Source organism: Balaenoptera borealis, assembly GCF_965194805.1.
Source record: "Balaenoptera borealis genome assembly, chromosome: 5".
Taxonomy (NCBI): Eukaryota; Metazoa; Chordata; class Mammalia; order Artiodactyla; family Balaenopteridae; genus Balaenoptera; species Balaenoptera borealis.
This window is the reverse complement of record NC_138862.1, coordinates 1,575,027-1,699,967: the sequence shown is the minus strand read 5'-3', so window position 1 is coordinate 1,699,967 and position 124,941 is coordinate 1,575,027. Positions and strand designations below refer to the sequence as shown.

Sequence of the window (124,941 nt, the reverse complement as noted above, 5' to 3'; positions counted from 1 at the left end):
CATGGAATGATAAAAACATATACTGCGAGAGTCCAGTTGCTTTCTTTTTAAGATTGTGTTTCCATAGCCAGAGTACAGTGGGGCTTTGGGTATTGTATAGGGAAGTCAGGGATCCATCTCCTAAGCTTCTTGGGGTCACTGGCTTGTGGCTTCCTGGACCAGCCTGGTAAGACCACCTTCCCAGTAGCAGCAGTGCTGGGATCAGGGGTGGGCCGTCCGTCACGGGGGAGGTGTCTGCCATCTTTGACCTAATTCAGGGCCCCAACGTCACTTACTGGGTCGTGTTCCACTGCTGTCCCACACCTACCTCAACTCTGAGGGCTGCGGTGAAATCCGGGCGGTGGGCTTTGCAGTCTAATACGGAATCTAGCTGGCCCCGGCGAGGTAGGTGTGCTGCAGACTGAGCAGAGCGTCCCTCCCTCTCAGCGTGCTGGGATTCAGCGGGGTGACCTTTAAAATCTTCCATGCTTGCTCTCCCTGAGACGGCCCCAACTGGCTGGAATGTAACTGGCCCTCAACCCCCAGGGTCAGTGTGGAAAGACTTTTCTCGGACAGGACACAGTTGGTTGCAGTGTATTTGTGCCTCTACGATGTGCAGGGGCCAAAGGCAACGTGACCTCATCCTGCCCCGCTGCCAGATGTGGAAAACTGGGCCCAGCAGGGTGCCTGCGGAAGGTCATAGGGCCAGGAAAACAGCGCATCAGGACTGTGAGGCTGGCATCCCAGCCCCGCCAGTTCCTACCTACATGGCCTCAGCTTCCGTGCGCTTCAGTGGCACAGCTCAGCTCACGGCACTGCTGACCATCACAAGGTCACGGGGTCACGCACAGAAAGGACCCGAGGGCCACAGGTCGGGGCCCAGTGTTAGCGTCCCTGAGCCTGGCGCTCCTGCACACAGTGACTGCACGTCTGTGACGTCACATCAGTGTGGATGTCCAGTGTTTTCACAAGCATGCCTTCAACTTGGGGGGACTTGGTAGAGGGACGAAGTTCCTTCCTGTTCATGTGAGGCAGCAAAGGGCCCTTGACTGCAGTAAGCTGTGTCCGCCCCACGTCTTCCAGTTCAAATACTTCTTATCCCCCTTTGCTTTGGATCTTCTGTTATAGAAAAAGATGTTTAAAGACTCATTTGCCATTGGAACTGGAGTAAACACCAGCCCGGGATAAACAACAAGGTCCTACTGTACAGCACAGGGAACTATATTGAATATCCTGTGATAAACCATAATGGGAAATAATATAAAAAAAGAATGTCTGTATGTGTATAACTGAGTCACTTGGCTGTACAGCAGAGATTGGTACAACATTGTAAATCAACTAGACTTCAATTTAAAAAAATTTTTTTTTAAAAAGAAAGTTTTGGAATTAAAACAAAAACAAAAACACCAGCCTGGGCTTAGAACTATGGCCCCAGAAAGCAACATTTTTTCATCCTAACAACCACACAACAACAATGTACTGGCATTTGAAGGACATTGGGCATTTGTAAACATTAGCCAAGACACACTGAACGCTACTGCACCTCCAACAGTACCATCAGCAATGGCATTTTAAAATACAACTGAGCTGTGGGACAATGAGGAAATTCAAAAAATACTCAGTAACTAGAGCCCAAGTCCCTGTTTGAAAAGGGGGAGGACGGGACAGCATTATTTAACTTGACACATTTGATTGTCATAGAGCTTCAAGCTGATAAGAAAGACCCAAAACCGCACAGGATGAGAAATACGAAATACAGTGACTTCTCGGAGAAACAGAATGATTATTCTGTTTGCAATCTGGAATTAAAAAAGAATGTATGGTTTTTCCAGAACAGTGGTTAAGGGATGAGATTTGATACAGTTCGTGGTGTTAACTTAAGAGGAGTGCCCAACGGCAGCACCATGGACAGGGCTGTCCGGGGGTAGACCGGCCACGGTGGGCTGAGGCCTGGGCCCAGCTGGTTCTGGAATTCCAGGGCCTCCGCCCCTTGACTGTGCATATGGGAATCACACAGTTTGGGCCTTTTCACCTGAGCTGTTTTTGTTTGGTGGTTGAGTGTGCCATCTGATTTTTTTCATCATCGCTAGTACATTCTTTAGTAAGTTAAAGAATTACTTCCAGAAAGGCTGTGTAAAAAGATCGAAGCTTCTACCTGGGCCGGTCACATTTTAACCACTGTGATCATTAACACTGCGGAGAGCTCATTTGCAGCTCAGCTGAGGACAAAGGGTGCGCTTGAGGGCCTCAGACTTTGGAGGTGCCTCGGAGGGATCTGGAAAGGTCTGTGGGTGCTCTCAGGCCGGGGGGCAGTGGGGCTCTGGGGCAGCGGGAGGTATGGACAGAAGCAGAGGGCTGTGCCGACAGGCCAGAGCCCATTTTCTGTGGTTGGGTTAAGAGATGGGACGGACCGTGCATGCACCCAGGGTATGAGGATGGCTCCAAGGGGGGGGCTGCAATTGGGAAGGGCTCCCTGGTCCCTGCCAGGTTGGACCTCTCGGGGCCCAGGGAATTGCCCTGGAATGAGACACAGAAAACTCTGCCACCTGCCCCCTCCCACGCGGGCAGTCATGGTCCTCAACGCACTTCCTCTGAGGGACGGGGAAAGGGGCTCTTGTGACCCCTTCACCTGCACTTTGACAAGACAGAAAACGTAACTCTTTCAAGGTCATGCAGCCAGTGAGAGGCAGGGTGGACTTGAACCCAGGGGTTCACCCTGGGGGACCACTCTCCTTCTTGGGGTCTCAGTCCCACTGGGACAAGGCGGAAAAGTTTCAAGAGGATTATTTGAAAACTAGCCGGAAGATGTCACAAAAACAGGAAATGGACTGAGGGCAACTGAATCTATTCTTCATGTTTCTGTAGCCCTCCTCGGGGTACCAGCCAGCCCTGGCCCTGCCCAAGAGGGTGCAAGGCAGGCGGAGTTGGTATCTGGTCTCTCCCTGCATGCAGGCCTCTGATTTCCTGGGAAGCCCGATACTTGTGCAGGGGGGGCGGGGGCGGGGGCGGCGGGGGCGGGAGGGGAGCTCCCCCTGAGCCTCCTCCTGAGGGGGCATCACCCCCTGCACCCACAGCACCTGCAGCCCCCATGCACAGAGGCACCCTTATGTCCAGAATTAGACCTCCAACTGCTTGCCTCACCTAACTATACACAGACTATAGAGTGTATCAGAATCACCTGGAGGACTTGGCAAAACTCAACTGTGAAACTCAAGCCTGTCCCAGAGCCTCTCATTCAGCAGGTCGGGGGCCAGGCCCAGCATCCGCATCTAACAAATGTCCTGGTGAAGCTGAGCCTGCTATCTGAACCGGCCTTTGAGAAGCATGGTTCTGGGCCAGCGGGGTCTCAACCTCAGCTGACACCACCTGAAGTCCATTTAAAAGTGGCAATGCCAGCGCTCTCAGACACACACACACACACACACGCATGCACACACCAGCAAGGAAGTCAGAACTTGGTGGGCGAGGTGTTGTTTAAAGCTCCCCAGGCACAGGCTGCTGAGACCCTGAGCTGGGAAGTGCTGCTCTGGAAGGGCAATGATAGGGCACCCCCTATTCTAGTTCGTCACCTGCCCAGGTGGAGGGTCCCAGGTCCCATACAGTAAAAGGCCCTCAGCAGTTAGAATTTAAAAGTAGGGGACTCAAAGCCAGATGCCCTCCAGATGTGCCCATTCGCAGGTCTGCTGGGGGCCCAGAGGGTGGTGTGATACTGTTAAGAAATATATATTTGGTCTTCATCTGTTCAAGGCACAGAGCTCCTAAAACCCTTGGAATTTCCCAAGTAATGAGTGATACAGGAGTGTCTTTGTTATTCATATCAATCCCCTTTCAAGCATATCTGAGTTTGTTCGTGTGGTGACCTTTGGAAAGCAGCAGTGGACGGGGGTTGGTTGCCTGGGGAACTTTCAGTCCCCTCTGCATCCCCACCTTCAGGGAGGGGAGAGGGGCTGGAGTGATTTGATCAAGCATGCCTACGCCTGCATAATGGAACTTCCAGAGAAACCCAGAAGCACGGTGTTCAGGGAGCTTCCAGTTGGGGGGAGAGTGGGCTCAGAGGGCTTGGGGGCCCTGTGCCCCTTCCCCATCCCCTGCCCTGTGCACCTCTTCATCTGGCTGTTCATTTATTACAAAAATAAACCGGTAATCTAGTGAGTAAACTGTTTCCCAGTTCTGTGAGCCCCTCTTGCAAATGAACCAAATCTATGATCTATAGGTGGTCCGTCAGAAGCACAGATGACAACCTGGGATGGGCAAGGGACGGGGGGTGGTCTTGTGGGACTAAGCCCTTAATCTGTGAGATCTCCAGGTAGACGGTGTCAGAATGGAGTTAAATTTGTGGGACTCTGGTCAGTGTCCTCAGAGAACTGAGTTAATTGCTTGGTTGTGTGGGAAAAACACACATACCAGAGATGGCCCACGGTCCAGATTTGCCCAGACTTCAAGGTCTCCTGGGGTAAGGGACTTTGAGGGTTAAAACCATGACATCCCTTGGGAATTCCCTGGTGGTGCAGTGGTTAGGACTCCACGCTTCCACGGGCTCATCCCTGGTTGGGGAACTAAGATCCTGCAAGCTACAGGCGTGGCCCCCCCCCAAAAAAAGGGACATTCCAGGCCACCCCCGGATAGCTGGTCACTGGGGCCTGGCTGTAAACGGTGCTCCCACGTCATTCCGATACCACCGCCTGCCCCACCCCACCCCCAGTCTGGTGTGTGCCACCTGCCGCAGGTCACAACCTGCCCGTGTGGGAGCTCAGAGTTGTTCACAGCATGAACCCCCCAGGGAGGAAGGGCTGGGGGAGGGGGAGGGCCCAGCTGACCCGGGGCCTTAGCAGCGTCTGGGTTCCCACACAGGTGGTGTGGGCGCTGGGATGGACCTGGCTAAGGAGGAGACACTGCCGAAGTACAGGACGGTGCACGATGGAGGTTGCATTAAAAAAGGGTAAAACCAACCCGCGAAATGGGTTTTGTTTTATCCTGTTGAAATGCACCCACAGTCTAGAAACAAACGCCCATCGGGTGATGGGCCCATGATGAGTGATGTAGGATTGTGACCCTAATTGAGAAGGTGAATGAGGACACCGCCTCAGCTGGAGGGCGCGGCTCGGGACGTTTTTTCTGGTCCACGGGCTTGTGCTGCCGGAGGAAGAAGGGCACTCGTCTAGCTGGAGTTTTGGGGACCAAGGGGCATCAGGAGGGAACTGCACCCCGGTTGTAACAGAGGGAAAATGATCAGTAGGTGTCTGTGGACGCGGATACACAGGAAGCACACGGGGACTGCACGCAGGGGACCCCGGAGGAAGGGGCCGTTTGGGGGAGGGCACCAGACTTCCTTGGACGGAAGTGATGAGGCGACACAGGACGAGACAGGACAGGGTGCTGACGTCCAAGCAGCTGTGAGTGGGCTCGAGCAGGGAGGGCAGAGCTTCCCCCCTGCAGGGAAACAAGCAGCAGTGAAAGTTATCAGCTGCGGGAGTGTAGTGGGTGAGGTGGTCACTTTTATTTCTTTAAACCTTGCTCTCAATCCTGGACCACGTGCTTTTCCATCTCAGCGGGCATCGTTTATCATTTTATACTGGCTGTGAGGCTACCCTCTGTGTACCTCCGGGAGGGCAGTGAGGGTCTCTGCTTTTGCCCACTGTTCTCTGCACAGAGAGGGCATGAGCAGTACTCTGTAAGTGCAAGTGCAGACTCTTAACCACTGAACCGCCAGGGAAGTCCCTGAACTGATGTTCTTTTAATAAAGAGTTATGCTGGGGTTTTAATAAAAAATTATACATTTTACGGAAAAAAATAAGGGCAAGTATCACCTGAAACTATGTCTATGCACGTGAATAAATATTCACAAATATTCACCCTGTACTCACATCCATCTGCTTCTCTCAGGTCTGTGTAACATGAGGAAAGAGCCAGCATTGGCAGGGCTGCAGAGGATGTTAACATACCGGAATAGAGCCCTTTCCTTGGGGACCCAGGACCGCCCCACCCTGACGGGCCCTCACGGGCCACACCCGGACCCTGACCCACATGGAGCCTGCAGAGATTGGCGGACACACACACGGCTAGGTGATCACGCTGAGACCTGCCACCTACTACCATCACACCGGATCACCTTGACCTCCAGGTCACCCCAGGAAACAGCCCGTGAGAAACACACTTATTTAAACTCTCTTCCACTCATTACCCAAGAGCGGGTGTAGACAGCCAAGAGCGTGACAGACGCCCGCTTTCCCATCTTGCCTCGGCCCCATTCAAGCTCTGCAGGGGGACCCCCTTTGCTGGGGCTGCCCCCTGTCTTCTGAAAGCTGCCTAGGAGGTGGGGCCGGGCAGGGACAGAGAGGGGCTTGCACGGCCAACAGGTGAGGAAGGAGAAAAAGAGAACCCTGAGCCGCAGCCCAAAGTCTACACGGACCCTCGGAGTGTGTGAAGGGCAGTGGAGGTGGGGCACGGAGCCCGGCTCCCAGGGAAGCCCCTGCGGAAGGGTTATTAATTTTTTCTGTACACGTGATTGGGGGCAGCATGATCAATGGAATGTAATTTTACACGCTGAGAAGTTCACATATAAATAAATCTGTACCACCTTTCATCAGACTGCTGTGCTAATTTTTACAAAGGACAACACATGTCTAACCTTACAGGATACGAGCAATTCCTTCTTCAAGTTGCTATGAAAAGTCACTCATATCAGAAGGGGGAGGCTGGCCCTTCTGATGAGTTCCTAGAATTATCTGGCCGCATCTGTCATTCTAGGGGCAGGAAAAACGGTGGATTTTCAGTTAGTGGTGAAGTTGCCAAGTGTCGTCAGCCAAGTCCACCGGGCGACGGGGTCACGGTCGGCCTGCTGGAGGGGACGTGGCGTGGGCTGCTCCCACCTGGGCGGTGCAAGAGGCCCTGTCTTCACCAAGCGGCCCTAACTCTCAGCAAACTTAGGGTTCATGACTGTCGTGGTGGCGCTCTTGAAAAGGGGGTTATCCTGGTGAGAAAAGCAAGCGTGACTTGTCAGCACAGGGAGGAAGGCGCTGGGCTCTGGGGATGAGCCGCGAGGGTTGGGTGAGGCAGGCTCACACTCCCGTGGGCATGCCCTCGGCGCAGAGGGTGGGAGGTGCGCCTTCGCGGGGGCCCGGGGCCACTCACGTTATTCCACTGGGACGTGAGCTTCTCCTTCTCGAAGCGCTTGTACTCCCTGAGGTCACTTACATGGGTCAGGACCTTCCAGATGCCCAGCAGGAGGATGCCGACGAGCACGACTCCTGCCACGGTGCTCCCCACGATGGCGGCGACGTTGGGGCCCTTCATGCACTCTAAGGCAAGGAGGCACACACGTGGGGGCGTCAGGCCCGCCCCGTCCCTGCACGGTGTCGGGGTCCCGCTGCTGGATCTCAGCGACAGGTAGTGAGCAAACCGGCCCTGGCCCCGGCCCCGGCCCCCAGCCAGGGAGGGTGCAGAGCTGGGCACAAGGCCAGGCCCTGTGGTTCCAAATGAAATTGAGAGGCCCTTTGTTCATGGAGAAGGAAAGGGGGCCGAGGTGGCCAGTGAGGAACCAGGGCCAGACACTGGCCTCCCACCTGGACAGCCAATGACCCAATCACCGGGACCTAACCCAACCCACGCTGGATCAGAGCTGAGGGGTGGGCACTCTCCTCGGCAAGGCGCTCCCAGGGGAACCAATGGCAGCAGCCTTGGGAGGGAGGGGGGTGGGGTCCCAGTGCCCGAGGGGCTGCACCCAGCCTCCTCCTGAGCTTGGGGGAGGGGGAGGCTCTGGACTCCCCCTCAGCACGCCCGCGCGGCCGCTGACCAAGGCACAATGTTCAGTGTGAGCCCCTGTTTGCCCGGCTTGTGGGCACTGGGGTTTGCGGGCACCCCCCGCCCCACCGCATCATCCTGGCCTCTCCAGGGGGCCTCCCCGTCCTCACAGAAGTGGAACAACTTAGCCAGCGCCGCACAAAACCAGACCTGACCCCACACCTGCCTGTTAAAACGCCCGGGGAGAGCTGTCTGCACCAGCAGCCTGGGCTCTGCCGCCCTGGTAACAGACAAAGGGCTCGGGCCCTACCTGCCTTCCTGGGGGTCCTGTCGTGGGGAGGGGGAGCTGGGAGCAGGTCTCAGTCCTGCAAGGACCCCGGGGTGGACTGCTGTCCCGCGTCTGCTGCGGTCACCCGAGAGGCCGGCCTCGCAGCCTGTGCCCCATCCCCGCAGCCTCTCTGAGCAGTAAAGGGGCGGGGGTACCGAGAGCTGGCATGTCCACACTGCGCGGCGTGCTGCTGATGTAACCCTCAAGCCCATCCCCCCGTGAGTGTGTTACTCTAAGTCCCCGCGTCCCACACACTCAACCTACCTCCTCGACACTGACCCACCCTCCGTCCCCACTTGTTGCCCTCCCTGCTGATCCCGCCCAGAGTTGCATCCAAGGGCAGGCTCTGCCCACGCCGCCCCCAGGACCCCAACCCAGCCCTGCTCAGTGCCCGGACTGGGCAGCGGCCCTTCCCGGGTCTGTGCCCGGCCTGTGAAAGCGCAGCTCACTCCGCTGAAAGCCGGCTGGCAGCCTCCCGGTGTGTCTGGGAAGAGACATAAGCCCAACCCCTCCCACCCCGCCCCCGCCGCCGCCCCCGGACTCACAGGGGCCCAGTAAGAGCCCAGCCCAGCAGCTCTCACCCCCTCATCCCCTGGTCTCAGCTGCAAGTGTCCTCCTCAGAGAGACCTCCTGACCTCTGAGACACGCCCCGCCGGCGTCTTGGCCCCTGGGAACCGGTTCCTGTGTCCCCACCCCGTGTCCCGGGAACCTATGAAGACAGAGTCAGCCTCTGGGTCCCCGGCGAGCCGGGCGGCGGGCGGGCAGCGGCACCTGGGGAAGCCGGCTCCGGCTCCGGCTCCGCGGGCCCCTGCAGGGCCAGGGCCGGATGTGGGTCCGGCGGCCCCCATGGTCCCCCCGGCCGGCTCTCGGGGCTTGCGCTCCAGGCCGCGCTCAGCGCCAGCGCTCCGGGCAGCGCCCCTGCGGGTCAGCCGGCCGCCCCGGAGCAGGGCGCACGGCGGGCAGGCTGAGCGGCGCGGGGACCCGGTCCTGAGCCCACCCGCCCGGGCTCACCGCGCGTGTCGTTCACGTGCACGTCGTATCTGTCCCGCCCCTCGCGCTGCAACAGGGTGTAGGTCATCCAGCAGCCCTCGGAGTCGCGCTCCTTGCACGTGCGGCCGGGCAGTGGCTTGGGCAGCAGCTTCGTCTCCCCGCACGCCGCGCTGCAGTTCTTGGCGAAGGGGCCCTGGTCGAACTTCAGACACTCAGCGCAGTTGCTGCGGGCGAGGCGCGGCGTGACCGCGGGCAGGAGGGGCGGGGGCGCGGGGCCCCGGGTGTCCGCGCGGCGCGGGGCCCGGGCCACCCGGAGCTGCGGGGCCGTGCAGGGCAGTCGGGGGAGGGCCGCCCCCAGCGCCCCTGCCCCGGGTCCGGCCGGACGGCGGTTCTCCCGGGCCGCGGAGGCGCGAGGCCGGCGGGGCGGCGGGACACTCACGCGTAGCGGGCGCAGGGCGCGGGGCAGCCCGGGCACTCGAGGCACAGGGGTGGCTGGTAGCCGGGGTCGCACTGGCACACGTTGCAGCGGCACCGGCCGCGGCCGCTGCACTCGACGCCATCCAGGTTGAGGCAGCCCTTCGTAGACTTGAGGCACTGGCACGCCGAGCCCTCGTGGCCGTTCTGGCACCTGCAGGTGCCGCAGAAGCAGAGCCCTCGCTCTGGAAGACAGGGGCCCCCGCAGACTCAGCCCCGCCCGAGCCCCCGCCCGAGCCCCCACCCCCACCCCACCCCAGGGGCGGCTGAGGCTCCGCCGGTTGGTCTGTCCCCCGCGCTCACTCTCGCCCCCGCAGACTTGGCCGTCGTAGCGCTCGCAGTTGACGTTGTCACACTCGCAGAACTGGCCGTAGATCTTCTTGTTGGGCACATCGCTCGTGTGGCACACGCACTGCCCGCAGATGCAGTCCCCCAGCCCCGAGCAGATGATGGAGCTGTTGTCCTTCCGGCAGCTTCCCTCCAGCTCCTGGCTGCTCCGGCCCTGCGTCTGGCACTCGCAGTGCTTCCCCATGTAGCCGGCGTCGCACCTGCAGCGGGATGTGAGGTCAGGGCCCTCGCGCGCCGGCTCTGCTGCGGGGCGCCTGCGCGGGGGGCGGGGCCGCGGCCGCACCTGCAGACTCCGCACTCCATGGAGCCCCTGCCGCCGCAGAGGCTGTGGTCCCGGCTCGCGTCCCGGCACCGGCACTTGCACTGGGGGAGGACCCGCACAGTCACCGTGTCCGTGAAGCCCAGCGCCCGGATGACGAATGACTGCTCCTGGATGCACTCTGTAGCTGTGACCTTCACCTGGAAGGTGATCTGTAGTGGGAAAGCAGGGCTCAGGTGAACACTGGACACCGGGCACACAACCCTGCTCCCATCTCCTCCCTGGGCAGCGTGGACAAGGGCATGGCCTAGCAGGGTGAGGGTCAGCGTCCTGGGCTCCCAAGCATGGAGGGGACCGCCCCTGCTGGGCCCCCGGGGGAGTGCATGTCGGTGGGGGGGAGGGAAGGACATGGACACTCCAGGTGGCTCCAGGACTTGGGAGGGGAGATGAGGGAAGAGAGGATGAGAGTTGGAAACTCAGAGTCAGAGATGCTGGAACATGCCCCCCACCCCTCCCCCAGCTCCCCCCCCCCCCACCATCCTCTGGTGGCCTGGACTTGGGCAGGGATGTCTTTAGAATACTTTTAATCTCACATCCCTTTTAAAGAATTTTAGAGTGACTTTGTAAATGATGTATATTTTCTCCACGTATTTTGTCCTGAAGCCTGGAGGCTAAGATGCCAAAATCGCACAGGACGTCCTAGGTTCTGCATGTGGGGTTGTATTCTGACCCCGAATGCCCAAGGGGAACCGAGCGGGCAGGGCAAAGTCCCTGCCACTCACACAGCACTGCTGCTCAGCCAGCACTGAGCTTCAGGGAGCACCGGCTTGTCCACGGCAAGCCTCACTGCAAATCAATGTAAGTGAATCTCCAACCCGTACGTTAAGACAGAGCAGAAACATCAGGGAAGTAATCAATCAGTCACAAGACTGAATAAATTCCTGTATGGATCACCCAGTATGAGGGGGATACGTTTCACTAAAAAGTCACACACATTTAGTAAGTCACAGAGTTGAAAGAATTCCGATGTCGTTTAGAAATAAAAGCAAGTATTTTGCTGAATATTAATTCACAGCTGGAGAAAGGAAAAGTTTAATTGTTCTGGTCACGACAAATTTAAAATATCAGGGAAATAACTCAGTGCCTGTTTATAATCATTTGTGTGGCCCCTGCTTTAATGTCTTTGTCAAAAAACAAAAACACAAAAATCAAGAAAATCAAACCAAAGCAGATGCCCCGTGCAGAAGGAACGCCCTTCTTAGGCGGGTGGCACTGTACCCAGCATCTGCCCCCAGGGGGCGCTGCCGTCCTCGCGGCGGTCGGTGTACACCAGGCCGCGAACAGTGTGTGTGGATTTTCAAGGGAAGGAACTGGACCCGCGGTGGACTGGACCCCGCCTCTTGCTGGTCCCTGTGAAGCCGTGTGCTGGGATGCACCCTCCCTCGCTGTCCCTGGGGGAGCCCCTTCCAGAGGCCGGGAGGGAGCCTCACCGGCACGTTGATCTGGACGCCGTCGCAGTCCCCTCTGGGCTGGTCCACCTTCAATACCCCGTTACTGCAGAAGGAGTCGTAGGTGACTTTCAGGGTGTCAGGGAGGGTGTTGTGATCCAGAAAGACTCTGGAGGACAGTTTCTGCGGGCAAAGAGCATCGCCATCAGGCTCACCCCGCTGTCCCCGGCCCTTCCCGCCCCTTCCCAGCCGACGCCTGGCACGCCTCTCATCTCCCTCCCTCCACCCGTGTGTCCACTGAGAGCTCCATGGGCGCCGGGTCCTGCACCCCATGCCGCTGGTGGCAGGGTTACCCATGCCACGCCCCCCAACACAGGCCAGTGGAAGACAGGTCATAGCCCTGCAAGAACGGGAGCTCGACCGTCCACCCACCACTGAAACCCCAGTGCCTGGCACAGGGTGGGAGCTGGAAAAACTGTCTAAGTGAACGAGAGAGCGCGAGACAGACCGTCAGACAGGAAGAGAGACAGAGAAACAGAGATAGAGAGACACAGAGAGGTGAATGAGCCAAGAAACAGAGATAGAGAGACACAGAGAGGTGAATGAGCCAAGAAACAGAGATAGAGAGACACAGAGAGGTGAATGAGCCACTCGCTGAAGGTGGCATCATTGGTGCAAAGACAGAGCCCCCCATGGGCAGCATCTGGAGTTTGGGAGGGCCTGCTCGGGGTGGGGGGTGCCTAGGGCTCCAAGAGGGTACGAGCAGCAAACGGAGCTGCCTCAGTGGGGCTCTGACTCAATGCAGTGTCATCAGTGCTTACTGGGTGCTCCCAGCGAGCTGTGCTCGCGAGGCCAGCAGGCCCTTTGGCTGGAAGAGGGCCTGATGCTCGAGTCCCAGGGAAGGCATGGAGGGCCTGGGGTGGCACCTACCACACCATCAACGAGGAGGACAGCTGCCCTGGGGAAGTGCCTGAGGATGGCCCAAGAACGCAGGGGCTCTCCTCTCCAGACCATCCTCCTGTTGGCCTACAGCGGGGCGGCATCTTGGCTGACTACCCAGGGGGCACTTACGTTGTAGGCTTTCTTAATAAGCTGGACTACGTTGCTGGAATCGTCTGACAGCTCCCCGACTGCAGACTTGGGGATGATCTCCGTGAGCTTCTGTCAGGGAAGAAGACAGGTGGGCGTGGCCAGAACCCTGGTACCAGGACACCTCAGCATCCACCCAGTTTTGTAATAACATCCCAGAGGGTTTCCTTCCTGCTTCTGAGATGGCTCAGACAACCCTGCACCCAATTTCTTACTGTATTTAGTTAAGACAGCATGTGGTCAAGTGTTGTGCAGGCAAACGTTTAACCACTGGCTCTCAGGAAGAAAAACACCCTGAATTGCAGCGTTTGCCGATTTCCTCGGGAGAAGTACTCCGCCCTGGCTGATGTCCCAGCACTGAAGGCAGAGCTGGGAAGATGTGCCTCGCCGTGGTCAGATGCCACCCCGGCGGCTTCCCCGGTGGTCCAGTGGTTAAGAATCCGCCTTCCGATGCAGGCGACACGGGTTCACTCCCTGGTCAGAGAACTAAGATCCCACACGCCACGGGGCAACTAAGCCCACACGCCACAACTAGAGAGCCCACGCTGCAACGAAAGATCCCACATGCCTCAAGATCTGCCGCAGCCAAATAAAATAAATAAATAAATAAATAAGTCTATTAAAAAAAAAAAGATGCCCCCCCCCCATCACGCAGATGTGATAGGTACAAACAACCCAAGGGCACAGGTAATCATGAAATGTGGCGTAAAATCAGGAAGCGATGTGTTGTGAGCGTGTGAGTTGACATAATTTAACTTTCATAATGGCTGTGTTAAACAACATTGTGACAATTGGCTCTGGCAGGCGGGGCCGGCTGGTCCAGCGGCACCTCTGGGGTGGGCAGGCCGGAGCCCGGGGTCATGCAGACAAGCCTGGGGCAGCCTCCAGGGAACATCTGTGTCCCCTGCCACCCTTAGCTTAGCCCATCTTTCACGGGAAATTGCACCATCACTTTATCTTGCAGAACCAAGGGTGGGTCACGTCCCTGCCACAAAGCCCTGCTGTGACGCCCCAGAATGGAGTCCAGTCTCCCCCACAAAGCTCACGAGGACACACAGCCTGGCCACCCCACCTCCGGCCTCTGCCCCCCTCTCCCCTCCTCCTCAGCCTCGGGACCCCGCCAGGGCTCGGAGAGCCCTCCTGGCCACCTGCTCCATTCGGTGCAGAAACACGTACTAAGGAGGGTCCAGCGTAAGCTGCCCATACAGACGCGGGCCTCCTCGACCCCCCTCCCTAGGAGCCCCGGGAACGGGGTCAGGAAGCTAAGGCTCAGAAAGGCCTGTGACCTGCCCAGGGCCTTGTCCTTGCTGTCGGGGAGCAGGGTCTGGGGTCCGAGTCTCCCGTCTCCAGCTTCTACCCCATCAGCACACTGCCTTCTGGGACACGACTCCTGCTCCTAATAGCAAATTACTGGGACCCGCCACCTCCTGGCGACGAGGAGATGTTACGTCCCGTAACACGGTTGGGGACACGGCGGCTGCGAGGCCCTGACTTGCTGGCGCTCGGGCTGCTCATGTGGGCGGGTGCTCTCTCAGCGGCACCCGGCCACCAGCCCTGCTGTCCTTGTGGCTGGGCCAGCTCCCACTGCCAGCCCCCGGGGTCTTCCGGACACCTGCCCCTCCTCCCTCGGCGTCCCCTGCAACCTGTCCCCAGTCTGGGGTCCAGGAACGCTGATGGCAGGCGCGGCTGGCCCCACTGGCAAACGCCCCACACAGGCACAGCAGGCCACGGGCCTCAGCAGGAAGGGGACCGGGACTCAGGGAAGGAGAGGGGCCAGGAGGCGCTCCCAGCCCATCGCAGCCAGAGGCCGCCACGCTGAGCCCGGCAGATGAAAGCACAGCAAGCAAAACAGCCCCACAGTGACTGGGAGAAGGGAGGAGGGGTGAAAAACGCTCTAAGACAAAAGAAAATTCCCCACGAGAATTCCATGCCACAGAAAAATTTAGTAAGAACAGCAATTCAGAAAAGTCAGGACAGACCCAGGTCTCCTGAGCCGGGAAGGAAGTGCTGTCACAGCTGCTGGGGGGCCCGGGCGCCTGCTGGTTATGGGGGTGTTTTCCTCGCGACACTGAGCTGTGCTCTGGGGGTTCCAGAACCCTCCCGTGTACACCTTATACTGCGTGAACGGTGTTGACGTGCAAACGTATGTGGACACAAAACAAGGAACTTTCCCTGACATGAAGGATGGGGTCTGCAGACCCAAAGGGTTTCGTTGAGGCAAAACCACGATGACTGAAGTGCAAGGACTTGTCAGCGTCATGTGGCCTAACGAGGCCTCAGTCCCTCAGCAGCAGCGCTCACTCCCTGAAGCTCGGGCCGCCCGCGTGGCCACAGCCCACGCACCCAGCACGGAAGCAGAACTCGGGCTGTGGTCACCCTGGATTTTGTCACCATTCAGTTGCGACGCCATGTCCTGCCAGATTGCTCAAGCCCGCTTACCTCGTACGTTTTCACCATTCTCTTGGTCACAGCAAAGATGGGCTGGATGTTGCTTTCTGCCAGTTTGTGCGCCAGCTGGCCCACCGACGGGTAATCCTAGAGAGGGGACCCCCGGTCAGATGGCTCCCAAGGCTGGGGACAAGCCATCCAGGCTGCCTGTCCGCTCCTGTCGGCAGAAGTGACGGCCCAGGGCGCCTGCCTCTTGCTGTGATGGGGCCGCTCCCAGTGATGTTCGCAAACGCGTAAGATAATGGGATTAGGAGGGAAACTGACAATATTGAAATACACTCAAGAAAATATTAAAAGCTGCGAAGTGCTTCCTGATCAATGCACTAAAAAAGAAATCCAGTGGCAAGTAACCGCTCCCAGACACTCAAAGTGGAGAAGAGTGAGCGGCATTTGGCGGTGTCCACACTGTGGGGCGCTGGGGAGGCGCCTCTGACTTCTCCTGGGGGCGGCATCCCAGACGCTGCCCCCAGCACAGTGGCACCTATTTTCACAACCGCGTGACGTGCGCAATTTCAGGCAGAGGCTCACCGGAGCCTCAGATGTCACATCTGTCCTGTCCCAGTCGGTGGGCCCCTGAGAGCTGCCACCAACACCCACCTCGAGTCTGCAGGCTGCAGGTGGAGGACCCCAAGGGTCACATGTCTAAAGTCCTCTGCAGTGCCTGGGGTTTACGATGCCAGGGTGCCGAGCATCATTTCACAGCAGCCCTGGACCAGAGAATTCTGACCTCTTGGTGCCATTAAAGTGCTTCCCCCAGAGCGAGGGCCCCTCCCCACCCCTCTGGACCCCGGGCTGGGACTGAGCCTACCTCCCCACTCCCCCCGCCCAAGACACCGCACTCACGAATTCGTTGCTGCTTTTGTACATGTTGTCCTCCAGGTGGCAGCGGCCATCGTTGGGAGTCAGGATGGCGCCCAACTTCCCGTCTCCCGCAAAGTGGAAGCCATCATCCGTGGCAAACACCAGCAGCCTGGTGACGTTGCGCCAGCCGATTTCCTCCTGACAAGGAGAGGGCAGGGTGACCTGCCTCAGCTTCCCCAGCGGGGACCCACAGACTGGAGGAGCCAAGGCAGAGCTTGCCGTGTCGGCCTCAGGGCTGTGTGCCCCCCCCCCTGGGTTTTCTGGGGAGCAGGAGGACCAGAGACAGGACCCAGCGCCCAGGGGAGCCCGAGAAGTGTCTGTGGGGCGACAACCTCCCAGATGCCCAGGTGAACGTGTGGGACACCGAAGGGACAGGAATGCATGTTTACATTTGCATACTCGGTGGCCCAATCAGCTCACACCTAGGACCACCTCCTAAGGGGATACTCCCAAAGAAGAAAAAATTCTTAAAAATGTTTATCTCAGGGAAAAGCACTGCAAACACAGAGGGAGGAACCCACGGACACCGTGATGAGGGGGGGACAGAGCCAGGGCACACGCGCGTCATGAACCGTGACCTCACACAGAAATGAAAATGTGTGTCTGCGATGCAGGATGGTGCACCCAGGGACCAGAGAGTCTCGGGGACTGGGGTCTGCTCTGTGAAGGTGGCAGGACTGTGCGGCTATACACGGGTCGATGTGTTGCAACCCATCACAATACAGCGGCGGACAGGACCACGTGGCGAGGGGTCAGCAGGGGGCAGGGGACGGCCGGCACCGACACTAAAGCCACATAACTGTCGGGGAGCCTGGCCAGGACACCCTCTGTTCCTTGAGGGGCACTGGAAGCGGGGGTGATTCTACTGCAGGACCCGCCAGGGTTAGGTGGCTCAGGGGTCTTGCTTAACAGGATCATTTCCTTGCATTTAGGCTTCAAAAGATTTGCACAGGGTCGCAAGCTAATAGTGGAATCTGTAGGTGTCGTGACGGAGGCCCCCAGGTCTGGAGGAATCAGGGCAGGCAGGGGCCTCACCGGGCACGCGGCGACCTGCATCATGGCGTCCAGCCCGCCCTCAGGGGCGTCCAGGTTTCCCGAGATCAGCTGCTTCCCGACCTCTGTCTGGAACTGGTTGGAGTTGTCGGTGAGTTTCAGCACGTGCCTAAAGGCGAACGGGGCCTGGCACTCCTTCTCCTTGTTGGGGCACGGGTTCCGCAGCTTCTCGGGGTGCGTGTTGACGAAAGGGAGCACCGTCTTGTCCACGAAGGAGCCGAAGCCTAGGGGTCAGGCGGGCCGTGAGCCCCGGCTTCCCCACCTCATGCCGGGTGGGGGGGGAGGAGGAAGCAAGGTGGCACTTGGGGGGTTGCACCCAGGGACACTAGGTCTGGAGCCCTGGTGCCCTGCCCTCGGGACGCGGGGGCGCAGAGGTGCCCAGGGTGGGGGCCTGGGGGGCGTGCAGGCAGCAGGCTGGCCGGGGCTCAGGGGAGGAGGGAGCGGGCAGCTCACCGATGCGGCCGGACTCGGTGATCTCGTTGAGGGCCCGGAGCAGGTCGCCCCCCAGCTTCTTGACGTTGATGAGGTCGTCGAGCATGGAGTAGGAGAGGTCCATCAGGTAGTACAGGTCGATGGGGTAGCCCTTGGCCCGCTGGAAGGTCACGTTGAACGCAGCCGCCTGACCTGCGGGATTTGGGAATCGCGGGAGAGTGAAGGCACACCACCTCATCTAGCGGGGCTCGGGGGCACTGGTGCCCCCTGCACGCTTCAGGACCCTCATGACTTCCCCACTCTCTGAGGCCTGCGGGTAAGATGCAGGGCGCCTACTCGGATTCGAATTTCAGATAAAGAGCACATTCCCAAATAGAAGACTATTTGGGCACAGAGATACTGAAAAGTGTTCGTTGTTTATCTGGCATTGTTGAAATTGAGATCCACCTGGATCTCCCTCGATCTCCCCAGCAAGACCTTCTCTACCACCAGCCAGCAAGCAAATCCGTCCGCCCGGAAAGGGCTCCCTGGCCATCCTGGGGATATCCCCCTTCCTCAATCACATCCCGCTGGCTTCAGCTCTTCGTCATCTTAATCACCACCTGTACCTGTAATTACTTGTCTATCTGTCAATACGAATAGCCTGTGTCCCCAGCTCCCAGGATGGTGTCTAGCACACAGGTGGTGCTGGACAAAGACGTGAGGAATCGAGCTCCGAATCGAGTCCCCTCTGCCTGGCCCACCTTCCAGCATCAGCTCCCACGTGTGGCCACCCCAGCCCTGCCCAGGCCCATCCGCCACACCCCCTTGCTGCTCCACCACGCCGCCTTCCTGAAGGGCGTTTCTCGGAGCGCTAACAGGGTGCTATGTCCTGAACCTGGATCCGTGGTCAAGTCAGGTGGGCAACACTGATTTAAATGGTTACTAGGGTTCCTTGGCTGCAGGACTTGTCAGAGCCTTTACTTTGCCAAGAGTACCTGGCCTTCTGAGAGTGGGACAAATGAGTGCTTTCCAGATGGCTTGTTCTCCCTTTTAAAAAGGACACAGAACTCAGGGCTGAAAGAGAGACTGGGCGCCAGCCGCGGACGGGGTTCTTGCGGGCATCCTCCCCGGGGCAGAGAGAAGAGCTCAGACTGGTCCCCAGCAGTCCCAGGGCCTCGCCCAGCCCACCTGGCTGTCTGACCTGGACACGTGGATACACGGCCATCAGGGGCTGGCTCACCCCCAGCCGAGGCCAAGCCTACCTGGTCTCAGGTAGAGCGTCACTTTCTGCGGGGACAGCTGCTTCTGGCCCCCCACCTGGTCCTCCTGGGTCGTGGCGTGGCTCCTGGGGTCCATGATGTCATCCGTCGGGCAGCCCTTTGACAGCAGCTGCTCGCGCGTGTCACAGCGAGTGGAGTCAGGCTCCCCCTGCCCCGTGAAGTTCTGGGGGAGTCAGGGGTCAGGGGTCAGGGGCAGAGAAAAGATGGGAGCCCACACTGTGGGTGCTGTGCGAAGCTGACCCCCTCATCTGCACCGGATTCAGGTCAGGAGTCCCGGTGGGAGCGGGACGAGGCAGGGGCTGGGCGGCCTCCGGAGGGCCTCTTCACGAGGCTCCGCATCCCAGGAGAGCCCGGGAGCGGGCAGAGGCGACTCAGGAACCAACGTCTCCAGCCCCAGGTGGAGCCACGGGGACTCTCCGCGGCCCACGGAGCATCTGGCCCAGGGTGTTCAGGCCCTTGGGCAGCGTCAGCAGCACCCGACGAAGGAGGGAGTGGTTCCCTCCCAAGGGGACGCGAGCGCCCCCTCTTGGCCCACGTGTTAGCCCCCAGGCACCACGCGGACCTGGAATACAGGCCAGGGCTCTGGGCCAGGCAGTTCAGAAGGAAACAGGCCGGAGGGGAGCGTGGGGGTCCTGGGTCTTCCCTCGTGACCACTGTGCCCCCACGAAGGCCCCCTGGATGTGGACATGGCAGGGAGAGAGAAGCGGCCGCATTCAGAGGGTCCTGCCCTCGGCTTCCTCCGACAAAAGGAGGCTCGGAAGAGCAACCGCAGTAGGAGACCAGGCAGGTGCAGGGGGCGTGCCCAGTGCCGGGGCGGGGCCAGCCGAGGGGGGGTGCTTCCTGAGCTGCCTCTGAACTGTCCTCGCTTTTGGAACCCTATCAATGATTTAAGTACTCGGGAAAGAAAATTAACAGGAATGGAGACGGAAGAAACCCCTAAAATGGAATCCACTCGGAAACAATTGAACCTGACTGCATTTCAAATGCATATGATAAACTCAGGAAAGGGAAGGGAGAAATTCAACCTGAGGAGGGACTTTTTAAGCCGGGACTATGACCGCACCCCAACAAGAGGAGACAACACAGACCACACCCGATTTCCCCCCTGCAGTGGTGTGGGTAGCAACTCTGTAACCACTTTCTGTGAATCGTAGGATTAAGAAAATGGGGAAATGTATTGCGGATGTTGGGAGCCTGGCTTCTCATGAAGGGGAACCAGGAACCCTCAGAGAAATGTCTGAGTCCCCAGTGGGGGCCAGGAAAGTGCAGACGGGCCTGGAGCTCTGCTGATCCCAGAGAGTAAGAGAGCTCAGGAAGTGATGCTGGGGCGTGCTGACAGGACACAGGGCCAGCCTGGGGGCTCCCAAAGGCCAAACGGGGAACAATTTGAGCTTCAAAATGACAAAATGAAAGTGATAGCTTATAAGCTACTGAATAAAATAAACATCTACGGGTCCACACCGATGAGAGAGACAGAGAGAGGGAGATTGGGGGAAGGAAAAATTCCTCCTTACATTAGAAGCCATTAGAAGGAGTAATGAACAGGAATGTCACCATTTTGCAACCATCCCAGTGAGAACTGATTCAGGCACCCAACACCAACGGATGCTCAAGTTAGTGGGTGTAAGCCTGATGGGAAGCAGAGTATTTCCTGGCCTCGGAGTATCTCTCCACAACTTACTTACTATTGCAAAAGGGAAATAGTGACGTCATGGTGGAGAGCCTGGCAGACGCCACCTCAGCTGCGTGGTCCAGGCTGCATCCCCAGTATCAGGACGAAGTGACAACAGGAGCCCTGCATGGGGTTCCTGCCAAAACGCCCACCTTGGGCTGAATCAGAGGGCATGCCAGACAAACCCATATGATGGGCATTCTGCAAAACTGCTGTCCTGAACTCCTCGGAAATGTCAAGGATGTGAAAGACAAAGAAAGCTGACGAATGTTCCAGATTGCAGGAGATAAAGAGACATTTGAATGCAATGTGTGGCCCTGGATTATAATATTGACCAGTGGGGTAGGTGCGGAGTGGAGGGGAGGGGGGGATGATATCAAAGACATTATTGGAACAATTGGCAAAATTTGCACAAGGTGTGTAAACTTGATCAGCGTAAAGTACCGTGTTAAGTTTCCAATCTTTGATAAATGCACTGTGGTTTTGTGAGTGCCTTGTTCTCGGGAAAGTCCCTGGAAATATTAAGGGACAAAGGGGTTTGTGTCTGCAAGCTACCCTCAAACAACTGAGAAAAAAAAAAATGTGTGCATGTGTGTGTTTCCAAACAGACCTGTGGTGTCAGAACCTGTGGTGTCAGGGACCCCCGTGAGGAGGGCATGGTCAGGATCTGGGGGTCCCTAGGGAAGGGGTCCTCCCCAGGAGGAGGTGGAGCTACCCCAAGTCCTGGCCGTCTTGGGCCTTTGCCTTTCTTCCCAGAGGGTCTCACAAGTAAAACATGAAGTCACTAAGGACAGCAGAGAGTTAGGTTTCCAGCAGGGAACTTCCCCAGTCCTCCGTGTTCCGGGAGCGGACAGCGGGGCACACGGGCGGGTGGCAGCAGCTGCCTTCCTGCTGCAAGCGCCTCTGCCTTGTCTCTGGCCAGGGCTCCTGCCTCTGGGGCTCGGGCTGCACCTGTCCACACCCAGCGGTTTCACTCTCAGATCTGCTTCTGCCAGGCTGCCTGGGGACGTGCTGTGTCTGCCTGTCTGTCTCTCTGACAGCACTGTGTCCCTGGGCTGCTCCTGCCCCACTAGAAAGCGGAGTGGTGAAGCTCCTGGAGGCCAGCAGTTGCAGGGGCAGGGAAGGGGGTCCAGCCCAGGAGGAGGGAAGCGGGGAAGGGCAGGCCAGGCGTGAGGACCCTCAGGGTGGCTGACGGCATTCAGTGAAGCTCTTACCAGCTTCTGGCACCAGGCGCAGCCGGGCCCTGACTCGATGCAGTCCCGGCAGGTGCTGACCTTGTACTTGGTGCACTCCTGGGACAGGACTGGGGGAGAGGAGACAGGCTGGTGGGCGTAGACCCCCACAGAGGCAGCAGGCCCTCCAGGGACCGGGGGTGTGAATGGGGGTGGTGGAGAAGAAGGGGCAGCGGGAGGGAGGGAGGAAACCAGGGCCCCAGGGGAAGCGGCCTCCAGGAGGGTGGGCCCCACGGTGGGCGGGGGAATGGAGGAGGACGGCAGGGCAGGGCCCTTCCTAAGCCTCCACCAGGGGACTTCGGGGCAGGAGGGTGCCAGGGCGGGTCCCATTCCTCCCATGAGGAGCTCCCCCCGCGGCACTCACCGGACCGGAGGGCAAGCAGGCCCACCAGGGGCAGCAGCAGGGGGCGCTGGCGCAGCATGTCCTGTGGAGGGACAGGGGCGGTGACAGGGCCTGGGGCCCCAGACTTGGGGCGTAGAGATGCAGAGCTGGGCGGGCCGTCCCTGCTGCCGAGGGGTGCTCAGCGCTGGGGCGCAGCCAGCACGGGGCAGTCTCCCCGACCCCCCTCAGCGGGGCTGTGCGGGCCAGCGGGGGAGGAGGCCTGAGTGGGGCTGCGTGCGCCCCACACCGCTGAGCCCCCAGCCTCCGAGGACCATCAGGGAGTGGGCCTCCTGGCAGTGACACACGCACACGTGCTCACACGCACACGTACACACTCACCACGCGTGTGCGCACACACAGGCGCCCAAGGTGCCGCGCGCTCCGGGTCAGGGCCCCGCGTGGCCTTCGTGGCCCTGAGCCCTCGGTGAATTGAGCTGAGCTTGGAGCAGAGACTCGGGCGGCCCAGGCCTCCTGGGAGGAGGCTGAACCAGGACTTGGAAGAGAAGCCAACTCTGAGCACCTACTGGCGCCAGGACCGTGCCAGCTGCCCGCTGGGCGAGGAAGTGTAATCGGGCAGGACATCTGGGGCCTGCCTGGGACAGACCCCTCCCCCCATATCCTCTTCCTGCCTCTTGTCTGTAGAAAAGCTTAGTCTCCCAGGCCTCCCCTGAGTCACAAAATGTGAACACGTTGTGACAAAAGTAGCAGTTGGGCCAGGAGAACTGGTAAGAATTCAAACAGTAAATCAGCCATACGGCAGTCACAGAATCTTTAGTTCCTCCTTGAAGTACCTAGATAACGGTATCTGATGCACATATCCTAAGCTGTTTTACAGATGCTAAAACCCCTACCAAATGGAAGAAGTTAATTGCACAATGACCATGAACATGTAGCCCCCAGACCTACTGGAGCCTAAGGATTGATAATGTGAACCTCTGTGACCCCGCCTTGTTACCTCACCATCAGCCAGTCAAAGAACTGTGCACGAGCTGATCGCATACCCTGCGACCCCCCTCCCTCACCTGGCCTTTAAAAACGCTTTGCCGAAACCCTATGGGGAGCTCGGGGTTTTCTGGGCCTGAGCCACCCGTCTCCTTGCTCGGCCCTGCAATAAACTTTTCTCTGCTCCAAACTCCGATGTTTCGGTTTGTTTGGCCTCACTGTGCATCAGGCACACGAACTTGGGCTGTTTGACCACAGAAGGGCCCGCAGAGCCGTCACCTGCTGCCCGAGGCCACGAGCTCTAGGCGACCATTATTTTGCTCTTCTTAGTCCACACCTGCTGGGCCTGGGGTGAGGCGTGGACAGGGCGCTGGGCCATCACCGGCTGGTCCTGATGTTCCCAGAGGCAAGAGCATGGGGCGGGGCTGGGGGCCTGGCGCTGGGGCTCCGGGTCTTGGAGGTGGAAGCAGCACCTTCAAACCCGCTGCGCAGGGGCCGGCAGGGCAGCTCCACCCTCCCCCGGAAGTGCCCCGAGGGACCCAGGCTGGGCCCAACCCTCCTCCAGGCCAGCTCCCGGGAGGCGTGGCAGAGCTTCGTGGGCCCGCGAGCCCCCACGTCTGAGAACCCGTAGGGCTGCTGCCTTTTAATCTGACGCCAAGAGAGCGGAGCGGGTGCTGAGGAGCCAACAAACCAGAGGCAGCAGGCAGGAAGGGGAGTGTTTTATCAGAAACCAAGATCAAGGCTCACCCTGACTCTGCCTTCGGACGCCAGCCCCTCTCCCCAGCACGCCGCCTGACGGTGCTGGGCCAGCATGGTGCGCCCAGGGTCCCGAGTCCGGGCCGGCACATGCTCCGACCCAAGGTCCACTTGTGTGGAAGACCATGTGGCCCCTGCCGTGGCGGCCTCTGCCGTGGCCTGTGGGCTCTGGGTGCACCTGGAGGTGGGTCCTGCCCTCGCCTCTGCTCTCCCGTAACCCCTGCACGTGTACCAGGGGCTCTGGGGTGGAGGAGGATCCCAGGGGGTCCCATGGGGAGACCCAGTGCTTAGAGGCCCCGCCCAGCCCCACTCTCCGGTCTTTTTGGGGGTGACCCCACACCCCAGTCCCCACCAAGATTATAATCAGGAGCTAGAAGTGTCAAAACAGAACAGACCCCTTCCCTTTCTTTCCTCTTCGGGTCAAAAGCAGAACTTACGCCCTGCTCTGGCTTCCGGGGTCACAGAGCGGGAGCTGGGAAGGTGCTTTCGGTTTACTCCACGCCCACCCACTTGTGAAAGCCCCGTGTTGCCCCAGAGCCCCCTGGGCCCCCTACCGTTCCGTAGCCGGATGCCCCGTGAGGCCCACGCGTGCTCGCTGACCCCCCTGGCTGACCTGGGCGCCGCCGGGCCCTGTCGGCCTCAGGACAGCACCCCACTTCGGGGGCAGAGGCTGCTCCCAGTAGAGGTCGGGGAGCCCCCGCCCCAGGCGCCCCAGCTGTGCACGTAGCCGGCGGGGGGGCCAGTCCTGCCAGGGGTGGGGAAGGCCCTCCAAAAGCAGCTCGACGCCCTTTCCTGTGGCCACGGACCCCAAACAGTCACAGCAACCAGCAGGCAAACCCCTGTCCTCGCCTGCGGAAACCGAGGCCCCGGCGGCGGCAGGATGCGGACCCGGTGCCGCTCACAGCGGGCGCACCCGCGCACGCGGTGGGGAGAGCGCCTTGGTTATGGCAAGAAGACCCACAGGCCACAGGTCCCGTCCACAGGAGGGGCGTCGCCGGTCTCTCTTCCCCCTTAAGCACTGGACTCCCGCCGCGACCGGCTCCGCCCCAGCCCCAGTGCCCACGGCCCCTCGGGGGCAGGACGCCCGCACACGCGGTGGCTCTGGGAGCTCGGAGCGCGGAGCCTGCAGCCAGCCCTCCTCTCGGCCCCGGGCAGGGGTCCCAGTGGACGCGCCCGGCAGCCAGGACTGGCCATCAGAGGCCCCGATGCCGCAACCAGCATGGCGGGGCCTCACAGACCAAGGCCTCCTCTGGGTGTCGTCCTGGGGCCCGGCCCCCTGGACGGCGCAGGGCAGTGCCCGTGCCCGGGTCCCCGGCTGCCCCAGCGGCATACTCTGCCTCGGCTCCCTCTGTGTGCCTGGAAGGGCTTGCGGGCCTGGTCCCGCTCTGGGGGAGGGCAGGCTCGGACCGCCCTCGTGAATGTGAGGCCCCAACTCGGCTGGGACAGCTGGTCCGAGAGCAGGGAGGAGGGCGCGGGCTCCAGCTGGGCCACCCGAACCCAGACCTGCGGCACCCTCCCTGCCACTCCGACGGCCCCCAGGCTGCACTCTCCCCAGATCTAAGGGCGGCCCCGCCCCAGGACTCAAGGTGCAAAACCCCAAGTCGAGGTGGCTTGAGAAACCCAAGGCCCCACGGGCCTGTGAGGACTTTGCGTCAGAACTACCCTTGAGCTTGACCCTGCCCGACAGGGGGTTGCTGGCGCGACCGAGTGCAATGGCAGGAAGTGGCGCATCCCCGTGGACCCCGGGCACCCTGAGGATCACCCTTCACGATGAATAAAGCTCTGAGCGTCGGGGTCCATCAGAGAACATCAGAAGAAAAATAGGATATATTCCTTCCAAATCCCACACACTCCACAAAAGCCCATTGTCCCTATTTGGTAAAAGAAGAGAAAGAGGAAACATCAAAAAAGAAAGAAAAATTTAAGTGGCAGAGGGAGGCCCCACGTCGGAGGCAGGGTAAGCTGCTGTCGGATCAGGCTTGCTGTCAAAGATGAAAGGTTTGCCAAAGTGCAGACCCTTAGACAAGGCCCTGTGGGGCCCCAGGACTCACCGACCGTCAGGACTTGGCATCAGGGCCTGCCCTTGACCGTTCAAGGTCAGACCATAAACCACCTGGTGCTGGTTTCCAAGAGGCATGGCCAGCAAGTGGCAAGGAACAGAGATGCTGTCAGGAAAATGTTAAAAGAGGGGAAGGCAGGGGTGCGGTATTCATGCCAGGGGCTGAGGATTCAAGGCTGTTTCATGTAGAAAAAGGCCAGTGTTGACAATGGATCTAAAATAGGCATCAACCTTTTTAAACCAAAAGACAAAGTTAGGGTGTGGTCGTTTCTGCTTTATGTAAAGACAAAAAAGAATTGGACAGAAGTGGATTCCAGTGGGGGCTGGAACCCCTCCCCCCTGCCCCAGGTCACGGAGTTTCCAGACAGATCAGAAGACAAGGGCAGAGGGGATTGAGGAGGAGGCCACCCCCGTATTCTCTGAACCCACACATTCTCGGCCCCAGGAGAATCCACTGCACATGTTCATCACTGCTCCGTTCACCACCCGTGAAGGCTGATGGTAGAAATTTTAAGGGCCACAGTTTCTGACCAAATGGAATAAAATGAGATGCCACCCCAACACACACATATTAATTAGAACCTTTAAAACATTCTGCCCAATATCCCGTAAGTCCAAGAGGAAATCAAATTTATATGTACAGACACTTCAGAAAAGAGACAGCACAACTTTCTCTGTTCAACGGGTCCCCGATGGAGAGAGAAGCCCGAGGCCCTAAATGCTTTTCTGCCTGACGGAAGGGAATGATGATAAACGTGCAGGACGGAAAGTTCAGACGTGAGAGAAAGAGCCACAAAGCTCAGGAAATAAGGGAAGGGAGGTGGGAAATACACAGACAACAGAAAAAGTCGATGAATCTGAAAACAAACAGAAAAGCTAAAATTGATAAAGACATTGAAAATCATTTCTTTGGAAAAAGCAATAAAATGGGTCATCTGGAAGAGAGCTTGTATGGCAGTCGCCAGGGAGCTTAGGAAAGGAAGAGGTAAGGCAGCAGTGAGCTGTGCACTGGCCTGTAAAACGCATCCAGAAGCTTCGGGGACAAAGTCGGTGTGACCCTGGCCCTCGGGCCGGTGGCCAGGGGAAGGGAAGCAAGCAGTGGCACTCCGGCCTCAAAGGCACCAGGCACAGCAGGTTCCCGGGAAGCCACGTGCCATGGCAGTGCCCCCTTCAAACCATGGGACCCGTAAACCCAGGTTTAGGAAATAAAATGATAAAAGGAATAGAAGAATGTGTATCTCAGAGTAAGGACACTGAGTGTAAAAACTAAGGGAGAAAATACCAAGAAGATAGACTCAGACTTCCCTGGTGGTCCAGTGGTTAAGACTCTGTGCTCCCAATAGAGGGGGCCTGGGTTCGATCCCTGGTCAGGGAACTAGATCCTGCATGCGTGCTGCAACTAAGACCCAGTGCAGCCAAATAAATAAATAAATAAATATCAAAAAAAAGAAGAAGGGCTTCCCTGGTGGCGCACTGGTTGAGAGTCTGCCTGCCAATGCAGGGGACACGGGTTCGAGCCCTGGTCTGGGAAGATCCCACATGCCGCGGAGCAACTAGGCCCGTGAGCCACAACTACTGAGCCTGCGTGTCTGGAGCCTGTGCTCCGCAACAAGAGAGGCCGTGATAGTGAGAGGCCCGCGCACCGTGATGAAGAGTGGCCCCCGCTTGCCGCAACTGGAGAAAGCCCTCGCACAGAAATGAAGACCCAACACAGCCATAAATAAATAAATAAATAAATAAATAAATAAATAAATATTTAAAAACAAAAACAAAACACATTAATTATAAAAAAAAAAAGAAGAAGATAGACTCTAAGATGAAAACTCTAATTCGAAAAGATACATGCACCCCAGTGTTCATAACAGCACTATTCACAATAGCCAAGACATGGAAGCAACCTAAGTGTCCATCAACAGAGGAATGGATAAAGAAGATGTGGTACATATATACAGTGGAACACTACTCAGCCATAAAAAGGAATGAAATAATGCCATTTGCAGCAACATGGAAGGACCTACAAAATTACTATACGAAGTGAAGTAAGTCAGACAAAGAAAGACAAATAGCATATGATATCACTTATATTTGGAATCTAAAAATTGATACAAATGAACTAATTTACAGAACAGAAACAGACTCACAGACATAGAAAACAAATTGATGGTTTAAAAGGGTAAAGGGGGAAGGGATAAATTAGGAGTTTGGGATTAACATATACACACCATTCTGTATAAAATAGATAAACAATAAGGACCTACTGTATAGCACAGGGAACTATATTCGATATCTGTAATAACCTATAATGCAAAAGAAACTGAAAAAGAATATATATATATGAAACTGAATCACTTTGCTGTACACCTGAAACATGGTAAATCAACTACACTTGAATAAATTAAATAAATAAAAAGAAGACAGGCTCTAAAAACAAATTTTGTACATAAAAAATTGAATAGATGAAAATATTTAGTACCTGTCTCATGCAGAAGGTGAATGGTAATCTTTGTGTCCAAGGAGATTTTAGAAATAATAACAAAAAGGCAAATACCCCATAGAAAAGGATCTTGTGAACAGATAATTCACAAAAGAAGAAATGCAGCTTGTTACCAAACATTTGAAAAGGTTGCTCTGGCAGATAATTGGGTATTGTAATCAAAATATCTAGATTCCTGGTCTAGCTGTCAAACTGGACACTGTTTTTAACATCCCTGAGGCCCACCCAGCGGAACCTACATGGCATGAAAATGTGTGAACGGCTGCTCGCAGCTCAATTTTTACAATCAAAAGTCGCTGTGTGGGAAAACAATAAATGTAAATAACCAAAATAGGCCATGTTTCTTCTGTGTGGTGGCATTAGAAGTATTTTCAATTTTCTTCATTATTCTGGTTTGTATTTTCCAAACCTTCTGCAATAAACATATATAATGATTTTTTTTTAAATTCATACATTTAAGAAAATCTGAATATCGTGGTGGTTGAGGAATTGCTTGGAAATGTCTCTAGATTCCTAAAGTGGTCAGTTTCTCTGTTCCCACTGCTGACACTTCTGAGGACAGTGGCCCCCTGCTGGGACATCTGCTCATAGCTCGTTTGCTCACTCATTCATTCACTGAACAAGTGCTGCCTGTCTGGCCCCTGGGCACTGCTCTCCGGGATTCTAGGATTCTGACCTCTGCCAAGACCTTAGGGCACCTCCACACCCCACACCTCCTCCAGATTCCCATCACACCCGAAAGCCCCACTGCTGCAGACACCAACGCATGGCCACACCCACACTATTTAAAAATGAACTGGTGGGTTTTCATCACTAGGTGTTCAGCAAGGGCCTCCAGACCACTGTCGGATGCTTCCAACTTGCAACAAATTATAAAGCATTTGTTTTGTCTTTTGTAACCATATACAAATAAAATATGTTTACAAAAAAAATAAATTGGTGGAAGCACGGCTCCCGAGGGGCTGCCTTTCTGTGTGCCCCCAGCCCCGGGAACACTGTGAGAGAAGGCCTGCCCCGTGCCCACGGAGGCCCGTCAGGCAGGAGCCCTGGCTCGGTGAGGTCTCGTCCGTCAAGGAGGCTGACCTCAATCCCTGACCTTAGCTCCTCAGCCAGCAGGGAACCCTTCCAACTACTTCTGGCTGCAGCCCAGGGTGCGACATACCCAGACGACCTTCCCTCCGGAAGCTTCCAGAGCAGCGGAATCAGGCCACATGGGTGCGGAGGCCTCTGCATCTCAGACTGGCCAGATCTGAGCATCCGAGGGGCCTGACCCCACATCTGCCAATGGGAAAGGGGCCGCGACTTGCTCTGTGACGACTCCTGGGAAGAGGGCAGTGGCTGTGCAAGGTTGGGCCACAGCGCTGGGGACCACGGCAGACATGGTCAGTCCTCAAGGGAGCCTCGGCTAGTGGGTGGCGGTCCCTGCCTGGAGAGCCACTCAGGACCCCCGATCCCAGAGGACCAGGGCAGGGCACTGCCCACCCTGCTGGCCTGGCTACACTCTGCACTCACAGCCTCAGTTCGCCCGCAGCTGCCCTGCGGGTGGACCAAACCTGCTCCCTGTTCCTAGGGAGGGCTCTGAGAGGGTCAGGCCCTCAGCCGCACAGCCAGGACAGACGCCAGGACTGGGGCCCACGTCAGCCTGACCCCAGGGCTGACACGCTCAAGTCTACGCCCAGCTGCCGAGTGAGTGTGGACGGGTGACTTCCCCTTCTGGACCTCAGTTTCCTCCCTTGTCACAGAGAGCCAAGGGTGCTGTGATGGTGAATTTCATGTGCCAACTCCGCTGGGCCATGGTACCCAGATGTTTGCTCAAACCCTGGTCTGGATGTTTGCTGCAAAGGTGTTTCTTAGATGAGCTCAACATGACATCAGTGGGCTCTGAGTAAAGCACACGGCCCTCCATGATGTGGGCGGGCCTCATCCAACCAGTCGAAGGCCTTGAAGGAAAGACTGATGTCCCCCAGGAAGGGGAGACCTCTGCCTCCAGACGGCCTTTGGGCTTGAGCTGCAATGTCGCCTCTCCTCTGGGTCTCCAGCCCACCCTGCAGATTTGGGGTTTGCTAGCCTCCACAATCGTACAAGCCCCTAAATGAATCTCTGCCTCTGTACACACACACACACAGGCACACGTGTACACATCCTATTGGTTCTGTCTCTCTGGGGAGCTCGCACTAGTACAGACCCCAACATGAACACCCCAGGGTCAGGGAAAGCTGCTAGAGGTGTTTCTTAACACCACTTCGAGGTGAGCAGGCAGAGCCGTGCTTTCCTGCTCCGTGTGTTTCAGAGGCAGTGAGGGTACCCGGCTCCTGTTTCTCTCCACCGCCATCAGAGCCCTGCGGTGGTGGCACCCCACCCCTGAGCCTGCGTGACACGGTTTCAGACCTGGGCCGCGTGGGGCGCCGTGCTGAGCAGGGACCGTGCCGGGGCTCGCGCGGAAGCCAGGGTCTGCTGGCTCCCTGGCACCCCCGGCCCTGCTGCTCGACTGCTGGAGAGTGAGCCGCCCGGACACCCCCGGCTCTGGGTGGGGGGGACCTTGGACCAGGCAGGAAGGCCTGCCCGGGTCACAGGCTGGCAGCTCGGGGACTTGACCGCACCTGCCATGTCACCAAGACACCCACTCGTCAGCGGTGGGAGAGACTGGAAACCCCCAGGCCCACCGAGGACTCCCCTCTCCATGGGCTACCCTGCCCGGGAGGGGGAAGGCAGGGGCTCTTTCCGAGCAGCCGGGGGACCCCGCCCGCTGCTACAGCTGAACGTGGGCTCCACCAGCCTGACGGGGGACGGGGCCCCAGCGGCCAGGCAGGTGACACGCGGCAGCACGGCTGGGACAGGTGGGTCTCGGCACCTTCCCCCGCCAGCCGCTTGCTCCCTGGGGGCCTCAGCGCCTCCGTCGGGCCTCAGCTCCCCGCTCGGGCAGGTCTGGGTGAGGTGACGACAGAACCGACACCCCATTTTAGGTCCAGTTTGCGCAAAGGGAAACAGACAGTGACCACACTAGCATCCCAGCCCTGCCCGCCTGGTGGTGTCACCGGGGCGTCACCAGGAGACTGCCTAGTGCTGGCGGGGAGCGCCGGATGGGGCTTCTCAGCTGGGGGCACAGTTATTAACGCCGGCAGCTGTCCCACGACGTGGGCTCAGGCGGGACCGTGGGCCGCTCGCAGTGGCAGGTGTGCAGGCCGCCGGACCCTGCCACCCAGGACCCATCCTAGAGCTGGCGGGGCCTGAGTCAGGAGAGGCCACCGCGGGCTCCGTGCTGCCCCATTCGTGGGGCGGACGCCTCTCCACAGCCCTGTAACCGGCGGAGCTCGGCCTGAGCTGAACACGCGGGACCCTGTGGACGCAGGCCCACACCTCCGCCCCCTCCAGGGAAGTGAGTTTTGAATTACAATTTGATATAGAGTCAGCTGGAGTGTAAATACCGGCCCATTTCGCAGGTGGGAGGCCCAGCAGCCGGCCTATCTCCTGCCCATCTTGCCAGGGTGCAGGCAGGGCAGGCCTCTCTCCTCCCCTGGACAGTGGTGGCCCCTCTGCTGAGCTTCTGCAGGGCCCCTGGCTGTCTGGGCTGTCTTCCCTCGTGACATCTCCAGGAGGTGACCGTGACCGGCACAGTGCAAGCTGACAGCCGCAGGCAGACAAGTCCACGCAGCTTTCAGCGAGAAACCCGAGGCCGGTGGGGCGGTGTCTGGCTGCCGGGCCGAGCCCCTCGAGAAATGCCTCGATTCACTCCCGTTGGGACAAAGCCCTGGGGCAGCCGTGAGTCCCCTCGCCCAGCGCTTGTCCGGGTCCTCGGGCCCCAGTCCCCCCACTCCTAAGGGGACAGGCCTCCAGGGGCCTGGCTGTGGGAGGTTTAGGTCAGACATCCAATGCCTGACCCCCTAAAGCTTAACTGTCACCCAGCGTGTTCACATCATTAGGCCAGAGCTGGTGAAACTTCGGGAGTCCGAGAGAAGCAGCAGACCCACCCCCGAGACAATGTACCGTGCACACACACACACAGACACACACACATACACACACAGACACACACACACAGACACACACACATACACACACAGACACACACACACACACACAGACACACAGACACACAGACATACACACACACAGACACACAGACACACACACAGACATATACACACACACACAGACACACATACACACAGACACACACACAGACACACACACACGCGCTCACGCACACACACACTCTGCTGGAGGACAGAACCACCCCGGCAACCACGGAGCTGTGAAGACAGAACGGGACCCGCTCAAGCAGGAAGAGGAAGGCGCAGCTGGGGAAGCCAAGGGACCCTCCTGCAGAGCCTGGCCGTGCTGGCCCCGTACCCACCAGACGGGGGTCTTGCCTGTCCCCCAGCCTCCTCCTGGCTCTGCCGGGCCTTGCAGCCCCCGCACTGGGGGCTCAGCAAGTGCCTGGGGCTTGTTGAGGGACCCTCACCCGGGGAGCCGAGGCTGGGGTCTGAGTGCATCCCCCCGCCATGCCGGTCCCACCTCCTTGGTTACATCCCTCCCATCACCCCGCCACTAGCTCTGCCCACGGTGGGCTCAGCACTTCCCCTTGCCGGACCTCAGCTCAGGGGGCCTAGAGTGGACGATCCCAGGGTGTGTGACACGGACCAGGGCCACCAGGTCCTCTGCAGGCTGGGCCCCTTGGAGCTGCCCGCCTTGGGAAAGGCAGCAGCCACGGCCGGGGGAAGAGCCTCAGGGCTGAGGTGCCCCCTTCAGATGAACCAGCCCGACACAGAGGGGCCTCTGTCCACTCACCCGCCGACGCCCTGGAGGTCTCAGCAGGGGTGGTCCTGGCTGGGCTGGCAGGGGCTTCGGCTCCACTCTTCACCAGGCTGGTGCTGCAGCAGGTGTGGGAAGACACCGGCCCGCCTGAGACCCCGCTGGTGAGGGCACGATGCTTCCTGTTCTAAGTCAGGAACTGGAGGAAGTAGTTACATGTGGCTGATTGCACCACACGCGTCCCTCCCAACCTCAGTCCCTCTGCCTACAGGGCCTCCGACAGAGGGCTGTCAGAGGAGCAACACACAATGGGAACACACCATCCGTCACACACGCTCACAGCTGGAAGTGGAACAGCGTGCAGGGAGGATGGAGTGGGAGCAGGGCCTCCGGCGGCACCATGCGACGCCCCCACGGGCCGAGGGGCTGGCCGTGCCCCGCAGGGGACAGAAAACCCCGGAGGGCGGTGCCCAGGAAGTTTCACCCCAGGAAGGGAGCCGGCCTGCAGACTGAGCACACGGGAGGGGAGCGTGCACCCACCAAAGAAGAAGCAGACAGGCACTGGGGACTCAAACTTGGGTCACGGAAATAAAAAAGCATCACACGGACCAAAGGGCAGAATAAGAAGCTGGAGAGCAAATCAGTTGGAGGGCAGGATGAGGGCATCGGCTTGGGAGGACAGTGGGACAGGGAAGAGGCAAGTCCATCTGCCCTGCGCTGCCCACAGGAATTCCAGGAGAGAACAGTAAACAGAGAGGGGAGAGACTCAGACAACAGAAGAGAAGTTCCGAGAGAGAGGACCCAGATGAAGAGGCTGCTGCATGGCTTGGGAGGAAGAACAAAGGTCCCGAAACTGGTTAAATTGTGATGCCATCACAGAACATTAGTGATAGAAAGAAAGCAGGACAGATTCAGAGAGAGACAGAGACAGAGAGAGAGGGAGAACGAGGGAAGGGGAGGGTTAGGATGGGGAGGAAGGGAAGCAGAAGAGGAGACACTGATTACATCCACAAACAAACAGAAAGCAGAGTCTTCAGATGAACCAGGGCTCAGATACATAACTACCCTAAAATCTATTTGGAAGATGCACTCCCGAAATGAAGACAGACAGATGAAGAAATCCAAGAGGAATCCAAGGGTCGCTGAGGCAAAGGTGACCAAAGAAATAAGGAAAAATTGTTAAGCCTAAGTAATTGTTGATTTTAAAATAGAGGTAAAAATATTAACGATTTGAAACAAAAATCCTAGAGGAGCAGAACAGATGAGCAAGGGGGCATGCTGCTGTTTCTGATACCCATCAATGGACACTTTGCTAGGAAATATTTAATTTTATATGTGACAACAATTAAAACTCTCCTAAAGAATAGAAATAGGAAGTATACATCTGAAAAAGAAGAAAATACGAAAAATCCTTTTTTTAAGGCAAGGGAAACAGAACAAACAAGAAAGGATTGTGAATTAAAAACACACAATAAGGTATCAGGGATGATTTCAGAAGTTCCAGAGAACCCAGAGTTTCCAGGGTCACAGGACCTGTGAAGGGGTCACCTTCCTCAAATATAGTCTTGATGAGTTTTAAAAATAGAACAAACTCCAATTACGTGTTCTCTATCAAGGGAACTTCCTCTTTATGGAACTATTCCGGAAAATACAACAAAAAAAGGAAGGAGAGATTGAGAACGTCCCCGAATCACGCCCCCTGGTGACGCACCAGATGGAGCACTGACTGTCGCTGGCGGTGACACCACAAGGACACGCTCCACTCACAGACACAAGTCGCTTGCTGTCCTAAGCCTTGGAGAAAACAGCAATAGAAAGTAAGTGAATCATAAAGTAAATAACATAAAAATCACAACTTCTACTCCTGAACCCGAATCAGGTCAACACTTCACCTCCCAGTACATAGGAGCAATGGGGACAGAGGGTGGGGTTAATGGTCTGGCAGGGATGCAGTAGCAAAATCCAGGCTGGAGAGAAGCCCCCAAGATGAAGAGAAGGTTGCAAGAGAGGAGAGGAGGTGTGGGAACCCGAGACAAGAGATGGGGGAAAATATCAACCAGTCACAGCGCGCGGACCACAGGACATTAACAAATTACCGTTAACATTTTGGACGTGTTCAAGGTTTTGTGATTATGTTAAAGAATCGTCACCTTTTAGAGTCTCACGTTAAGATATTTGCACAGGACATGACAGGATGTTTCAGATTTGCTTCCAAATAATCAGGGGTGGGGTGGGTAGGGGAGACTGGGTAGGGATATAAATGAAACAAGATTGGCCACAAATTGATAATTGTTGAAGCAGATGTCGAGGACACATGGGTTCATTAAACTCTTCCGTCTACTTTGTATAGGTGTGAGATTTTCTGTAGTAAAAAAATGTTTTTCTAACTTTAAACAGAAGTGTAAATTTGTTTAATGGGGATAAAGTTTCAGTTTTGCAAGATGAAAAAGTTCCAGAGGTTAGTTGCACAACAGTGTGAATATACTTAATAATACTGAACTTTACACTTAAAAATGGTAAAGATGTTTAAATGGTTAAATTTATGTTATATGTATTTTACCACAGTTAAAAAGAAAAAAATGCCGCCTATCAGATAAACTGTTAAAAGTGACACTGAAGACTGAAAATAAAGTATTGGAAAACTTACATATCACATGCTAGAAAATACTAAAAATATAATATAGAGATAGTATTAAAAGATATAATTCAAGGCAAAAAGCATTAAACGAATAAAGAAAGATGTATGTAATGAAAGTTCCAATCCAAAAAGAAAGTTTAGCAGTCATGAATCTTTATATACTAACAAAATCACCACAATACATAAAAACCAAAAACTGACGAATACATAAGCAAACGGGCACAGCCACAAACGTAGCAAACATCTTTAATATACCTCTCTCAGAAATGAACAGATCAAATAGAAAACCAGGCCTATGGAGAATTTGAGGACTATAACGCTTTCTCCTTACCTTGTACACAGTAAAGCTAAAACATGAGGGACAATAATAACAGATCATTTATTAAGCCACAAAGGAAATCTCAACATCTTCTAAAGCACAGAAATCATAAGGAGGCCAAATTCACAGACACAATGTAATAACAGTAGGTGCTAACCAAAGAATAGCATTAAAGAAAAACCCAGCAACTGGAACCCAAGAAACTGGAAACAAACCCAACATGGCATAAATAGATACCCTGTGGCCTTCACGCACAAAAGCAGCAATTAAAATATGGATCTGGAGCTCTATGTGTCCACACGACAAACCCAAAACCGTAACACTGAGGTTATTTCTAAAGGCAAGTTGCAAAAGGGGGCTTCCTATTATACCACCCGTGGTTACAGGAAAAACACCCCTGTACTCACCAACCTGCGTTCAGGGTAGTGGCTACCTCTGAAGGTGGAGAAAGTAGTGGTCCTGGCAGAGGTATGTAGAGGGCTTCAATTTTATGTTTTTAAGTTTTATGAGGAAGAAAGAAGAAAAAATTCTGGGCAAAGTAAAGCAAGATATCAAGATATGATGAAGTTGGATGGTGGGTACAAGGGTGTTGGTGATGCCGATCTCCACCCTTTTCTGTAGTCTTGAGATAATCTATTTTCTTTTTTGAAAAGGAACTAATGGGTTGGGAGATTGGGATTGACATATATACACTAATATGTATAAAATGGGTAACTAATAAGAACCTGCTGTATAGAAAAGTAAATAAAATAAAATTCAAAAAAAAAAAAGGGACTAACAGGGAGTGACTGCAAATGAGTGTGAGGACCTTTTGGGGGTGATGGAAATGCTCTAAAAATAGATTGTGGTGATGACTGCACAAATCTGTAAATTCAGCTAAAAATCATTATCATTAAATTGTACACTTAATATGAGTGGATATTGGCATTCAAATTCTATCTTAATGAAACTGTAAAAAATGAATTGAAATTAAGAATAGAAAAAAAAGCACCAACATCTTCCAGTCCCAGCCAAGACAGAGTAAGCACACTGCACTCCACCTTTACACTGACCAGAGCTAAAAATATCACACAGAATAAAATAAAGCAACTTTCTAGACAGACTGGCGTGAGAAATCAAAACCTGACGAAAGGCTGATATGGTAGCAAATGTCTTGTCTCCCTACATCCCCTGTGTTAGATTCAAGGTAGCCTGCACCCCAGGACAGCACAGTGAGCACAGCCAAGAGAACCCCTCCTTTCTGGTCAGTGGGCTGGGAGGAGCAATGCCCTGAAAGACAGAGAGAGTGAGAGAAATGCCCTATTTCATTTTCTTTTTCCTGGTCTTGCCCCAGAGACAAATTTCTGTCCCAAAGCCGCACTCCCAAGATGGTGGTAGCAGCAGCTATAGCAGCAGAAGCTATTGTAATAGTCACTTTGACCCAGAGGTGGATCTAGGCACAGGAAGCATGTGACAGTGCAGGAGGCTAAAATTCCTGCTTTATAGCCAGAGGACCCGGAAAGGAAGACTCGGGAAGCCAGAGAGCATCAGAGAAATTAATAAGAAGGAGATTAAGAAAGAGACCCTACAGAGCCTTTTAAAAAAAAAATTTATTTACTTATTTTGGTCGCGCCAGGTCTTAGTTGTGGCAGGCCCGCTCCTTAGTTGCGGCTCTTGGGCTCGCTAGTTGCGGCATGCAAAATCTTAGTTGGGGCATGCATATGGGATCTAGTTCCCTGACCAGGGATTGAACCTGCATCCCCTGCATTGGAAGGCGGATTCTTAACCACTGCGCCACCAGGGAAGTCCCCTATGAAGCTTTATATGAAGTTCCAGACTCACCCTGAGCTGGACATATGTGGAAATGACCCAAATACCATGTCAAAGGCTTTGAGAATTGAATCGTGGTGTAGACCACTGCCAAGGTTGAAAACTGGACCAGGTGGATGCAAGTGCAAGATGGATCCAAATAACACAGCAGAGACTTTGAAAACTAAACTCACATTGGAACCATAGCCCACAGGAGGCAGGTCTGAACTTGTGGTCTGACCCAACCGGGTTGATGGCCAGAAAAAAAAAAAAAGAGAGAGAGAGAGAGAGAGAGAGAGAGAGAAATGTTGGAGAACATTGGAGAAGATTTTGATTTTGATAGGATCCAGAGTCTCATTAAATAATATCTAAAATGTCCAAGACACAATCCAAAAGTACTCAAACAACAATAACAACAAAGAAAATCTCAAGAATTTGTAAGAGAAAAAAACAATTAATAGATGCCAACTCTGCGATGATCCAAATGTTGAAATTATCACATAAAGCATTTAAATCAATTATTTAAAATGTGCTCCATTAAGTAAGGAAAACACCCTTGAAACAAATGCAAAGGTAAAAATTTTCAGCAGAGATATAAAAGCTATAAAAAAGAACCAAATGGGTATTAAAATTAAAAATATGATTACAGAAATAAAAAATGCACTGAGTGGGCTTAATAGGAGAGGTGAAGACAGAAGAAAGAGTGAGTGAACTTGAGGACCAATAGAAATTATCCAATATTAATGACAAAGAGAAAAAAAGATTGACAAAAAATGAACAGAGCCTGGGGACCTGTGGAATAACATCAAGAGATCTAACATTTGTTGCCATTGGAGCCCCAGGATGAGAGGCATAACGGGTTGACCCAGAAAAAGTATTTGAAAAAATAATGGCTGAAAACTTCCCAAATTTGATGAAAAATATAAATTTACAGATTAAAGAATCTCAGTGAATCTCAAATAGGATAAACTTGAAGAAAATCAAGCCTATACACACCATACTTAGACTGCTGAAAACCAAAGATAAAGAAAAATGTCCTGAAAGCATCCAGAGAAAAATTACACATCACATATAGAGGAAGAACCATTTGAAAAACATTAAATTTCCCATCAGAATCCACAGAGGTCAGAAGACAATGGAACAACCTGTATAAAGTGCTCAAAGGAAAGAACTGCCAACTCTCAATTCTGTTCCCACAAAATTATTCCCACCAATGAAGGGGAAATAAAAACATTCTCGGGACTTCCCTTACAGTCCAGTGGTTAAGACTCTGAGCTTCCACTGCAGGAGGCGAGGGTTCAACCCCTGGTTGGGGAACTAAGATCCCACTGGCCATGCAGTGTGGCCAAAAAAAAAAAAAAAAGACACTCGCAGATGAAGGGACAGTAAGAAAATTAGTCCCCAGCAGACAACTCTAAAAGAAATCTTAAGATTTCAGAGGGAAATGATACCAGAGGAAAACTGGGAAACTTAGAAATGAAGAAAAGACAACAGAAATGGAAAATAGTGGGTAACTACGCTATTTTCCCTCTTAAGGTCTTTGCAATATGTTGATGGTAAAAATGACAACATTGTCTGGTGGGGTTTTCAATGTATGTAGATGTAAAATACGTGGCAGCTCCAACATAAAAGGAGAACAGTGAAGGGACATACACAGTTTTAAAGTTCCACTTCATTTCACTTGAAATGGTAAAATGTTCATTTTAAGTAGAGAATGAGGTGTTTAGTATATATATTGCAATTCCTCCAGCAACCACTGAAAAACCTGTATAAAAAGATATAGTTAAAAAACCAACTGATAAATTAAAATGCAATACTAAAAACACTGATACAATCCAAAAGAAAGCAGAAAACGGAAATAGAAAAGTGAAAACCAAAGGGAGCAAACAGAAAACAAAAATTTGAACAATAGACCTAAATCCAACAATTTCAATAATTACATTGTGTAAATGATCTAAATATACCTGTAACTGCTAGTAACTGTAAAACAGATACTAGCAGGTGGAATTTCTAAAAATATGACCCAACTATATGCTGCCTATAAGAAACACACTTTAAATATGATAATATAGGTAGGTAAAAAGAAGACGGATGGGAAAGATATACCATAGAAGCACTAATAAAAAGAAAAATAGAATGACTGTGTTAATATCAAGCAAAGTAGGCTTCACAACAATGCAAATTCCCAGGTGTATGGTGGGGCTTGACTTAATGATGAAAGGGTCTATTCAACAAGACGATACAACAATTGTAAATGTGCATACATCTAACGACAGAACATCAAAATACATGAAGCAAAATCTGAAAGAACTAAAAGGAGAAATAGACAATGACAGCTGGAGCCTTCAATACTCCTTTCCCAGTAATCAATTTTTTAAAAATTAGACACAAGATCAGCAAGTACACAGAAGACCTAAAAAGCACCACTGACCAACTGGACCCGAAAGACATTCCACCCAGCAGCAGCAGAAGGTGTCCACAACACGGTCACCAAGGAAGACTGTGTCCTGGGCCATAAAATAAACCAGAACACATTTAAGAGGATTGAAATCATGCACGATATGTTCTGTAGCCATAATGGAATTATTAAATGGAATTAAACCAGAAAATAAGCAACAGAAAGACATAGAAGAAATCTAAGAAACAACGTACTTCTAAATAATCCATGGATCAAACAGAGCCTCAAGGGAAATTAGAAAATATTTTGGACGGAATGAAATGAAACACAACATACCGTATTTGTAGGATGTAGCTAAAGCAAGGTGTAGAGGGAAATTTATAGCATTAAATGCAAACATTAGAGATCCAACAACATGAATGATTCTCAGGCATTGTGCTGAGAAGGCCAGCAAAACAGAGACTCCAGCCTCTGGGGAGATTACCATCAGAACTGCAATGAGAATCCTTCTCCCAGCCATCACAGGGACAAAATCTACAAGGCGAATTAAAGAGTGGGGGGAAATGGGGGGGGTGGCATCCTGTATTTAGGCGCATAGTGTGCACCCCATTCGGCTCAGCAGCACCCACCAGGAACGATACCCACCAGGGCTTCTGAAGTGTCTGTGTCTTTATGGGGCAGTATTTGTATGAAATGTCATTAAATCTCATCTAGTACCTGGGAAATGGCCTCGGCAAACCCTGGTGCATCCATTCTTGGGAACTCACGAAGTAGTTGAAACGCCGGCGGCAAGAAGGCAGACAGGGAATTCTGGGAATGAGAACGTGAAACAGAGGACATCACAGGTCTTTGTGGGGAGTGACCGAGAGGGACAGGGCTTTGCATCTCGAAGAAAACTGAAGCCAGGGAGGAGTGAGCTTTTGGAGCAGGATTCTGGGAATAATCTTCTCCCCTAAGTCAGCCGAGAAATTCCACTTGCAGTCACTTTCACCTCCACCTTCCAGAAAATTGACTTTATTTCACCAGGTGTTCATTGAGGACTCCAGGGCCTGGGCGGGACACTGAGCTGGACGCCCAGAGGGTGCAAGGCCGTGCCCTCCGGAACATCATGGCCTGGCTCAGAAGGCAAGCATGTCATGGTGATATAAAGCAGGATGAGGAGGGATACCCCAAAGTGTGCCAGGCCTGGGGGGTGGGGTGGGCAGGAGGCAGCCAGGTGAATGTAGAAAAGAGGAAGAGATGCCATCCCCTTGCCGTCGTGGACATTGACCTGGGCAGCCCCAGCCCCCTTCCCACCCAGCCATGTCCCCACAACACACAGCCTGGAGAGCACAGTGTGCGACAGTGTGAAGAGTAAGAAATATTTAATGATGGAGAACATGCGAAGGGCTTCCAGGCTCACCATACAGAGGTTCCCGGGTGGGTGCAGTTTTGTTGCCGACACTGGGGGGAGGCTGCAGTCAGACACTGAAGCCCACGATGCTGTGTCTGTGGGACAGATGAGGCACGAGAGCCGGAGAAAGACCAACCCAGCACCCAGCACCCAAAAGGCAGAACGCAGTCCCTTGAGAACTCGCCCCACGTGACGTGAGGGCGTTCAGGGGAGCAGCAAGGCTGCCGGCAGCTCCTTCCCAGCCCCCAGCTCCTGGCTGGCACGCCTCCACCATCGCACCTCCCTCTGCCAACCGCCCTCCCACCTGGCCTGCAAATTCCCCCTCCAACCCAGCCCTTGTCTTCTCCAGACCCTTCCCCCATCTTTGCTTTTCTCTTTTTAATTTCTTTCTGCCAGTAGCTTCCTTCTGCAATGTTGATTCAGCTGTTGTTCTTTTGTGGGGAGGCGGGGGTGGGGAGGCCGGGATGGGAGGTGGGGGGTGGGGGGGTGGGGGGAGACGGGGGAGGTGGGAGGTGCTGGCAGAGGCAGCTGCAGAGGGGGTGGCAAGCACACTCCAGGGGGGCTGGGGGACCAGAGCAGGAAGTAGTGCTCGCCATGGCAAGGGCTCTAGTAGCTCTTGCTCATTTGGCCCCACACAAACCCACACCAACAGGCAGAAAGCCACCCAGCCAGGACAGTGGAGAGCCTTGCTCTGATCCAGGCCACGTACGTGCAGGAGGGTAGCCAAGCGAGCATGGAAAGGAGAGAAGAGATTTGAGAGGCTGGGGGCTGCTTCTAGCTACCTACTGTCCTGAACACTGGCCACAGCACACCCAGCCCCACTTCTCATTGTCAAGCAGAGGGCCTTTACTCCTTAGCCTTCCTCCTTGCGGCTTTCTCTGTTTGTGGGAGGAAGTTGAAGAGGTGGCGTTCCTATTTCCCTGACATACCTGGAAGGAAGGTGTCTGAGCACACCAGGGAGGCTGGGGTGGGCACTGGGGCCTGAGCAGGGGTTGCCCGACTCTCATCAAAGCATAGAGATGAACTGATAGGCTTGACAGCGTGGACGGTCACACTGAGAAGAGTCCCTGTCGGAGGGAGGAAGACTGGGCTCTAAGTTGAAAGGAGACTGAGCCAGCAAAAAAGGTAAGCAATCACCAACTCTGGAGAAAAACCAGAAAGTTGTACCAAGAAGAAAATGTAATTACAGTATGTCCACTTGGCTCAGCAGAACACATTTACACAGTTAGAATAAGGAAAGCACTGAGCCCAGATTAAAAATAAAACTGTGATAACAGCTCTACGGAGAGGTGAGGGATGGGCGGGGGTGTGAGGAGCTAACACCTTCCTCTACCGGAACAGGAAGATCTAACACCTTCCCAGAGCCCTCCCTTCACCACAAAGGCCAGGCTGATCTGTGGGGCGCCCATGGCAGGGTGGGGTGGGGGGGTTGGGGGCACGAGGGGGCTGGACGTCTAGTCCTAACCCAGTCCCCAGGGTCATTCCTCTTCTTCCTGGTACTTGTCATATTGCCATTTCCTGTTCAATTTGTGTTTTCCACCAGTGCCACTTGAGGATGCACATCCACAGGAAGTCTGGGCTGCCTTTGTCAAAGCAAGTTGGCACCTTCCAACCCCGGATTGAGTGGCCCAGTTCCCAGAGGTGCTGTCTAAGCTCCTCTTGCCCCAGGGACCTGGCTGGGGGGAGTGGAGTCTGAGGCTAGAGATAGCACTTGCGCTTGAGGTCTAACAGCTGGGCCCACTAGTAATGGTGGCAACTCAGGACCCTTGGCCTTGTTTTTCCTCTGGGCCTTAGTTTCCCACAGTCTGCTCCCCTGCCCAGTTGGGAGGATAAATGAGGACACGTGAAAGGATCCTGCAATGGGCCTGGCACACAGCAGGTGCCCAATAAATGCAAAGATGTAAATCATAAAAAGAAAAATGAGATGCGGTCCCAGCGCTCATGGAGCTTTTGATAAAATTACAGACTTTTTTTTTTTTTTTAGGGGAGGGTCTATATCTGTATTTACAAAGAAATTTCTTCCCTTTAAGTTTTCTGCTTCTACCTTCTAACTTTTGAACCTGGGGGAACAATCTATCTTTTCTGCATTGGTCTCTTTCCATGTAATAGAGAGGAACCAGATTCTCTCCCCGTTCCCTCCCAGAAATGCGGTGCAAATTCGAGCCTGGCTTCCCCAAGTTGAGAGGATGAAGTAAGAAGGATGCAGAGGAAAGCGTGGCATCTGAGCCCTTCCTGGGGGGTGGGGGGTGGGAGCACTGGCCCCTGCCCACCCCCAGGAGATGGTGGGTTTTAGGCACGGTGAGATTTCAGAGGAATGTCTGAGAAACTCCTTCTCACTCGCCCCCTTGCCAGGATCCCTGGGAAGGTCCACAAAAGCCCACATGCTTTTGTGATCCTCCCCACTGGGGACCCCAAGCTTCAGCTAAACCTAATTACCTGCCTCATCCCTGAGTTCGCCTGTGTTGTCCTACCCTCATGCTTGGCCCTGAAGCCCTCCCTGCCCACCCACACATTCCCCACCCTGAAGGGTCCCACCTAAACGCTGTTGGCCCGTGGACCCCTCATCCCCGCTGTGTCCCTAACTGGTAAGGAGCTGTCCCTTCCTCTGGCCCCAGGGTGGCACTTTACATGCAATGTGTCACATCGGTCGTGTAGAGGTGAAGGGCAAAGGCCTGGGTGTGTGGCCTCAGACTTGCCGCCAGTGCCCTCGTCCACCAATGAGAATGATGACCACGGCGCTCTGTCACCAGGTGTGGGGTTATGAGCCACACGGACACAGGACAGCGCCTGGCACAGAGGAAGTGTGATGGGTCTGCTGGGGACGGGGAGGGGCAAGCTTTCCTGGGAAGAGCAGATAGCACAGCTTGGCTGGCTGTGTGACCTGTGCTGTGACAGCCCCAGCTCATCCTGCCTTCAATAAGCAATTGCATTTAAACACAGACGGAGGGCCAGCCTGTGGGTTGGGGTTCTCCGGGAGTGAGGACAGTGGCGATGGGGGCGGGCGGAGGGAGCACCTGGGCGCTTCTTGGGAACGCAGATCCACTGGTCCACGTCCAGCCCACTGGATCGGAGCTCGGGGAGGGCCCCGGTGTCCGTTTAACACACTCTGGTGGCAGGTCATCAGTGGGGGGACGAGCCCAGATGGGACCCTGAGTCCCACGCCACACTGGCCTGCATGGGAAGGCACTAGGCACTGGGGAGGAAGGAGAGGAGGACATCAGAGGCTGGAACAGAGCCCAAGACCACCCAGCGCTGAGGCAGACCCCAGAGGTCATTTCTGTCTTAGAAACTTTCTCTCTTGGCCTTTCCTGTCATTTCACGACTCCTCCTCCTCCCCTGAAGCACCTCACTGGCCCCCCAGTTCCCACTGAACCCCCGAAGGTGGGTGTCGCAGTGCCTGACCCACCTGGGCCCCTGGCACTCTTGCAGGCATCCCGCTGGGGCCAGGGGACCCTCTGCACACCTGCTCTCCTCCTCCTTCTTCCTCCCTCCCGTCTGGTTCTGGGTCCCAGCCCAGAGGCAGCCTCTCAGCCCAGAGGGACCTCTCCAGAAAGGTCTCGCCCTCCTTCACCGGGGAAGCCCCTGCGGTCCGGGGGACGGTCTTCTGTCTTCCTTCTCCCACCTAGGTTGTGTTGTTTTTCTCCAAGAACTAGCAGCTCGTCTCCGGCGCGGGCCCCATGGGTCAGCCTTGCTGCTGCCGCACAAAGGAGGAGGGCAGGTGGGCAGTGGCTGAGCTCGGGAGAGCTGGGGTGCAGGCCAGGCGCAAGCCGGGCAGGTGGCTGCAAGGCCTTAGGCCAGTTCCTGGAAGGCGCCTTTTTCTATCTGTAAAATGAGGGCGGGGGTCTGCCTCTCAGGATGCTGAGATGAAGGAAGGTCTCAGCAGAGCCTGGAAACACGGAGGTGGAGCCGGGGTCAGGGCCAAGTGCCAGGCCAGCCCAGCAAGGCTGCTGAAGCGGGCAGGGCAGGGGGTTAGGAGGGGAGGGCATGGCACCCAGAGGCTGGCTAAGCTTGGGGTGAAGCCGAGGTGGCGCTGGGGAGGAACATGTGCCCTAATCTGGGTGTGGCACCGTCCAGCAGGGAGCGACCCATTGAAGGTCACATGGGTAGGAGGTGGGGCCGGGCTGTCAGAGCTGAGCTGCAAGCCGGCTGACCCTGCACTGTGTGCTGAGTGGGTGTCAGGGAGACCTAATCCTTTTCACACTTTAGCAACGATCGAGCTTCCTAGTTACAAAGGCTGCACCACCCAGAGAGGGAAAAAAGAGGCTCGAGGGGCGCGGACACTGTGCACTTCGGTGACATCTCTGGGCAATGGGATTAAAGGGATTTTAACTTCAGAGCTAGATTTCTGTATTTTCCAAATTGTCTATGATAGCCACGTATTAATTTTGTAATCAGAAAAGGATGTTACTATAAATCAGGTTAATGAGACCACAAACCAAAAACCTAGGGACCCACCCCTATCAGCGGGCTCTCTCTCTAGATGGGGGAGGGTTAAAAGGAGGAAAAGGAGCAGAGCTGGAAGGAGGGCGCCAGGCTGCGGGGCTCCCCGGAGGGCCACGGGCCAGGGCCGCCGCGTCTCTTAGCCTGCGGAGTCAAGTGGAAATCGCGAGCTGGGTAACCTCCTGCCCGGCCTCATCCTCTCGCCCCTCCCTCACCACTTCCTCCCGATCACCCCCCCCCCACCCCCGCCCCCGCGACCACATTGAGGACGCATTATTTTACCCCAAGAGTTTCCCAGTGCAGCAACTGCACAACCCCAAATAGTTTGCACCAGACCTTCCTGTCGCATAGCGGGGCGCAGACGGGCGGGACCCGCTAACCCCGTGGTCGCCGCGCGCAGAGGCGCACAGGTTGGGCCCGGGCCGCGCTGTCCCAGAGCCAAGCGGGAGGCACGCGTGCCCGATTCCCAGAAATTCCTCCTGTTTGGGGGATGCTCAGACGACAAACGGCCCCGCAGAGACCCAAACCGATCATTTTTAACCCCAACGCCAGCCTCAGTCTCCCAATCCGTAGCCGGTGGACGGAGCCCACTCGACCGCGAGGCTGGGGCAGGTCCCAGCCGCACGCCCTGGAGTCTGGCGCCTCCTTCCCGGAGCCGGTTCCTTAGGGGTCCTCGGGACGCGCCCGCAGAAGCGCAGAGGGAGGGGAGCCGCCTCCCCTCCCCATCGCCCCGGGGCAGCAGGACGCGGCAGGAAGGTCCTCACATGGAGGACTTTTCTTTGCCCCTGCCCGGCTCAGACGCCCCAAGAACCTCCGCCTGCCGCGGGGCACCCTGCCTGGTGCTGACGCTGACACCCCGACGGCCCGCCCCTGAGCCGCCAGACTCTGCGGGGTCTGCTGCCCCTGGAATCTGAGCACCGGCTGCCCGCAGGGGCCTCCTGGTGCTCTTTACCTGTCAGTCCTCAAAGAACCCCTGCGGCAACCCAGTGTAGAGATGGGGAAACTGAGGCTCCTACCTTGCCCAAGTCACCTCCAAGCCTGGCCACCTCGCTGGGGGCGCGTGAACCGGGCCTCCTCTCCGGGGAGAGGCCCGGGGGCTCCCGAGACCTAGACTCAGGCCCGGCAGGGGCTGAGGGGAGAGGAGTGTGGCCAGGGAGGGGGCCGATAGGACGCCTTCCCGGGGCTGAGGAGGGCTAAGGAAGGCTTATCCGGAGCCGGGTTCACCGGGCTAGGCGCTGTACGCGGGAGGCTGGTGCAGCCCCAGGGCCACCCCAGGAAGGAGGTCCTGACAGGGGGCACATGGAGACGCGTGGGGTCAGGGCATTGGCCCAGGGTCAGTCAGGGCTGGGATGCAGTGGCCCCTGGGGCTCCACGTCCCAGCCCGGCCACTGGCCAGGGCGGCGCCCACGCCGCAAGGAGCCGCGGGCGCTGGGAGGAGCAGCGGGTCAGAGCCGGGGGTCTGCAGCCCCGCTGTTCGCAGGTTGCCGTCCGCTCTAACGCGCAGCCTGGTGGGGTTTGGGAAACCCGAGAGCAGAGAGCTGGGGCGTCATCAGGAAGTCCTTGCGGAGGGCCCCGAAGCACCGGGTGGACCGGGATGAGCGGCGGGGTGTTTGCCCCGAGGCTCTCCCGGAAGCCATCCTTCCACGACTTCGTGGGACCCCCGGACCCGCGAGGAGGTCCGCGCCCCGCGGAGGCTGAAGGCGCTCGGGGTCCGGGGAAGGGCCGGCGCTGGGATCCCCAGCACGCCCGCGCCTGTGCCCGCGGCGTCCCAGCTCCTCCAGAGAAACCCACGCGGGCCGCCGGCGCCCTCGCGCGACAGAAGAATTAACTCGCGCCTCCAGCACGGGGGGCGTGGCCTGTCCAGAGACCACCAAGGCCGCGAGGTCCCGCAGGGAGGCGGACGGCACATGGGACAGAGGAGACACGGCTGAGCGCTGGGAAGGACAGAGCGGCTGAGGGAGGGGTCCTCCCCTGGAGGCCAAAGCCAGGGGTAGCCTTTCCAGGGCGATCATGGCCGTGGCCCCTCTGGGGAGGTAGGGGCCTCCAGTGAGGAGGCCAGGGCAGGAGCCCAGGTGGGGGTGGAATTTGGAGGGAGTGATAAGGGGGCTCTTGGGTTGGATGTGACAGGGAGAGGGGACGCTAGCCAAGGTGACAGCTCGGTTTGGGGCTTGGGCGGCTGTGTGAGTGTCGGTGCCATTTCTTCTGGAGGGGAATATACTGCCCGGGTAGTTGGGGCAGGTTGGGATGGGAACCAAGAATTCCACTATAAGATTCCCTCAGTTTCAGGTGGAGACCCAGAGAGAGGTCGGGGCTGCAGATGAAAGTGTCAGGGTAGCAGGGTGTGGCCTGGTCACGCAGGGGGATGAAGGGAAAGAGAGGGAACGGGCCCCAGGATTTAAAAAACTCATAACAGATCCATTTTGCAGCAGTTGGACATTCTTTTCCTTCTATTGAGAAAGCATGGGCTGTACAGAAAGGGCAAAAAGCAAACCCTGAAATGGCGGCTGCCCTGCAGGCCTTTGGAGCTGGCAAGGGGCCCAGCTCACTGGGGGTCTGGCAAGGGAGCAGGCCCCCAGGTCAGGAGGCAAGCCCAGGCCTCCCTGCCGCAGCCGGCTCAGGAAGTGAGGCTAGCTGGATGCGGAGTATGCAAGCGTGTCGAAGATCAGGCCCAGTGATGCTGGGGCCGACAGAACAGAGCTGCTTCTGGAATGCTGCCTAGTGCCTCTGCGCCTGCTTCCAGGAGGTCGTCCCTGGGTGCCAGCTGAGTTAGTGCTGTGTCTGCATGCACCCTGGCAGCACGTGTACCCAGCAGTCATTACCTCTGTGTTCTCCTTAGGTCTGGCGGAACCAGAGAATGACTCGTGACACCCCTTAAAGAAGTTGTAGGTGCCACCAGACGAGTGGGGACACGAGTGGGTGGTGGGCTTGGCCTTCTCCGTGCTCCAGAAAGCCTCCCCAGAAGTTCCACTGCTCTGGGTCCCAGCCAGGAAACAGTTTCTAGCCAAAGGAAGCTGGTCTGGCAGGCGCTGGTCAGACACCCAACCTGGCCCTGGGCAGGCGCTGGTGATAGCAGGGCCACTGACAGAGTTGGGGTGCCGAGCCTGAGAGCTGGCTTCTGGGGTTTCTTCCAGGGACATTTCTCTCTGGCCCCAGCCCAGATCCGTTCTGTGAAGTCGCCCCTATAAATCCTGGCCTGATGCCTCTGAGGTGTTTTAGTAAGTATGGGGTTTCCTTTAGGGGTTCCCCAGTCCTCCGATTCTCTTCCTCCCCGCAGGGCGTTTTTGACAGGCACAAGCAAACACACTCGTGTATTTCAACAAACTTGATCCCCTCCAGCGCTGTAGCCATCATTCTCCAGATCGCAGGGAGGCTGCGTGATTCCAGCAATTAGCCACACCTGCCCCGGGGGGCGGGGCGGAGCCAAAGGCGGGACGAGGAGCGCGGCCCCGCCCCCACACCGCAGCCCCGCCCCTCTGCGGCCCCGCCCCACTCCTCTCTGGCGCCTCGAGGCCGGCGCGGGCAGGATCGCGGATTCCAGCCACCGCGGCTCTCGTTTCCGCCGGGCCGCTAGAGCGGCGGACCAGCTTCCGGCAGCCGGTGCCGCGTGTGCTCCTCGGCTTCCGGCCGGTTGTGGGTCTCCGCCGCGGACATGGGGAAAGTGAGGGGTCTGCGGTCCCGGGTGCACAAGGCTGCCGTGAGGCCCACGGGGGAGGCCGCGCTCAGCCCCGCGCCCCCCGCCCGGGAGGCGGCCTCTCTGCAGGCCTCGGCTGGCGGAGTCGGGGGGAAGGTAAGCTGGGGACACCGCGGGCCGTAGGCGTGGGGAAGGGCTGCGGGTGGGGGAAGGGGGCCGCGGGCCGGGGTCGGGGCGCCACACTTTGCGGCCTCGGGGGTCCCGGGCCGGCTCCGGCCCCGCGTGCTTTGTGGGCGCCCCCCTGTCGCCCCCGAAGGGTCCCCGCGACCCCGGGACCGCCCTGGGCCTCGGCGGAGTTTACCGCGCGGCCTGCGGGCCTTCCTAGTCCGCGAAGTGTCGTGGCCTCCGTGGACCCCGAGGCTCGGCTGCTCACGTGCGCGACGGCCTGGGAGGCGTTGACTTGCTCCGCGTTTGGAGTTCTGCGAGGGAGGACCAGGAACCTCCCATCCCCACGTGTAGAAATGCTGCGCGAAAATGGCAAAAACTCCTGTGCATCGTAGCTGTGCTCCGAGGAAAGGAAAGGGAATTCCCAGGATTAACGAAGAAACCGAAGAGCAAACTGAAGAGACCCTGTACCCTGTAGCAGTCCCCCCCCGTCCCCCCATCTTACCTAGCCCTAAGCAGCCACTGATCTTTCTGCCTCTGTTCGGTACATTTCCTATGGATGGAGCCGTGGCCTTTGCGTGTAGGCTGTGGCCTTTGCGTTTGGCTTCTTGGACTTAGCATAGCGTTTTCAGCACTCCTGGAGGTTGTATAATGTGTATCAATGCTTCATTCCTTTTTGTGGTGGAACAATGTTCCACTCTTTGATTAGACCATGTTTTCTTTGTCCAGGTGCTGACCCTGGAGCTTCCTGGAAGCATTTACTGGTGTTTGTAACCAAGGGGCTAGCACCTGGACAGTGGACAAAATCTTGCTGGCTTGTGGGGACCGTGGCTTTGGATCAGTAACGTTAAAGAGAACAGCCATGTTTGTTAAGCACTTGCTGTGTGCCAGGCACTTTACTTCTTCTTAACAGCCCCAACCCTCATTTTGCTGAAATGAGGAAAAAACTGAGAGTTTAAATAAATTACCAAGGACATTCAGCTGCTGATGGAGGAGCCGATGTTTGAAGCCAGGGTCTGGCCATCAGTGCCCTGGTTTTCATAAAAACTTTGTTGGGGTAGAATTCATGTCATAAAATTCACCCATTTAAAGTGTACAATTTAATGGGTTTTTTTTTTTTTTTTTAGTATATTCACAGATTTGCACAATCATCACTACAGATTTCAGAACATTTTCATCACCCTAAAAGGAAACCCCATACTTATTATCAGTCATTAGGTCATTCTGGCAACCATGAATCTGCTTTCTGTATATATATGCCTCTTCTGGATGTTTCATACAAATGGAATTATACGATACGTGGCCTTTTGTGTCAGGGTTCTTTCACTGGGCGTGCTTTTGCAGTTCATCCTTATAGTACTATTTTTGTAGCATCCTTTTCTTTGTTGTCTTTATTCTTTTTATGGCTGAAAAATATTCCATTGTATGGGTATACCAGACCATGTCACATTTTATTTATCCATTCATAAGTTGGATAGTTAGGTTGTTTCAAATTTTTGGCCATCATGATAATACTGCTGTGTACAAATTTTTCTGTGGATGCATGGAGTGGAATTGCTAGGATGTATGGAACTCTGTGTTGAACTTTTTGAGGAATTGCCAGATTACTTTCCACAATGGCTGTGCCATTTTAGAGTCCCACCAGCAATAAATGAGGGTTCCAATTTCTCCACATCCTCACCAGCACTTGTTATCGTCTGTCTTTTTGATTATAGCCATCCTACTGGATGTGAGGTGGTATTTCATTGTTTTGATTTGCATTTCCCTAAGGGCTAATGAATAATGTTGAGGATTTTTTTCATGGGCTTGTTGATTGTGTATCTCTGGAGAAATGTCTATTCAAGTCCTTTGCCCATTTAAAAATTATGTTGATTGTCTTTTTGTTGAATTGTCAGAGTTCTTTATATATTCTGGATAGTAAACCCTTATCAGATATATATGGTTTGCAAATATTTTTTTTACTTCTGTGGGTTGTCTTTTTACTTTCTTGATATTGTCCTTGGAAGCACAGTTTTTAATTTTGATGAGGTCCAGTTTATCTTGTTTTCTCTTGTTGTTTGTGCTTTTGGTGTTGTGAAAAGTCAAGGTTTAGTTGAAAAGCTCAGGGGAGTCTGAGCAGAGTTTGGTCATGGAGAGACTTTTTGTCAGTGGATATCCTTTGCTGGTTGACATAGGGCCCATGATGTACATCAGTATTTACATCTTAATTCAAGTGAAAGACGGAATCTTCACTACTGTTTAACTCCATTCCCTCTTATCCCCTTGTTGTGCTGTTACTGTTATGTATGCAAGTTGTGTCCAAATATGTTACAACCCAACTGTAAGTTGTTACAATTATCCTTTCATAGCTAGTTACATGTTTACCTTTTCCAGGCCTCTTGTTTTGTTTTTGTGGATTTGAATTACTGTCTGGTATCATTTGCTTTTAGCCTAAAAAAACTTTATTAATATTTCTTATAAGGCAGGTCTACTAGCAACAGATTCTCTCAGCTTTAGTTTATCTGGGACTGTGTTTATTTTACCTTCATCTTTGAAGGATAGTTTTGCTGGATATAAGATTCTTGGTTGACTATAGTCTTTCACCACTTTTATGTTATCCCACTGCCTTCTGGCCTCCATTGTTTCTCATGAGAGGTCAGCTGTTAATCTTATTGGGGTTCCCTTGTATGTGATGAGTCATTTTTTGCTGCTTTCAAGATTTTCTCTTTGCCTTTAAACGTTTTGACTATGATGTGTCTTGGTGTAGATCTCTCTGCTTGTTCTGTTTGGAGTTTGTTTATCCTACTTGGAGTTCATTGAGTTTGGATGTATAGGTTAGGGTTTTCCATCAACTTTGGCAAGTGTTCAGACATAATTTCTTCGAATACTTTTTCTGCCCTGTTCTGTCTCTCTTCTTCTGGTACTTCCGTTACATGTACATAGGTTGGCATGCTGAATGGTGCTCTGAGGCTCTATTTGTTTTTCTGCAAGGCTGTTGTGTAAGGTTATTTCTATTCATTTTTTTCTGTGAAGCTCTGTTCTTTTTCCGTCTTTTCTTCATAAGGTACAATTTCTATTGATCTTTCTTCATATTCACTGATTTTTTTCCTCTGCCAGCTTAGATTTACTTTTGAATCTCTGTAGTGAAATTCTTCATTTTGATTAACGTACTTTTTTACTCCAGAATTTTATTTACTTATATATATTATAAAAATATACATTATGAAAAACATATATATTTTTTGTTATGGTATGCAGTAGGGGTTGAGAATCATTTTTTTCCCCATATAAATATCATTTTGTTTCCACATAATTTATTGGAGTTCTCCATTAAATTATCTTGGAGCTTTTGTCAAAAATCAATTGACCATATATGTGTGGGTCTATTTATGGACTCTAATATGTTCTGTTGATCTGTTTGTATATCCTTATGCCAATGCCACACTGAATTGATTGCTGTAATTTTATTTATTTTTTTCTGTTTTTTAAAAATTGAGATATAGTTGATGTACAATGTTATATAAGTTACAGGTGTACAACATAGTGATTCACAATTTTTAAAGGTTATATTCCATTTATAGTTATTATAAAACGTTGGCTATATTTCCTGTGTTGTGCAGTATGTCCTTGTAGCATTTTATTTTTAAATGATTTCTGTCTCTTTACTGATGTTCTCTGTTTGATGAGATGTTGTCACCATAACTTTCCTGTAGTTCTTTAGACAGGGTCTCTTTTAGTCCTGAGTATATTTACAGTGGCCGCTATGAGGCTGTTGCCAAGTCCAACATGTGGGCCCCTCAGAAGCAGCTTCTGTTGCCTAGGTCTTGCTTCCCAGTTTCTTTGCACAGGTCCTGCTCTGTTGCTGTTGAAAACCGGATGTCTTAGGCAGTGCATGGTGGCACTGCGGGGGCTTGATGCTGTTCATGTGGTTGTTTATTTGCTCGCTGGCCTGGCTCTGGGCTGCCGTGTGACTCCGGGTCCACTCTCCGCCAGCGCACGGCCTCCCATCTCCCTGCTCCTGTTTTTTCTTGTCTTTATCTTTCAGCCTGGCAGCCTGGGTCAGCACAAGCCCCTTACTGGTCAGACTGTGCTTAAGCCCCCATGGCCACAGAGATCCTTGCCCTTTACCGCTGGATACGTGTGTGTGGCTGGGAGGCTGCTGTCATAGTTCAGGGAGCTGATGTTTTGACCCGCCTTCACAGGGACTAGTGGCTTTGCCATTCTGTCCGGCCACTCCTGAGCCAGTGCAGCCTTGAGCTCACACCACCTCCAGCCTGCCGTGACGCCGCTTCCTGGAAGCTGCCCCCGGGCCAGGGCGGCTTGCTGCCTGGCCAGCGTCTGCTCAGAGGTTGTGCCCAAGCCCCCGTGTTATTGGTGCCCCTTCCAAGGCCCCTGTCCTGGAGCTTGGACCCGAATGAGCTGGCCAGGCCTGGGAGGCGGGTCTGGGTTAGCACAGTGTGATGGGCAGAGTGACCTGGAGGATTTTGAAATCTTGATGTGGGGTGAATGGGGGTGGGAAACAGGGAGATTGCTGAGAGGGAGCAGTGGCTGTGAAACGGGAGGGACAGTGGGAAGGTGGGAGGTGTGGGGGGAACCTGGTTCCTCTCACAGGGGCTCCTGAGTGTTGAGGGTGTAATTCGTAATCATTACTGATCCTGCATCTGGTCTCAGAGGGTCCCGCAACCAGGATCCAGGGCTGGGTGGTGAACCGAGGCTGCAGAAAGGATGTGGCTTGAGAGCTCTGGGGTCTGAGCTGGGGTGGCCTTGGGCTCCTCTCCGGCTCCCCCTCTGGAAAAGCGGGGGTCCGGCCCTCGCCGAGGGGTCTCTGAAGCCACAGAGCAGGTCTTAGGTCTCCTCTGTTTCCATCTCAGGAGTGGGCTTTCACGAGTGCCAGTGTGTTTGCCGGGACCACGATAGACCCCAGCGCCTTGGTGCAGAAGCTGGACGTGGACGCGAGGAGCCTCGCCTCCGTCAGGAGAGGTGAGAGCGAGCAGGACGGACCTCAGGGGTGGGCGCCTGGCCAGCTTCCACGTGCTCACAGGCATGGGCCAGAGCAGATTTCAGGTCCGCCTGTACACTTCTAAGAGGTTTTTTTTATTAGTGGAAAATTTTAAGGATGTGCTAAGCGGAAGCTGGTATAAAGACAGTCCACGTGCCCATCCTCTGATTTCAGCACACACAGTACTGGGTTATTTTGAAACAAACAGCATTTCCCTCAAGAATTCTTTAGTAAGTATTTTTAAGAGCTCTTAGAAAAAAAGACATAAACGCGCCTACAAGGCCATCATCACACCTAAACAGATCAGTGGTAATTCCTTATTTCAGATAAATGAAGTAGAAGAAGCGCCCATCTTCGTGATTGCCTCAGTCAAAACCAGGTGGGAACAAGGGCGCGTTGCAGGCCCCGCTCCCCTTTCCTTCACGTGTTTATCGTGTGGGGGAGGTCTTTTTTCCTACTGCACCTCCCCCACTTGGGGCTTTGTGGTGTTCCTGGCTCCAGCGTCCCGTCTGGGCTGCTCCTGGAGGAGAGGAGCGGCTCTCCTGCCCTGGGTGGCCACACTGCCACCACTTTCTGGAGAGAAGCTTCATGCTGCATATGTGAGCTGCACATTTACAGCTGAGCCATTGAGAATAAAAGCGTCTGTAGCCCTGTTGGGAGCACTCTGGCCTCCAGGGCAGGGCTTCTAGGTTTTTGGCGTAGTTTTTCTGGGTTTGCGTCTACAGTTTGTAAACAGTCGTTGCGGTTGTATGCTGTAGTTATTTCACAGGTACGGCTTATATCAAGCATCTCCCATGAGGTCATGTTGTTTGCATCATTGCTTTGGATTTTTTTTTATTTCACTGGGGAGATTATCCGAATCTCCTTGCCATTCCTTGTATGTTGAAGCTGTAGGGAGGGAAGCCGCCTCCCCTCTACCCTCCTAGGTTCTTGGCTAGGACCCTGCAAGTTAGACTAACAAAGACAGATTAACAAGAGAAAAACAAATTACTGCTGTGTGCAGGTCACATCACGTGGGAGAAACCTCAGTGATGAGTAACTCAAAGCGGTGGTGAGAACTTGGGCCTCTGCAGCGTCTTAGCCCAGAGCAGTGATGCTGTGGGCTTCCCAGGGCAAACTGGGGGGGGGGGTGAGTACGTGGAGGAAGGTTCATGCAGGTCCATGTGGTGCCGGCTCTGGTGTCCTCGTGGCCATGAGACTTCCTCGGAAGGGGGATGTATGGCAGTCCTCATTTGAGAATTTTCTGTCCTCAGTCAGAGAAGGGAAGTTGTGGGCGGCGTCTTTCTGCACCTGCTGATTCTGTTTGCCTCCAGCCCAAAGTAATCCTGACCTCCAAAGTGCTGTGTTTGTGGGTACCACGTTCTCGGCCGTCAGACTCTTCTGCTGTTTCTTGGGATGGATTCCGCAGAGCACATGGCAGCTCTGGCTGCGTGACCTGCCTGAGTGCTTTCCCACGGGGGGTGCCGCAGGGACTTGCCTTCGTTAGGGCGGGCAGGGTGTGCCTGGGAGGGCCGGAGCCGTGGCCACTCAGGTCCCTTTGGTGACCCACATGATCAGACAACTTTCTGTGTGTTCACTGGTTCTTTTACGGTTTGTGTACCGGGCAGTTTTGATGGCTTTTCTGGCCGGCACCGGCATCCCTGGGGTTCCATCCCAGACCTGCGGAACCTTGTTTTCACACCCGCTCCAGGGGTCTCCGATGCTGCCAGGTTCAGGACACTGGCCCAGGGCCTAGTGGGTCCTGCCTCGCGGCTGCAGGAGCATAGAAGCCCCCGTCTCCTCTCGGTCCTGAGCTGCGATGGGCTGTCATCCAGATCTCCTGGTCAGCCCTTGCGGTCCTGATCTGTGGGACTGTCTCAGTGTGCGGCAGGCAGAACTCAGTTACCCCTGAGCCTTCGTACTAAATCTGAGGGGTTGTAGAAAATTCCAGGCCGCCACAGACAGCATTGGCTGCCCGGAGAGCATGGCCAACCAGAAAGAGCAGATGTCACCTCCCAGCAGAGGGGACACTTAAAATCTGGGTGGTGTGGCCTGAAAACCACAGGGGTGTGGAGGGGGGACAGGGAGAGAATGAAGGCAGTGTTTATTTTCCTTCACGAGGTGGTCTGTGGGGTGTGACCATGGAGGAGAAGGGGCAGCTGAGGAAGAGGTTTGTTACACTCACAGGTCCTAGCGACCAGGGCACGGCGCGCAGGGCCCCGCGGGAAAGCAGCAGGGTGGCCAGGAGGCAGAAGATGGGGGCTGGCCAACCTCCAGAAAGCAGTCTCTCTCCAGCCAGATAGGTGTTTTGTTTTGTTTTGTTTTGTTTTTATTAAGGATGTCACAGTGTCATAATATACAGAAAATTAAAGAAAATATACAGAAGGAGAGGGCCCGGGCTCTGGGGTGCAGGGCTCAGGGCGCTGGCTGCTGTGAGCTCTGCGGCCTCGCGGCTGGCAGAGCTGTGAGAGCCTCAGGTCCCGGGGGACTGGAGGAAGTGGGTGGGCCGCCTGAGGCCCAGCGCTGACGGCGGTTGTGGGGCGTGTGCTCCGGAGCCTCGCAGCTGGGGGCTGGGGCCGGCCACTTGGCTCTGTGGCCCTTGGCTGCTCACCTGTAACAGGGGTAATACTGGTCCTTGCCTCCTCAGTGCTGCCTGCTTTGGGGTTCAGATGTGTCAGTAAACGTGGAAAGTGGGGAACGGCACCTGGGCCTGGCTTCCGTAAGTGCCCGGTGATGCTGGAGGAGTGATCGGCCACGTGTCCCGTTGAGCGAGGCCCTCTGCTGGCTGAGGTGCCCTGGTTCCCCGTGGCAGGTGTCTTTCACCCTACCCACGCCTCCCTCTCCAGCTGCTCTTGCGTTTTGGGGTTCCTCAGACCTGCCTCCTGATTGGCCAGTGCCCTGGATCTCTTGGGCGATGGGCCTCGTGGCTCCCCTGGGTTTGAGCTGGGACCGGTGGCCCGGGGCAGAGGCAGGTCATGTGGAAAGTGGCATCCGGTGACTCAGCTCTGCTCAGTGACCTGCTGGGCCGTGACGGCGAGGGCGCCTGTCTGCCTGGATGAGCACGTCCTTGCCCTGGGCTGAGGTGCAAATAGCACTGCTCCCCGCGTCCCTGGCCACTGTGCCCGTGTGGTCCATGTGGTCCCAGAGGAGCCTGGTTGTGGGTCCCCCCCGCCCCGCCCCGGGGTGGACGCGTGTCTGCTGCACTCCCCTCCCAGCGCAGACCTGCGCCCACACCCTCCCCTGCAGCCTGGGCGCCAGCATCCTGCCCCGCACAGGGCACCGCCCTCCAGTTCTGTGCTCTTTGTGCTGTGCTGTTGCGGGAAACAAGCCACTCGGTGCTCAGATAAGCGCCTGCGCTGTTGCCAGCCCTCCGCCTGTGCCCTGGGCTGGGCAGTCCCGGCCCCTGGACTCAAACGGGGGCGTGAGTGAGTGGAGGACGGTCTTGGTGAGGGACGCGGGAGCAGGAGGGCAGGAGGGAGGAGGTGGCGGTGGCAGCACGTCTGCAGGGGCTCTGGGTGGAAGAGGTGGGGAAGTGACGCTGGTGAGTGGACACGGAGGCCTCGAGGCCCCGGTGGAGGGACTTGGCTTTGGGGTCACCCACCTTCATCTCCCGGGGGGCTGTGCTGCCGAGGCACCCCCTTCCCCCACCCAAGCAGAGAGCTCTGCCCTGACCTTCCCTTTCCCTGCGGCCTGAGCTCCCCCCCCCCACCCCCCGCTGGCAGACCGCTGCGGTTTCCTCCAGAACTCGGTTTCCTCCGAGGCAGGTGCTCAGCAGAGGGCAGCAGAGCTGCGTCTCGTCTTCAGGCTGAGCCCAGAACTGGAGCGGGTCCTGCCTGGAGGAGGAGAGGAGGCTTGGGAGGGCTGACCTTGGGGCGCAGACGGGACCCGAGCGCTTCCCAGAGGCTGTCTTTAGGGACTTCGGATGCAGCTCCCCATCGAGGGACTTGCTCTGCCTTTCAAGTCAGGGCTGTGACGCCAGGGCTGTGACGCCAGGGCTGTGACAGAATAATCCACTTAGAGCTTTACTAAGCTCTACTCCTCTCCACCCGGCCCGAGTGTAACAGGAACAGTGAGAGTCAGGCCTGGAGGGAGCCGCTGCTCTGTGGAGACCCGCGTTGGCCAGGGGCGGTTCACTCTCCCCTTGGCCTCCCTGGCCTCCTGAGGCCGCTGAGGGGAGCCCTGGAGGTCTCCGGTGGGCAGCGGCACTTGCGGGTCTGGGAGCTGGAGGAAGCCCTCCTGGGCTTGGCCGCGGTGCGTGGCCCGCCGTCCTCTGTGGCCGCAGGCTCTGAGCACCCCGCGTGCTGCCTGGGCGCTTGCCTCCTGGCCGTGGGGGGAGGCCCTGGGAGGGGTGCCCACTGTGTCCAGGGCTGCCTGCACTAACAGGGCCTGAGCTCTGTGTGCTCAAGGAGAGGATGGAAGGCATGGGCCGCTGCTCTGGGCCTGCTGGCAGCCGGGGGACAGGAAGGGCCCCACTGCTGGGCTCTTCTCGCCTTGCTCTGCCTGCGTTGAGCCCGTTCTTTTGGACAGACGGAAGCAGGGAAGGGCACGGAGGATCCTGCCCGCACGGTTCAGAGAGGGAGGGTTTGGGGCCCTCGGGCCGGCTCCTCCTCCTCGCAGGACGGGGTCTTTCCCAGCGCCTTCTTCCCGGCTCTGGGCGGGCTCTCGGCTGGCAGGAAGTGCAGGGGATTTGGCCGCAGCGTGGCCTTGTGAGGAGGCGTGTGTGGATGGGCCCAAGGTGCCGAGGAGCTGGGTGCACAGGGACCCCGGTGTCCCGCAGCGCGCCCTGCACCCCAGTTCTTGCGCTGTTGTGTTGCAGGGCCGAGCAGGAAGGGCGGGTCAGAACCGCGGGGGTGGAGGTGGACGGTCACTCGGCTTATGGCACACAGCACGGGACACAGGTAATCAGAGAGGAGAGGTGCCGGACCACTGCCGGAGTCTTCGGGCAGGAGGCGGCATCTTAGCCGGCAGCAGGTCCCCGGCGGCTGAGCGGGAGGGCCTCGGGCAGCGTCTCTGGAACAGCTCTCGGCAGCGCGGAGTCGCTTCCAGTCGCTGGGCTCAGGGGTCTCTTTAAGGAACATCGTTTGTCCTGGGAAGGGGGTCTGGGCTGCATCAGTTGTTTCTTCTGTTTCAGTGACGTACGTGCCCCATCAAACGTCTCATCTAAGGTAATGCTCTCAGTTCATCACTAAGACACTCACGGTCCTGCAGCGGACGTTTCAAAACAGCTGACGCGGAGGTTCACATTGGCCACTGTGGCTCCATTTTGAACCACCTAACGTGTCTTCCCAACTCGTGTGTGTCACACGGGATGAGTAGGAATTATAGCACAAAAGAAATCACATCATAACACTCGCCCTCCGCCCGCGACCCCACTTCCCTGTGCTGGGCCGAGCAGTGAGAGCCCCCATGCCCGTCCCGGCAGTGCCGGTGCAGGGGTGGCTGAATTCGTGCGTCGGGGGCGGCCAGGTGGCCTTAGGAGGTGTATTTGCGGGCAAAAGCGAAGTCCATGTAGTGTGGTGAACGTTTGCTAAGTGCCCATGCCCGCCAGGATGTTGGGCTCAGGGTGGGCGATGGGAGTGGCCCAGCAGCCCCCTTGTGTCCCCTGCCAGTGGCTGGAGCATCCCTGCGGACAAGGGGTCTCCCTGCCCAGCTCCAGGAGCTCTCTCGGTGCTTCCCTCTCAGAGCCTCAGCCTGGCCTCTGCTCCCTGTGTTACCATCCCCCTTTGCGTGGCACCCCAGTGGCCTGGCTATAGAGTGGGCTGTGGTCCTCCTCCCACTGACAGGTGGGACCTTGGGCCCTCAGTCCCGCAGAGTAGCTGCCTGGCCCACCCTGGTGGTCCCCCTTCATTCTCCTGAGGGCAGACACGGGTGCAGACTGACCCACCTGAGTCTACCCTGGGCACTGGCCAGTGACAGCATGACAGGTGGGGCCTGTACCCTGCTGTGGCTCACACTGACCCTTGGAGCTGTGACATGATAGGTGTGTTGTGTACCCCCACCCCAGCTGTGCTGTGCTGCTGGCATTCGGGTTATGGGTGCAGGAGGCCTCAGGTGGGCCAGGGCCCCAGATCTTGGTCTGGGCCAGTGTCCTGACCCTGGGAGCGCTTGCGTGCGGTGCTGGCAGGGCAGGCACTCTACTGGCCTGTGCTCTGCGATAGCTCTGGGCATCTCTCCCTCCGGGACCCGCTGGCCTGTGGTAGCGAGCAGGGCTGGTGTGAGGGTCCACTTGTTGGAGGAGGCTCTGCCGACTTCCCTGGGGGCCAAGCTTTTTTGCTTGGGAAGCCAGTGGGTTGCTGTTTCTTGAGCCTGGCATCCTGACACGTTGAGACGCTGGACTGGGTGGGGGTGGGCAAACCAGGACCCATAGATGTTGCCACGTGGCCTCCTGGTGGCGATTTGGGTTTTCTCTCACACAGTCGCATATCTGCAGTGCTGATGGATTTGTCCCGGGTGAACCGTGCTTCAGTTATTCTCTCTCCCGTCTTGGCAGGGGGTCAGGAGCCAATTGTGAAGCCAACCTGTTGGGGCACATCCTGCCCCCCCTTCCCTGCTGGCGGCCTGAGGCTTTCTGTGATCAGCTTCTTTCTCTGCAAGAAGGGGTGTCAGGGGACCCTGTGAGTTTGTCCTTGCAGAGCGCTGAGTGCAGAGTGCAGCCCAAGTGGAAGACGAGGAGGATTGTGGCGACCTCCTCCCCTGTCTGGGAACGTGTGGTGCCGACATGCTCACGGCAGCATGGCGGGCTGAGTGTCCGTGGTGTAAGGTTGCCTGTGGGATCTAAATGTCTTCAGAATGGCATAAAGGGGGCTTCCCTGGTGGCGCAGTGGTTAAGAATCCGCCTGCCAGTTCAGGGGACACGGGTTCGAGCCCTGGTCAGGGAAGATCCCACATGCCACGGGGCAACTAAGTCTGTGCACCACAACTACTGAGCCCGTGCTCTAGAGCCCACGAGCCACAACTACTGAGCCCGTGTGCCACAACTACTGAAGCCTGCGCGCCTAGAGCCCGTGCTCCGCAAAAAGAGAAGCCACTGCAATGAGAAGCCCGCGCACCACACCGAAGAGCAGCCCCCGCTCGCCGCAACTAGAGAAAGCCCACGCGCAGCAAGGAAGACCCAACGCAGCCAAAAAAAAATGGGGGGGGGCATAAAGGCAGCAGGACACGACGCCCTGCGGTGCAGAAACGCTGCCTGTCCCTCCTGCCTGCTGCCCGCTGACGGGATGTGGTCCCGTTCACTCGCTTATGGAGATGTCACGTCTGGCTGCCACCTGGGCAGAGGAGGGTCCCAGCCTGGTGGCAGCAGTGGGGCGCGCAGCCCCCTGAGGGCCAGCATCTCACTGCACGGGGACAGCCGCACACACGGGACAGGAGGCCCTGAGAGGTGGCACGCAAGTGTTGGCCTCCAGCGGGCTCCGCGGTGGAGAAAGTGGACCAGGGCTGCCCTGGGGTCTCGGAGGCGGTAGGAGGGGCCAGGCTGTGGACGGGGCCCCTGTGCCCCCTCCTGGCTGAGCTCTTGGCTCCACGGCAGCCGAGCCAGTGCCTGGGTGGGTGCCGAGCCGTCCACACTGAATGGCCGCGGGCCCCCCTTGCAGCGCAGCGTGCCCCTGGCAGAGACTTGAAAGTTAGGGACCAGCCTCTCCTGCTAAAGTTACTTGTGTAAAAAACAACATTTCATAGTTGAAAAAGCAGGATGTGCACGTTGTAGGAAAGAGGGAAGCGACATTACAAGTAACAGCTGTCCCTGTGTCCCCCACGTGGGCTGTGTGTCTGTGACCCGTCCCAGCGCGCAGATGCCCCCTGACCTGGGCGGGCCTGATGCCACCCGGGAAGGGGCCGCAGGCTGCTCTTTGTCTAGACGGGGCCCCTCGTGCGGGCAGCTCAGTGAAGCTGGGGCCCCGCTGGGGGGATGTTGGCCTGGTATTAGCCCTGGTTGTCTCCCACGAGGCGCACGGAGTGCCTCTGTCCTGTGCTCCACACACTGACTGGGAGGCCCTCCTGGCCACGAGGAGGGACAAGTGCTCCCCCCGGAGCCGCCTACATGGGGGTGGCGATTTCTGGAATTGTGTTCTCGGGTCAGTGAAGCTGGGCCTGGTCACCGGCAGGTGCTCCTCCTCTGTTACCAGGTGGGGTGGCCTGAGCGCCTTCCCTGTCCTCTCCTCTCCTGCCGTTCCAGAACCTTCCTCTGAGGGGGACCTGTGGTCTTTGGCCTGTCCAGGGCTGAGCCCGAGGGGGCTTGGTGCTGGGATGGAGAGAAGTGATACGCAGGTTTCAGGAGGGAGCGGACGGTACAGGCTCGACGTGGTACCGCTGCCCTCTTGGTGCTGGCCAGTGTCCCCCTGAGTGTCCCCCGTCCAGCGTGGATGGCCCGTTCTCACGGGGTGTGTCTGTAATCGAGCGGGACCCCTTGGGGCCTTGGGGGGGGGCGGGCAGGCCCCTCTCGCACATCCTCTGCTGTAGCTCCTGTCTGAAGTGCCCAGATAATAGTATCTTGAGCATATTTCCTGAGTTTTTCAGATGCTAAAAACCACCACTAAGTGGAAGAAATTAACTACTTGATGATCCTGAGCATGTAGCCCCCAGACCTTCTGGTGCCTAATGTTGAGCACCCTGTTACCTCACCATCAGCCAGTTAGAGAACTGTGCACGAGATGATCACATACCCTGCCACCCGCCTCCGTCACCTGGCCTTTAAAAACGCTTTGCTGAAGCCTTCAGGCAGTTTGGGGTTTTTTGAGCACAAAGCACCCGTCTCCTTGCTCGGCCCTGCAAGACGCTTTTCTCTGCTCCAAGCTCTGATGTTTCACTTGTTTGGCCTCACTGTGTGTCGGGCACTTGCACTTGGCGCTTGGCAACATGTCCGCAGGCGGGACCCTTTCACAGGGCTGGCTCAGACACCTGGGGAACTTACATGTGGCTGCTGTCCCAGAGTCCGGAGGATGGGCGCTGGCCCATCTAGGGTTGGCTTGAAGTACCAGGGTCGGGTGGATGCGGTCAGGGACACTCGAGGACTCTTCGCAGGGCCTCTCTCCTGTGAGATTGAAAACGTCCATTAAAGCCACTGTGGGGCCAGGCCCTCTTCCTTTGGCTGGACCTACATGTCTTTCTTCAGCCCTGGAGATGTCCAGAGACAGGATAGAGCACCGCTCACTCCGCCCTGACCGCAGCCCTGGGGACGTGGCGGCCCTGCCCAGATACCGCCTTCTTCTTAAGGCTGGTCCACCTGGCCCGCTGGCCCCTCACTGTCCCAGTGAAGGGCTTTGCCCGTCCTTCGGGGTTGGGCTTGTTGGGCTTTTGGAGCCTCCAGATGCCCTCGGGGTCCCTGGTGGGACGCTGAGGTGAGCAGACCCGAGGCGCCTTGGCCCCGCAGTGCCCGTTCCCGCCTGTTCCCTCCCGTGCTCCTGGGGGCGGCGTCTGTTGGCCGCCCTGGGCCGGAGGCTCCCCTGTTCTCGGGCCTGCAGCCTCCGCGAGACTGAAGCTTCCCCAATCCCCTGGGCCTCACAGGGTCGGCGTGCCGGGTCCCATTTCCCGGACTGCTGGGCCGGGGTCCTGGGTGGCGCGGGGAGGGTCCCGACACGCGTGCCAGCCTGCCCCTCGTTCGGATGCTGCGTGCGCTTACGGTTCTGTCTCTCTCTGCGGGTCGTAGACTCTTTTTTTTCTTTTGAAATTATTTCAGAATCAGGAGTAAGGCAGAGAAGACCTCTCCCTGGACCTTTGAGGGTGGGTCCGAGGCTCCCGTGTGAGGCGCCTCTGCTGTCTCCTGCCGCTGCTGCCCTTGTTCAGGCTCCCGCCCCAGACATGCCGCCCTCACCCCACTGGCGGTCGGGCCCCGCACCGGCCCGGGGGCATCGCCACCCTCACCCACGGCCCCACGGCCGCTGACGCCTGCGGGGCGCCCGCCACACAGCCCCTCCCTCCCGTCACCCTCGTGCACAGCCGCCCGCATCCCGAGCAGCCCGCCGACCTGGCCCAGGGTGACTGACGGCCCTGCGCCTCCCCTTCCTGCTGGCCTCAGAGGTCGGGGTGAGTGGGGAGGAAAGCAGGCCAGCTCCAGGCACGGCCGCCGCGTGTGGGATCTGACTCGGGAAAGGGATTAGATCCCCGTGGGAGTCACGGGTTGTGGGCGTTTACAGGGGGTCCTGAACTGACAAGTCCAGCTGACCAGGAGCGCCGCCCTGACGGAGCTCGTCTCTGCGCTGCTTCTCCTTAGACGCGGTGGGTGTGTTTTACCAGCTCGGGAATCTGCGGGACAGTCGGATCCTGTACAGAATGCGCCCCGGGTGGAACGTGGCCTGGGCTTAAGCCGCGTTACCTCTGGGGAAACCAGCTAAGGCCCGGCGAGCGGGGCAGGCTGGAGTCGCTCTGCCCGGTGTGCTGCGGCCCTGCCTGGGGGGCCTGGTGACCCGCAGCCGCGGGCAGGCGCGATGGCCGGGCACCCTGAACAGCTACGCCTGTGTGCGCACCGTGGGCTCCTGGCTTTGTCCTGCTCACCCCGTGTTCTCTGTCCGCAGGTGCCAAGGCCAAGGCTGTTTTGCCCAAGAAGGAGAAGCTGAAGCTGCGGCGCGAGAGGTGGCTGCAGAGTAAGCTCCCCCTGTCCCTGCTGAGACCTTGTCCCCGCTGAGTCCTTGTCCCCGCTGAGTCCTTGTCCCCGCTGAGTCCCTGTCCCCGCTGAGTCCCTGTCCCCGCTGGGGCCCTGTCCCCGCTGGGGCCTTGTCCCGGGCTGGCTCGGAGCCCGCTTTGGGTGGTCTGGGGCCCTGGAGGAGGGGGCCTGTGATGTGACGAGCAGGCGGCCCCGCGGGGGAGGGGCTGGCCCTGTCACCCGTGCAAGGGTCCGCACGGCCTTGCCTCGACCCCCAACCCCCCGCATCGGGAACGTCGCAGGAAGCTGCTTCTCCCGTGGAAAGCATCGCAAAGGGAGCACGTGCGGGTTGGGTGTTTTATGATACCTACGAAATTTCCCACTTTCTGGGTCTGTGTGTGTCCCTCCAGGCCCTCCTCCGGGCGTGTGACAGTACAGGGTCCCCAGCAGAGGTGGCTCTTCACCCACCTGGTGGGGTCGGGGACCCCGGGCCTCCGCTCTGCGGGGGTTGGTGACTCCCTCCTTTCCGAGCGCCTGTCTGTGGGGTGGATTTCTTCTTATTAATTTTGCTTTGAAAAGATACTTATATTTCATGATGCTGAATATCTGCTGATTTTTTCTAAAGATTTTCTTGTGAAGATTGTTTTGAAATTTTTTTCTTACGGTTGTCTTTTTAGTGTTTTGCTGACTTCTAAAATTAATTTGAAATGTTTTTTTCTTTATGTTCTCACGCAGTTAAAACATGATCTGCATTATTTTTTCCTTGATGGTTTTAAAGAAACTGTATGCTTTTAATTTTTTAGAGAAATTTATCAATTTCTTCCACAATTGTTAATTTTAAGTTTTCTTTCACTTTTTGGATGTTTCTTAAGGAAATGATTCATTCATCCATCTTCTTTTTCACAGTCCCTAGCATGGAGTTGTGCAAAATATTCTTTGTAAAATGGATTTGGAAAAGTTAATAGGCCGGGAGCACTGGGGCCCTGAACGTTCCTGGGCTACAATTTTTTGATGACGTTTAAGTTTTCTTCCATGACGGTTGGTCTTTTTTTAACTACTTGAGTTAATCTTGGTCACTCATTTTCCTATAAAAACATCTAATCTAATCAGATTTCAACATTTATTAGCAGAGTTGTTGGCTTCTCATTATTTAATATCCTGTTTATCATTCTTTATTTGTATCCCCCTCTCTAATTTCTGGTTAATTTTGTCTCTTCCATGCCAAGAATTCTTGTATTTAGTTGTCACTTCTACTTTTCTGTTTTCCAAGTTGTTAGTTTCTGGGGTTTTTTTGTACCCCATTCTTGGTTTTTTTAGGTTTGTTTTAGTGACGTATTTATTTTTGTATGTTTTGTTTAGGAATGAAAGGCTGTATGTCAGCCTCTGAATATAGCTTTAGCTACATCTCCCAAGTTGATTTTACTTAGTATTTCATTATGAAAAGTTCTGTACAGAAAAGTAGGAAGAATTTTACAGTGGGCGTCCTTATGCCCACCATCCACATTTTACAATGAGCACCTCACTTCTTTATCACATGCCTGTTCCTCTGTCCATCCCATCTGTCTGTCCAAACACCAACCCATGTTTTAGCTACGTGTTCCAAAGTAAATTACAAACTTCAGCACACTTTCTCCCAAATAATTCCGCTAGAGTTCAATATTTGTTTATGGTTCTTTTTAGTTTTTATTTTGAGGTAAAATTTACATGCAGTGAAATGCAAATCTTAAGTGTGCTGTTCAGTGATGTATGACAAATGCCTACACCTGTACAACCAGAATCCCCTTCAAGGTGCAGACCATCACCATCACCCAGAAATGCCCCGTGCCCCTTCCCAGTCCCGACTCCCCCGGAGGTAGCCCCCGTCTGATCTTTTTCAGGTCAGAATTTAGGTTTTACTGCTCCAGACATCGTCTAAGAGGAGTCATGTAGGATGTGCTCTTTTTGTGTCTGGGCTGTTCTGCTCAGCTTGGCATTGGGCTCATCCGTGCTTTGTGTAGCCGTAGTCTGTGCCCTTCTGTTGCTGAGAAGTGTTTCCTTATGTGGACGTACCGTTTGGTGTCCACTTTCCTATGGATGGACACCTGGTCTGTCTTCTCTTTTTAGCTGCGGTGAATAAGGCTGCTATGCACATTCTCTACAAGTCTTTCTGTGGACATATGTTTTCATTTCTCTTGGGTAAATACTTGGAATGGAATGCTGGGTCATAGGGCAGGTGTATGTTTAGTTTTATAAGCAACTGCCAGACGTTTCTCTACTGTGGTTGTACGTTTAGCGCCCCCCACCCAGCAACGTGGGAGAGTTGTGGTTGCTCCACGGCTGTGCCGGCACGTCTGTCCCGGCACGTCTGTCCCTGCAGTCCTAGCTGCTGAGCGTGAGGTGCCCGTTGTCATGGTGAATGGGCATTTTCACGTGCTGCTGCCCATTGAGGCGCCCTCTGAGGCCCAGGGTCTGTTTCATGAGGCTCTTGCTGGGCTCTTTATTACTGAGCTCAAGGAGTTCCTCCGTCCTGAAGACCAGTCTTGTCAGGTGTGTTTTGCAAATAATTTTCTCCCAGACTGTGACTTGTCTATTTAATTTCTTAACAGTTTTTTTTTTTTTTTTATGAACAGAAGTTTAATTTTGAGGAGGCTGATTTGTCTTTTTTCCTTATGGGGTTAGTGTGCGTGTGCATCTTGTTTAAGAAAATGGCCCAGTCCCAAGTCAGGCGGATAAATCCTACTCTTCTAAAAACTTTACGGTTTTGGCTTTTTCGTTTAGGTTTCTAATCCATCTTGAATTAATGTTTGTCTGTGGTGTGAAGTCCTGGTTCAGGTTCTTTTTTTTTTTTTTTTTCAGTTCCAGCACAATTTGTTGTAAAGACTTTTCTTTCCTCATCCAGTTGTCTTTGTGTCTTTGTGAAAAGTCAGATAGCCTCTCAGTACCAGGCTGTCTCAATTGCTGCAGCTGTGAAGCAGGTCTTGGGGTCAGATAAGGGAAGTCCTGTGTCCCAGGTCCTCTGTTTCAAGACTGCTTTGGATGGTCCAGGTTCGTAGCATTTCCATATGAATTTTATCACAGGCTTGTCAATTTCTTGAACGTCACCACCACCAACAAAACCTTTTATAGCAATGACAGGGATTGCTTTGAATCCATAGATCAGTTAGTTCAGGAGAATTGCCATTTTAACAACATTGGGTCTTCATCCATGAACGTGGTATCTCTCCCGTTTTATTTACATTTTCCTTAATTTCTGTCATCAGTGTTATGTGGTCTGAAGAGTAGAGGTCTTAGATTTTTTTTTTTTTTTTGGATAAGCTTATTGCTGTTTTACAGTTTTTGAAGCTATTATAAATGAAATTCACAAAAGCTTCATTTTCCAGGTTTCTTCTATTTATTATATTATTAATCATTATTAATTTTGTATTCTCTGGTCTTGCTAAAATTGTGTGTTAGTTCTGGTAGTTATCCTGTAGATTCCTTAGAATTTTCTACATAAATGATCATGCTACTTAAAATAGAGACAGTTTTACCACTTTCTTTCCAAACTCTGTTTTATGTTGTCTTCTCATCCTACTGCAGTGGCTGGAACCTTTGCAGTGTTGCTAGAAGGGATGAGAATTGGTCCCAGTCTCCAGGGGCTGAGGACTGGACCATGGTCAGTGTCCCGTGAGCCTGCTTTGCTCAGGGTCAGTAACCCCAGGCCGTGATGGTGCATAAAGCTAGTGGTCCTCACGCGAGCTCTGTTTCAGACCCTGTTTATGAGGAACTTCCCTTCAGTTTCTTACAGGTTAGCAAATGTGGGCAAGGAAGCAAGGAGAGAATGACCAGGATGGATGGGCCTTCAGGGAGCTGGTGCCTGCCCTCCTGGGCACCACATAGAAACACGGGTTTCAGCCCATAAAAATTTCCCACGTTCAGCATCCCACATGTCAGTGAAATTGTCTTATTTGTAGTGTTTAATTCTTGCATAAGTAATTTTTAGGAGTAGCGGGAGGGAGGGACCCCCCTCCCTTACCCAGGATGGCCGGTCGCAAAGCCTGCTCTTCGAGTTCCCACCTCCCTGACGCCTCCTTGTTGGAATTTCCCTCGTTTCATAATTTGCTCTAATATCCAGTAGGCCAGCTCTTTGTTTCTTGTTCTTTTTCAAAAATGCTTTGGCTATTCTTACACATTTAGTCTTTTTAAAAAATAAGGTTTGGAATTAGATCCCAGGTTCAGTCACAGGCCCTGTTGGAGTTGGAGCTGCGTCAGACTTGAGGCTGGTGTGGGAGCCGCGCTTGCGCCTTCCCTGGGCTCGGAGCCGCCTGGCCAGGTTGGCGGGGGTCTCCGCCATCCCTTCTGTGGCCTGCTTCATCAGAGAGTCTGTCTGATGTACACAAGATGTGGAATTTCTGGAGGATAATCTCTCTCAAATTAAGGAAGTTCCTTCTGTCCTTGGTTTCATTGTAATCTTTATCCTGAGTGGACGGTGAATTCCGTCGGACTCTTTGGGCACTTCGTGTGGTGACTGTAGTCTTTTCCTTTGAAGCAGCAGCTGCAGTGACCACCCGGCACCTGTCCCTGTGTTGTGCTGTCCTTGCATGCTTTGGATGCGTCCTAGGTGGACCCCATGCGTCTTTAACCTAAAATGCTCTGGCTTTGATTTGCTGGCGTTCACCTCCGTCCTCCTATGAGCTGGGCCTGCTTTGCTCGTCTGGTCCCCCAGCTTGGGCGCTGGGCCGGCCAGCCGGGGAGGGAGCCCCACCCTGTCCTGTCCCTTCCCTTCCCCTGCCTGAACCCCCCCCCCCGCCCCCCACCCCCCACCCCCGCTGCTGCCTCGGCCCTCCTGGGAACCAGGGCTCTCTGGAAAGAGGCACCCGGCTTGATGAGGTGCTGAGTAAATTGTGTATCCTGTCAGCATGGAGAGGACTGAATTGTCACCCTGTACATCCTAACATCCCTGGCATGGAGGGGTGGCCCGGGGCCCAGGGCAGGAGGACCCGGGAGGATGGGCAGTCTTTGTCCCCAGAGCTCAGCTCTTTGGGGTGAGTTGAGGGTCCCCTGGGCTCTCCCGGTCTGGATGCAACCGGGGTGGGTGTGTCCCTGACTTGGCTTGTCCGGGTGGGCCTTTCCGAGCTTCTCGGGCCGCGAGGGCCTGTGAGGGTGAACTGCCAGCCTGGGGAGGAGGCGCCCCTGCCAGGCCTCCCAATAGCTTCTGTTTCCACAAAGTCTTCTCTTTTGGGGATGCCTGTTAAGGGCCACCACACGTCCCTCGCCTGTCACATACACCTCCTGGGGCTTGGGCGGACCGGGGCCGAGCCGAGCGCACACATGTTCTTTGCACTAATAATCGGTGGGCTGTCCTGAGTCTGTCCTCACTCGTGGGGCCCCCGTCCAGGTCCCCCTCCCCCTGGCCTGCCCCGTGCCTGGTGTCATCACCGCCCTTCTGGGTGCCGTGCCCACCACCATCGCCTCCTGCACCTGCCCCGAGGGGTGACCGGGCGGCCACAGCGCCTGAAGGACCGGTTGCAGACTCACAGCCCCGCGGGAGGGAGACGCCCCGCGTCGGGCCCGCCTGGCCCGCTGGCTGACGCTTCTCTGCTGGCATCTCCAGGCCTCTGTCGGCTGGGCTGTGAGTCTGTCGGCTGCTTGTCAGGAAGGTGCTCTCAGTTCCCTTTTTAGATGTGATTCAGTCTGCAGCCTGGTTATTTATAGCCCAATAAACCTCGTGCAGTTGGGAGGCAGGAGAGCCTCTCAGGCTCCAGTCTGATTGTCCCAAATCCATCACATCACAGCCTCATTTCCAAGCTTTTTAGTAGCAGAGCCTTTTTTTTTTTTTTTTTTTTTTAAGGAATCTAATGCAGAACAATCAACAAATCAATTATCACAGATTCAGGCACTTTCCCTGGAGCAAGGTCTGCACACAAGCTAGTGAGCTGGCGTTTTCCATGAGCCACACTGTGGAAATAACACATCTGAGTACATGTTTTATTAGCAATTTTGAAATACATATATTTTAAAATGAAAGTCAGATCCTGAGGCCATGTCCCTGTCCAGGCCCTGCCGAACCCCTTCTCTGTAGAGGCCGCGGTCCTGCCGGCCGGGCAGCCTCACCCTGGCTCGTCCGCGCCCTGCCCTCTGCTCGGCACCCTGGACCCCCGGGCCCCGCCGCCCCCTCCCCAGGGTCTGTCCCAGTGCCCATACCCCTCTTCCCAGGCCCCCCCCCACCAGTGCAGGAGCCCCTTCGAGAACCCGCGGTACGTGTTCCCTCTCGCTTTGGACCTGGCCACTCTCACCCTGTTCCCTTGTTGGGGACCCTCCTGCCTGCTGACGTCTCCCGTGGGGACCTCTTTCTCCCTCCTGGCGTGCCCCTAGGAGGCACAAGGGAAGCAGAGGGGAAGGGGGCCGGCTGCTCTGACTGTGCGGCCCCTCCCTCCGCCCACCCCACTCCCGCGGCCGGGCCGGGCCTTCTCAGGCAGCTCCCCCGCCTGCAGCCCGTCTCCTCATCAGCCTGTAATTCGACAGCCACCTCCGGGATTAAGGGGAGCAGACCGCTCGGAGCCAGCCCGCCCCCGGGGTCCCGGCCGAGCTCAGGCTCTGTGGGCTGGGAGTCGGGACCCTCTGTCGCTGAGGGCAGCGGCCGGGCGCTTGTCCTCCTGGGTCCCCTCTCGCTGACCCCTTATCCCCCTTCCTCAGAGATCGAAGCCACGAGGCTGGCAGAGCAGAAGCTCAAGGCGGAGCGGAGGCGCAGGGCCACGGTGGTGGTGGGGGACCTGCAGCCCCTGAGGGACGCCCTGCCCGAGCTGCTGGAGCTGCAGACGGCTGGCCAGCGGTGAGTGTCCTGGCCACGGGGCTGCCGCCTTGTCCAGGGCGGGAGGACGAGCAGGCGGGGGGCCGGGCCGGGCACTGACCCCGCAGAGGCCCGTCTTGACTTGGACACCCTTGTCCCAGGCCCAGCCACGAGCCAGGCGCCCTGGGGCCTCCTCGGGAGCGGGTGCCCGGCGGCACGCGGGCAGCACAGTTGCTCTCCCGCCGCGTGGCCAGAGCCGCTCAGCCGGGCCGCCGCGGGGCTCCGTGCTCCCTGCTTGTCTTCTGGGAGCCGCAGCTGCTGCCTTTGCCGCCTCCCTCCCAGGACCGGCCGTCCTCCTGGGGCCCTTCCTGCCTCCCTGGGACCTGTGTGCTTTAGGAGAGCGCGCCCCTCTGCCGTGCCCGGGCTGCCGTTTCCGAGCAAGGGTGAGGCTGCCTGGCCTGGCCGGGAGGCGCCAGCACAGGTGTGACCACGGCCTCGGCTTTAGGACAAACAGGCAGCACCTGGAGGGCCTTTCTGTTCTGTCACAGTTGCCGGACCACCATCGTTTACTGTGTTATCTCTAATTTTGCCTTTTTGAAATAATTCCTTCTCCTACCGAATTCCCCTCTGAGGAGGAAGGATCTGGGGTTGGCAGGGGACACGCTCAGGGCCCCTTGGCTGCAGAGCCAGATGGTCGGTCCAGGCCGGTTCCGGGATGGAAGCGCCCAGAACATCAGGTCCAGATGAGGAGTGGCCACCAGAGCTGAGATTTGGCAACGGAACCAGAACCCAAAATGCACATTCCATTCCTGGTTCTTGAACAAAAATGTGACCCGGTCAAGCATCCTCTCCCTGCTTTTAGTTTTCTCATCTGAAAAATGTGCTCAGGGCTCCCCGAGGGGAGAGAGCTGTGTAAACACCGCGGCCGGCAGCCCGAGGAGGACTGCGTGGGGCTGCGGGGGCCCAGCTGCTCTCCCAGCCCCAGCCTCCGGTCGACCGGGGTCACCGTTTCCCCCTCTAGTGCCTCTTGGCACTGGGGAGCTGTTCGTTTAAGTAAACATTATTTTAGAACAGTGTTTGAATATAAATAGAAAAATGACGGAGATAATAGCGACAGTCCCAGTGTAACTCACACACGGCTTCCTCTGTGTGACGTCTTACATCAGCGTGTGCATTTGTCACAATTAAGGAACCAACACTGATTTATAAATAATAAGCTTATAATAATCGGCTAACAGCTCACAGTTTATTCAGACTTCCTCAGTTTTCCTTGGTGTCCTTCTGCTGTCCAGGACCGCATCCAGGACCCCACGTGACATGTAGTCATGTGTCCCCTCAGAGCTCCTCTGGGCTGTGACAGTCTCTCAGACCTTCTTGTCTTTTTTTTTTTTTTTTTAATAATTTTATTTATTTATTTATTTATGGCTGTATTGGGTCTTTGTTGCTGTGCGAGCTTTCTCTAGTTGTGGTGCGCGGGCTTCTCACTGAGGTGGCTTCTCTTGTTGCAGAGCACGGGCTCTAGGCACATGGGCCTCAGTAGTTGCAGCACACGGGCTCAGTTGTGGTGCACTGGCTTAGTTGCTCTGCGGCATGTGGGATCTTCCCAGACCAGGGCTCGAACCCGTGTCCCTTGCATTGGCAGGCGGATTCTTAACCACTGTGCCACATGGGAAGTCCCAACCTTCTTGCCTTTAATGACCTTGACAGTTTTGAGGGCCAGTCAGACATTTTTCAGGACGTCCCTCAGTGAAGTCCACAGAGGGGAAGGGCCTTTCTCATCACGTCCCGTCCGGGGTGCGTGCTGTCACGTGACCTGCACTGTGGACGCTGACCTTGGTCACCTGGCGCAGGTGTGTCTGTCAGGTCTCTCCGCTGTGCAGCTGCTCCCCCCCTTCCCCACTGTCGTCTGGAAGGAGGTCGCCGTGCACATCCTGCACCCAACGAGGGGGGACGCTCCCCTCCCCTCCCCGAGGACGGAGTGTCTGCAGAACCACGTGGATTCTCCCGCAGAGCAGATTCCCTCTTCCCCCGTTTCCTTATCAATCACTTAGTTAACGTCCGTTTGGACCCGTGGGTGTTTGCTTTATACTTCGGGCCACGATCCAGTACGACTGTGTTCCGTTGCTGAACCGGCTCCAGCTCTGGCCCTTGGCAGCTCCCTCAGTTGGCTCCGCTGTCCCCCTGCTACACCCATCCGTGGGGGCTGTAGTGTTTTGTTTCCGAGCACTTTCCTTCCTCTCTGGCACAAGGTGCTCCAGGCTTATCCTGGGCATTTCCTGCTCCTGTCCGAGAGTCGGCGTTTCTCCAGGGAGCTCGGGTTCCTTCCGTTGGAAGTGGTGTAGGAAACCAAGATATGGGCGCTGGTGTGCTGACCGTGGCTGGGGTGTGGTTGCTTCTAGGTCCTCTCAGCTGACAGCAGGGACATACGTGTGTGTCCTGACCCAGGTGTGTTCCTGTGAAATTCGGGGAACGGTCTGCAAGTCCATCCTCACTTCTCATGCCGACCGCAAGTCTGGGGTCCCCAAGACCACTCTTAGGTTTGATGATTCTCACAGAAGGCCATTACACTCAGTTACAGTTTATTACGGAGAAGGAATACAGATTAAAATCAGCCAGGTGGGGAGACCGTGGGGAGGGCCCGGGAGTGTCCAGTCTTCCCTCCCTGTGGGGGCGGCACAGAGGTCTTGCCCAGGACGTGTGGGGACGCCCACCAGTCTCCAGCCCTGGGGGGCGTGGGCGAGCAGGCCTGCAGGCTTTGCCTGTGGTCCCTTCACTCCATTCCTGTGGCCTTCTGGCCAAGTGACGCCTGGCTGGGAGCCCCCAGCCCCATTCACAAGGTTGGGGTCCCCATGTCATCAGCCCTCAGTCTTTCAGCTCCTAGAGCAGGCCCAGCCCTGGGATGTTTGCTGCATGGGGTGTTTGGCCTCTTCTGTGCCTTCACAAGGGCAGGGTTTCCTGGAGCTGGGAGAAGGCGGTGCCCTTCAGGGCAGCTCACGCCAGGGGTGCCTGTTAAAAGCAGTAGGTTGCACGAATGGTCCAGCTGACGGGTGACTTCAGGACGTGCCCCCAGGCATTCGAGTCGGGTGGAATGTGTTGGGGGGCGGCCTTGTGCCTGGGAACCCAGACCCCGAGTGCAAGGCCTCCGTCCCCAGTCACCCGCTGGGACACCCTGACTGAGGCCCTGGGCTGCTCCCAGCCTGTCCCAAACCTGGGTGGCACTGCAGGGTGGTGGGGGGAGAGCCCGAGGCTCTGAGTGGGCCCAGCGGGTCCAGGTGTTCCCCACACTCGGTCGGGTGGGCGCCGCCCAGCACTGACCGGGCACCAAGGCCCCCTGGAGAGCCCGCGGGGCCCCTGAGGCCAGAGCCAGTGAGTGGACAGTGCCGCTGCCAATGGGCCGCGCTCATCAGGGAAGATTAGACTCCCCAGGAAGTGGATCCTCCGCGGCCTGAAGGTCGTAGCGGACGAAGGTGGAGGGCCTCACGCATGGAGCCTGGACCTGACGTCAGCAGGGCTCACTCAGCCCCTGGGACCTCCGGGGTTTGCCCGCTGGTGCTTGGTTTTGGGCCCCCGTCCCCTTGGGCTGGGTGTGCTACGTGGGCTCATTCATGTCAGAGGGGGAGGGGCAGGGGGTGGCACAAGAGCCCCAAAGCTGGGAGCCACCTGGGCGCACCTGGGCGCTCAGTGCTGGCTGAAGGGAGCCTGTCAGGAACGCACTGGCCTGTCTTACAGTTGGGGAAACAGGCTTCGAGATGGAGCAGCTCCCCTGAGGTTCCTCCCAGGGCAGCCAGGGCTGGGGTCCTCTTCCAGCCCAGGCACCTCTGCGGACACGTGGGCAGCGGGCGGTGTGCTCTGAGCTGCAGTTGGGCCTGGCAGGAAGGTCGCTGCCCGCTGTCCCCCCGACTCGGCCGTGCGGCCAGAGCCAGGCCTGGCCGCCGTGAGTGAGCTGGGGCCCTCCCCGGGGGGACTTCAGAGCGGGCGGGCGGGGCCGGGGCCGGCGTCGGGCGTGAAAGCCCCTGCCCCGGGCCGCTGGGGTGCGCGCTGGGGGTCAGTTCCCTTCAAGCCTCGGGGAATCCACCCCGCCTGCGTCCGTCCACAGTGGAAAACGCCACTGGGGAGGGTCCTGCCTCCCCCTGTGAGTGGCCTGACAGGCCCTGGACGTGCCCTGAGACTCGGGCGAGGGTCCTGCCCCTCCTCGCCCCCCCACAGTGCCTCCACCCGCTATGCTTGGCCACACCTGGCCCTTGGGCCCCGAGGGGACTCCTGGGTGTGTGTTCACACCTCGGTGCCCTCGGCCGTGGGAAGCCTTCTTACCTTGTGCTAGACGGGGGTGCAGGCCCAAGGCCTCCTGATCCCCCAGCACGTGGCCGCCTCCTGGGGGCGCTGGCTGGAGGAAGGGAGCCCGGGCCCACCGGTTCGGCAAGGGTGGGGCCTCCTGGGAGCTCTGGGTGGTTGGTGGGGGACCTGCTCCCGGGTGGACAGAGAGTGTCAGTGGTTGGAGGAACAGGGCTGCAGTGTCCTGGGACCGAGGCTGGCCTGGAGTGGGACGGAGCACCCCCAGAGTGGCCGGGACCCGGGGAGCGGAGACAAGAAACGCCTTTCATTCATAACTTACGAAGAAACTTGAATACGCGATGAGGGCTCCTGGTCTGGAGGCTAAATTTAGGTGTCGGCCCAGGACTCCCGGGTTTTCTGGGCCCTCCGCCCCGGCCGGGTCCCTCCCGCCGTGTGGTGCCGTGAGGCCGCACGTGCCCCCAGGCTCGCGCGCGGGAGGAGAGCCCTGTGTGCACCGTGCACCGTGGCCTGAGTCGGGTGCTCTGGCGGGGGTTCCAGGTGGGCGCGTGCTCTCCTGACTCTCCTCCGTGTCCCCAGCAGGGCGGCCGTCAGGCCCCGGGCAGCGCAGCTGAGCCGGATGAGCGCGGCGCAGAGGTTCCAGCTCCTGTGAGTACAGCCCCGCCTCCGCACGGCCCACCCCCGGGACTGTCCGGCGTCGGGCCGCGTCCCCTGACCCCAGTCCCTCGGGTGCTGGGGACAGCTCGGCCAGGGCCAGCTCTGGGCCCAGCCTGTCTCCAGGGGCCAGGAGGCCCCTTCCCCCAGGGCAGTGAGGGGAGCAGCTGCTGGCTCTTGGGGGGCCGCCCTCAGGGCCCAGATCCTAGGCGTCTTGCATGTGTGGACATCTGGCCGGGCAGTCAGTCGTCCAGTGGGGTCCAGAGTCTCCCCATTAGCAGCAAAGAAAGCTGGGGCCCAGTGTGGTTTGGCCTTGCCCTCGGTCACGTACCTGTGGGGGCAGAACACGGCTGGGCCCTCCACCCCGTCTTGCCCGCCCAAGGCCAGGGCCATCCCCACCATGGTGCCACGGTGGGCTCATGTGGGCTTGTGCTGGAGCTGCTGCCCTGAGGTTCTGGCCAGGCCACCCGTGGCCATGCTGGGCTGTGGGCCCGTGCGGCTCCAGACGGGGGCCGGCTGGCTGTAGGGACAGGCACAGAGTGGCAGCCCCGCAGCGGACTCTGCTGCGGGGGGGCGGGCCCACTGCTGCACCCCCATCGCCATGGCCCCCCTGGCGCCCGGAGCTCCTGCGCCCGCTTGCTGCTGGAGGTGCCGCTTACGTGAGCCTCGTGTGTGCAGGGCGCCGGCCACCTGCTGCCTTTGATAGCCGCTCCCTGTCACAGTCGGGGATGAGGGGCCTTTGTGACCACGAGGAGGCCCCCGGGCAGCCACTCCTGTCCTGCCCAAAGCCCCTGTCGGGCCTCAGACCCCCTCGGCCCGCCCCCCCCCCCACCCCAGACGCTCCAAGCAGAACTTCACAGCGCACAGCCTTCCCCACTCCCCACCCCTCATCCTGGTCCTGGACCACCCTTTGCCGGTGTCCCTGCAGGCTGGCCGAGCCGAGGCTGGTCCTGGGGGTGCTGACGGCTCATCCCCAGCCCCCCACCGAGGGCATGGGGTTTGCTGACTTCTGCTCTCCATTCTTTCAGCGAGGAGGAAAGGACGCGGTTTCGGGAGCTGCTGGCCAGCCCGGCCTACAGAGCCAGCCCCCTGCAGGCCATCGGGCGGCAGCTGGCCCAGCAGATGCGGCTGGAGGGCGGCGGGCAGTCCTGACGCGGCGCAGGTGCGCCTGAGCTCCGGGGACGCCCACGAGGAGGTGCCCGGGGGGCCAACTCTGCCATTGTCGCCCTGCTCCACCAGCCCCTAAGCGACGGGGCTGCTGTCCTCGGCACAGGCGGGTCTACCGAAGTGAGACAGGCAGTTGACACGGTAGTGTTGTGACTACCCATTTATTTTTGCAATAAAAAAGGTGCTGGAAGGATCCAGGATGTCCGTGGAGCTCGGTGCCGGCCACCCAGGAGGTGGTGCGGCCACTCGGCTGGCGTTCTTCACGCTTTTCTGTTTTGTCTGAGTTTGTCAACAGCGACTGCACGTTATGTGTTACTTTAAGAGAAAAACCTTCTGGCTTCCTGGTGCTCCCGTGGCTCCAGGCTGACCGTGGCCGGACGTGGCTCTGCGCCCTTCTCCAGATGCCCTCCGTCAGGGCCCCGACCTCTGCCCGGGCGCCAGGGGCTTCCCCTCGGCTCTGCCGGGGGGCATGGGGGGGGGAGGACGGCGAGGCGCGGTGCCAGCCTGGCGCCGCCGTCCACCGCGGCGGACTTGGGCCCCGCCCCGGAAAGTGGCCTGAGAAGTTGCAAGCGTGTGGGGACGCCGCCCTCCCCCCAGCTGAGAGCCCTGACGTCAGGCAGGCGCAGGTGGGGCGGTGAAAGCAGGAGGGCGGGTGGGAGAGACCCCGCCAGCCTGGGAGCCTGCTGGCTGTGGTCTCGGAGCCGGAGGGACTTCCACGTTCACAGCCCTGTGGTTTTAATCTTTGCAGAATGAACTTGGACTATCTGGTAATAAAATTAAGTGACAGACGGTTCCATGGTTTTTGTGTGCATTTTAAATGCAAACAGCAGGAGAAGGCTCACGGGGCTCGTGGGCCTGGGCTGTGGTGCCCGCCCGGCAGGGCCTTTGAGGGGTCTGGGCCGGGCCCGCGGGAGGGGGTGGGGGGCTGGGGGAGGAGCCCCCTGAGGGGCCGCGGGGAAGGGCAGAGTGGCCGGGGCAGGGGTGCCATCCGGCGGGAGGAGCAGCAGGTGCCAGGCTCAGGGAGCCAGGGGCTCCACGCAGGAGGGTCGAGATGGCCGGGGAGAGTCGCGCACCGCCCTCTGGGGAAGCGGGTGGGGCGGGGTCCCCAGGGAAGAGGCAACATTGGTCCACACGCAGCAGGGGGTGCCTGCTGCTTGCCTGGAGGCTGGGGGGCAGGATGTGAGCGGCTGGGAGAGGGGACTTGAGGCTGGGGACAGCAGAGCCCTGGGAGAGGGAGGACGTGGGTGGTGGTGGTCTGGGTAGAGGGTCAGGGTCGCTCTGGGGCCCCCAGCAAATCCCTCTGCTGCCGCCGTGCTGGGCGGGGTTCAGGGCGGGCGAGGGGAGGAAGGGCCCAGCGGGTGGGAGGTGGAAGGCCTAGGAGCCCAGGGGACTGGAGAGTGGCTTGCGTGGGGGCCACGCCCTCGGACGTCGGGATTATCGACGGAGGACCGTGCGCGTCTGCTCCTGGCTTTGTCCAGAGGGTCCCGCGTGGGGCTCCCCGTGGCCGCCCACCCGCACCCAGTCGTCGGCGGGCCCGACCCTGTTTGTGCCTGGCGTTGGGTGTCACCAGATTTGTCTTGAGTGGGCGTCCGCTGGGTGGGGCAGGGAGTGGGGGACAAGGCACAGATGCGGCTCCCCGGGAGTCGGGTCCTGTGGCGCTCGCAGCCAGGCTTGCCCAGACTCCAGACGTGCTGCTTCTGGCATGTTCCTCGTGCAGCGATAACACTGGTGACGCATCCTGGCCGAGGTCATGGTGCTGAGAGGCCCTCAGGGTTCCCAGGGTCGGGAGCGGGGGCAGGCGGGGCTGCAGCAGCTTCCACGCCCTGTGATGCCTCTTCTAAAGCTGTTCAAATAACCTAGGTGGGATGGTGATGACAGGCGCATTCCTGACGTTGGCTTGTGCTTCTTGAGTCTTTCTTAAGCTTAAGAAATCTTAATTTTGAGATGCTGGGGAGAGAGTCTGTGATTCCTTGTATTGATGTTTCTGAATCCAAATGTTTCTTCTGGTGCCACCGAGGCTGCTGGGTTGTAGGGCCTCCTGCTGGGCCTGGAGCCTTGTGCCTCCTGTGCCCCTGGTCCCGCCCCCTGAAGAGGAGGTCCTGGGACCTTCTCTGCAGAGGGAAACTGAGGCCTGGAGATGGGAGCCTCCCCACGGCCGGCGCTGGGCTCTCGGGAACCCAGAGCTTCTGGCTGCCCCTTGACCCCCACTTGCACCTTGACCTCGCCCTGAATTCAGGTCAGCACCAGGCGAGCCACAGCACAGGGCTCGGGTGCCCCGGGAGGAACGGGCCCCAGGACGCAGCCCCCGCCAGCGCCCTCCTTCTGCCTCGGCATCTGGTTTTCAGCACAGCGGTAGTTATTCCCAAGTCAGCGTCTCTCCTGGGTTGGGAGCAGAGTCTAATCACTAGCGATGTTTAATTAGAGAACCAGGCGCAGGCTGGCACTCTGGCTGCAGGGCTCCTGCGGGGACGAGGGGGCAGCCCCCCCTCTGCCCCCCTGATGTGCCCTCGTCCCCGTCCCCGTCCCCGGGCAGGGCCCACCTCCAGCTCCGTCTCATTCAGCCAACCCTTTCTGGCCTAATCTGTGGCCGGCCCGAGTCACCCCACCAAAGGGAGAGGAGACCTCCACACGGGGAGCTGTGTCTGGTGGGGCAGGAACAACTGTCCCGTAAGCCGAGTCCGGGCTTGCCTGGGGCCCACCAGAGGAGGAGGCAGGGGGACGGTGGCAGGTGTGAGCGATGGGGGCGTCAGCTCCGTGCCAGCTGAACTCACACCCCAAGGGCAGACGGGCCCCTCCTGGCTCTGCATCTGCATGGATGGGGTCCTGGCGGCGTCAGGCTGGGTGGCAGCCCGCAAGGGCGGTTTGCACTGGCCCCCGGGTGACTGCAGAGCAGGCTGGGGGTGCTGTCTGGCTGAGGCCCGGGAGGAGGAGCGGGGTGCCGTGGTCATCTGCTAGTCTCTACCGCAGGCTGCTTGTAACAGAAAGCCCAGGTCATCGTGGCCGATTGTCTTTAAAATGGGAGAGAGTTGTCCCTTGCACGGCGAGGGTCTGGGAGCAGGCAGTCCAGGTCTTCAGGGTGCCATCAGCAGCCCAGGCTCCACTGTCTTTCCTCATCTTTGTGCTAAAACAACTGCCAGCGCCCCAACCATCACATCACATTCCAGCCAGGAAAAGGGGGAGGGGCAGAGGGCGAACAGCAAGAGGGACGGGGAAACCTGCCCTGCTCGCATTTTAAGTCCTCCTCAGAGGCCCACCCAGGGATGTCCAGTCCCAGCTCATCGGCCAGGGCTGGGTTACGTCCTCTCCCCAGGTTCCAGGGAGGCTGGGCAGGCAGGGACAACCTCTGCTGTGGAGAGCAGGCCTCCTGCCCTCTGGCCCTTGGGGAGGCCGCCAGTCCCTGACCACGTGCCCCTGCCTTTGGCCTCAGCGCCAAATCCTGCAGCCTCTCTGCGGGATTTGTCACCAGCGTCTGGGAGGGAAGTTGCCCATCCCAGGGGCGGTGATGGCCAGGCACGGGACTGCACGGGGGCACTTGTGTGGAAGTGCCCGTTCCACAGCCCAGGCTGGACAAGGCAGGGTGCCCATGGTGTCCCTCTCCAGGCCCGGGAGGGGTCCTCAGAGCGGAGGTGGCGTCCCATCAAGAAGCAGCTCTCAGGAGGGGGCCGTCCCGGGGCTGTGGCCCAGGCTGCTCTGGGGGCACATGGCAGGTTGGGGGCCAGGCCAGCCCCTGCGCGTCCCACACCTGCCTGGAGGCCTCGGGGAAGCAGGGCCGTCCACACTGGAGTCCTCCACGCCGTTCGGGCACGTCTTCCTGTCAGGGTGCGTCGGGCAGGTGGCTGGTGCCTCTCTCTGGACATCAAGGAGCAGCCTGTGTCCCCTCGCCAGGCCCTTGTTGCCAGGGTGTCTGCGAGCTGCCCGCAGGCCCAGCAGGGGCAGCAGGTGCTTTCTTTATAACTGTGCTGAGCGCGTGGAAGTGGCTGGGGAAAGTGGTCAGCAGGGCGGCAGCTGTCAGCTGGGCGGGCAGGAGGGCTCCCCGCTAGGAGCCTGACCCCTGGGCCAGGTGAAGGTCAGATGTCCAAGGGCGCGATGCTCGGGGATGAGAAGGCGGCGGAGGGTGTGCTTTGAGCCCAGGCCCTGCAGAGCCGTGATGGGTCCTGGTGTGGCAAGGGTGCGGGACGCCGGGCGGGACTGGGGAGACCCCAAGCGCTGGGGCTGGGCAAGGGCCGCCTGTCGTGGGCGGACCCAGCCCCGGGAGTAGGCGGGGTCCCCATTTTCCGGAAAAGAGCAGGGGGGTGATGGGGGGCCCTTCGGGGGTGATGGAGGCGCTCGGGGGGCTGCTCAGGGGGCCCCACTTAGGGGGCTGCTCTGCTACAGGGCTCCTGATTTTAGATGTCGTGTGCTGCTCGGCCAGAGGCATGCTGCAGGCCAGGTGGGCAGCTGGGCCCCGCGGGCCCCCAGCCCTGCTTGGACAAGGTCCCGACTGGTGGGTGATGTTGGCGGGGAGCGTGAGGCAATAACTGCTGTGACCCTTGGCTGTTCCTGCTCCAGGGCCACGTGCCCCAAACTCTCCGCTCAGTTTTGCGCTGAGAGGTGAGTTCAGGTTTGGACACCGGGCAGGTCTGGGACATTCTGCTGGGGGCCTGCAGACACCCCTGCTGCTGCTGGCCGGGGCCACGTCCTGGGGAAGAGCCGGGCACTGCCCTGTCCTTGCCCAGCCCCACTCGGCAGCCCGGCTGTCTTCCCAAAGGCCCTGTCCCAACCCCAGCCCGTGGCCCAGGCCTCTGCTCACCCACAGGCCCTCTGGGCACGGGGCACTGGTCACTGCGACGGTGCCATTGGGCTTTCGTGTCTGGCCACAGGAACGTCTGCCTGCTGGGCTGGCCTCCCGAGCCCCTGCGAGGCCACCTCTTCCGTGGAGACTGCCCGCTGCCCCCCGGGCGGACCTGCCCTCCTTCCCTCTCGTGGCCGGCCTCCTGTCCCCTGGGCGGGCTCTGGCGCCCCTTTCCCAGAGCCAGGTCAGAGGTCCTTTCGGGGCCCACCTGCCCCTGGTCCCAGGCCCTTCCCGGAGGAGCTTAGAGACTTGACCCAGCGGATTCCTGGCCACCCCGCAGCTCTCCCTGCCCTGGGGCCGCACGTCTGAGTGTCATTAACCGTCATCCCTCGGGGGTCCCACCTCCCGGGTCCCGTGAATGTCCTGTTTCCTCCGTGGTTTGCTGGAGTTGCTTCACTGGGTTCTGAAGTCACTTGGGACACCTCCTCGCTCAGACTGCTGTCAGCTGGATACACAGCCAGCTTCACCTGCTTCATTTGATTTTTAGGGGCTGCTTCTTAAATATTTAATTTTGTTTCATAATATGTGAACTTGAGCTACATCGTAAGGGTCAAGTCAGCAATATAAAATTTAACCCTCTTTAACAGTGCTTGACAATTGGGGGGGTGGGTTTGGTCCTTTTCTGGTGGAGAACGTGTTTAAAAGCAGGCACCTGTGTTGCATCTACAGCAGATGATTGAGTTTGTCCGTAAAGACTGGGGGCCACACTCACACCAGACAGGACGGCCGGGGCCAGGGGCTGGGCGTCCCGGCTGTCACTCAGGCCCTGGGTCCTCGGTCTGTGTAGATGGAAAAAAATAAGCCCACAAGTGGATGCGAGACTCGGGTGAGTGATGCCGTCTGGACACCCTGCCACGTCCAGCACCACGTCCCCACCCTCCTGGTCCCTGGGGGCCCCGCGCTCAGGACAGGCCAACCTCCTCCCCTTACACCAGCCCAGTGGGAGTCCTGGAGCCCTGGGCCGTGCAGCCGGAATCCCGAACAAGAATGATTGGGGTTCTTATTACGACTGGGATTAAACGAAGGAGAACAGGGAAGAAAGGCAGCACCCTGGAAAGGGCAGCTCCCATGGGGCTGGGCGGACAGCCCCCACCCCGACTCCTGCACCCAGAGACCACCGGCTCCGACGGGGTGGGGTGTCACACCCTGTGATGCCAACCTGCCGGCCATGGGGTGAATGTGCGAGTGTGAGCGTGTGTGCATGCACGCCTGTGTGTACACGTGTGCTCATGCCTGCGTGTGTGCATGCGTACATACATGTATGTGCATGCGAGTGTGCTTTTAGGAGCAAAGTCCGTAGGTACAAAGCAGGTGTTTGCTCTCCAGCACGGCCCTCTCAGAATAGGAAGGACACCTATGCTTCCTGACCCTTGAGTGCTTCTACTGAGGGGAGATGCTGAGTTTTCTTGAATTCCTTCTTGGCTCCTGTTCAGAGTCATGTGTTTTGTTATTACTTTTCCTGCTGCGGGGGCAGATGGTGCGATTAGTTTTCCACGTGCTGCACGGCTTTGCATTCCTGGGGTCACAGCCTGGCTCAGGGGTCCCTGGCCGTGCTGTGTCCACTCTGCTCACAAATGAGGGGCCTGCAGCCTTTCCTGGAGACTTTCCTTCAGTTCCCCAGGAAGGTCCATGGTGTCCACGAGCTTCCTCCTGCTGGAGGGGGGAGGGGGTGTTTCCAACCCCAAGGCTGGACCCCACCCTGCTCCCACGCCCCCCAGAGGGAGGAGACCGGGCCCCAGGCCCCTTCTGCTGCAGGACCCCCTGGAATCCCAGGCGAGGCTTTGTCCTGGTCCTCGTCCCGTCCAGCCCACACCCTGAACTCCTCCTGGGGTGGGATCCTGCACAGGCCACATTGGCTCCAGCAGGACTGCACCCTGGCCTGCCCCTCGGATGTCCTGTTGTCCGGCTGGTGTCCTGGTCCCAACATCCCAGAAGAAGCAGATAGCTGGGCTGGGACCTCCACCTGCTCTGGGGTCCCCTGAGGTCCCTGACCAGATGGGCCCTCCCCTCCTGCCTGGCCTCTGGAGCCTGCTGGTGTCTCCTTGTCATCATGTGACAAAACCTGCTTTGCAAGGACTGTTTCCACGTCCAGTGCAAAGCAGGCACCGGTGCTCCGCCCCCACCGGGACAGACATTACTAATCAGTCACCACCTCCTCCCAGCACGATGGGGCCTCAAACCCTGCCTCCGTGGACCGTCCAGAAGCAGCTCCTAGTGACCGGGGTGCAGGTAAGGCGCCCGCCCCCTTCCTGTCCGTGTCTCTGTGGTGGAGACCCCCTGTGGCCAGTCCCAAGGCCGAGCACAGAGCCTGTCCCCCCCCGGCTTGCTGTGGGCCTGCGCCCTCTGCTTCTGTGGGGTTGGGCACGGCCCCCAGCCTGATCTGGACACAACAGTGAGTGCACGTAACACGCACCACTTTGGGGGCAGCTTCCAGAGTCAGGGCCCCATGCACCCCATGCGCCAGGCTGCGTGGTGACCAGCAGTGCTGCAGACGGTGGCCTGTCCCCCGGCCTGGTCCTGCATGAGGACAACACGGGGCAGAGCCCCGCTGACTCAGGTGGACTTGCTGTGCCCGCAAGAGATGAACCGTGATTGTGGGGCCGCTGACTTTTGAGAGTGTTTGTCACAGCAGCAGAACCGGCGCCTTGTGACTGATACGCCTCCTTCCTGTTCCCCCCCCCACCCCCGGGAGACCGAGGAGTAGAAACAAGTCGCCCTGTCTGTGCTGAGGTCAGGGCAGGGTGCCATCAGCAAGTCAGCCAGAAATACTGAGAAATAAGAATTTTCTGCAGGAAAGAAACAGCAAATCAGATGTGCTTCCAGGGAATAACAACAAAAGAAGAAGAGCCTCCCGTGGTGGTTTTCACACTGACATGGTACCAGCTGTTCCTTTTCATTTCCCCTCTGGAGCTGCCTGGGGCGTGGGACACTCAATAAACTCTGCTGGACACGTGACGAGTTCTCCGACACACGCAGTGGAGCCGAAATTAACCTCTAAGTCACAGTGAGGTGAGTGTAACAACCTGGAAAAGAAGCACATGCTCTCCAGAGTGACTCGGGCCCCAGAGGAAGCCATGCGGCCCGACGGGAGGTCTGGAAAAGCCTAGCACAGAAGACGCTCCCCAGTGCAGCTTCTAGAAGGCGGCCAGAAATCCACTCGGTGGAGAACTTTCCACTGTAAGTGTTTTCATTATACACAAGAGAGAATAAAAAATACATGAACTAAGCATTCAGTTCCAGACTGTGGAGAAGAAAAATAAGACAAAGCCCGAAGCCCAAGAAAGCAGCAGGAATACGTGAAAAAAGAGGAAAGAAGTGGCTGGTTTGGCAAACAGAGAAACGATAGAATCAATAAGCCTTAAATGTCCCCTGGGAGTTGCTTGTGGAGGCGTCTGGATGACCTGGGGGTCCCCCTCAGGGCGGCTGTCAGGAAAGTGGCCCCCCGCTTGCTCCCCCGGGACCCCTGCGTCGGCCGGGAGCTCTCTGCTCTGCTCTCCCAGATGCTGGGGTCGGGGGGCAGACAGTGGGGTGCGGGTCCTTGGCTTGTCCTGCCCTTTCTACGAAGGAGAAATATTCGACCAAGGCGCAGGGAGCCGGGCTCCCAGGATGGAGCAGGGGTCACGGGCCCTGGTGGCCCCAAAGGGGTCGGTTGTTTCCCACGGCCAAGTGACCCCCCAGCGCTTTGGGAAGAGAGCCAGAGCCCCCGATGTCCGGGTGTCTGGAGGCCTGAGGGCCGGGAAGGGCCACTTGCACCTTGTCCAGGGCCCGCTGGGCCGGGGACCTGAGCCGAGGGCTGGTGCCCAAGAGGCCCCACCATAGCCACGCCAGGGCGAGTCCCGGGCCCCCCTTCCCCGGCCTGTCCAGGACAGCCGACCACAGACGTCAGGTGTTCATGGCAACACAGCAGCCCCCAGACAGGGCCGCCAGCCCTGAAGGAAACCAGGCGCCACTCTCCTCCCCCACCCCGACCCCCAGAACCGAGCTCGCTTGGCTGATCCCCCCACCCCCCTCCAGAGAAAGCAGGGGTCTCTCTGGAGCTCTGGAGCGTCGTGGTGCGACACCGTGGCCGAGGCACCCCGCATCCCTGCTGTGGCTCCTCTCACACCGCTGCCCTTCGCTTCCGCGAGCAGAAAGACGCAGCTGCTCGGGGCGAAGGGAAAGTTGTTTGGACGAAACTAAAACAAGGCCGTCATATATTAAAGGCAGCTGTAAAACAGGACTTAGCCTTGTAATAATATTTTGGTTTTGTTTGCCCTATGCGCATCCTGAAAAATGTGACCTCAGCCCGGGGGTGGTCACACTCCGAGCCCTCGCGAGCACTTCGGCTGCTGTTAAAGACTCCGCGGCCCCCAAGTCCAAAGGCCACTGCAGCGCCCCCGCTCACCGCGGCTGAAAGGGGATGAACTACCGTCGGGCGTTTTCCACAGCCAGTCCCTGGGACCACGGCCGATGGGTGTTAGTACAAGTGGCATCAGGGCATTCTCCACCCTCAGTGGCAGCCAGCTCTGGGCTGAGTGTCGTCCACACGTTGTCTCCTGGAATCCTGCCAACCCCACGACGTAGGTGCCACTGTTGTCCTGTGTGACAGGTGAGGGCGCCGAGGCTCAGGGAGGCTGGGGCCCCTCGGGCACCGAGTGGAGCCTGAGGCCCGGGTACCAGCTCACCAGAGCCTGCTGGCGTGGCCCGGCAGCACGGAAGTCCTCGGGACTGACGGCCACGCAGCCCTGTCCACGCCCGGGGTCTGGGAGGCCGCGCGGCCCCCGCACAACGGAGGAGATGGGCAGCCCTGGGCAGGTGCACCGTGAGGCCGCAGCCAATGTCTCTCCTGGAAACGGACCCTCCGGTCTCCAACCGTCGGGCGGTGCAGCCCGAGGGTGCAGCCAGAAACCGCGGAGACCCGGCGAGCTGGCCAAGTGAAGCCGCTGCGTTTGGGGTAATTTGTGAGGCAGTGACAAGTAACTCATACACCGGGGTTCTGCTTGGGCGGACAGGTGTGGGATGGGACAGGTGTGGGGACGGGACAGGTGGGGGACGGGACAGGTGTAGGGAAGGGACAGGTGTGGGGACGGGACAGGTGGTGGGACGGGACAGGTGGGGGATGGGACAGTAGGGGGTGCGGGGACGGGACCTGTCCCACCCCCACCTGTCCCGACCCCCCACCTGTCCCACCCACACCTGTCCCATCCCCCACCTGTCCCATCCCCACACCTGTTCCGTCCCCACACCTGTCCCATCCCACACCTGTCCCATCCCCCACCTGTCCCATCCCCCACCTGTCCCGTCCCCACACCTGTCCCGTCCCCACACCTGTCCCATCCGACACCTGTCCCATCCCCCACCTGTCCCGTCCCCTCCTCTGTCCCATCCCCACACCTGTCCCGTCCCCACACCTGTCCCATCCCCCACCTGTCCCATCCCCACGCCTGTCCCATCCCACACCTGTCCCGTCCCCACACCTGTCCCGTCCCACACCTGTCCCGTCCCCCACCTGTCCCGTCCCTCATACCTGTTTCATCCCTCACACCTGTCCCATCCCCACACCTAACCCGTCCCCACACCTGTTTCATCCCTCACACCTGTCCCATCCCCCACCTGTCCCGTCCCTCACACCTGTTCCATCCCTCACACCTGTTTCATCCCTCACACCTGTCCCATCCCCCACCTGTCCCATCCCCACATCTGTCCCATCCCTCACACCTGTTCCATCCCCCACACCTGTCCTGTCCCTCACACGTGTCCCCTCCCTCACACCTGTCCTGTCCCCCACACGTGTCCCATCCTTCACACGTGTCCCAGCCCCAGTGAGCGTGTCAAATACCCACCCCTGGCAGCTACTACTTAGGTTACAAAACCCAATCATCAGCCTCCACAGGACGCCAACGGGCGTCAGGACCCGAGGTGCAGTGGAGTGAAGCGTGCAGCCCCTGTTGGTCATGTCCTATGAAGAGGTGTGAAGAGGCGTGTTGTCATGAGGCCCGAGCACTGGACTCTGCCCACGGCCATGCCTCCCGAGGACCCCGGGGCTGGGACGCGGTTTCCCAGCCTTAGATGAAGAGTCTTGGGGGTCCTGAGGCACCGTCTGGCGGGAGACTTGGCCGGCCAGTGACTGGCCCAGGGGAGACCCGCTCTCTCCCTAAGTGTCCCTGTCTGCCCGAGCGCAGGGGCCTGGTCTTGGCATGTGTCCCCAAGGCTGCGGGCTTTGGGGTGTGAAGGCTCAGGGCATCTGGAGAGAGGAAGGGGGATGAATGGGGACAGCTGTGAGCCACGGGAGGCTGGGTGATGGAGGAGATGTTTTGGCAGTAATTCTGCATTCCTGCTTGTTGTAAACAGAATTCCCACTTGACTTTTGTTTATGAGACTTTATTAATGATTTACATTTCTGCTCAATTATTTATTAGGTGTTAAGCTGATATTCCTACAACTGCACCCTGGTGCTGAGACTGGGGCCTTCGTGTGTGTGCCTGTGTGCACACGTGCATATGTTTATTTGTATGTGTGTGTGTCCAAACATGGGTGCATGGTGTGTTCACGTGTGTGTGGGCTCACATGTGTGCACCTTGCATGTGTGCATGTATATGCCTGTGTGCCTGTGCGTGTGCTTGTTCTTGAACTTGAACTCCTGGGCCCAGGCGTCCATTTGCTTGAGAGGTGATGGCCTGCAGAGGAAGATTCTGCAGCCAGTTGATGCCCGAGAAGCCACGCCGTTATTTGCTCTGAGGGGGGATCCCCCAAGTTCTTCCATCTCCCCGTTTAGAGCCTGGTCCCAGCCTGGAGGGCAGAGCGTGGCGGCCCCTCCCTCAGCCTCATGGGGGGCCACGGGCACCACAGCCTCTGACTGGCAGGCCTGGACAGAGCCTGTTTAATCGGATGGTGTTTCCAGGAACCAGATAACAAACACACTTTCTGGAAGCAGCAGGAATAGCCCATCTCCCAGGAGAGGAAGGAAAACAAGAACCTGCTGGTGGCCACACCCGGGATGGCGGCCAGGGCCTGGGCTTGCCAGCTGGCACATGGGAGGCAGCTCTGCATGTGCAAAGGCCCGGCACCCGGCAGCCTGCAGACTTGGGGCTGCTGTCTGGGCGCCGGGGGTGCAACCCCACAGCCAGGCCCAGAGCAGCAGGGATGGGGGCTCTGCCAGCCCATCCCCTGGGGCCAGAGGAAGGAAGAGCAGGGACCCGTGAGGACACTTGGGAAGAGAGGGCTTCACGAGGCGCTGCTTCTGTGACCTGGGGCCTTCTGGGCGGGGCCGGGGCCGCTGAAGCACGGGGGCCTGGAGGCTCTGGTGGGGACAGAGCTCCCCCTGCCCAGAGGCCGCAGCCTCTGCCTCAGGTACCTACCTGCTCCCCAGACCAGCTCATTAGAGGTGCCTCCGTCTCCATCATCCCTCCAGGCCCTGATGCGGGGTTTGGGGCCTTGCCCTCAGAGGTGGGTCTGTGGCCTCTTCCCTGGACCCCGCCCTGCAGGGGGGAGGGCAGGTGGGCTCTCGGAGGAAGACGATGTCCTGCAGGCAGCAGGGGGTCCTGGCCTGAGCCTTGTAGGACTCACGTAGGACATTCTTCAGAAAACCACAGTTTTCCTTCTAAACCTCAGTCCTGCTGGAGAGCCAAGAGGAGGCCCGTGCCCACGCAACGCTCTCTGCTTATTGGAATTGGATCTTTTCCCATTTTGCATGTGAGCCACTGGTCTGACAGACCGCGCCGTCCAGCTCCAGGCTGTCTGCTGAGGCCGCAGCCCTCGGCAGGTTGAAGCAGCCGAGGGGAGGGCGCCCGTGTGGGGACTCAGGTGGCACCGTCGGCTCCGCCCACCACACAGAGATGGGGAGGGGTGAGCGAGGGGCCGGGCGGGCCTGCAAACCGGGAGGTGCTCTGCACACGCTGAGTTCCCAGGGCCGGGTCTCTGAGAGGATCTCCTGGCAGGGGAGGGCGTGAGCGAGGGGCTGCCCTGCCTGGGGGCGGGTGATCGCTGGGCATCGGCCGGCTCCCTCGCTCTCTGCTGAGCCCACACTCACGGGGAAGGAGGGGATTTCAGGCCCCTGGAGTCTGTGCAAGGCCGCGGCTCCCAGCTGCGTGCAGGCCGCCCTACCCTGAGGTCTAGATTCCTCAGCGCTGGGCTGGGCACAGAAATCCAGATCCCAGCCCCTCTTCCCGGGTGATTCTCACATGCATGTGGGTGTGAGACCCCTTGGCTGGGATGCAGGGGAGGGAAGCCCCCCCACCCAGTGGTGATCCTGGTGAGGCTGGACAGTGGGCTCCAGGGGTGCGGGGCGAGGCCAGGAGCCGCTGGGCCGTCGGGGGCCGAGGGTCACAGCCTCCAGTGCAGAGGGGCTGGCGGTGAGTTCTCTCCGGCGGCCCCTCTGAGACCCGAGAAGGAGCTCAGGAGCTCGCTGCGGTGAGGGCAGCGTCACAGGCTCAGCGCTGGCCCTCCAGGAGAAACACCTTTGATTCCTACCCTGGGGGTTCCGGCCTTGCCGGCAGCCGAGGACGAGGTGCTGCGGTAACTGCATCTCGCCTCCGAGCGGGAAGCTGGGGCACCCTCCCCGTGCACTTGCCTCCCCGCCCGGAGTCATCTGCTTAAGGGACGTGCCGTGAGCCCTGGGTGAGCAGTGTGACCAGACAGACAGAACCCCTGCGGGCCTGGTCCTGCGGCCCCTGGCTCAGCAGCTGTGTCTGGAGGGGGTGGGGAGATTCCCCAGGACACACCAGAGCCCCTCATTCCCTGCCCGGGGCAGGGACACCAGGGAATTGCAGCAGTGGGTCTGCCGGCCTCTGCCAGCCTTGGGCACCTCCCTCCCGGTGCCCCGAACCCACGGCCACCCTGGGGCCTGCAGGGGAGGGGCTGAGGCCAGCCAAGCCCTAGAAGCTGGTGGTGGGGGGAGGCCAAGGCAGCAGAAGCCCCGGCTCTGGGTGGGCAGCAGGACCCTGGCCTCTCCTGGCTGCTGGAAGGCTCCAGCATCCGGGCGCTCTGGGTGCTGCCGGCGCAGCAGAAGGAAGCACAGCTCCGGGTGCCGATATAGGCCCTGCTCCCCTGCAGCCCCGCAGATGGGGCTACGTCTGCCTCCTGGCCGCCCGGGCGGTGCCCAGCCCTGAGCACCCACGTGAGTCCTGGGCAGTGGGTAACGCTGTCTGGTCTCGGAGCAGGGCCTCGCTGCGGTGCCCCCCACCCCACGCTCCCATGCTCTTGGGGCAGCTCCCCCGGCTCCCGGGCCCACGTTCTAGGGCCACCCCACTCTTCTCTGCACACATCCCGTGGGCAGGAGTTTGCCTGTGAGTCTGGACGTTTCCAGAAAGAACGGTTGTGTGGCTCCCTTCGCTGGCTTAGCTGTCAGTGCATCTTCACTCTGGTCTGTTCCAGAGGATTCCAGAAGAGGCAGCTACCCCGGACAGCAACAACTGTCACCACTATCTAATTTCAGAATATTTTTATCTGATTTCAGAATATTTTTATCTAATTTCAGAATATTTTTATCACTCCAAAAAGAAACCCTGTACCAGTTAATTGTCACTCTTCTCCTGCAGCACCTGACAATCACTTATTTAGTTTTTGTCTCTATGTATTTGCCTATTATATTTGCCTGTATATGAACATTTCATATAAATGGAATCAACATTATGGCCTTTAGTGTTTGGCTTTCACTTAGCATAATATTTTTAAGGTTCATCCATTTTGGAGCATGTAACAGAACTTCTTTCTTTTTTATTGGTGAATAATATTCCATTGTATAGATATACCATATTTTATTTATCTATTCCTGAGTTAATGGACATTTGGGTTGTTTTCACTTTTTAGCTATGATGAATGATGGTGCTGTGAATGTTCGTGTATAAGTATTTTTTGTTTTTGTTTTTGTTCAAGCTATAAGGATTTATTGTACAACATGAGGAATATAGCCAATATTTTGTAGTAACTGTAAATGGAAACCTTTAAAAATTATATAAATTTTTTTTTAATTAAAAAAATAAAACTTATTAAAAAAAATAAGACAGACAAAAATAAGACAGACTCAGGGGGTCTGCAGACAGGACCCTTCCCCCGGGGGGCTACCCTGCCTTGTTCTTGGGCCGGCAGTGGGGCTGCCCAGCCGCAGAGGCTGAACCCACCTCTCAGCCCCACGTGTGCCCGAGGGTCGGCTGGCCGGGCAGAGTCCGTGTCTGCCCGGTGGGTCCGCCACCTGTGTCCCAACACCTTGAACGGAGGCCAGGCCCCTGGGCAGTTCCCACACGGCTGCTCTGAGGTCGACGGCCCTGCTGTCCCGAAGCCAGGGCTGTGAGCTCCACAGGCCTGGCTGGGCTGGCACCTGGCTCTCCCCTACTACCGCCCCCCATGGGCGTGAGCCAGCGCATGAGAGGCGTGCCTCTGGGCAGCGGTGGCAGCTGCGGGAGACACCTGACCACCCTCGTGCACACCTTCCCCTGTCCCCCACGCGGAGCTGCCCTGCACAGGCCAGCAGGCTGGTGGTGGTGCAGGGACTCGCTGACCCAGGGCTGGGCCTGAGCTGGTCCTGAGGCTCTGGGATGTGGGGCTGCCGCCCCACTGCTGCCCCACTACGTGCCGCTCAGCTTCCCCGGGGTGGGAGCTGTAGGGGCGGATGGGGTTCAGGAGGGGTGCGCTCACCCCAAAGGCGATGTCCCCCCTCGGCCTCAGTTTCCCTGATCTGCCAGGGCTGGACCACACAGCCCTGAAGCCTCCCCAGCGCCCTCCCCCCGCCCCCGGCTACGATGTTCCCGAGGGCCTTGCGGTCTCCACGCCGTCACTGACACCACGGTGAGGGGCCAGGTGAGGTGGTAGCCGCCTCCTCGCCTGCTGCCGAGGAAGGACACCCCTGGAACGGGGCGAGTGGCTGGTGTACCGAGTCAGGTGCATCTCGGAGAAAGCGTTTGCTTTGCCCAAGACAGAACGAGGGAGCGACTAGAACGTGGCTGGGGGAGCAGCTGAGGGCGCGGGGGCCGCATAGCGGGGGCCAGGGTCCGCGGGCCCCCCACCCCGCCCCGCCCCGCAGAAACCCCAAATGGCTAAATGGTGCAACAAACAGCAACTCAGGGGGTCCTTCGTGTTTATTATGATGAAAATCAGGTCCCTTGGCTCTTTTTGTCTCTTGCCGGTTAGGGTTCAAGGCTGTGTGTATTAGTCAGCTCAGGCAGCTTAAACAACTGAAATTGTTTTCTCCCAATCCTGGAGGCTGGAGGTCTGAGGTCCAGGGGTCTCAGGGCTGTCCCTCCCGAGGCCTCTCTCCTGGGCGTGTGGACGCCGTCTCCTCCCCGTGTCCCCAGGCAGTCATCCCTCTGTGTGTGTCTGTGTTCTCATCTCCGCCTCTTACAAGGACACCAGTCTCTATCGGAGTGGGTGCCACCCTAGTGACCTCACTTTAACCTAATTACCTCTTTAAGGCCCTGTTTCCAAATACAGTCCCATTCTGAGGCCCTGGGGGTCAGGGCTTCAACATATGCTTTTGGGGACACAGCTCAGCCCATAATAGGGGCACTGGCAGCCTTGGGTTTGGGGTGCACTGGCTGCTCACCCACCCATCTGGCCGCTGGCATCTCTGGGCTCCAGGGGTGTTTGGGGGTCGCAGAGGCCGAGCATCTGATCTGAGGAGGGGCCGGGCTGTGGTGAGGGGGCGTCCTGACTGTGGGCCTGTCCTGGGCTGGGTCCACACGCCCCACCCCTGTCGGTGCCCGCAGCCCTCCCCTCTGTCAGGAGAGCCATGTCCACTGTCGGGCAGCTCAGTGAGCCCAGCCCAGGCAAGGGAGGGTTCACACACAGGTGGGCGGGCTGAGCCCACCAGCCCAGGACGGAGCCCAGTGGAGGCTGGCCTGTCCCCGTGGTCCCCATGCTGTGGTGTCACCAGGCCCCCTCAGCCTGGGGCAGGGCCACGCGTCCTGTCACCTCCGCCCGTCCGTCCACCGCCGGCCTTGCCCTCCCGCAGCTGCACTTCATGCTGTTTGGGTGACTCCCCGCCTCTGACTGTCCCTCCTGCTTCTGCTTCCAGGCCCGGGGTTCGCTGCTCTCCACTGGGAGAAAGGGTGCCGTCCAGCCTGGAGCTGAGAGGAGCCGAGAGGCATCGGCCAGTTTCAAAGTCCTTCCGCTCAGAAGGGAGCCGTCATCAGGAGGCCAGATCCTGCCTGACTCACCCTCTATGCTGTTACTCTGATGCAACTTTACCCAAGGTCAGTTTTAGGAGTTCTGGGTCGGTATCAGCTACTACATGAAAAAGGGGGCTCTTTGGCCAAAATTGTTTGGGGAATGCAGAGTTGGGCAAGGTTGAAAACAGGCCCTGCTGCAGAACTTATCAGTGCCTTTAACGGGCTACTGTGAACCCTGACCCTCTGGGGATTGGGGGTCAGCAAGATTCTCAAACTAATTGGTGTTTTAATTTTCATGGAAATACTCACAGGGTCAGTGTCTTAGGAACATATTTTGAGAATGCTGCTTCAGAACAGCCAACAACAGAAAATATAGGGCAGAGATTTTTAAAAAACTAAACCTTAACTCTTCCTCACTTTCTTCTTATTGTTTAAAATCTGAGAAGGACCTTCTCAGTCCATCCTCCCGCCTCACCTGCCTCTCTCCTGCAGACGTGGGGGCCTCTGGGCAGGGCCCCCTCCCACCCAGGAAGAGACAGCTCCCTGGCGCACAGGTCCCGGGTTAGTTACCTCCTCGCTTCAACTGGGTTCTCATCGGGCTGGGTTTCTTAGCCCCTGAGGACGCCCTCGATGTTCCCTGGACTTCAAGGACCCCAAACGCTCTTTTCTTCTAAAATGTTACAAATACAGGACTGTTGGACTGTAACCAGTTTCCTTACATGTTGGAATGCGGGTGTGAGGACGCTGCAGCATCCAGCCGCTTTCTCCTGCGTGATCCAGGCGGGTGATGGGAGCTCGTGCGCGTCCCCAGCTGCACGGCAGGGACCCCGTCTCCTCGGCCCTCATTGTGCGTGGCTTTCTGATTCTGTCTTCGCATGCTGGGGTTTCCCGGCACCCACTGACGGAGTAACCGTGGGGGACCCTGCAGGCTGGTGGACCGGGAGGGTCTCTGGGCTGCCGGCCAGCGCCAGCTTCAAGGCTCGGCCGTGCCGAGGCAGCTGATGAGAGGCGATGCTGACCTCAGCCCCGTGGGAAGCCTTCTGACAGGCGCCACTGTTCTTGCCCCCGTGGTGGGGGGCTTGTCTCCATTTGCCATTGAAGCTGGGGACAGTGAGAGGTAAAGGACGGGCAGAGAGGGCAACCCCGTTGCTCCGGTCCACGCTGACCTCTCTTTCAAGACACCCCACCGTGCAGGTGGCGGGGTGAGGCTGGGACAGTGGTTGGCGGAGGGGGACCCCGGGACGAATGGCGATGTCCCGTCTCCCGGCCTGTGGCCCTCGCGCCCATCAGGAGCCTGGAGGTGGTGGGTCTGAGCCTGGCGCTGTGCTGGCCGGGAGGTGCCGTGAGGAGTTCTTTGGGTGACTGAACAAACGTAACCAAGAAGAAGCAACAGTCCAGTGAGTTCTGAGTTGTGTTTCTGCAAAGCTGCAGCTAAATTGCATGTTGATAAGTTAATTTCCCATTGACTCGTTGGAAGTTCGGCAATGCTCTCTCTTTTTCACTCACGGCTACACTTTGCAGCTGGCAGTGGGCCCTGGGAATGGCAGGTACCTGCAGAGCTGCATGTTGGTTGCGTGTACTCCCCACGTGTGACACCCAGAGGAGGTCGTCATAGAGGACTTTCATGAAGAAGGGAGGATTGGGTTGGGAGCGCAGCCCTGGGGGCCACGTTCCAGTTCTGGGTTGGCCCTGGCCACGTGGGCTCCTTCTGAGTCAACCAGGCCCCTGCCGCTCAGCGGTCAGAAGCATCCTTCGCGTGGGAAGTGACCACCAGCGGGGGGAAGGAGGTGCGTGCTCCCTGAGACCCCACCTCCGCCCGCCAGGTGCCACCCAGCCTCGAACCCCGCCTCTCCCCTGGGTCTGCCACGGCCCCCTGACCCTCTGGACAGTTCTCCAGCTGGTGGTCCAGCTCTTTCAAACTGAGCTGCTCTGATCCCAGGACCACGCCACCCCCAGCCCCGGCCCCCTGTACTCTGTCTGGTCCTGGTGGGCAGGGTCCAGACCCCCTGCTGCGCTCGCCTCTCTGGGGGCAGCAGGGGGTCCCAGAGGTCTCAGCAGGGAGTGATTAGGGCTGTCACAGACACCCGGCGATCCCTCCTTCCAGGGCTGCATTTCCTGTCTGCTCTGGCGTGGCCACCAGCCCGCTTTGGCCAGCGAGGGAAAGCGTGTCACCTCTGCGCAGAGGCAATCAGGCCCTTGTGTGGCCCACCAGGGTCCTGCTCTGTCCGGCTCTGGCCCTAGAGAGACTCCCCAGCTGATCGGCACAGGCAGGGAGCGTGCGAGAGGGGAGCTGTCGTGAGATCTGCGGCCTGCTGGTGACGCAACGTGGCCCATCCCACTTCGACTCCAGGACACACGCAGGAGCTGGGAAGGTGGCCAGGCATGGCTCCCACCTTGGGGGACCGTGGTCCAGAGTCACCAGTGTTTTCAAAGCTGTACCGAAATGAAACCAGAGCTCCGTCACGGGCCTGAGGATCTTCGGATGTACACGACCTGGACTTTCCCTCCTTCCTTTTTCTCCAAAAGTTCTTGGCTAGAGGGTTGATTGTGTGAAATTTTTTCCGGGCAAGGGTAATTTCCAATTATTCTGTGATATTTGCAAACTCTGCAAGAGCAAGCAGATCTCTGCTGTGATGTTTTCCAAGAAATCTAATCTCCCCGACCAGCCCTAACTGCTTTCTTCAATGCTGCAGGGGGAACAGGGGGCCCTCCGTCTGTCTGCTCATCCGGCACCAGTCCTGTGGGCAGTGGGGTAAGAGGGCGGCCGAGTGCAGCGTGGCCACAGCAGACGTCATGAGCCCTGGTTCTGGGAACGTGTACCCATCCTTCTCCGCGTTCTTTGTGGAAAGGCAGAGCCAAAAGCTCAGATACGGCCTCAGCACAATCCCCCTGTACGGTCATGTCAAGGTGGCTCGTGGCTGAGCAGCTGGACCGCCCGTTTTGGCCCGGCGCCTACCTCCTTGCCCCCTCCAGGTGTCCCCACGTGGGCTCCGTGGCCACGTGATACTCCTCCAGGCTGACGCCCACGCCCCAGGAGCCACCCCATCTACCTCGGCAGGAGCTGTCGCTCATGAGATGACCGGCTTCCGGGTTTGTGGTCCTCCAAATATAAGACAGTATTTAGGCCCCACTGGCGTACAGCATCCGCAGGCAAGCTGATGGTGATTTTACAGTTTTCTCCAGGAAAAGCTCAGTGGGTGTCAATTTCACATTTATGCAAGTGAGGGGCTCATTCTGGCGATCTTCTCCAAATAAAGAGACTTCCTGTTCTGATAATATAATCCTGTTTAAAAAAAAAAAAATCTTAGAGAATTAGGCATTGAGAGACACCCTTCAAGGTAGTATGAAAATCCACCATGAACCATTAGCCCACATCACATCCAGCAGTAAAACAGCCGTGGTGACCCCATCAAGGTCAGACACAAGACCAGGAGTTCTAGCGGTGCAATGAGCAAGCAACAACAGACGGGTCCTGACTGCAGGCCAGACCGTTGCTTCCTTCAGATGCCCAAGAAAATTACCTGGAAAAACATAACATACAAAAGATCAGTGAGATGTCTCATCACAAAAGTTTTAAGCATCTCTGTCTTTCCTATAGAACAGAAGTAATCCATTTAGAAAATAGAAAAGCCTGTGTATTAGGCTAAAAAATGACCCCCCAGAGATATATGCACTCTCTAATTTCTGGAATCTGTGAATATTACCTTATATGGCAAAACATGTGATTGAATTAAGGATTTTAAAATAAAGGGGCTATCCTGGATTATCTGGGCAGTCCCTAAATGCCATCACAAGCGTCCTTATATGAGAGAGGCAGGGATTTGGTGACACATGGAGGAGAAGGCCGTGTGACGTCGCGATGGAGAGAGATTCGGAGATGCCGCTCTTGAAGGCTGGAGGGCGGCGGCCACAAGCCCTGGAGTGCTGGCAGGGGCCAGAAGCTGAAAGAGGCAGGAAGGATCCTCCCCTGGAGCCTTGGAAGACGGTGTGGCCCCTTCCACACCCCGACTGGGCTTCTGGCCTCAAAACTCTGAGAGAACAAATTTCTGTTGTTTTAAGGCAGCAAGTTTGTCTGTTGCCGTGACCACAGGGACGTCTTGTGCTCATACATCCTGAGCCTCTATCCTGAGGTTTCCCCTGCTGGAAAGGCTTCTTAGTGATGGCTGGTGCCTAGGACGGACGAAGATTTTGACTTCATTGGTTGTACTTACCTGTACTCACATCACGGAATAGCAGACCAGGAGCGGGACCAGGCCTCTGCCCGGAGCAGCCCGCGTGCCTTTCCCAGGGCTCCCCTGTCTCCCTGGTCCGCAGGGACACTTCCAGGCTCCCGCGAGCACTCTGTTGGGTGGTGGGACGTCCCACCTGCACCCCACTCTTGGGAGCTCTGCTCAGGCCACCCCAGGAGGAGTAAAGGGAGCGAGGTCAGGGAGGGGGACTCAGGGCCGGCCCCCCTTCTGCAGAGGAGGGCTCAGGGCTTCGTCTCCCGACTTCCAGGGACTGAGAGAACAGGCAGGGTGACCACGTCGCACCAGAAAGGCCCAAGGAGCCGCCACTGTTGTCGCCACGTGCTGGGGGCTATGGGCCCTCCCTCCCTGTCCCTCTGGGTCTCAGTTCAGCAGGTGTGTGTGAGGGGCCTGATTTCCAGGGTGGGCTGCCTTTGCAGGCTGAAGGGGAGCGTCCTGGTGACTGTGCCCCTCGAAGCTGCCCGGGTGTCTTTGTTCAGGGCTGTTCAGAAGCTCCCGGCACGGCTGCCCCCTAGCCCTCCCTCTGCGCCCCCCTGCAGCCCCTCCAGCCAGAGGGGCCCTGTACCTGCCCAGGTGAGCTGAGAGCTTGTGCTCACAGCTGCTTTGCAAGGACCAAAACCTGGACAGAACTCGGGTGTGTTCGGCAGGTGAGTGGATAAGCAGACGGTGGCAGGTCCACGCAGTGGGACCGTTCGCAGGATGGGAAGGGACACGCTGGTCTTCACACAACACAGACGAACCTTAAGTGCGTTTCTCCAAGTGGAAGAAGCCGGAGCCAAGAGGCCACTTCCTGTCAGATCCCGTTTCTGTGACATCCCGTGGAGCGATGGGGGCTCACGTCTGCTGGTTGGTCCTGTGACAGCCCAACCCCGAGTGAGCTGGAACCTGGAGCTGCAGACGTTCCTGTGACCAGAGACCCCGTGACCACAGCTCGGAGCCCGAGTGCAACCCCTGGGCGCCGTCCACTCGTCCTGGGCTCGTGCATGAGTGGCCAGCCCTGCGGGCTCCGCACCTGGGCTCACCGTCCCAGCCCCAGGCTCTTCTTTCTAGAAGCCACCTTTCTGAGTCAGCCTCTTAAGGAGGGGAAGCCAGCACAAGCTCCGGGGCTTGGGGACCTCGTGATGCCTGATTCGGTAGCTCTGCTGGGTGGCTGGCACCGGAGATGGCGGCGGGAAGCCCGGAGCGAGTGGGTCAGGGCCGGGACACTCGGAGCCGGACGTGCCTCTAAGGTCATTCCTGTCCACGTGTCCCGGCAGAGGGGACAAGACTTGCCGGGATGCAGCCGGCACGTGGCCGAGCCGGGCCCGGAACCCAGGTCTCCTGAGGTCCCACCCCTGCCCCACAGTTTCTGCAGAGGGGGGAGGCCCCAGATCTAGCTGAGAGCATGAGGGGGGCTCTTAGAGGTGGGGGCCTAGAGGGCTGGCCTCCTGCAGACACCTCAGGAACCAGCAGGAGCCCGTGCAGGAGCTGGCAGTTCTGGCCGGTGCTGAACTGGGGGGTCAGGACCCACGGCCGCTGCTCTGTACCCCAGACCTTGGTCTCTGGCTCCGAGCTTGACAGGCAGATCAGCGAGTCCTGGTGGGTCTCAGCAAGCCCGGCCCGGAAGGTGGTGCACTTGGGGGCCTGGGAGGTGTCAGAACAGGAGCAGGAGACGTGTCTGTCCATCCCGATGTCTGTGTGCCCAGGCGGGGTTACGGACAGACCCCAGCCTGCCCGAGCGCCTCCTGGGAGGGGAGAGCAAGGGTCACAGAACCAAAACCGTCTCGGGTCTCCCCAGCCACACGCCTTCTGGGTGGATGGGTGCACCAGAGAGCCGTGCGGCCCCGGTATTTACGAGTCATAAAGATGATTTTTAAATGCGGGAATCTGCAGTGTCCTCTTGCCCAATGTCCCGTGAGCGGGAGCTGGGAGCCTGGATTCAAGGCGATTCAAGGCCGCCTCTGCCCCGTGGTGGGAGCCTGGCTGGGCTCCCTCCTCCCGCCTCTGTCCCTCCTCAGCCCCTGATGCCAGGCCCGGGACCGAGGTCAGGCTGCCCGGGCATAGGCCCAGTCGCCGAGGGCCAGGGCACACCTGGCTGGCCACCTCCCCGGCCCCGAGGGTCGGCTCCTAGAATCTGCCGCAGAAACACGTTCCTCTCACCACACAGTAAACACAGCACCCTTCGAATTAGAAATCAACGGCAGATGCAACCAGATTAGGCCTCGGAGTGACAGGCAGGGGAGGGGCTGGAGGCCGGCCAAAGCCAGAAGAAACTGCCGCTGCTGCAGCAAGATGCCAGGGCACTCTCGGCACGAGGGCATCCACGTCAAGACAGGGCCAGGCTGCTCCTTAGAGCCACAGCGGGAGAGCGGCTCCGTGGGCCCTCGTGCCCCTGGGCGTGTGCTCCCCCGAGGGCGGGCACAGCGCCACCGCCGGCCCAGGAGCACAGTGGAGGTGGACTAGCATGGTGCCCCCTTAACCATAGTTACCATCTTTCAGAAGATTCATCTCTTACAGAATTTGAAAAACTTGAGATGTAATTCACATACCTCGCAATTCATCCTTTAAAAGTGTCGTTCAGTGCCATTTAGTACGTGCACACTGTTGTATGCAGGACACTGCCACCTCTCTCTAGTTCCAGAACTTTTCCATGACCCCAAACACAAACCCTGTGCCCACTAGCGATCCCTCCCCATTCTCCTCTCCTGCCAGCCTCACCGCCACTGCTCAGCTATTTGTCTCCATGGGTTTCCCTGTTCTGGACGTTTCCTACACATGGAATCACACAGTGTGGGATCTTCTGAGTCTGGCTTCCTTCCCTGAGCGTAAAGTGTCAAAGCTCCTGCAAGCTGTAGCATGTTGGGGCATTCCTTCTCATGGCTGAGTGATATTCCATTGTCTGGATGGAGCACATTGTATTTGCCCCTTCATCATTGATGGACGTTTGGGTTGTTTCCACCTTTTGACTATTATGAATAATATTGCAATGAACATTCCTGTACAAGGTTTTGTGTGGTTGTATGTTTCCATTCTCTCAGGCATGTACCTAGAAGTGGAATTTCTGGGTCATATGGAAACTCTGTGTTTAGCTGTTTGAGGTTACAAACGGAAAAATACGTTTGTATTGTCTTTCATATTTACCTTTCCCAATGTTCTTTACTTTTTCGAATCAGTTCAAGTTACCATCTAGTGCCTTTTCTGTTCCACCCAAAGCCCTCTCTTTAGTGTTTCTTGTAAGGCAGGCTTGCTACTGATGGATTCTCTCAGATTTTATTTACTTTTGTTCATTTTGTTAAAATTAAAAATGTATCTATATTTATAAATTTTTAATATTTATATTTTTATCACTTTATTTTGTTATTTATTTTGTTTATGTGTCTTAATTTCTGTTTCATCTTGCAGGGGAGTTTTACTGTCCATAGAATTCTTGGTTGACTGCCTTTACCTTTCATCATTTTGAATATGGTCTCCATGGTTTCTGATGAGAAATCAGCTTTCGATCTTACTCAGGATCCCTCGTATGTGCCACATTGCTTCTCCATTGCTCCTTTTAGGATCTCTCTTTGACTTCCCTGGCGGTCCAGTGGGTAAGACTCTGTGCTTCCACTGCAGGGAGCATGGGTTCGATTCCTGGTCGGAGAACTAAGATCCTGCGTGCCACGGGGTGGCCAAAAAAAAAAAAAAGATCTCTCTTTGTCTGACTTTTACAGTTTAATTATGATGTGTCCAGGTGTGGATCTCTTTAAGTTTATCCTAGTTAGAGTTTGTTGGGCTTCTACAATGTGTAGATTAATGTTTTTCATCAAATTTGATAAGTTTTAGGCCATTATTTTTCCAAATATTCTCTCTGCTCTTTTCTCTCCTCTACTTCTGGGACCCTATTAGGTGTACTTTGGGGTGCCTAGTGGTGTCCTACAGGTCTCTGTGTCTCTGTTCATTTTTCTTTCTTTTTTCCTCTGTTGTTCTGTTCCTCAGACTAGATAGGCTGACCTATCTTCAAGTTTTCTGATTCTTTCTTCTGCTGCTCAAATCTGCTAGTGAGCCCCCAGTGAATTTTTAATTTCAATTACCGTATTTTCAACTCCAGAATTCCTACTTGGTTCTTTTTATGTCTCTGTTGATATTCCTTATTTGGTGATACATTGTTCTCATACTTCCTTTTAGTTTTTTTTATTTGGTTTCCTTCAGTTCTTTGAACATATTTAAAACAACTGATTTGAAGTCTTTGGTAAATTTAGTGTCTGGGCTGCTTCAGGGACACTTTCCATTGACTGCTTTTTCCCCTGTGTATGGGACATACTTTCCTGTTTCTTTGCATGTCTCTATTTTTTAAAAAACTAGACATTTGGGACTTCCCTGGTGGTGCAGTGGTTGAGAATCTGCCTGCCAACGCAGGGGACATGGGTTTGAACCCTGGTCCGGGAAGATCCCACACGCCATGGAGCAACTAAGCCCGTGCATCACAACTACTTAGCCTGTGCTCTAGAGCCCTCGTGCCAGACTACTGAAGGCCACATGCCTAGAGCCCATGCTCCACAGCAAGAGAAGCCGCCACAGTGAGAAGCCCGTGTGCTGCAGCCAAGTGTAGCCCTTGCTCACTGCAACTAGAGAAAGCCTGTGTGTAGCAATGAAGACCCAATGCAGCCAAAAATAAATAAGTAAATAAAATTAACAACTGGACGTTTAAAATAACATAATGGGGTAACTCTGAAAATCAGAGTCTTTCCCCTCCCCAAGGTTTGTTGTTGTTGGAATTTGTAGTTTGGTTGTTGTTGCTAGTGATTTTCTGAGTTAATTGTATAAAGTCTGTACTCTTTGTCCTGTGTAGCTACTGAAGTGTCTCCTCAGCTACCTTGGTGGTCAGCTAAGGACTGGACAGAGACCCCCTTAAATCCCTGAGCCAGTGCATCTCAGTCTTTGCTGAGGGGCTCTGAGTGTGTGCTGGGCACCTCCAACACTCAGCCCGGCAGCTGGCAACTCTGCTTTAGCCTTCGCTTCCGCCCTGAGGATTGGCCAGAGGTGAGAATGCAGGACCTCCTCAGCTCCTTACCGAGCAGGTGCACAGCCCTGGGCGTGTGCGTGGCCTTCCCGGCTCCTGGGAATAGGTGGGAGCTTCCCAAATCTCCCCCACGGACATCACATGCCCCAGTGTCTCCTCTTAAGCTTGTTTGTTTGTCTTTTTTTTTTTTGGCCCCAGCTGTTATGCACTGCTTTGGGCAGCTGCAATGTTAAATGATTGCCTCTGATTTTTTTTTTTTTTGTTTTTTCTTTTTTGGTCATGTTGCAGGGCTTTTGGGATCTCAGTTCCCTGACCAGGGATTGAACCCAGGCCACGGCACTGAAAGCCCAGAATCCTTACCACTTGCTTCTGCTTTTTTTAACAAAACAAATGCCCTTGGGGAAATGGCTGTTCCTGTTGGGTGAGCTCCAGGTCAAGTCAGATGAAGACAGCCTTGCAAGTGTGGTCTTCAGATAGTGACGCTTCTCTGGGGATGGGCCATCAGGGGGCACCACCTCCATTCTGCCCCCTCTGTCAGCTGCCAGCCTGTTGGTTTTCAAGGCTACTGTGGAGATGGGGAGGGGAGGGTAGATGGGAGTAGGGCAAGTTAAAATGCCACAGAGCTCACTGTTCTTACCAAGATTCAGCTGTTTTTCTTGAATAAACATTCCTCATTGCAAGTCTTTGGTTAATTTCCAGAGGTCTGAAAAAGTTGATTCTGATCATTTTTGCCAATGTTCCCGTCGCGTTTATGGATAAGAGGTTTCTGGATGTCCTCATTCTGCCATTTACCGATGCCATTACTCTGAATTTTAAAAACAGTCTTATAGAGTTAAAGTTGACATATATTAAACTACACAGACTTAAAGCCCAGTTGACAAGTTTTGACCTACGTGTGCACCTATGAACCATCACCACAGTTGAGCTGATGAACCGTCCAGCCACCCACCTCCCCCAGACTCCTCACGCCCTCTGGGGTCCCTCCCTCCTACTCTCTGCACTGCCTTTGTCTCCAGGCAACCACTGATCTGCTTTCTGTCACTGTAGATTAGTTTGTATTTTCTACAGTCTTACGTAAGTGGAATCATTCTGTCACTCAGCATCAATATTTTGAGACTCATCTATGTTGCTTTGTGAACCAGACTTTCATTCCTACTTAAAGCTGAACAGAATCCCATTGTTTGGAAACGTTACAGTTTGCATATCCCTTCCCTTGTTGATGGACGTGTGGGTTGCTTCTTGTTTTGGGCTATTACAAATAAAACTGCTATGGACACCTATGTACAAGTCTTTGTGGGGACATATGCTTCTCATTACTCTTGGGGAGTAAAATGGCTGGATCACTTGGGAGGAATATGTTTAACTTTTTAAGAAACTGTGCAACTGTTTTCAAAAGCAGTTGTACCATTTTACATTCCCACCAGCAATGTGTGAATTGATCCATATCCTCATCAACGCTCGATGCTGTTGGTCCTTTTATTTGTAGCCCTTCTAATAGGTGGATTGTGGCATCTTATTGCAGTTTTAATTTCCCCGATGGCTAATGATATTGAGCATTTTTTTGTATTAATTTACTCTTTGTATATCTTCTTTGATGAATCATTTGTTCAAATCCTTTGCCCAGTTTTAAAAAGGGTTATTAGTTTTCTTATTAGTGAGTACTCTGGATTCAAGTTTTATCAGACATATAGTTTGCAAATATTTTGTCTCATTTTGTGGCTGGTCTTTTCATTCTCTTAATAGTGTCTTTTGAAGAGCAGAAATTTAAAATTTTGATGAAATCTAGTTTATCAATTTGTTCTTTTATGGATCATGCTTTTGGTGTTGAAGCTAAGAAATCTTTGCCTAACCCAAAGTCACAAAGATTTTCTCCTATGTGTTCTTCTAGAAGTTTTATAGTTTTAGGTTTTACATTTAGATCTATGATCCATTTTGAGTTAATTTCTGTATATGGTGCAGGGCATAGATAAACATTCATTTTTTATCCATATGGCTAGCCAATTGTTCCTAGAACATTTGTTAAAAAGATTCTCCTTTCTCGACTGAACTGCCTTTGCATTTTTTGTCAAAAATCACTCGTTCATATGTGTGTGGATCTATGTCTGGACTTTATATAAGCATCTTATCTTGGCTGCTATCTTTATAAAGTCTTGAAGTCAGGTGGTAGAAGCCCTCCAACTTCATTCTTCTCTTTCAAAATTATTCTGGCTATTATAGGTTCTTTGCATTTCCTTATGGATTTTAGAGTATGTTTGTCAAATTCTAATGAAAAAAAAAAAGAGCCTTCTGGGATGTTGGTGAGGAGTCTGTTGAAGCTATAGATCAATTTGGGGGTTGATATCTTAAGAACTTCAGGTCTTCCAACTATGACGCAGAATAACTTCCCATTTCTTTAGGTCCTCTGCAATTTTTCTCAGCAACGTCTTGTTGTTTTGTGTATACATGTCTTTCACATCTTTTGCCAGATTTATCCTTAAATATTTCATATTCACTTGAGTATAAATGGGGTCGTTCTTTTCGTTTCAGTTTTTGATTGCTCATTGCTCACTATAGAAATACATGTTGACCTTGATCCTATGACTTGGTGAACTCCCTCAGCTCCAGTCACTTTTTTGTAGATTCCATTAGGTTTTCTGCATAGATGAGCTCGTCATCTGCCAAAAAAAGACAGTTTCACTTCTTCCTTTCCAGGCGTGACCTCAGCCTTCCGTTTCTTTTTTCTTGCCCTGGCTGGGATGGAGTGTGAGAGCAGACCTCCTCCCTGGTCCTGATCTGGGGGGAAAAGCATCCAGTCTCACCCGTAAGTATGATGTCAGCTGTAGATTTTTTTGTAAATGCTCTTTATCAAGTAGAGGAAGTTCCCGGCTATTTCTGGTTTGCTGAGAGTTTTTATCAGAATGGATGTTGGATTTTGTCAAGTGTTTTTTCTGTGTCTACTGAGATAATCATAACTGTTTTTCTTTTAGTTTGTTGGTATGGTGAACTGAATTGATTAAATTTTGAATGTTAAATCAACCCTGAATTCTTGGGCTAAACTGTGATGTATTACGTTTTGTATATATTGTTGGATTCAATTGAGTAGACTTGTTTAGAATTTTGCATCTATGTGTGTGAGAGATATTTTCTGCATTTTTTTCTGGTAACTTCTTGTCTGATTTTTGTGTCAGGATACTGCTGGCTTCATAGAATGACTTGGGAATAATTCTTTTCTTTTCAATTTTTTTGAAAGGGTTTGTGTAGAATTGCTATGAATTCTGCCTTAACTTTTGGAGAGAATCTTCCGGGCCACCATGTAGGCCCGGACTTTTCTTTGTGAGAAGGTTTCTAAGCACAAATTCACTTTGCAAATCTGTGCTCTGCTGTGTACTCACGGGACTCTGCATCTCCCTGGGCTCTCTATGCAGCTCTCTCCTCTCTGGTACCTGGCTGCAAACTGTCACTGCCTTGGTCTCCCTGGATTCTTAAGATCCTCCATTCAGGATGGCCACCAGGCTCTGCTGGGTCACCCCTGCACTGTGGCCTGGAAGCTCTGTGCAGGCAGCTGGCCAGGGTTCCCATCGGGCTCACCTCCTCTGTTCCCATCTCTCTGGCTTCGCGGCTCTTTGTGGCCTGATGTCCAGTGCCTTGAAAACCCTGGTGTCATATGTTTTGTCTGTGTTTTGGTGGTTTCAGGTAGGAAAGTAATCCAACCCCTCTCATTCCATCTTGGTTGGAAGTGGAAGTTTTCCATCTTTTTTCCTTTTATTGGAAAGTAATACTTTGGACCTACTGTAGAGCACAGGGAACTCTACTCAGTACTCTGTACTGACCTATATGGAAAAGAAACTAAAAAAGAGTGGATATATGTATATGTATAACTGAATCACTTCGCTGTACAGCAGAAAGTAACAAAACATTGTAAATCAACTATTCTCCAATAAAAATTAAAAAAAAAAGAAAGTAAGGAACTTCCCTGGTGGCGCACTGGTTGAGAATCTGCCTGCCAATGCAGGGGACACGGGTTCGAGCCCTGGTCCAGGAAGATCCCACATGCCGCGGAGCAACTAAGCCCGTGCGCCACAACTACTGAGCCTGTGCTCTAGAGCCCGCGAGCCACAACTACTGAGCCTACATGCCACAACTACTGAAGCCTGCGCGCCTACAGCCCATGCTCTGCAACGAGAGAAACCACCGCAATGAGAAGCCCGTGCACCGCAATGAAGAGTAGCCCCCGCTCGCCGCAACTAGAGAAAGCCTGTGCACAGGAATGAAGACCCAACGCAGCCAAAAATAAATAAACAAATAAATTTATATATTAAAAAAAAAAAGTAATATGTTTATTGTAGGAAATCTAGAAAATGCAGAGATGTAGGAAGAAAAAAGTAGGAATCACAGATAATCTCGCTGGCAGCTAACATGTTTGACTTAATGGTACAGTGTGTCCTAGTCTGCTGTGCCCACCTCAGCAGAGGGGTGCCCCACCTCCAGCCTCCTGGCCCTGCCAGGCCAGTGCTGGACTCAGAGAAACCAGGTGTGTCCGGGGCTGCAAGGCCGAGGAGCAACCCACTGCTGCCTACTGCCCCTCCAGCTCCAGAGTCCCCAGCACCTGTCAGAGACCTTGGCCCTGCCCAGGCCCTGGTGCTTGGCATCTGGGAAGCGGCCCCAGCAGTGTGGGAAACCCCGCAGAAAGGCTGGGATGGCACCCCCGCCGGGTCTGCAGAATCTGGGGAGCAGTGTCTTGAATCTCAGATGGGTAGGCTTTAGGCCCCTTCCCTTGTGTGCAGAAGGGTCTTGGTGTGGCATTTCCTTAGAGCAGATCCCAAAAATGGAATTTCTGGGTCAAGGTGTGTGAGCAGAGCGGGCTCTGACATTCGGCCAAAGCTCCCTGCAGGATGGTGGTCCCACTCACCGAGAGGCGTTTTACACCCAGACAACAGTGTAGGCACAGGAACCCAGAGGCCACACAGTTTTCCGGCCGTCTGAACCTGTCAGGCCCGGAGATGGTACTCCGGGTGTTGTCTGGTCCCCTGCGGGCTGGTGGGCACCCGTTTCCTGTCACGGGGGCCGCAGTCCTCGGCAACCCCCTCCGAGTCAGGTTGAAGCTGGAAACCCTCCCGCCTCCCTTGGGCCCCGGCCCCTCCTGGCCAGCCCCTCTCTGCGTCCACAGTTGTCAGGGAGGACTTGGCGGCGGGGGCCAGGGATGCCGGGGGAGGATCCCGTGGCATACCTCGGATCACAAGGGTGGGCGTGTCACGGGCTCTCCCAGGGAGGATACTTTGTCCCAGCCCCAGCCCTGACACGGACATTGATGCAGCATATAAATACTTACCTGGAGCCCAGGGCCCCCCAGCACCATTCCCCCGGGCTCAGGCGTGGGCTGGATGGGCTGAAGTTGGCCGGGGGCGTGACTCAACAGGAAGCAGCCTCCCTGAGGGACCACGAGGATGGGAGAGGCCTGGGGCCCGGGGGGCACAGGGCACCAAGCTCTGGAAGGTCAGTTTGTCCTGACGCCACCTTCGTGGAGGGGGTGCTTTCAGCGGCTTCATCCTGTCCAGAAAAACCTTAATCAATATTCAATCTAAGAAAGAAATGGAGACTTGTATTTGAGCGAAATTGAGGACTTCAGCCGGGAAACAGTCTTTCAGGAGCTCTGAGATCTGTTCCGAGGAGATGGGGGGTCAGCGTATGTGTGATTTGGGGGAAGGGTACGTGCAACCGAGCACACATGTCGGTAGAAGGCTGCTGCTGGTCACCAGGAACAGACATCTCAGTTAATGGTTTGGGTGCTTTTCTAAGTACAGGAAGACGCAAGAATCCAGCATCATAAAAATTTTCTCCTGAAGATATCATCTGAGGGCGGGTTCTGCCCGTTTTCCCAGAGCACAGAGGGCCTCACCCTGATCTTCACCCCGAATTCCTTGTAGGTCCGCGACTGCAGTGGCTGAGGGCTTGATTCTTGTAGAACTGGAGGGTGGGCAACGTTCTTTACTTTACAATCCCCTCCCTTTCGGTCTTAATTTCAACCAAAGTTTGGGAGGCATTTCATGACCAATTTATCCCACGGTGCTAGGAATGCTCATTCCCTGGTCAGGCGAGGACTTCCTTGATAGGCCACTCAATGCGCTGTTACTGGACCAGGCCCTGTTAACGGTAGCCCAAAGCCTCTGGGCCTCTGGTCCTACTAGTCTGTTGTGGTCTAGGAAACGTTTCCCTCTTGTTGCTTCTTCCCATGCCTAGAGTTACACTATTACAGTCACTGATCTTATAGAACTACATGTTTGGTCAATTGTTTCAGGTCACCTTGTCATCATTATTTTTATCTGAGGCTCAGTCACACATTTGGTGATGCAAGAAACAATAATCTTGTAAAATAGACAGAATGCAAGTAATACAGCTAGTAACATTAATAAGGTCATGAGTAAGTATTTAAGCTCGGAACTTCCATGAAGTGTGGCCCAGTATCTCCCCAGGTCGTCTGAGCAGTCTATTCTAATCACTGCCTTTAAGGGAAATGAAATATTGGCATTTAACATAAAGTTCACCAAAGATGTCTGTACGTACAAGGCGAGTGGCGGGTCATTGTGACCCCTTACAGGAACACTGTCTTCTAAGGAGTTACATGGCTGGTGTCAGAAGGAGAAAAATCAATCTTCGTGGTTGAGCAGGTATTTCAGCTTGGGGAGGTCTGGTTAACACAGATGCACAGGGCACACTGGAGGCCAAACGGCAGAAAAAAGCTTTGTGTTTAAATTTTTCTTGTCTTGTCTTAAAATGGGAATTTAAAACTTTCAGTCCGGGGCTTCCCTGGTGGCGCAGTGGTTGAGATTCTGCCTGCCGATGCAGGCGACACGGGTTCGAGCCCTGGTCTGGGAAGATCCCACATGCCACGGAGCAACTAGGCCCGTGGGCCACAACTACTGAGCCTGCGTGTCTGGAGCCTGTGCTCCGCAACAAGAGAGGCCGCGATAGTGAGAGGCCCGCACACCGCGATGAAGAGTGGCCCCCACTTGCCACAACTAGAGAAAGCCCTCGCACAGAAACGAAGACCCAACACAGCCAAAAAATAAATAAATTAATTAATTAATTAAAAAAAAAAACAAACAACTTTCAGTCTGCAGGTGGGGAAGCAATGTCTGGGCTCCGGTGGCCGAGGGGAAGCAGAGTCCACCCAACGCCCCACATCGTCCTCTGAGGATGGGCCCCCCCCTGCCGCTCGGCCAGGCCACGCCGCCCCTGGTCCCCTGAGCCCCCTCACTGCGGAGGGTGGAGAGATGGCGGCCAGAGCTACAGCAGCGGAGCTCTGGCCAGCGAGGAACCATTGGGGTCCGGTGGGGAGGATGTCCCCGTGGGAGCAGTGGGACCACCAGAGGCCAGGCTGAGGAGCTGCGTGCGCAAGGGGGAGGGGGAGGGGGAGGGGAGGGGAGGGGGAGGGGCAGGAAACGGGCCGTCGGGTCCCTGGGCCCCTGGGGAGGTTTGGGTCGGACTCTGGATGTGACCAGAGGCCCCCGGAAGGTTCTAGCTGGGAGGGGCAGATCCAGCACGATAATTTATTAACTGCTCTTGTGCCCACTCTATGGGAAGGAAGAGTGAGGCTGGGAGCCGCCACCTGCGAAGGCGTGGGAGCAGATCGCAGTCCCCCTGCGAGGGTCCCCAGCCCTGGGGTCGTGTCCCCCTGCAGCGCGGTGAGGTTGCGCTCGTTTGGGAGCTCGAAGCTACAAGCCTCCACCCTTTTCCTCTTTGCCGGCCGGCCAGAGACAGCCTGTCTTCCAGACTCAGCAAAGCCCCAGCCTCCTCGAGGCCGGCAGGCCAGATGTTCAGGGCATCGCCCGCCCGCAGACGTGGCCTCATTCACCCAACAGCCCTCCTCAAGCCCAGCCCGTTCCCAGCCCCGCGGCTCCGTGGGGAGGCCCCTCCCTCCAAGAGTCTCTCCGTCCAGAAGGCAGAGAAGCAGAACGAGCAGGTAGCACGTGTTCTCTGTCAAATTAACTAATTCTGTCCATTTGCTTGATGGATGCTTGACCAGAGGAATTCAGAACTTAAATGTCAGCAGTGGGTCTGCTTCAAAGTGAATTATTCATTAGAAACAGACAAGGCATCCCATGAGATCTATACTTGGACTCCTGTTTTATTTTTCTAGAAGGATCGCTTAACGCTGGCGGGGGTACAGCAGGGAGCCTGGGAGGAGGTCTTGGGGAGGGGCTTTGAGTGGGAGCCCACGGCTAGCTAGGTTTCGGGGTGACGTGCCCCCTGAGTTGTGGGCCCCGGGTGGAGGGGGTGCGTGTGTTTCTGCTGATACAACCAGACCTCTCACCGTTGGGGGCGTCTGGGTCAGGGTGGGGGGCCCTGCTGACACAGCTCAGCAGCTGGTGGGTGACGGGGGCGGGGCGTCATTGGGGACCTGCTCTCAGCTAAAGTGGGACCGATGGCCCGGCCGGGGGGAGGGCCTGCATGAGGCCCTGGGCCTACGGCTGGGGAGGAGGGCCTTCGTGCGGACCCTTGGGCTGGTTGGAGAGCCCCCCACTTCCTCTTGGAGGGCGACCTGTTAGTGGGCACACAGTGCAGCCCACAAGTGACCGCCAAGAGCGGACCCGGGCTCCTCACCAGGAAGGAACCCCGTTCCCACAGCCTCTGATAGGGCCGGGGCAGGGGCTGGGACACCCTCTGACATGCTATTAATAGCTTGTCCTTTTATTATAAAATTAATGTGTGTTCCTTTGAGAAACTTGAGAAAATGCAGATTGTCAACAGGAGGGCAATAAAACTTGCTGGCATCCCACCCACTCTGATAAAATCCACGTTGGTATTTACTTCATCGTGTGGCCTTGCAGACATGTGTGGGACCCCACTATTTACGTTGCCTGGCAACCTGTTTCTCCACGTCACATTGTGTCTGTCCGGGTGACTGCAAGCCTCACCGTGTACAGGCTGTTCCACATCCCACCAGGTGTGTAGACCTGAGTTGGTTTAACCCAGCCCCGTGGTCAGACGCTCGGTTATTTCCAGATTTTCACTCTGTGAATAACACAGCGGTGAACACCTGTAGTCAGCCTTACGCCTTTTATCCGCCTGACGTCCAGCGGGAACCCCCCTTCTCAGACCACGTGGTCTGGGTGGAGCTGCCCGCTCTTCCGGCTCCGGACGTGGGTGAGTGAGGCAGGCTTGACCCATCACCCTGGCCAGAGACTGGGTCGGGGATGGTCGCGTGGCCTGGGCTGAGCCAGCAGAACCCCCCGGGGAAAGGGCCCCCTCTGCTCCTGGAGCTTGCTAGCCATGGGGGTCACCTGTGGGCCACCCTGGAGGGAGAAACAGACTCCGGGTGTGAGAGGGACAGTGGCCTGGAGGCTCGTCTGGACCCCTGGCTTAGCTGGGCCCAAATCGTGGTCCCCTTACATCTGTCCGTTGCATCAGCCGTGGGTGCTATCTGCTTGTCTGAGCGGGAGACACACCAGAGGACGGACCTGGGTTTGCAACCAGAGCATCTGGACAGATGCAAAAGTGGTACCAGGGCTGGATGTTGCACGTGGCAGTGCCGGGGGTTGGGGGGGGCAGGCGGGCGCAGGTTGGGGGGGTGGAGGGCTCCTCGGCCCCGTGCAGCAGGGTCCCCGCGGAGGAAGGCAGGAGGGCCGTGTGCCCCTCGAGGTGGGAGAGCAGATGCTCTTCCCCAGACCGAGGCCGGGGGCGGGGGTGGCGGGAGCCCTAGCCCAGAGCGATGTTGCTGTGAGGCCCACTCCTCGCACCCCTCCCTTCCGCTCCCTACGGTTTGCTGTCATGAGCGTCCTCTGGTGGCAGCCTGGGGAGTGAGACGTGGGCCTCTCCTCCCAGCATGTGACCCCCTCCCTTCTGGGCCATTGGCCTGGGCAGGGCTTCAGGGCAGGTGCTGAGAGACGGACACCCCAGCCCAGGTCTTGGTCAAACACTGTTTCCTCCTTTTGCTTACTGCTCCCTCATCCCACCCCCCATAAGTGAGTGAAAGCAATGAACCCACAGAAATCCCAGGTTCTGCAGGCAAGGTCATGGGTGCTCCAACCTAGGCGGCCTTGGGCCTCCCTACCCTCTGTGGGTACCTGCCACCTCCCATCTCCCCCAGCTCCTCTGTCCCACCCGGCGTGTGCCCACCGGGGAAAGGAAGGGGAAATGTTGGGGGACCCAGATCAACTGGACACGGCCCCTCCTCCACCATCTGGCTGGGCTGTCCAGGCTGTGGCCTGGGGCCTGCTTCCCCTCAGCACTGCCTGGTCCGCTGTTTTCGTGGCCCAGCTGTTCACACGGGGCCTGAGTTGCTCCGTCCTGACCACCTGCGGGGGCGCAGGTCGGCGGGGACCGCATGTGGTGGCCTCTGTGTGGCTGGGTGGGGGACGCCCGGCCTTCCTTTGCGTGGTGGGACGGGACCGCCCTCCGCAGTCAGCGCACCTGTGATCCAGGTGAAACCTCGAAGGATGCTCTCTACAGCCCACGCGTGAGCCACGACGAAGCCCTGGGTCAGGGACAGGGATCCAGCCAGGGAAGGCAGAGGGGCCCCAGGGAGAGGCGGAGGGAATGTGACCTGCGATGGTCCCAGAGCCTCTGGCCAGGCGTGGGGAGGGATGGGGAGATGGTGCAAAGACAGCCGTGAGAAAGTTAACACAGGAAGCTCTTCCCACGGTGGGGAGGTAGTGCACAGAAAAGAAGGAAGACAGCCGGGGTGTTGGGCTGAGGGCCCCTCACACGGCCCCGCGTCAGGCTGACGGCCGGGGGGACAGCCAGGGGCCGAGGGCCACCGGGGTGGTGTTGATGGCCTGGAAGGGCCGTGGCTGCAGCCTGGCTGGGCCGGCCGGCCGGCCGGGCTTTCTGTTAGCGTCGCTCAACCTTCACCCCTGGCGCAGGTGAGGCTCAGCAAGATAAAGATGAAACAAAAGGAAAAGCCAAGGCAGTCGAGCTCACGCTCAGCCTAAGCCCGCCGAGGGTCCCCGGCTCCAGACGAGCCCCCGGGCCCTGTCCTGCCACTGCTCAGCCCGACACTCGTCAGAAGCCCTTTATTGCCAGATAAGCACCAGTGACAGGATGCCAAGGGGCAGAGGGACGTGGAGTTGCTCCGGCCCCACTGGCCCCATGTCCTCCCTGGAAGCCGGATCTGGACGTGGAAAGTTCAAGCCCCCCAGCCCGTCCCCTCCCGTCCCCTCCTGTCCCCTGGCGCCGGGTCCCCGTGCGGGTACCGCTGGTGCCAAAGTCAGCAGCCTTATCTGTCGCACTGTTTTCCTTGAGGCTGGCCGCACCCCGCTGGCTGCACACTCTCACCCCCCCCTGCCGTCCAACATTCCCAGACATTCTTCGGGCCCCTGGGCCCCTGGCATCCTAGCGGGCGGCGCTGGGAAGTGGTCCGGCTCCGGCTCCCACACGCCAGCTCTGTCGCGGCTGGGGCTCTGGAGAGGCCGTGGTCACCGCGCTGTTTTTGTGGGCAGGACCCCCGGGGGCTCGGTTCCCACACCGCCCCCGGGCCGCCCGTTCCAGCCAATGTGCCGTGGACAGACGGGGTGCGGTGACTAACCCGTTCCCACGGGCCCCACCCCACAGAGGAAGCCGAGGCCTCTGGGCGCCGGTGTGGAGGTAGCGGCCGGCGGCCGCCTGCGCCCTGAGGTGCCCGTGTGACCAGTGGTCTGAGGTCCCAGGACGACGTCGGAACAAACAGGCCATGCACGTGCTCTGGGCGAGAAGACTTAGCAAACCAGAGTCTTAGCCCCAGCGGTGAGCAGTCCGGCCACTGCCCTGGGCGGGCCGGTGTCCTGCTCTACGGGACGATCCCAGGGCATCAGCGGCAGGCGCTCCCTGTGGGGCCTCCAGGCGGGGACCCCAGCTTCCAGCCTCGCGTCTACACAGCCGGCGGTGACCCCCGGGCCAGCCAGGCCGTGGACACTGGGCCTGCAACGCCTGCGAGGGGCTGTGGAGCTGGCGGGGCACGGAGGGTCTTGGAACTCCGCTGTCAGGTCAGGGCTGGGCTCCCTGTGGGAGGGACACGGCGGTGTAGTTTGTGAGGCCACCGAGGGTTTTCAGTGGGTCCTGCACCGGGTATAGCCTTTCCTGAAGCCTGCCAGTTGCTGGGGGAGGGACACCCACGGCTTCAGATGCCACTGTCCCCGCCAGTCCCTGTCTTCAGAGCAGGTCGTTCCTGCAGCCCCGTCTGTGGGTCAGTGACCAAAAACCTAGGGGGTCCAGGCCCGGTGCTGGGGCAGCCTGCTTTCGCCCTGGGCCACGGCTCCGGACGGGTGTGATGGGCAGGAGGGGGAGGACACGGGGAGATGCGGAGAGTGGCCCCGGCAGAGGGAGGGGTCCCGGGAGAGAAGGGAGCCCCAGACTCCCCACAGGGGGGCACAGACCTGACCCTCTGGTTGCCTGTTGCCGCCGTAACGAGCGAACCACACCGGGCATCCAGACGGTGTGGGCAGCTCCAGGGCAGAACCACGTCCTGCCTTTTCCTGCTCCTAGAGGCTGAGCGTTCCCTGACTTGCGGCCCCTCCTCCGTCTCCAGGCCACCTGGGGGCCAGTCCTCCTCATCCCCCCACTCTGTCCCTCTCTCCTTCCTCCCTCCTCCGTGTCAAGGGCCCTGGCGATTGTGTTGGGCACCCCCCTCAGCCAGGAGAATCCGCCCTCCAAGTTCAGCGGATGGCAACCCTCGCCATGTAGGCTCACAGGGTCACTGGCTCCAGGGATTCAGACGTGGTGTCCCTGGAACCACTATTCTGCTGACCACCGTCACTGGGGCTCTGGCACTGCACTGCGACGGAGGGGCCTGCCTTGGGACCTGGCATAGGACGCTGGCCATCAGGAGAGGCTGGGACCTCGTCTGTGGGCTCCTGGGTGGTGGGCAAGGGGAGCGGCTTAACAAGAGCCCACAGGGCTGCACCTGTTCCTCCGGGGGGTCCTCACCTGGGTCAGTCACCAGGGTCCCGGTCCACCACGATGGTGATTCTTAGCGTCAGGAGGGCAGCACTGTGGAGCGGGGCTTCTCAAGGGTAACTCCCGGTCTCCCGGGGACTGTGCGGGTCTGGGGCAGCGGGTTGGCGTGGCCGGATGCGGGCAGTGTTGCCCGGAAACCTCCCCGTGAGTATCAGGGGACGGAGGTCGGGGAGGTAGCACAGGACGGCCAGGCCAAGGTCTGCCTCGAGAGCACACCGGACACTTGGCCCAGCCTGGCCAGCACAGCAGGCCACAGCGGGGGCCGGGCCTTGGGGAGACAAGGACGCACCGAGCTGCACGTCACACGCCAGCGGTTCCCCTCTGGGTGCCGCTGCAGAGACGGACCAGGACGCTGTCCACGGCGGCGCCGGCAGGGCCTCGGAAACAACCTAACGACAGATCAATCAGACCCTGGCTCCACCTTCAGAAACAAATCGGAACCCTGCCCCCGGCAACTGTCCAAGGCCAAGCCGCTCCCTGCTCTGCCCTGGCCCCCACTCCCATCCTGGATTCAACAGCCGGAGGGCCCGTTCCTGGGGCTCCCACGTCCCCGGAGAACCCAGCCCCACGGCACTGGCCACCCCTCTGACCTCACACGTCCACCCGACCGTACCCCTGCAGCACTTGGTCATGGCCCAGCGGCCCGGTGTTCCTTCAGCTGTCTGCCCGAATGTGACTTAAGGGGGGTTCCTCCCCGCCCCACGTATAACGTACACCCCACCCCCACCGGCATCACCTGTCCTCCCAGCCGCTCCAGCTTTCGCCGAGTACTTTCCCCCAGGGACCTGTCTGCTGCTCGTCCCCTGTCTCCGGCAGCTGGGCTCCCTGCTCCATCCTGGCACCCGGAAGGTGCCTGATAAGCGACAGATGCCTGACGGACAAGTGAGTGGAGAGCCGTGGAAAACACTTCCAGAGAGGAAGGGTCCAGGAGCCAAAGCGCTGGCCGGAGCGGCTCATGCAGTTGGGACAGGTGACAAGAGGGGACGCTGGTGGGCTGTGACATCCGCCCAGATGCCCACCCCGCACAGACCGGTGGCTCACGGGCACACGTGTATGCAAAGGGAGGGGCGAGGGGCTGGCTGGGCACCGGACACACGGCCGTGTCCCGGGAGGAGGGATGGGTGGACGGCCCTATGTGACGGGTCACGTGGGCGGCCGCTGTGGTGCAACTCGGCTCCCGTGGTGAGAGGGCAGAGGGATGGGTGGACGGCCCTATGTGACGGGTCACGTGGGCGGCCGCTGTGGTGCAACTCGGCTCCCGTGGTGAGAGGGCAGAGGGATGGGTGGACGGCCCTATGTGACGGGTCACGTGGGCGGCCGCTGTGGTGCAACTCGGCTCCCGTGGTGAGAGGGCAGAGGGATGGGTGGACGGCCCTATGTGACGGGTCACGTGGGCGGCCGCTGTGGTGCAACTCGGCTCCCGTGGTGAGAGGGCAGAGTCGGGGACCGGCCTGAGCGGCCGAGCATCCTGCGTTCCAGGCCCACGTGTGGGGTCGGTACAGCCCCACTGTGTGCCACGTGGGTGCAGACTTCCGGGGGCAAACTTAGAAGGCTCGTGGAGGACTCACTGTTACCGATTTCAAAACTTACTACCAAGCCGCAAGGGCCAAAACAGTGGGGTGCCGGCCAAGGACAGACACGTAGACCAATTGACCAGCCTGGGAGCCCAGAGACAAACCCTCACACGTGTGGCCAAATGGTTTTGACAAGGGCACTAAGACCGTTCAGCGGGGAAGGCAGTCTTTTCAACAAATGGCGCTGAAAAAACTGGACCTCCACATGCGAAAGAATGAAGTTGGACCCTCCCCTAACACCATATAAAGAATAAACTCAAAATGGACCAAAGACCTAAATGTAAGACCTAAAACAATAGAACTCTTAGAAGAAAACATAGGGCAAAAGCTCCATGATATTGAACTCGGCAATGATTTCTTGGGTCTGACACCAAAGGCACAGGCAATTGAAGCAAAAATACACAAACTGGAGAAATGGGTCGTGGGGTCTGCCAGCCTGTGCTGGTGCCCCCGTGTCTGTGCAGACGCCCCTGGACTCAGGCCTCTGCTTCCACCCTCTCCTGTGGGAAAATCTGTTCTCACCTGTGCACAGAAAGGCCAGATGCCGCTGGGGCCCCCTGAGACCTATCTGGATGAGCCCCAGGGGAAAGTGCATATGCAGCTAAGCCCACTTCATCAAAACAGAAAACTGCGGAAGCCCGTGGCTTCTGCCGCGTCCAGCAGGGCAAACACTTGCAGTGTTTCTCACACGCAGGCATGACTGTCACGGGGCGGAGCTGGCAGCTTGTCACCTGACCTCTGGAGAGAGGTGAGGCTGGGTTCCGGAGGCAGCACGTGGAGGAGGATGGACAGAGTCCACACAGGTGTCTGAGCCCCTGTGACGTCTGCCATCCGTGTGCCGAGGGGACACGCCTCTGCATGGCGTCCACCCCGCCGTCAGCCTGCGGGCACGGAAGCCTCCCCCCGAAGGTGGAAGGAGACGGGGGGAGGGGGAGGCGGGACAGGCCCCCGGGGGTCTCTCCACGCGTCTGGAGCACGGCAGCCCTCCTGCTGTTCTGCCTTTCCAGATGGTCCCGGGTCCCCGGTTCAGGGGATCTCTGTCCCTGGAAAGGAGCAGAGGAAAGGCAGGCATGGGGCTCCACATGAGACAGGATGGGAGGCCCCACAGATGCTGACTCAGGACAGGGTCCCGTGTAGGTTAAGTGAAATTCAAATGTCGGGGTCCTCAGTTTACAAACAGCGTGTGTTCATCTGCATATCGTTTATGTGCCGCCTGGGCTGCAATCGTGCAGTTGAGAAGCTTCAAGAGCCCGCAGGGCCCACAGAGCCTCACAGACTGACTTTCTGCCTCTTAGAGGAAAAGTCTCCAGGCCCAAGTGGAAGGAGTGAGCACAGCCCCGCACCGTTTGCAGAGCAGCTCCGGGCGGGGACAGCTTCGGGTCCCTCTGTGGGCATCGTCCCTGGTCTTGCCTCAGAAGGGCCGGAACCGCGTGGGCAGCGCCAGCCGTGCCCGTGTCCTTCCTCACCGCGGCCGGCTGGGCAGGTGGCAGAGCTGGGCCCCGACCCTCACCTGAACCTGGAGGCCTCCCCCTGCCCATGTCCACGCTGGTGGCCAGCAGGGGAGGGACCGCGTCAGGAAGCGAGTTGCAGTGTGAATGTTTGCTACTATTATTTGCAAAAGGGGCTTCGCTTATTTCGTTGATCTTTGTCTAGATTTATGCCATTTTCTGATACAGATACAAACTCAAAATTGGGCTGTTCGGGGTCCAAAATGCCCCCTGCGTCACAGCCCTCCAGGCGTCCCTTCCCGACTTCTCACCAAAACACCAGTGAAGACTCAAAGCAACCAAGTTCCAGATGGATAAAACCCTTATTTTTAAAACAAAGTGATTAAAATACGAGGCATAAACGAGCACAATGTTTGTATGTGAAGAAACACTCTCTCAGCGCATCATAGAGGCAGAGGCTATAAGGATTCGGAATGAAATTAAGGATTGAACTCTTCTGCATGACTGCAAATATCCCAGGAACAAAATGGAAAGGCAAATGGCTTTGGAGGAGACAGGAATTTCAGCCTTTATGGCACAGTATGTGATGATGTCGTCAGCGCTTTGAAATACGCAGAGACCAAGAGAAAGGCAGGTGCCTGGCTGAGCTGGCAGGTGCCCGGCCCCGCCCACTTGCCGCCCGCATCCCCCGTACCTCTTCTCAGGGTCTGCACGGTGCTGGCCTGGAGTCCTGGGGAATTTAGGCCCCGCACCCACTCCACCAGCAGCCTCGACAATGCCTGACGGGGCCGGGGGTCAATCACTCAGCTTTCTCACCCTTGGGAGGGGGGCGCCGGCCCAGTGGGACAGCGGCAAGTGGCTTATAGGACCCCCTAACTGACTGCCTTCTCTTTCCCACTCCCTTCCCCCTCCCTAGGTGGGACCACCTCCCAGATAAGCTGCTTAGAGGCAACTCCCGGACTCGGGATCTAGTCCTGAGGGAATCAAACCAAGATAGTCCCCCAATTAAAAGTGGGGAAAAAGGGCCACCAAAAGGGAAACACAAACAGCCAGTAACTATGTGAAAATGTTTAGGAATCTAGAATTACAGATTCTAATGGGAGATGTGCAGTCTCCAGAGGGTGATAAAGCAGAACCAGAACATAAGAGCCTGGGACCTGTCATCCCCACACCCTTCAAGACGTATTTTGGGCCACATTCACGCAATCGTTAAACACACACGGCGCAATTCCACTCTGTCATTTACTCTAAGAAACTAATTGGATAAGTGTGCAAAGAGCCCCAGGTATGCACAAGATGTTTAAAGCAAAAACAAAGAAAAGCAGCACACTTAAATGCCCAGTAACAACGGACAGTTTACTGAACATATCATTGATTTCCACAGTGAAATACCACGTAACCATTAAAAAAGATGACTGCATTATCTATTTGTTGTCATAGAAAAATACTCATAATACACGAGGTGCAGAAGGTGGGATTACGAAACAGTGTGTAGAGTGGCGCCCACTTTATATGCAGATGCTGACAGGTGTAATTTCTGCACTGGAGAATGTCTAGGAAAGGGGAGAGCAGCTACCATTCCAACTGCTGTTACTTTGGAATGGTGGGTGGCGTAGATCATTTTGTTTTTGCCTGTTTTCTCACTTTTCCATAATAAATATGCATTAGTTATGTGGTTTGAAAAAAGCTGGCACCTGCTCCTGCCAGAGAACAGTTGCGGGTTGCCGAATGCTCTGAAAGTTTAGATGCTGTTTGCACCTGCACTAGCCAATGTTTGGTGTGTGCCCCAAATCCAGAGGCGTTGTCTCCACACCACCACTCAGACCCATCAAGGCAGGAGCACGAGATCCCCAGACGCTCACGCCTGAGGTTGGCCCTGCTCTAACCAGCTAGACCCATGCGGGGGGCTACTCTCCCCAGGGATAACTGTGCCTTCAGCTTGGGGAGGGGTCATCTGCTTCTCCCCTTGGCTCTGGTGACTCCCTGCTCCCTGTTGGTCCCACTGTCCATGGCCTTGGCCAGCCCCTGGGTCGTGTCTTCCAGGTGGGCACAGCCAACAGTGCCTTTCCTCCTAGTTCCAGCTAAAGTCCCAGGGAAGATGCTCATTGGCCAGGATTGAGTCACATGTTCATCCTGAGCCAATCATGATGGTGGGGCCAGGGGTGGAGTGCACTGATCGGCCAGCCGAGACCCTGCCCATCCCTGGAGTGGAGGAGGCGGGTTCAGCCCAAGAGAACCACCTAAGGAGAGACTGGGGTGACTGAGGGACTCACAGGAGGGGCATGGATGTACCCACCACCCTTGCTGGGTGCCCACACCAAGGGAAGGTCCTACTCCGTGCTGACCCCACCAAGTGTGCAGAGATCCTTGTCCTCACACAGCCCACTGTGAGGGGCTGCTGCTGGTCCCAGCCCTGGGAGGGCAGGTGACACCCAGGAGGGGCAGAGCTGAGCCCTGGCCGGGTGATGGGCCTTGGACCTGGACCCTGGGCCAGGCCAAAGGCAGGAGAGGGAGGCTCTGGGCAGCAGTGTCTGGGAACCCCTCGGCCATGGTCAGGCTTGGTTGGGGAGCGGGCTGAGGGGAAGGTGAGGACCCTTGGCCCAGGTCCCGAGGAGCCTGGCTGATGCCCCTGGAGCACCAAGGTCAAGTGGTAGCGCTGGGACAGGGACGGCATGGATGTCCCGTCGACACAGGAGAAGAGCCAAGGGGACATTGGGAGGTCAGTACCAGGGGAGCCCCAGAACCCCCACTCCCCACACCCCTCCCCGGGCCAGCCAGCCCGGGGATCTCCTGCTCCCACCTGAACCCAGCCAACTCCACTGGGGGCAACAGAAAAGTGTCTGAAAATTACAAAGCCATGGCCAACAGCCTGCACCACCCTGGACACGGTGACCGGGGACACGTAGGACACTGAGAATGTGGACTGGACCTGACAGGCAGCCCAACTCCAGGACGGCCCAGACTCACGCCACCTCTGTGGGTCCAGACCCGGCCAAGGAGCATCCCCCCGGGACCACAGGAGGAAAGAGGCTCTCCTCTGGGACTGCCTACCTGGGGGACACGACCCTGGGAGAGTGGAGCCATGGGGAGACAGCAACGGGAGCAGGATGTGAATCTTCGCTGCAGAAGGTGATGAAGGATGAGCCAACAGTGCGTGTGAAAGTGCCCTGGAAACAACTAGCCGCGTGTCCTGCTGTGCTGGCCGCACGCCTCTGCATTTTGTACCTGCACTTTTCACACCCCTCTCAGGTAGGGAGACCCCCCCCTGGATCACGAGACCCCCTGCTCACTCACTGACTGCTCAGCTAACGTTGGCCTCGCCCCGCCTCAGCCCAGTATGGCCAGCCCCTTGGTCTCGGTGTCCTTGCTGATGACACGAGGCCATTTCATTACTCACTGGGCTGTCTTGGGAACAGAGTGGCCAGGACTGGATGAGCATCTGTCCTGGCCATGTGGGATCCTAGCAGCGGGCGTGCAGGGACCCAGATCCAGGCCGCCCCAGTGCTGTGAAGTGTCACAATGGCAAGATCCTTTCCGCACAGCAGAAGTAGAGACACGGCTACAGTTCATGCATCTTTTAGAGCAAAGCTGGCTTTGTGCCACACACGCGCCATGTGACCCATGCAGCAGTAACAGAGGTCACAGTGTTTCTCCCAGAACATCCTTGACTCCCCCAGCCCCACCCTGGGCATTGGTGCAGAGGTCACTTGCGGGCAGCCAGGGCCATCCCCTGACTTCCTGCACCCACACCCCAGGTCCAGGCAGGGAAGCCCTCAGCACCAGGATCTTACACACACACAGAGAAGACTTCTAGTTCTGGCAGATACAGAGACTTGGTTCCCTGCCTGTCACTCCCACTGGAAGCAAAAGTGCTGAATAAACCATGAGCAGTATTCCTCAGACACTCGAGGGATCTGGCAGGTGAGGAGCGAATACACAGAGGCTGGAGCTGGAGTGTGTGGGAGGCCAGGGAGGCCCAGGTGGAGGAGGTTCAGAGCCGGCCGGACCAGCGCAGTCTCGTGGGGAACCCCTACCCACACGAGGGCCCGCCCTCTCCTCACAAGGATGAACCAGGATAGCGCCTCAACCCCACCACCCAGGGGACTGCCAGCCCCTAATTTTGGCATTGAGAGGAGGAGGAAACCTCTCCCTTGGGATTGGTGACTGCTAGCGGACCCTCAGGAGGCTGGCATACCAAATTCACACCACCTGAGGAGCCCAAGGCCCAGAATTTCAGCTGACGTGGTTTCAGGCTGGCAGTGCCTCTGGGAGAACCCAAGCTCAACCTGACCTCAAGGAGCTCCCACAGGTAAAAGTCCAAGACACAGGAAATCATAGTAAAAAAATCACAAAGCACACAGGCCAGAAGGCACCACAAGTGAGCCAAAAAACCACAGGCAGCAAAACAGGACGCACAAATACTCCGATGGTGGGGTTGTCAGGGCAGAATACCCAGTAAGTTAGGTGTGCTTAGGTCAATAAAAGGGGACTTAACATATGAATAAAGGGCATGTGACCATCAAAAATGTATCAAGCTAAATTGAAAATGACCAAATAGAATTTCTAGGAATGAAAAGTATAATAAATGGAGATAAAACTCAGTGGATTAAGAAATAAATAAAATTAAAAATAAAGATTCAGTAATCAAGGGATTGATTTAATTGCAGTTAAATGTAGTTAAAGAACTAGTGAAATGGAAGATAGAGCTGAAGA

At 56.9% G+C, this 124,941-nt stretch overlaps 2 protein-coding genes and 1 long non-coding RNA gene across 9 annotated transcripts; 1 reads left to right on the top strand and 2 right to left on the bottom strand.

The window, feature by feature from the left end:
• Nucleotides 1–5,675: 5,675 nt before the first annotated feature.
• ITGB2 (integrin subunit beta 2) lies at nucleotides 5,676–41,189 on the bottom strand. Of its 4 annotated transcripts, none has more exons than XM_082392534.1 (17): nucleotides 40,861–41,189; nucleotides 33,037–33,119; nucleotides 21,980–22,040; nucleotides 21,598–21,686; nucleotides 18,694–18,874; nucleotides 17,471–17,641; nucleotides 17,000–17,241; nucleotides 15,947–16,102; nucleotides 15,095–15,190; nucleotides 12,638–12,727; nucleotides 11,609–11,749; nucleotides 10,143–10,330; nucleotides 9,815–10,059; nucleotides 9,477–9,696; nucleotides 9,059–9,261; nucleotides 7,111–7,277; nucleotides 5,676–6,949 (listed from the first exon to the last, which is right to left on the bottom strand). In XM_082392534.1, exons 3-17 carry the CDS (start codon nucleotides 22,035–22,037, stop codon nucleotides 6,887–6,889), a joined length of 2,310 nt encoding a protein of 769 aa, XP_082248660.1. In that variant the 5' UTR covers nucleotides 22,038–22,040; nucleotides 33,037–33,119; nucleotides 40,861–41,189; the 3' UTR covers nucleotides 5,676–6,886. The 4 variants fall into 4 exon arrangements, with proteins under 4 accessions (XP_082248660.1, XP_082248659.1, XP_082248658.1 ...); XM_082392533.1 differs by lacking the exon at nucleotides 40,861–41,189 and adding an exon at nucleotides 33,321–33,336; XM_082392532.1 differs by lacking the exon at nucleotides 40,861–41,189 and having other exon boundaries at nucleotides 33,037–33,272.
• An 871-nt stretch (nucleotides 41,190–42,060) lies between these two features.
• LOC309628955 lies at nucleotides 42,061–47,425 on the bottom strand. Its single transcript, XR_014244800.1, has 3 exons — nucleotides 46,993–47,425; nucleotides 44,551–44,729; nucleotides 42,061–42,678 (listed from the first exon to the last, which is right to left on the bottom strand). It is a non-coding gene; the product is annotated as an uncharacterized lncRNA (long non-coding RNA).
• A 2,089-nt stretch (nucleotides 47,426–49,514) lies between these two features.
• Nucleotides 49,515–78,954, top strand: SLX9 (SLX9 ribosome biogenesis factor). Of its 4 annotated transcripts, XM_082392557.1 has the most exons (7): nucleotides 49,537–49,763; nucleotides 54,623–54,731; nucleotides 65,235–65,303; nucleotides 71,957–72,092; nucleotides 74,450–74,495; nucleotides 76,923–76,988; nucleotides 78,023–78,954. In XM_082392557.1, the coding sequence occupies exons 1-7, from the start codon at nucleotides 49,626–49,628 to the stop codon at nucleotides 78,164–78,166; spliced, it is 708 nt and encodes a 235-aa protein (XP_082248683.1). In that variant the 5' UTR covers nucleotides 49,537–49,625; the 3' UTR covers nucleotides 78,167–78,954. The 4 variants fall into 4 exon arrangements, with proteins under 4 accessions (XP_082248686.1, XP_082248683.1, XP_082248684.1 ...); XM_082392558.1 differs by lacking the exon at nucleotides 74,450–74,495 and having other exon boundaries at nucleotides 49,539–49,763; nucleotides 76,920–76,988; XM_082392559.1 differs by lacking the exon at nucleotides 74,450–74,495 and having other exon boundaries at nucleotides 49,542–49,763.
• The last annotated feature ends 45,987 nt before the right edge of the window (nucleotides 78,955–124,941 follow it).

What these genes read in the sequence shown, in the direction of transcription:
- ITGB2 (XM_082392531.1), bottom strand. Translation starts at nt 22,579, where the DNA reads ATGTCCTGCCCGATTACACTTCCTCGCCCAGCGGGCAGCTGGCACGGT. An exon ending in CACCGAGTCCGGCCGCATCG is followed by an intron (nt 17,242 to 17,470) that starts GTGAGCTGCCCG and finishes CCTGACCCCTAG; the next exon opens with GCTTCGGCTCCTTCGTGGAC. An exon ending in ATGGAGTGCGGAGTCTGCAG is followed by an intron (nt 10,060 to 10,142) that starts GTGCGGCCGCGG and finishes ATCCCGCTGCAG; the next exon opens with GTGCGACGCCGGCTACATGG.
- SLX9 (XM_082392557.1), top strand. Translation starts at nt 49,626, where the DNA reads ATGGGGAAAGTGAGGGGTCTGCGGTCCCGGGTGCACAAGGCTGCCGTG. An exon ending in CTGGCGGAGTCGGGGGGAAG is followed by an intron (nt 49,764 to 54,622) that starts GTAAGCTGGGGA and finishes TTTCCATCTCAG; the next exon opens with GAGTGGGCTTTCACGAGTGC. An exon ending in ACGTGTGTGTCCTGACCCAG is followed by an intron (nt 74,496 to 76,922) that starts GTGTGTTCCTGT and finishes TGTCCCCAGCAG; the next exon opens with GGCGGCCGTCAGGCCCCGGG.